The sequence below is a fragment of the Paramormyrops kingsleyae genome, chromosome 9 (genome assembly GCF_048594095.1).
Source record: "Paramormyrops kingsleyae isolate MSU_618 chromosome 9, PKINGS_0.4, whole genome shotgun sequence".
In the NCBI taxonomy this organism is placed as follows: Eukaryota; Metazoa; Chordata; class Actinopteri; order Osteoglossiformes; family Mormyridae; genus Paramormyrops; species Paramormyrops kingsleyae.
Window position 1 is genome coordinate 16989693 of NC_132805.1, and position 112962 is coordinate 17102654.

The following is a 112962-nucleotide window of genomic DNA, read 5'->3' on the forward strand; positions in this document are numbered from 1 at the left end:
TATTGTCTCTTGCCAGGCACCGCGGGAAAAACGCCCTGGAATGGCGAATCCATCCTTGGAAGGCCTCCACTGGGATGTCAACACAGGCCAGCTCCATTGCCCTTAGGAGGTTCTCTCTAGTGTATGGTTGTCTGTAATAAACCTTCCATGTCCACGATGAGAAGAACTCCTCTATAGGGTTCAGTAAAGGGGAGTAGGGTGGCAGACAGACGTTTAAAAAGTGGTTACTGTTGGTGGTGAACCACTCTCTGATTTGGTTTGTTCTGTGGAAGCGGACATTGTCCCAAATTATCACATAAATGTGATGTGCGGGCCCACGATGGTGGTGTTGGCGGTCCAGGAGGATGTCTTTTAGCTCCTCTAGGAAGGTGAGGAGACATTGGGTGTTGTAAGACAAGCCCCTCCAAACCCATGGCCGCACAAAGAGTAATATTACCCCCCGGTTGGCCAGGAACCTCAGTGATGGCTCTTTGGCCAATGATGTTACGGCCTCTTTGCCTTCGTTTCTGCAGGTTGAAGCCAGCCTCATCCAGGAAGAGGTACTCATGAGGTCTGGCCATCACGTCCAACTGTAATATCCTCTGTGAAAAAGTGAAAGTGCACAGGTGTTCAGAACAACAGTCAATCAGGTAGCACAGTATTGTCCAGAAGTAATTTAGGCCACTGAGCAACACAGTATGTCCACTAACTGTACTGTGAACATGGATGTATACTTACTTGCACGTACTCGTAATGTAGGTCTTTGTGTCGCGCAGAGTTGCGCTCAAAGGGAACCCTATAGACCTGTTTCATCCGCATCTTTTGGCGCCGGAGAACTCGGTCTATTGTGGCCAAGCTGACATCATCAATGCTCTCAAAGTTGACATTATCGGCAATGACTTTGTCTCTGATCTCCCGGAGTCTGATGAGGTTGTTCTCACGAACCATATCCACAATGAGGGTTTCTTGTGCCGCTGTAAATATGGCAACCCTCCCACCTCTATGTGGCATTCTTTCAACTCTAAAGAAAGAAACATGTATTGTCAATTGACATGTTTTGCAATAACAACTGATTTGAAACCAATAGACTACTTTCACAGGCTTGTAAAACTGTATTGTGACAAAGACAGCAATAGAGTACAATACCTGTTGTGTTGTCTGATTGCCCTGATAATGGTGGCCACGGTGAACCTACTCAGGTTTGGACGGACTCTTAGTCCTGCTTCAGCCATTGTCATGCCATGGACAATGACATGGTCAATGACTGTTGCTCGCATCTCATCCGTAATGATGGTGCGAGGTTGTCTTGCTCTCCCTCCTGGACCTTCTCCTCTCCCTTGTTGGCCTCTTCCTCGTTGGCCTGCTCCTCTTGTTCCATGGCCAGCTCTTCTGCCTCCTCTGACTCGAATTCCTCTTCCCCTGACTCTGCCTTCATCCATTGTGTTTGTTTGGAATCTTCAGCAAACTGTGCACTCTGAACTTGCTTTTATACTTGTGGTCACAGCATTAGCAACAAGTGTGTTCAAATATTGCTGACTGTGGCAAGCATTTTGCATCACATGAACTTTCATTTGAGAATATGAGCAGAGTTCTTTTGCAACTTGTGTTTTAGCAAGGAAAAATGTGTTTAGATTTATGAGAACGGAGGATTGTGTTTTGTGAATTGTGTCTTCATGTGAAATGTGTTTATGATATTGGAAAATGATGGCTAGATTTAGTAAATGTGTTTAGACAACTGGTCATTTGGTTTAGAGAATTGGCTTTTGTGTTTTAGCATTTGAGAAAAACTGTAATAAAATTTCTGTTTGGAACAACGTCTCTCCGCTCTTGCGGTAAACAAACCAGCGTGCCTTGGCCCGGGGGCTAGGGCGACTGAACTTTCTCCAGGTGTAATACCTGGGGTGGCGTAGTCGAGCTGACTTGTGGCTATTAGTACCATTGTTTGGTACCATCCGGCAGTATTCCATCACCACTCGCTACATCCAGCTTTAAAAAGCAGGTTATCCATGTGCAAACAGAATCCAGGGACTGGAGACGGCAATTGCAGGGTGTACAACATACATTACTTTATTAGCTGATTAACCACAGCCTGGCCATAAAAAGGACAAGGCAGAACCTATGTGTGTATGCGATTAAGGGGCACAGCTGTAGGAGCATCTCAGTCCACTGGCAGCCATGTCGGAAGGGGGTGGGGTTGTCCGCTTCACAAACCTAGAATGAAGAAGTGGTGCACGTCTGCTAGGCGATGCTCTCTGCAGCTGCCTCACAGGCTTTCTGATCAGGGGAACAATGATCGACAAAGTTAGCTCTGACTCACCTGCTTCCCCTCCTCCCCTGTCTGTTCCCCCCTGTTTCTGTAAATGTCTTCAGAGACAGATTGTGAGGGGAGGGAATCATGACCAGTCAGTGCTTGTTTCACCCCTGCGTGTGACTGGCTGCAACAATTTGTGGGGCAGTAATTCATGGAGGTGGTGGTGAACGTCCGTGATCGTCCACCCTATGACATGGTCGAGACCAGACACCCACACTGCGCCTGAGACCAGAGCAGAGGTGACAGGGCTGCTGTACTTTTGCAAAAAAAAAAAAAAGGCGACTGCAAATAAAATGTCTCCCTCACTGAAATCACTCACCGCAGTCAAAGCATACACAGAGGCAACAGACAAGGCACCCAAAGATTGCCTCAATCTGAGTCATAATATGCTCATCGAAAGGAGTGAGATTATACACCCTCTGGAGGAGCCAGTCTGCCCTGAATATTTTCCCTGAGCAACCAGACTAATAATAGGTGTACCCACCTACAGAGATCTGGCCACTCCCTAGTCTGTGTACCTCAGAGAGTGCCACCATTGTGGAGTTTACAAAGCTTCCCTGACAGCAGGGGAAGATGCCTCTAATGGGATTGCAGATTAGCTTTGATATGAGGTTACTAGTGGACAGCCACCCCCGTTTAATATTTTTTAAATTGGAGATATTGTGGCTGACTGCACGTGACCATTTCACCCCCACACCAATTGGTGGCGCCATCGTGTCTCAGTGGGTGGCTTGGGAGACAGTAGCTCAAGCGTTGGCAGAATTAAACTGCAATCGGCTTGAGCAGCACGTAAAGTTTCGCGTCTCCTTATTGTCACCCACAGATAGGTTGCACTTATTCCTAAGAGGGGTTTGTGTCGGCCAGGCATGATCGTTTGGCAGTGCCGGTGTTCTGGTCGTGTTTGAGCAAAGCGTGAATGCAATGTTTGATGGTTGGGTGTTTTGTTTGTGTGAACGGTCACGTTAGCGGGTTGACCCGGTTAGCTACCCCCTGTTGGTTGGCAATTTGGCCAGCCGTTCGGATTGTGGACTGTGAAATGTACTTTGTGTGTGTTTTGGTGTTTGGATTTGTGTCTGAGATACATTGTCTACTGGTTTGTGACATTTGTTTTTACATTTGCTTAACATTTGTAAGCATGAATTCGAGTCTTTGGTTGTATTGCTATCTGTTGTGGTGCTGTTTGTTTAAACAGTTTGATATTGGGAATATGTCATGACGTTATTATAATCTGCAGATATTGCAAAAGGGTTTAATATTACATTTTGCCCATGTCATTTACTTTATTGTTGTTGGTGTAATATTGTATATTCTTACCAATTTATGTTTATGTCTAAGTTTATGTCTGGTCCCTATCTACTGCTTGTTAATGGCTGGAATTGTAAAGCATTGGAGTGCTGCATCATTGAATGTTTTATTTAATTGTATTGGTTTGATGTGGCAGAAATAAACTGTGATCGATTTGACCAACACGTAAAGTTTTGCATATCCTTATTGTCACCTACAGTGCTCCTCCACCTGTGGGACCTTGTGCCGGCTCGGATTTCCCCTAGGTAGCAGCCAGTAACACCTCTCTGGATGGATTGCCTCAAATTAGGACCTGAATGCTGCCATGCAGCTGGCGACACCTCGGCATGACACTGGTTCTGATCTCCAACAGGCCTGACTCCATTGGCTCTCCAGTGATTTTGGCTCCTCAGGATGATGCTCTTGAGGGCTTTCCATCATCCCCTTCATGGTGTATGCAGCCTTCCTGTGGGTGGTTGCAGCAGAGCTACTCCTGAGAAGAGCAGAAAAGAGGCCTCTTTTTGGGGTGGCTTGAGTGCCAATTCCACCATCAACCCCCAAATATATTTATGCAAGTTTTGCTTGCAAGGCCAGATGCTGTTTTATGTTTAAATATTTACATCTGCTCAGAAATGTATTTAACCTTAAAAGTCATTATATTCTCTGTTCAGATACTTGCATGTAATCAGTATTTTCTTCAGAATACTATACAGTGGTACCTTGGTTCTCGAACTTAATCCGTTCCGGACTCCAGATCGAATCCTAAAAAGTTCGAGTTCTGATCGAATTTTTCCCATAAGAAATAATGGAAAACCAATTAATTGGTTCCCAGCCCCCCAAAATTACATCTTGTCACAATCCGCTCTGTCCGATCCTGATGTGTGCCACGCCCCCTTCATTACCTCGTGTGAATCCCCGATTGTGATCACCTGTTGCCTGTTGTGTTCAACTTGTCTTGTGCATTTAGTCCGTGTCTCAGTTAGTTTCCCCAGATCCGTCATTGTAGTGTCCGTCTTTCGCCTAATAAACCCCGTTTACCTGACTTCCTGGCTACTCTCGCCTGCTTCCACGGCTCGCCTGCCGTCCGAACGTCCATCCATCCATCCATCCATCATCTTCCGCTTGTCCGGGGTTCGGGTCGCGGGGGTAGCAGCTTCAGTAGAGGCACCCAGGCCTCCCTCTCCCCAGCTAACCCCACCAGCTCCTCGGGGGGGACACCGAGGCGTTCCCAGGCCAGCCGAGAGATATAATCCCTCCAGCGAGTCCTGGGCCTGCCTCGGGGCCTCCTCCTTGTAGGACAGGCATGGAAAACCTCCCTGGGTACCCGCCCAGGAGGCATCCGCACCAGATGTCCAAACCACCTCAACTGGCTCCTTTCGACGTGAAGAAGCAGCGGTTCTACTCCGAGGCCCTCCCGGATATCCGAACTTCTCACCCTATCCCTAAGGGAGAGCCCAGACACCCTGCGGAGAAACCTCATTTCGGCCGCTTGTATTCGCGATCTCGTTCTTTCGGTCATTACCCATAGCTCATGACCATAGGTGAGGGTAGGGACAAAGATGGACCAATAGATCGAGAGTTTGGCTTTTTGGCTCAGTTCTTTCTTAGCCACGACGGACCGGTTAAGCGCCTGCAGAACTGCAGACGCCGCTCCGATCCGTCTATCCAACTCCCGATCCCGCCTACCCTCACTCGTGAACAAGACCCCGAGATACTTAAACTCCTCCACTTGAGGCAGTACGTCTTCCCCAACCCGAAGAGGGCAAACCACCCGTTTCCGGCTGAGAACCATGGTCTCGGACTTGGAGGTGCTAATCCTCATCCCAGCCGCTTCGCACTCGGCTGCGAACCGCCCCAGTGCCTGCTGGAGATCCCCAGCAGATGAAGCCAACAGGACGACATCGTCTGCAAAAAGCAGCGAGGCAATCCTGAGGTCACCAAACTGGACACCCTCAACGCCTTGGCTGCGCCTAGAAATCCTGTCCATAAATATGATAAACAGGACCGATGACAAAGGGCAGCCCTGGCGGAGCCCAACACGCACCTGCAACACGCCCGTCCGAAAACAGGCCACGCCCGTCCGAACGTGACACATCTAAATATCTTTTTTTTTTTTTTTTTTTAGCATTTAAACACAAAATGAACAGGATAAAACAAGAAGAGCACTTTTTTCTTAATGGCTTCCAAAACGATAAAGATCTTATCCCAACATTACCCCTGTCCTGCCCCGATCGTCCGCTCCTTCCGTGTGCCACACCCCCTTGTTAACCTCGTGTGGGATCCCCATGTGATCAGATGTTTCTGGTTGTTGTCATTAGTCCTCTGTATAGGCTCTATGCACACCTGTAGGACATTCACCACCATTACAAATAATACGGTTACGCTACTTCCGGTTCAGAGCTTAGAAGAAATGGCGCTGTTTTATACAAGGTGTCTCAAGCGAGCTGCCAAATTTAAATATTAACGATGTCCGTCGATTGTGCCGGTCAGGATCCACAACTCCCAACAGCAAGGGTGAAGGGTTTTAAAATGTATGCATCATCGTTCATACATGACTACGAAGGTGAGTCTTGTAATATTTTTTGTACCGTCTCGGCTAGCTAGCTAGTTGTAGGCTAACATGCTTAATGTAAAAATAGCTGTGAGCTACTACTGTAACAACAGTGACAACGTGTCAGGATACATTTTGACATGTAACTTAACATGTTTAAATGTATGTTATATTATGTTTCTTCATGTATTGAAGTAGCCTTCTCTGCTATAATCTGTTGTTTGCAATTCAAGTGTCAAACAAAGACAAACAGTCAGGAGAGGTATCCGTGAGGGCTTTGTGCTTCAGGTCGATGATAAAGGCAGAAAAACCTCATACTCTGAAAGTAGGGTATAGTATGGTAGTATATTGGTTCAAGTTCAACTGAGATGTTTGAGCTCAGCTGATCAGTTCAGAGAGGTTTGTTTAAACTTGGGCCAAGCTTTGGTGAGGGAAAGACTACGCTTAGCCAATTTCACATGATTACTTGCTAGATTTATAGATACAATTGTTTACCTTCCTTATCTATTGAACTAACCAGATACGGTTTGAGATTTGTTCAGTGATCAGGTTGAGGGAAATAGGCACACCTACTGTAAAGTATTGCCCAAGTTTGCATAACATTTCCATGATATGGCCTGTTTTCTTTTTGTGTTGCCCAAGTTTTCACTACATTTGCATAATATGACTGAGTTCCATATGGCCTCTGTTTTTGTTGCATTCATTGCATGTGTTATGTGCTACCAATTCTATGTACTAACTGAAAATTTTCTGTCAACAGATCGTTCTTAGAGGTTCAAAGCCTGTTGTCTTGGTGAGGTGCAGTTGCTCGTGTGTGGCTGGGACTGCAATGTGCAACCATACAGTTGCCCTTCTATACCAGACTGCTCACTTCTCTCAGCTCAATGTGCCGGTGGTTCCACCAGTTCACAGCTGCACTGAAGAGGAGCAACAGTGGCACAAACCTCGGACTGCTGTAAATTTCATAATCCCACATGTTACAAAGATGATTAAGGTGACCAATTTTACAATGAAGACTGGCAACACTTTATTTCTCAGGGTGTAAAACCAGGACCAATTGGCAAGATGGTTGTCACAAAGCCTGTGCAAGGCCGGATGGGGGAAGGCGGCTTACGGTAAATTAATGCTTAATTGCATTACATTGTACATTTTTTCAGACACTTAATTACATCACATTATACATTTTTTGTACAGCAGTGTCGTTTCCAAACCTTCGTGGGGATTAAGTATCTATCCATCTATACATGCAACTCACCTTTGACTCACCTGTGAAAGAGAGCTGCATCTCCAGACTTATTGGCTCTGTTAGTGCTACACACACACACACACACACACACACTTACCTGTATACCTTGCCTGTCATGTACAGTACATCAGTGTAGTTCCACATATTCATACATTTTTTAATATGCTTTATTCAAAGGAGTACCCTGACAAGAGGAATGCTCGGGCCGCTTCCTGACCTGTCTGTGCTGCGGGTGGCAGAGGCGTACAGTGAACTGGATCCCCTAGATAGGCCATTGGTGACTACTATGGGTATGAGTGCAAACAAACCACTTGTAGAGTCAGAGTTCAGACTGGTGCAGAGAGGGAGTATCCTTTATCAGCAGCCCAAACTCCACTCCAGAAACATTGTGATACACCTCAACGCCCCACCCTATCCCAGCCTTCCCCTGGAGACCCACAACCTTGCGCCAACGGAGTGCATGTGGGTGTGCACAGAAGAGGAACAGTTGCATCTGCGAAGCTTGACTGTGTCCATTGATATGGCACATAAAATTGAGGCATCCACACGTGACCAAAGAACAGTTCCAGAATGGCATATGCTACGAAAAACCAGAATAACATCATCAAGGTTTCGTGAAGTGTGTCATGTGCGTGGCCAAAGTACCTCAGAGTCTCTGGCTGAGAGGATGATTCGTGGCACCAGGCAGACTGCAGATATGAGAAGGGGAGCAGAGATGGAGTTTGAGGCTGCTAAAGAGTATGTGAAATACTGTATACACGTGTCAATTTTTCACCTTGTGGCCTGGTGATCCATCCACAAGTACCATGGCTAGGCACGTCTCCGGATGGACTGGTCTATGACCCCACTGTTACCCCATCATTTGGTTTAGTTGAAATCAAGTGTCCCAATATAAAAAGTTATGTGGAATGTCCAAGGACAACTTCTCTTGACCGGGCTAACATGGTGTGACTTTTTTGTTTGGGCTGAAGATGATTTTTTTGTACATCGTTTATATGTGGACAAAGAAGTTCAAGACTTAATTCGATAAGTGTGATCAATTTTACTTTCATGTATTTATGCAGAAGTACCTGTCAATGACACGGAACGTGCATTCCTAATGATCCATTAAGAAAAAAAGCAATAAGCAACATGTAATAAATGTACGAATTTTATAAAGATATATGGTTGTTAGGTATTTATTTAATGGATATTGAAACATTTTAACTTGAGCAATTCACTTAACCCATGCCCCGACAAGAGGTTTGTTTTGGTAATTTACAAGCAGGCATGCGACAGAGAAAAGTTCATTTATGTTACCATTGATTGATAGTGGGATGATGGAACTGCAAAGCTTGTTGGTCCAGAGCAGTCCGAACATTGAAGGACTCGTCCCATCCCAGTAACGGACTATTTCAACTCCTGCAATCAGGCAGAAGGTTCCGCACTATCAGGGCAAAAACAGAGAGACTCAAGAGAAGCTTCTATCCCCCCACTCCCCTCATAGCATTCCTTAATTGAAACAGGACTTTATATGCACACTGTTTTTATATTGCGGTGCTATTATAGCACAATGCACTTTAAAACTATGCACTGCCCTTACATTTATACAGTTATACTTATTCTATTGCACTCATTTCTTTACTTATTTTTACTTATTTTTACTTTTGTTAATGTTTGCACAGTCAAGGAGCGGCTCAGGGTACATTTCACTGTGTTGTTGTACTTGTATGACTACACATGTGACAAATAAAGATCTTGAATCTTGAATCCTTCACTCTCCTAATCACCCTTTCAACGTGCACTCTTAGACGTGCTACCTTTTGTGTCTGGAGGACACTCTGGGCAGGCATCTGTCTCCTTTTTTGTAGAAAAGGGGGACGGTAAACTTTGCACTTCACCACATCTGAGATCAAAAATCCCTTGTCAACCATGATGACCATGTCATCCGTGAGTAGGTCTGGTAAGCCTGAACGTCTGAAGAGTTCTTTGTCACTAACAGACCCCTCATAAAAGGGAGACACAAAGGTTATTGCACCATGGGGGGCCATCCCAATCAGTCCCTTCATGGTGCAGTGAGACTTGTAATTTGAATACATCTCACTCTGTAGGAGCAGGGATGATGGCGTCTGACATCTCAGCTCAGTACAGTCCACAATGACCTGGGTGTCGGAGAAGTCCTGGAACACTTCAGGGAGATTGGCTTGCACGTCTTCCTTCTCCATCCAGATGCCCACCGAGCCCAGAAGGGTGTAGAGATAATTTGCCCATGTAGATATTATTCGGCTACCAGTGGACTGGTGCACTGAAAACCTGTTTGCCAGGTCCCTCTCCTTTAGGCCAGCTGCCAGATACATTAAGAAGAGGAAGAACTCATCTATGGATTGTAATGACTGTGGAGGGAGATAATGTGTTAGAGCAATGCAGAATGTTGCCTGAGCTTGTAGAAGAACTATATGCAACAATAACACAAGTACAAACCGTATGTGCAGGATGGACCACGGAGATGGTTTCATTTTTCCTCTCAGCAGCTTTGGCTCTTGATGTCCGAATCATTAGGGGCAATGATGGCTCGATGAGACTCCAAAAAATCATTAAATGACGATAACTGGCAAATCTATGAAAACACAGAGAAGACCAAATGATTTAAAACAAGACAATTACAAATAACATTTACATTTTGTCTTTCAGTGTCTCACTATCAGTAGGTGTAGCTGCAGCTCTTCACAGGTGAGTCAAAGGTAAGTTGTGTGTGTGAACAATACTGCAGTACATGACAGGTAAGGTATATTGGGGGGGGGTGGAGGATAAATTAGGAGATAGGTACAGCTCTTACTCCCAGGTGAATCACAGGTGTGTTGCACATACTGTATGTGTGCCTTTCCATCTCCCCACCTTACCCTCACACTTATAGGAATAAGAAGGAATAAGTATTTTAATTACAGATGGCCTAGTTCTACTGCAGCTAGCATACGTTAAAATCAAGTTTAGTAGCATTTGAACTTGCCTTGTGTAGAAACGAATGTCCTCGTCAGATCCCGCGAATCTTTGTAAACCAAAAGTGGCCTGGATTTTGAGTTCCCCCATCTCTATATTCATCAACCTAATTTGTTCTTTTAGCTACAGGATTTCAGTCGCTGCCATGTCTGTAGCAGCAGGTTCTGGGACAGAACAATAATCGTGGTCCACCACAACAGCAGCACACTCCATAGACTGTTCATCAGAGGGCTCGTCAAAGGGCTCCGGTCTGTCAATACGGTCCCACACACTGGGTCTCGGTGGGGGGATTTTGAAGTTGTTCCATTTAAACAACACTGGGACAGCTCCCCTCTTCAAACGTCTCCTCCCACCTTCTGACTTTGCCTCAGACATGTCCCCAGGGAGAAAGTGACGGCTGCACACCTTGCTGTGTGAAGTCACAACAAAGTGATCCCGCCAAATTAGCACTAGCCATCGTCTCCTCTGGGCTTCGTCTTGTGGAAAAGCATGAAAACTGAGGCCAGCGCTATAAGTTGAAGACACAGTGCACTCCAGGACACAACAGTGTTCGTGGTACTGCTTCTCTTGTTTTTGAAAAGTGAATCTCTTTGCAGGCTGTCGCAGTACGTCAGAGTCCGCCATTGTTTACAGTAGACATGAAACGTAGGGGAATATGGAAGGCCAACGGGGCCAAAACGTCTTAAAACTTTATGCCTAAAGAAGTCAAATATTAACGGCCAGAGACGTCAAATTTGCACACCTTCAGATGTAAAAAATCAACACGTCGATTTTTCACATGCAAAAAATCAACTTGTCGATTTTTCACACCTTCAGATGTTAAAAACAGGCGGCATTTTGCAACGTGTGCTGATGTCGACAAAGCGACCCTTTCAAAATAAAAGCACCACCAACTCCTGTCCACAAACGTCCCTTAATTGAGTATTTCCCTCTTTTTTAATTATCCATTCATACATGCACACTGAACATGAAAAACATGGATATACTGGCTTTTTTTGCATACAAACTATCTGCTGTCACACACCTGCCTCAAGTACTTTTGTCCATTAGACAAACAATTGCACATACTTGTACTGTAACTTCCATCCAGTGACTACATTCAACATATTTATTCAGCTATCCCAGCACTGCTGGTATTTAATGGTGTCTATATTGATGTCTTATTATCTATGTATAAATGGCTTTTTACATACAAGTTGTTGAGACCTGCGCGAATCTGGATTTAATTAGCGAATGGGCTGATACTTGGCAGATGAAATTTAACACAGATAAATGCAAGGTAATCCACGCAGGGAGCAGAAATATAAAGTACAGATATTTTATGGGTTCCACTGAAATAAAGGTAGCTGATTACGAGAAAGATCTCGGTATGTATGTTGATGCTTCCATGTCCCCCTCTCGCCAGTGTGGGGAAGCAATAAAAAAGGCGAACAGAATGTTGGGTTATATCTCTAGATGTGTGGAGTTTAAGTCAAGGGAGGTGATGTTACACTTATATAATTCCTTGGTAAGACCCCACCTAGAATACTGTGTGCAGGTTTGGTCACCATACCTCAAGAAGGACATTGCTGCCTTAGAAAAGGTGCAACGAAGAGCTACGAGAATGATTCCTGGTCTTAGAGGAATGTCTTATGAGGAGAGGTTAGCGGAACTGAATCTGTTTAGCCTTGAGCAAAGGAGACTAAGGGGGGATATGATTCAGGTCTATAAGATTCTAACGGGTCTGGATGATGTTCAGCCAAATGACTATTTCAATATTAGTCTAAATACTAGAACTCGTGGCCATAAGTGGAAATTAGCGGGAGAACATTTTAAAACAAATTTGAGGAAGCACTTCTTTACACAGCATGTAGTTAGAGTATGGAATAGTCTTCCTGCTAGTGTAGTGGAAGCTAAAACCCTGGGTTCCTTTAAATCAGAGCTAGATAAGATTTTAACAACTCTGAGCTATTAGTTAAGTTCTCCCCAAACGAGCTTGATGGGCTGAATGGCCTCCTCTCGTTTGTAAATTTCTTATGTTCTTATGTTCTTATGAGTGGAGAATCAGACTAAGGAAGCCGTGAATACGGGTAAACAGGGTTTTATTAAAGCAGCACAGGACGAATGTTAATGACAGACCTGGGGAAAACGGACTCAGTCGCAGACTAAATACACAGGACAAGGCGAAAATAACAGGCAACATGAAAATGTTGTAGGAAAAATTACTGCATTTAAAAAAAATTACATGTTAAAATGATGGCAGCATATTGTGCCTCTGACTACCATTTCGGGCATCAGTGAAAATGGTCGATTGTGCAGAAAAACTGCAATGCGCAAATACATCATCCATGCAATGTCTGATCAGCTCCCCTGATGAAGAAATCTGTCACATTAGTGTTTCATTAATCGAAATCGTTATCGGCATTTTGCATTATTCTAGGCTCGTTTTCACTTTAAGTTGTACATTTGAAGTTGTAAAACCAACATAATAAAGGCAGAATCACCTTGTGCTCTAATTTGAATAATCGAAAAGAGGAAATACGACAACTTGGTTTGGAGCGCAAAGGAAAATGGCTCTTAGAAGCTTTCTTTTGAACTGCAATCAGATATTTACAGAATACACCCGGCTGGCATTGTCTAATAATGGACAGGCTAATGTAGACACAATACTGACGAAGTAACTCATTTTTTGCTACTTTAATATAGCAGCTGTTATTATGATTTTTGCCCTTAGCGTGTCCTTGAATATCTCTATTTTGCTATAATAGAATGACTACAATGGAAAGCAGTGTACGTTGGGCAAGTAGGCGATTGATTGAAAATGAATTTGCTGATGAGATGATAATTTCGGAGTTTGTTGCCGAGATTCAAACACTCACTCAGCAACAAGGTTTGTCAAGTGTATTATATTAAACATACACTCACCTAAAGGATTATTAGGAACACCTGTTCAATTTCTCATTAATGCAATTATCTAATCAACCAATCACATGGCAGTTGCTTCAATGCATTTAGGGGTGTGGTCCGGTCAAGACAATCTCCTGAACTCCAAACTGAATGTCAGAATGGGAAAGAAAGGTGATTTAAGCAATTTTGAGCGTGGCATGGTTGTTGGTGCCAGACGGGCCGGTCTGAGTATTTCACAATCTGCTCAGTTACTGGGATTTTCACGCACAACCATTTCTTGAGTTTACAAATAATGGTGTGCAAAGGGAAAAACATCCAGTATGCGGCAGTCCTGTGGGCGAAAATGCCTTGATGCTAGAGGTCAGAGGAGAATGGGCCGACTGATTCAAGCTGATAGAAGAGCAACTTTGACTGAAATAACCACTCGCTACAACCGAGGTATGCAGCAAAGCATTTGTGAAGCCACAACATGCACAACCTTGAGGCGGATGGGCTACAACAGCAGAAGACCCCACCGGGTACCACTCATCTCCACTACAAATAGGAAAAAGAGGCTACAATTTGCACGAGCTCACCAAAATTGGACAGTTAAAGACTGGAAAAATGTTGCCTGGTCTGATGAGTCAGAATTTGGCGCAAACAGAATGAGAACATGGATCCATCATGCCTTGTTACCACTGTACAGGCTGGTGGTGGTGGTGTAATGGTGTGGGGGATGTTTTCTTGGCACACTTTAGGCCCCTTAGTGCCAATTGGGCATCGTTTAAATGCCACGGCCTACCTGAGCATTGTTTCTGACCATGTCCATCCCTTTATGACCACCATGTACTGTACCCATCCTCTGATGGCTACTTCCAGCAGGATAATGCACCATGTCACAAAGCTCGAATCATTTCAAATTGGTGTCTTGAACATGATAATGAGTTCACTGTACTACAATGGCCCCCACAGTCACCAGATCTTAACCCAATAGAGCATCTTTGGGATGTGGTGGAACGGGAGCTTCGTGCCTTGGATGTGCATCCCACAAATCTCTATCAACTGCAAGATGCTATCCTATCAATATGGGGCAACATTTCTAAAGAATGCTTTCAGCACCTTGTTGAATCAATGCCACGTAGAATTAAGGCAGTTCTGAAGGCGAAAGGGGGTCAAACACCGTATTAGTATGGTGTTCCTAATAATCCTTTAGGTGAGTGTATATGCCATATTTATACTAATGACTTTTGGATGTCATACAAAGCCTCAGTAATATTTTAGCCATGCTACTAAACTGCTTCAATTGTGGGTGTAAATAAATGTCCGTATAGCACTGAAAAGCTGGCGTCCGGCCAAATGTTGCACCTGTCATCTGAAGCCCTGGTGATTATTACACATGCGCGACATAATATCGATATGATATCGGCCAGCCCTATCTCTCCTCCATCACCTTGATATCCTGGTGGAACCTCTTGCCTTATTCCTCACTGAAGTCTCCAAGGTTATCTGGAAATCTGTTTAAATGGCTATGGAGATATGGAGACTCTTCGAGGCCGAAGCCTCAGTGTCATTCATGCATTTGGTAAAATTGGAATCGTTCCTGAGTTTACGAATCTGAGGACCATCAAACATTCCAGCTTTTAGTTTTTCCATGCTCAGTCCAGGGAATGATCTACAAATGTACTTGAAGCAATTACCCGTTTTGTCCAAAGCCCTAACAAATTGCTTCATCAATCCTAGCTTAATATGAAGCGGTGGGAGAATGATTTTGTTCTTGTCCACCAGCGGTTTGTTGATGATATTCACAGCGCCAACAATCATTTCTTCCCTTGTAGGCCATGACACTTTTGTCCAATGATCTTGCTTTGCCCTGCTATCCCAGATGGTATTCTGTGTATCCAGATTGTTGTCCAAGCAAGAGGTTCACCATCTTCAGATCAACACAAATTGACCACTGATGTTCATGATAACGGATTTTCTGTAATACGATTTTTACATTTTCATATTCTTCTTTAAGTTTTGTTGAGTGAGCAATGGGAAGAGACGCATAACGGTTACCATTGTGCAAGAGAACACATTTCAAGCTACAAATTGAAATACAAAATAATTATATGGGATATTTCATTACCTAAGACACTGTTAAAGAGTCAAAAGACAAACCAAAAGCTATTGCATTTGTTATCACACACAAGTCGCATTGGGGAATGCATTATTTTCATGGATGTCCATTATTTCAAAAACTAGAACCAATTTAGCAAAAGTAATGGGACCCTCAAAATACCCTGAATTTTTTTTGTAGACCTGTGTAATCATAAATTGCAGAACTGATCAGAGGGCAGTGTATAGGAAATGACATGTGATGTTGAGGAAGTTTCAAGAGTGAAAAAAAACATTGTTCAATACGTGTTTGTTATTGGTGTTAGTACACTGGATGATTTAAATCATTATGGTATAAGGCCAGAGGCCCCGCAGGCCCTACAAGCCTGAAGTTTGGCAAACCTGCACCAGTCCCCAGGGGCGCCGTAAGGGGGAGGAAAGCTAGGACGATTCCAAGTGACAGGGGCCCTAAAAAATTAGGAAAATAACTGGATTGGTTTGGACTGGGGGGCCTAATATGATATGCTTTCATGGGGCCCAAAATCTCTAGCAACGCCCCTGCCAGTCCCCTCCAAGCCAAGGTCCCACCAGCTCCAACAAAACTGGACCCAGATCACCACATCAAAAGGACAGCCTCAACCCTCACTGAGTGACAAGAACCCCGCAGCCAGAATCCTGTGAAATCTTGCCTCAAGATACAGACACATGCTACGCTCAAGCAAAGGAAGCATCACCCCAAACTAACATTAGGAAAACACACGTTTGGTCTTGTTTGAATGGTCATGGTATGACGAGCACAACATTCTCAACTTCAAAGAAATATGTCATCACATAAGTGAAATATGAAAAACAAGACTAATTCCACTAAAGCAAAAGACCTTATCATCTAATGGACCAATGGAATTTACACATCCACATAAAGCAATCCAGTTGTTTGATTGCCTGAGAACTGATAACTCAGCAATTCACCAGACCACACACAAAACATCGAACCAGTCCCTAAAAGTAAACAATCATAACATTTGGTCAGAGAATCCAATATTCAATAACATTCTTTCACTTGATTTTGGTATTTCAGAATGGCTCCAAAGATAATCGGGGGAACATTGTAATCAGAGCTCCCAAGAAGTGCTGTGTGAATTTATATCTGTAATCAGATCCTTCCCATCATCACTCTGTGCATATGTAGTTGATGTATGTAACCTTTTGGTTTTACACAGTTGGTGATGTATTAGACAATATTGTTGGAGTTTCTAGCTAGATTTAATTTAGATGAGTTTATGTATTTGGTAGTATTGTCACGCCCCGCTCTGTCCGCTCCCGATGTGTGCCACGCCCACCTCGTCACCTCGTGTTCAGCCCTAATTGTGATTGCCTGTGTCCTGTTAAGTCTAGCTTGTCTTGTGTATTTAGTCCTCGTCTGAGTCAGTCTTCCCCAGACTTGTCATTGTAGTGTCATGCGTTGGTCCTGTTTCCTCGTCTGTCAGCCTTTAATAAACCCCGTTTGCCCGTCAGTCCGGCTCCATTCGCCTGCTTCCCTACTCGCTCACCCGCGAAGCGTGACAGAATGACAAGTCTCCGAAACAAGCTCAGCGCTACCGGGGAAGTCCTCCCCATGGAGGACGAGGTGATCGCATGGACGAACCAGCTGGGTCGCCACCCGGATCCCGTAGCCCGCCGGCTGGTGGATAGGTGTTGGGAGCTCCTGGACAGGAGGTTCCACACCGGCGAGGAACAGCTGCTGGAGCAGGTGGACGAACATCTGCGGCAGCTGAGGGCGAGTGCGGCAGTTTGGTTACCACACCCGGGGTATGCCGCCCGGGAACCGCCCCCCGACTCGCTACCAGCCACCTTCTCGGTCTCAAAAAGGGCTGCTCATAAAACGCGCAACCCTGAGCTTCACGCGGCTACGGCCGCTCAGCTTCCCCGCTGTGGGGAGCTGCCCTGGGTCCCAGAGGGCTCCGCTCTCCCCCACGCCAAGAAGAGACGCCGGGGAAAAGGGAGGAAAGCCCACCCGACGACGCTCTTCTTGGGAGCGTGCTCCCTTCTCTCCACCTGGGAGGACGCCGCTGATGCCGGTACGCCTCACGTTGAGGAAAAGCCACCTCCGTTAGAGGCTTACGGCTACCGGCCGGCGTGCCTGGGCCACGGAGGAATACGCGCCGTAAGAGACGGCATTCCCCGGGTCCCAAGAGCCCTTAAAGGGGCAGCGCCAAAGCGCTCGGCACCCCTCCTGCCTGCTCCGGACCTGCATATTCCGGATCTGCCCGTGGCTGCGCTGCCTGCTGCCGCCGCCGATCTGCCCGCGGCTGCGCTGCCTGCTGCCGCCGCCGATCTGCCCGTGGCTGCGCTGTCTGCTGCTGCCGCCGCCGATCTGCCCGTGGCTGCGCTGTCTGCTGCTGCCGCCGCCGATCTGCCCGCGGCTGCACGGCCTGCTGCCGCCGCCGCTCTGCCCGCGGCACCGCCTGCTGCTGATGCCGCCGCTCTGCCCGCGGCACCGCCTGCTGCTGATGCCGCCGCCGTTCTGCCCGCGGCACCGCCTGCTGCTGATGCCGCCGCTCTGCCCGCGGCACCGCCTGCTGCTGCTGCTGCCCGAGGCGCCCCCTGCTGACCGGACGCCGGAGGCTCCCGCCGAGGCGCCCCCTGCTGACTGTATGCCCGAGGCGCCTACCCAGGCGACCCCTGCTGACCATGTGACGGTGACGCCCGCTGAGGCACCCCCTGCTGGTCGCACGCCTACAGCCGCCTCAGCTCTGCCCGCTGAGGCGCCCCCTGCTGGCTGCACGACTGACGTGCCTGCCGGGGCGCCCCCTGCTGGCCAAGTGACTGCAGCGCCCGCTGAGGCGCCCCCTGCTGGCCACCTGTCCTGCCCGCGGCCCTGCCCGAGGCTGCATCTCCCGTCATGCCCGCGGCCCTGTCCGAGGCCGCCTCTCCCGTCATGCCCGCGGCCCTGTCCGAGGCCGCCTCTCCCGTCAGGCCCACGGCCCTGCCTGAGGCCGCCTCTCCCGTCCTGCCCGCGGCCCTGCCTGAGGCCCTGACTCCCTCGCCCTTACCCCGGCAAGGCCAACGCCCCCCAGGACCCCGCCTGTCGGTGTCCCGTAAGGGACGGGGACATAGGCGTCGGGCCCGGGTCCCGCCCGCCCTGCCCCCTGGCTCGCCCGTTCGGCCCCTGGCTGTGGCTCGGTGGCTGCCTGCGGGTCCTCCGGCTCGGGGTCGCCACCGGGTCCCCCCCTGGATCCTCAGTGCCAGTCCTCGGTCCCTCCTCCGGCTCCATGTCGGTCGCCTCCGGGCCCCCCTGCTCCGGCTGGGCGTCGGATGGGTTTCCCTCCTGCTCCCTCCGTCACTCCCTCGTCCCGTTCCCTTGGCCCCTGGGTGGTCCCCTCCTGCTCCCTTCTCCCTCTCCCCTGCGGCCCCTCCGGCCGCTGCCTGTCGCCCGCCTGGGCTCCCTCGTGCTCCCCTTGCTCCTCCTCCCTTTCCCTTTCTGCCTCCTGTCTCTGCTCCTCTGCCCTCTGTGTCTCCTCTGTTCACTCCTGGCCCCTCCGTGTCGCCTGTGGGTGTTCCCTCCGTGTCGCCCTTTTCTGTCTGTCCGCTTTCCCTGTTCTTTGTCGGGTTCTGTCCTTCGTCTCGTCCCTGTTCCTGTTTTGTGTCTCTGTCTTGTTCCCTGTTTTTGGTTGATGTTTTGCTTTGTCTTCCAGGTCCTGTTCCCCGGTTCCGTCTCGTCCGTCGCCTCCTCTCGGGCGCGCCCGGTGTGCGCGCCTTTGGGGGGGGGTTATGTCACGCCCCACTCCGTCCGCTCCCGATGTGTGCCACGCCCACCTCGTCACCTCGTGTTCAGCCCTAATTGTGATTGCCTGTGTCCTGTTAAGTCTAGCTTGTCTTGTGTATTTAGTCCTCGTCTGAGTCAGTCTTCCCCAGACTTGTCATTGTAGTGTCATGCTGTTTCCCTTTCTGCCTCCTGTCTCTGCTCCTCTGCCCTCTGTGTCTCCTCTGTGTCTCCATCCTGTTTCCTCGTCTGTCAGCCTTTAATAAACCCCGTTTGCCCGTCAGTCCGGCTCCATTCGCCTGCTTCCCTACTCGCTCACCCGCGAAGCGTGACAAGTATGTATGTCTTTTTGTATTATTTGTAAATAAATGTTGTTTTGATTACTTCTTGGATGTCTGACTTATTTCAGTATGTTCTTGTTAAATGGGGCACACTCCACTGGCCAGGGTTATTAGTAAGCTAGACCGCAGGGTAAGGGATAAACACTGCTCCGAATGAATCTAGGTGTTGGACTGCTGTTTGGCTCGGATAAGCTGAGATCAGTTTCGCTATGTATAAAACTATTGTGCAGCATCTGAGTTGTCCACTTCTTTCCATGACCTTCCGTTGTGAGAAAAATAGTGTACTAAAGTATTTACTTAATACACTTAGCACAAAAAATATACTTTCAGCAAAGTCTATTAAGTGTGGTATATCCCTAAAAAATTTTACTAAAGTGTGTTTGATTACAGACATACTTTTATTCAAGTGTGCTTCAGTGTACTTATGTGGTGTGGTTTCTCGTCAGAGAATCCCATCAACTCTGACCCTTCAGTTTAGCGGGTTTTTTTTTTATTTGTATAATTTTCCCGGTAAGGTTAGGGAGGAACCACTTTAGGAAATGGGGAATGCTTTCTTTATAATTTTATTTTATGCTGTTTTGAGTTAAGTGAACATTTTTAGTTTCAACATATTTAAAATAGGTTTTATTGGGGTGGGGGGGGGAGCATAAAAAGAGTGTAATTCTTTCTGTTTATCTGTAATTAATTTTGGACTCTCCCTTCCCAAATTCTTCGGTAGTGTGCTGCCTTTCTCCAGTCTGTCTGGACCGAGAGAGAGGTATATGGACGCTTGACAGTTTAGTTAAAAAAAGTTGTAAAACAAGATTTATGTTTGTTTTATTTAATGATAATTACTTCTGTTAAATGTTCATGTCTGTATGTAATCCTGGCCACTCGTAAATGTGTATTTCTTTCCGTTCCTGCGAGGAAAACCAAGTAATCACTATATGTTGCTGTCGCTTACAAGTCTGATCTTTTAGTGTGTTTAATGTACTGTAATATTGTATGATTTTCGTTTGTATCCATAAAACTAAATCCTGCAGTTTAAGTTATTATTTTTCTTAAGTGTTGATTTTGTTTTCCTCGCTCCCCCTTTTGCGGGAGAAGTAGAGTATTTGCCTCCTTGATGTGAGCCGTGGCCTGAGACGGACAGAAAATTGTTTTGTCATTAAAGGTACGTACGTATTTGAATTTATAACTAGGGTGTAACTTGTTCTGTTATTTGTTGTTATGTGACCCAGTCTGTCTGGACCGAGAGAGAGAGGATTTACCTCCTTGATGTGAGCCGTGGCCTGAGATGGACAGAAAATTGTTTTGTCATTAAAGGTACGTACGTATTTGAATTTGTTTGGTGATGCTTTGCTAGGTAGCACTGAAATATTTCCAATTGAAGTTGGGGGTTACATCCCAAACCCACATTATTATTATTATTATTACTTGCACTTTTTCCCACAACCCACTATCCATATATTACATACTGTGTATGGGTGTACATAGGCACTACTGCTGTATTTAGTGTTTTATCTTATTTTATTTTTTATTATTTATTTATTTATTTTTCTTGTATTCTTATTCTGTATTACTCTTGTACACTTTCAGGCTACCTGTCTAGAGCTGTGGTAACGCATAAATTTCCCCACTGTGGGATCAATAAAGTCCTATCCTATCCTATCCTAGATTTTTTTCTGGATCCTGAATACGCCCCCAAATTCTGTTACGATCCACAAGTCTAGGGGTTTGTGGTGCAACAGAATATGTGTGTGTGGGGCGTGTGCATGTACAGAACGGGACACAGGAGTCAGAATAGTACAACAAACCCAGAAGTGTATTTACAGAGATTTCTGGCACCGCATTGTATTTACAGGACTCAGGAGTGACCCACGCCAAAACAACAAACAAAATAGGCTAATGCCACAAATTCAACCTACCTTCCCTGAACAAAAATGAAAGTACAATCACTACCCCTATGTCCCTAGCCAACGCGTTCAATAAACAGAAATAAACAGATAAACAGTCACTCCCTACATACACTCTATGACAATCACTCTCGCAAAGCATCAAAGCTGAGGGCTGGGTTTAATCATAGTCGAAATACAAAGCTAGAATGTCAGTACACAGAAATCAGGCAGAGGATTAGTGACAGTACCAACAAAAAGCAAAAAAAGAGTTACCAGGCAACAAACCAAGGTCATACGGGAGTAGACAAATCAAAGTCTGCAAATCACAAACCAAAATGGGAGAGAGCATGCCAACAAGAAGCTGTTGGTTTTGATGTTGCCAGTCCTTTCTATGGTGTGGAGGGTCTGGAACTGATGGCATAGATCGAACAAGGCTTAGGTAGAGCTCCGGTGGAGCCGAAGAATCCCCAGATCAGGTCAGGCATCTTGACGTCAGCATCGGTCGAAGCAACCATACGGCACAGAACAACGCTTACAGCATGTAACACACCTTACGGCATGGAACAAAACTTACAACATGTAACATGGGGTTGCCCATCTGCCGAAATGTCGCCAAAGGAAGAAAAGTGGCAAATGAGCTGAAATTTTGATATCAACCGGCCTCTGCTCCCCTGACTAGCATACAGTCCCTAGAGAACAAGCTCTGTGAGTTCTGGGCATGAATCTCATTCCAACAAGAGACACGGGACTGCTCCATTATCTGCCTCACAAAGACCTGCCTGTTGGAGGTGGAACCAGGATGCAAGACATCATGAGGAAAAGGAAAGGAGGTGAGGTATGCTTAATGATCAGCAACTGCTGGTATGAAATGTTTGAGTATACTTATCGTCAAGTCCTTCTTCTTATTCCGCATTGCCAGTAATAAGTCGGACGTGCTCCTAGTACGTGTTGGACTCTGCCAGGGCTGCCCTTTGTCACTGGTCCTGTTTATAATATTTATGGACAGGATTTCTAGGTGCAGCCATAGTGTTGAGGGAGTCCAGTTTGGTGGCCTCAGGATTGCATCGCTGCTTTTTGCAGATGACATAGTCCTGTCGGCTTCATCTGCTGGGGACTCCAGCGAGCTCTGGGGTGGTTCGCAGCCAAGTGTGAAGCAGTGGGGATGAGGATTAGCACCTCCAAGTCCGAGACCATGGTTCTCAGCCGGAAACAGATGGATTGCCCTCTTCAGGTCAGGGAGGAGGTACTGCCTCAAGTGGAAGAGTTCAAGTATCTCGGGGTCTCGTTCATGAGTGATCGTAGAAGAGATGGAGAGCTGGATAGACGGATCGGAGCTGCATCTGCAGTTTTGTTGGTAGCACTTAACTGGTTCATCAAATGTTACAACCTAAAAGTTTGCTATTCACGAACAAATTAATGAATACAGAGTAATAATAAAAATAAACAATTCAAAGTTTTTATTGTCATGTACAGACTACAATGCAATTCTTACTTGAATGCCTTCTTCACAGACTAGCCCTTATGTCCATTTGAGGGTCTTCCGGACCCAGTCGAAGATTTCAAACATGGCGCATCTTTCGCCACTACTTTCAGTTTCAGCTTCAACTTCTCTTACTTTGCATTACATCACACATAAGGGATGACTTTTTGCAGTAAAGACGACATTTTTTATATTCGCGAATTGAAAAGAAAAAAAAATAAATAATAATTATTAAAACTATATCCGCCGAACCCATATGTTCTACGTGGTGCAGTGTGAAATTGAAATGGACACAAGGGCTAGACGATTAACCAAATAAAGCAGCACAACATTACAGTAACTAACAATAAATAAACCACTAACTTATGTGTACTATTAGAGCATTTATGTCATTTATTTATTTATTTTACCAGGTAAATTAACTGAAAACCAGTTCTCACTGCTTTACGTGATATTCCGGAGAATTATCGATTACGCATCAAGTGCTTGTGTCTCGAACAGGGAGACTGTCATTCGGCTGACAGTTGTAAGTATAGTTATTTCAAATGTACATCTTTAGGAACTTTTAATATGCACCGTTCACGTGAACACACACTACTTTATATCTTGTCACTGCAACTCTGCATCATAACTTTTTTTTCCTCAAGATCTCAACATAGCCAAAGTTGTTTTCTCAAAATCACAAAATAAAACAAAAGTTGTAATTAAACACTAAAATAGCATTTGTCAAGATTAAGAGGGAAATTGATTCCACTAAAATGCCATAATTAATGCTATTGAATCCATGCAGGCTTTTTTAAATTTGCACTGCCACATGAAATCAAGAATTACCCCCATGTGCTACACATAAAGGGCAGAATTTTCCCTTGTTGTGAGAAATGATTTTAACATTAACTTTTAAAAAGTAACATCAGCAGTAAAACTGTATTTCACACTATCATGGTTAAACTTTTTAGTTCATTCTGAGGGGATCCATTAAAATCACGGATCAATTACAGTCTGTTTACACCGCGGCAAACTCCTCCTGCAGCCGGTCCAAGAGCCTGGCAGCCTCCGGGGAGCCCCTTATGGCGGGTTCACCCACCACCCGCCAGTACAGTCCTTGGAGGGTAAAAAACCTCCTAGCTGTCTCCAGGCAAGGCTGTGGCTCAGGAACCACGGGGGGCGCTGCAGCCTCAGGAACCACGGGGGGCGCTGCCCGCTTCCGAAACCGCGGAACCCGCTGGATAGCGTCCTTAATGGACCTGGCCCCTTTAAGGGCCAGGCGCGTCCCGTTGAAGGGGCATTTGGCTGGCTCAGGCTTGGGCAGCGAAGCGGCGGTGACATCACCCGCGAACACCGCCGGGTGGAGAATCGGGCGGGGATTCTCCTTACGCGCAGCAGGGCAAGCGGCGGAAAGGTAGACGGACCTGACGAGGAGCTCGTCCGCTGCGTCCTCCTGTTTCCTGCCTCTCCGCTTCTTCCGCGTTGCTGCGGCTGTGCGGCCAGGCACTTCGGGAGCCGGCTTTCGTCGCTGGTCGGCATCCGGCCAGTACAGGCTGGGGTCGCAGAAAGCGAAATTCGCCGGGATTATCCTGGGAATTCCGGGTAGATCGTCCCTCAGCGGGTACGCCGGCGAAGTACCTGGTCTTTCTTTCGGGAGTCCGGTCATTCTGTCCCGGCGCGTATGCGCCCGGAGCACAGACAAACAGGCAGGAATTCAGGGATAGGGAAAACGGGGTTTAATCGTAGACGAGGCACGCTACAATGCAACATAACATCAATGACCGGACTGGGGAAACAAACGGAAACGCGGACTAAATACAATGGACTAATGACAACAATCAGGAACAGCTGGTAAACACGGGGAATCCACATGCGGTTAACAAGGGGGCGTGGCACACATTAGGATCGGACGGAGTGGGGCATGACACAAACCAAATAACAACTGCTTCATTCGTGGTTCCAGTTGGAGACTTGTTCCATATTGTGCCTTAAAATATGGGTAATTGAGAAATCTCTTAAATCACGATCACTTTATTTACATGCATCATAGAACTCAGTTAAAGTGAAATTTTTGTGCCACAGTTACAGGGGAGGGAACAGGTGCATGGGGGACAACAAGACAAAACAGTATAAACACTGCAATAAGAGATGGGACAATACAATGTGGGGAGTGGAACAATAAATATATTCAACACGCATAAGTTTGTGCAGGTTAGGCAAAGTACAAAGACCATTGATAAGAGTGAAAACCAATATACAAACAGTACACGCAAATCTGTGAACTTCCTCATCGTTCTTGGCAAGGAAACAAGTTCTCCCTAGAGTAACAGACATTCTCTGGGAGTGGTTGACCTAGTAAGTAACTGAAAAGACCCAAGATAAAAATAATCGACCTTGAAACAAATAAATTGATCTGCAATTTACTTATAATACACATTCACTTATTTGCAATCAAATCAGGTCTGTTGTAATGACAACAAAAACAGGCATAGCATCGTAATGTTAATATTAGAGCCCAGAATAATGTAATGGCTTAACGTTGCCATTACATGACAAAAATAAGATAATGATAATATATAATAATAAATGATGAGTAAGCAAGTGATTCATACTTGTACTTATCCGTAAATATACCGGAATACTCTGCCTCAGAGTCACCCCCGACGTATGAAAAACCATATAATTCACAATATCCTCATAACTTCCAGCTGGAGGCTCACAACCATCCTTTTGCTTTCAATGTATACAATCACATATAATAACGTCCATTTTCTCTTTGTATCTTTTTCTTGTATCTGGTACTGAAAGATATACCTGTGGAATAACTATACTGTTATGATTGGCCGATTGACAGGCTCCATGGCCGTTTTCAATGACTGTGACAGATTTTCAGAGTTCCAGCTGCCCAAACATCAACAGTGAGGACCTCACTTCTAAAATTTTGTACCATCCAGTAGATCCAGACATCAATAATGTGCCCAAAGGTGGACAAGAATTTATACATAGTAGACACCTGGAGGACTGTTGAGAAGTTCATTGGATGAAAGAAATCGCAGGATGGATATCTGCCATGAACCATGTACATGAACATGACTTTAATAAAAAACTAAAAAAGTCTTTCCTGAAATGTCTAAATTCTATTGAATTAATTAATCAGTTAATGTTTAGATTGTACTATTCTTTGGTTTAGATTGTTATTGATTGAGTGGAACCCTGTTCAGTGGTACCTCAGTTCTCAAACTCATTATAACTGGAATTTCTTAAAAGTCGAACCAACCAGTTCGAAATTTTTTTTACCTAGAACTCGATCTGAATCTCAGAAGTCAAACCATGAACGCCGACTTAAGATAACTTGTACGCCGGGGAAATGAGTGTCATGATCCATGTGGGCGAGCGAGCGGGGAATCAGGATCGGTCACACGGATATCCAAGAAAACAGGGTTTAATTCCACAAAAGGGCAGGCAACAACACATTGACACTACATCAATGACCGGACTCGGGAAACAAACGGAAACGCGGACTAAATACAATGGACTAATGGACAACTATCAGGAACAGCTGGTAAACACGGGGAATCCACATGGGGTTAACGAGGGGGCGTGGCACACGAGAGGAGCGGACGATCGGGGCATGACAGAACCCCCCCCAAAGACGCGCACTCTGGGCGCGCCCCAGGGGAGGCGACAGACGCAACGAGACCGGGGACATGGGACCTGGAGAGACAAAAACAAGAGCAAAACACATCAATGGGGCACAGGAAACAAGATAGACACGCAGAACAGGCACAGAGACAAGAAAAAGGACAGGAACCGACAAAGAACGGGAAACGCCGACAAACAGACCAGGAAAGGAGAAGGCGAGAAAGGCGGAACAAAAGGACCAGGAGTGAACGGAGGAGGAACAGAGGGACGAGCAGCAAACACAGGCGGGACAAAGGGTGGAGGAGCAGACAGGGGAGACCAGACAGGGACGGACGGGGGACAAAAGGGAGCCCAGGCGGGCGACGGGCGGTGGCCGGAGGGTCTGCAGGCGAGAGGGAGAAGGGAGCAGGAGGGAACCACACAGGGGCCGAGGGAACGGGACGAGGGAGAGACGGAGGGGACACGGAGGGAGCAGGAGGGAACACCGGCGAAGGCAGGCAGGAGGGGGAAGCTGCGGCAGGCGACGGCGCAGCCTGAGCCAGGGAAGGCGGCGACCGATGCCAAGCCGAAGCAGGGGGGCCCGGAGGTGGCCGACACGGAGGCGGGACCGAGGACCGGCACTGAGGCACCGGGGGGGGGGGACCCGGAGGCCACCGCCGACCCAGAGCTGGAGGACCCCGGAGCCCCAGCCAAGGCACGCGAGGGCGAGCCAGGGGGCAGGGCGGGCGGGACTCCGGCCCTGCGCTTGTGTCCCCTCCCCTTTCGGGACACTGAAAGGCGGGGACCCCGTTGAGTTTCACCTCGTTGGGGCGTAGGTGGAGAAGTCACGGGGGAAGTCACGGGGGTAGCCACAGGGGTTACCACGGGGGTAGTCACTGGGGAAGCCATGGGGGTAATCAGGGCAATCCCCGAGGGGTCCCACTCAAGCTCCCCCTCCAAGTCCACTACGGAGGGAGGAGCATCAGAGCCGCCGTTTGGGGCCTCCTTGAAGACAGGGGCCTCGGGCAGCGTGTGTCAGGCACAGCAGAGGCCACAGGGGATGCCGCAGGCGTGGTGACAGGCGGGACGGCCAGGGCCGCGGGCAGAGCAGCGGCGTCAGGCAGGGCCACCTCAGCAGGCACCTCGGGCATGTGGCCAGCAGGGGGCGCCTCAGCAGGCACCTCGGGCGTGTGGCCAGCAGGGGGCGCCTGCTCCGGGCCAGCAGGGGGCGCTGCAGGAGCAGGAGACGACACAGGCGCCTCTGGGGGCGCCGCAGGAGCTTCTGGAGGAGCCAGCTCCGACCGCACGCGGAGCAGCCCCCTCAGGGTCTCCTCCGCCTTGGTAAGCAGCTGGAGCGGGGATTTGGGGGTGACCGCGGCAAACTCCTTCCGGAGTCGCTCCATATCACCTTCTCTGTGAACGCTGTGTGCCAAATAAATCTAAATGATCTTCAAACATGCGTTCCCTTCAAATAATTTTTACTTTTATTAATTCAAATACTTTCATTTTATGAACTGTAAAATGAACAAAACTGCTATAACCGATTATTTTGAACAAACTATCATTACTCAAATCTGCGTACAAATGTTCTTGAGTGTGCGTAGATTCTGTTCTTAGCTAAGAACAAATTCAGATAAGAAAACATTGGTGAATGTCAGAATCTTCGTAAAGAAGTGCGTACGTGGGGTTTAAGAACAAATTTGTTTGTAAGAACGGTTGGTAAATGAGGCCCATTGTTTGGATAGATTTATTTTCTTACTTTAAAAAATACTGTTTTGATAAATGTGCTTTGATGTGTTTAGTACAATATATGCTCTTCTTGTTTTATCTGGTTCATTTTGTGTTTAAATGCTAAAAAAAAACATATTTCGGTGTAATTTTTTGGGGCCGGAAAACAATTAATTGGTTTTCCATTATTTCTTATAGGAAAAATTTGATAAGAACTCAAACTTTTTAGGATTCGATCCGGAGTTCTGAACGGATTAAGTTCAAGTTCTGAGGTACTGTACCACTGTACTTGGTTTTGACATTTAAAACCACTACTTGAGTCATTTTTGTTTTTCTCATTGTCCTTTGTTGCTATGTTCACATTATTTAGTGATCAATCAATGGCAATAAAAGGTCTGTAAGCAGTGTAATAGCTTTCATATTCAAAGACTAAAATATATTTTGCTTGTTATGCAACCTTATTGTTATCTTGTTTGCTGTTTCCATATAGCATTCAAATAAAACAAAAGTCTTGGCTAGCTATGTTTACAATGTGAATTTTTACAATTTCTCAGTAACTCTGAAAATAGGTTTTTGAAAAATTAAAATTTTATTTTAACAAAAAATAGAATAATGACATTATAGATGGTCTCATATTATTGGTGTTGAGTTTTACTGAATAAAGGCATTTGTAGCACTTTGGGATAAATATTTTTAGATAGGTGAAATATTTTAAAATGTCAAGGTATGTCAGACTACTTGAAAATGCCCGAGAGTCCTCAGACTCCAGAAGGTTAAGCTATCTTGACATGCATTTTTAAATTACCTTTGGTGAAAAAAAAATAAGTTCAAGGTGACTACTACTATAAGAAAAAGCTTTTGTAATTCCTGTATGTTGATAGTGTAGGATCACACATGCACATATCACAGGGCCTAAATTCCAGGTGGCCTGAGACAAGGCCGAGCCTGGTACGAGAGGCACCAAAGGGGGGTTACACACACAAACACACACACACAGATAACCAGGGAGGCTAGCACTCCAACTTTTATTGCCCAAAGATTTAGGGACCTACAGACAAGCAGAGTGGACTTCACGGACAGGGGTCCCTCGACTTGGCACCCAACCCCCTCCACATACACTCTGCCTTACATCTCACTCACCCAACAGACGAACACCCTAAAGGAAATTTCATTTAAGTTTGGCTTTTGTATACCCTGTATATTGATTTACTCACGACTACTAGTCTCAATATACAGATACGTTATGTTTGTATGTGTGCTAACTTTTAGAGAGTCTTCTGTGTTAGAAACCCCCCCTTCTCTTCCAACATTCCTTTGTGGTCCTTATCTGATCTTGGTGGACAGTCACCAAGTTTCTTTGTTTCTACCATGCTATGTTAAAAGAACTGAATTAAGGTGTATCTTATCCATTCTGGAGAAGATGAATTGGCACAAGCCACACCAAACAAAATATGTTGTTTCCAGATGTGCAACTTATATTGATATTACCACAAACTAACGGCCACGCCTATCTATGGATAAGATGTGCTGTTTGTAATAGGAATATTCGATGTAATATCCGCACAAAGTGTAACATCTGTTGAGGTGCAACCCAAAACCCCTGTATCCTATACTGATATGAATCAGTCACATAGATACAATAATTAATTGTTTAATCAATTAATGCAGATGGTATGAGGTATGTACCTGTGAAGCTGGTATGGCATGTTTGGTATGAAACTGATTGTTAATCACCCCTGATTCCAAATCTGGTCAGTGATTACCATAAAAGTGGATGTATCAAAAGTTATAACAGCTTAATGAAAATCATCAGTAAAGGTAGAATCTGGCGGGCCATAAATCCCAAAAGGACTGATACAGACCCCCTTCCGAAAGCCCGCCAAATGGATGGCCAGCCATTGGGCCAGGAGTCGAATTCCTGGTCATCCCTATTCATGGACTTTACAGCATAAAAATCCTGGCACCTCAGAACAAAGGCGAGCAGAACAACCGCCAGCTGGAGCAGAACAACCGCCAGCCAGCGCAGAGAAAACCATCCGCCCGAAGGAGAACATCAGCCCGGGAGAAGAGAAACCCACAAGAAGCCCTCCGGTGAAGGCCCAGCTGAACAGAGAACAGCACCCAAGACAAAGCTTCACCAGGAGAGAGAATCTAAAGGGACTCCACTCCACTGCTCCAAACGCCGCGCCTTCCTGAGTGCCATCAGCTCAGCAGCTCTGCCATCAACTGCCAAGACCCCCCCCCCCCCTACTCTTCAACCAAGTAAACCAACTTCCTTTCATTCTAACAACTTAAGCTGTTCTGTTAACCTGCTATAAGACTTTAGGGTCGTGTTTCCACAAACTGCTTGCTTTGCAGAACAGTATTTCCCATTTCAGGTTACTCATTTAAATCCGGTCATTGCATTTTCATAATTACATTGTTTGTTTTATTCCGTTATTTCGTGTTTGTTGTTTGTGTTAGGTGTAATGTCTGTCTTATGTCAGTTGTAGTGTTAGCTAGGAATAAATGCATGTCTTTTACACAACTTTAGCCTCCGTCATTGTGTGTCTCATAATAAGTTCCTGCCATTGTGCGATCTTGCTACACGCTCTGAACCTCGAACTCGCCTGAAACATCGCGAGACTCTCTCTCATTGGCCGTGAGGGGAGCTTCGCTACCAATCGTGTACATTACCTGGTGATGCAGCTCGCTGGACGAGCCTTCTAACCCAGGTTACTAAGCGATACTGGTAATTAGTGAATCCCATTTAAGTCTCACATTAACAGACTCACAGGGATACCGCAATTGAGTTTGGAGGAGCCGACCATTCGGCATAACAATTGATTAATAATCAGCATTAAATAATAATTAATTAAACTTTAATTAATTTGGTGGAGAATATTAAAATTTATTTGAGCTATTAATTCCTACATTAATGGTGGAGAATGTGGGCACAAGGTTCAAACTTTTTGTGAGCACACAATTTAAACTTTTTATGACCGAACGTGCAGTTGAATAAGCGCTACTGTGAACAGGTTGCAAAGTTGAGGATTAATTGCACTCACGGCAGTCCGAAGGCATTTAAACGGGATTATACGGGCTTATTATTTTTATTTCTATTATTAGTAGTTATTTTCTTTTGTTTTATTTTCGGTTATTTTATTTTAGGTTTCATTCGTTTTAAACTGCAGTAAATTTAAACCCTATATCTGACGAGATTCTCAGGTATAGCGCGTTGTTTCCAGGACGATTCGGACGAGTTTCTCCGTTTCTATAAATCCTGGCAGAGATCTCTCTCTCTATTAGCGAACAGGAATTCTTGTTAAGAGGTTCTAACCTGAATTCTGTTGCTAGGACTCCCTGAGATAAGACCGATAGCTTAGCTACCTATCAGGATCTTTCTCGTATGTGTGTGCCTGCTTTAGACAAAGCAAGTTTAACAACACTTTGCGCTGTGAGCCAAGTGTGTGTGTTATTTAGAATTTGGGAGTCTCCAGTGCTTGAGACCCGCTGTGGTTAAGCACCATTTGCGACGAGATATAGTGCACTCGCTATTTAGATCCGTCGCCGTAACGCGAGCGCTGTCTCGCTTCAGCAATTGTTTTAAGGGGTTTTAAACTGCGCAAGACACAGAAGTTAGCCGCAAGCGGCGTGTGCATACGTTAAAAGTGTATGTCACTCATCTAGCGTCGGCAATCGCCTAGCAACCGTCTTGGTTACGAGTGCAGTCAGCGAACGCCACTCTAACCACTTAAAGGTCAGAGCCCTGAAGGCCTGCCTGACGCCATTTGTTTTTTCTCCTGGGTCACCAGTGACCCCACCCCTTAGGCTCACGTACCTGGGACCCCCCCCCCCCCCCACAAAGGGAGCAACGTCCCACTGCGCCTCTAGTGGTCAGGCATTGAACTACCACTCCATTTCGAAATTGCGCCTCTAGTGGTCAGGCATTGAACTACCACTCCATTTCGAAACTGCGCCTCTAGTGGTCAGGCATTGGACTACCACTCCATTTCGAAATTGCGCCTCTAGTGGTCAGGCATTGAACTACCACTCCATTTCGAAACTGCGCCTCTAGTGGTCAGGCATTGGACTACCACTCCATTTCGAAATTGCGCCTCTAGTGGTCAGGCATTGAACTACCACTCCATTTCAAAATTGCGCCTCTAGTGGTCAGGCATTGGACTACCACTCCATTTCGAAATTGCGCCTCTAGTGGTCAGGCATAGAACTACCACTCCATTTCAAAAGTGCGCCTCTAGTGGTCAGCCATAGTAGTGTAACAACATCTGAGTTGGGTCTCTAGTGGTCAACACCGGTAATACCAACACACATAATTGTACACACAGGTTCTTGCCTGAAAGCAGGAATCAACTTCACAGACCAAATCGATTAGATCACAACACATTAACATCTAATTAGGTTATTGCTGCATAACTAATTGATGTTTACAATTAAACAATAAGAAACAATTAATTTGGTTTGATTTCTGTTTTACCTTTTTGATTTATTTTAGGTTTTATTTCAATTTATGCTTTCATTCACTCTCTTTCCCCCAACAAGGAGACTTGCATAGAAGTTCAACCATTATTAATAACAGTAAACCAGTTACACATCAGGGAGGCATTGAGGTTTTGGACATGATCGGTTGAGCTTTTCCTGTGCTGAGTGCTTACCATTCGCTCTCTGTTGGTTGAGCTTACCTGTAGCTCTGCTGTCACTGCTTACGATCGTACAGTTTGTCAGAACCGAAGGGAAGTTCTCAGCAATTGGACGCCCAAAAGCGCGCCAGCTGGGCTGCACCCGCTGACTCATTAAGGGCAAGGTTGGCAGGTATCTCGGGAGGTCATTACAAGTTTGAGCAGGACCTCGTCTAGGGCGAAGTTCAGGAGAACAGCCCTAGCTTGGACTCTCAATCGGTTGGGTGACACCCGAATGCCGTTGCGCCGTCTCTTGTCAGAGTCAGGGCCAAAAGTGCGCCCGATAAGCTGAGCCCCACCTGGGTTGTTTCAGTTGTGCGTACAGAACACCCCCTTCCAAGTTGACATTGCTGGGGATCGGGGGAGTGGGAGCAGGACTTGGGCCTGCTTGGCTGGGATTGAGCTTGTGGGACGTGCCCTACTCAGGAGGGACACCTGACAGCGTTCAAACCTCTCTCACTGCATGAGTAGCTTAACACCGCAACACCTCATATAGGGACAAATAAAGCAGAACCTGCTAGTGGTCCCCCTTCTGGTCAAAGCGGAGTTGTACAACCGAGCCCAACCCAGGGGTAATCTGATCTGCAACAGCAAGCTACGTTTGAATGCAGTCCCATTGGTTTAAAGCTGTTATTTCTCATTTCCTGTTCCCAACTTCTCCTGTGGTCTTCTGACACTGTCAGTAGCCACATATCTGCAATTTCCAGGATAAGGCTTTATCCTTTCCCCCTCACTAGGGCATCTCTCAGGCCCTAGAGTAACTCACACTGTTCTAACCTGCAACAACTTCTCCCAGGGAACAATTTTGGTTTGTTTATTTTGTCGTGGGTAACTATTCCCGTGGTTCACTACACCCTTCCAGTTACCCATTGACAGGCCCCAGTTCTACTTTATTTTATTTTGTTGGTTTAATTTGTTCGCCCAGATTTAGGTGTCAAGCCACCCACCTAGGCAACTCCCAGCTTGAGTAACAGATTTCTGCGGCCACCCTCCTGTTGACCGAGTCACAATGACCCACATGGAAAGCCCACTGGACCAGTGGAAAGATTTTGGTGTCTGGTCTGAAGATGTGACTCCCAACTTGCCGCCCGGTCATGTCAATCTCACATGGTCCAAAGAAGCTGACCAAATTGAGGACGACATTGCCGAACTTATGGACATGCCACCCACTCAGAAATGCGGGAGTAAAGAGCTAACCAAAATACTCGGCTCCCTCGCACACAAACTACTAGCCAGGCTGAAGATGAATGAAGAGGGAACGTCCCGTCTCCAGCAAAGGGTGCAAGCACTCCAACAGCAGGAGAAAAACACCCAACGACTACTGGCAGAGGCACAGAGAGTTGCCGCCCAGGCCCAGCATCACATTGGGAATCTGGAGCAAGAACTCCAAAAGAGAAGCTCTCCACCCCATGAGGAGGAGGAGACAGAAGAAGGTAAAATGCCTCGCACCAGCAAAAAGCTACAGCATGCCCTGGAAGAGCTCAGAGCTGAAGCTGACCAGCAGAAACAGCAAGCCAGAGCCACCAGAGAAAACCTCGAAGCCAGACTGGACCAGGCCGACACCCTGCTAGACAGAGCCCACGCGGAGCTCAAGAAAAAGGATGGTCGGATCCAGGCCCTGGAAAACCATCTGGACGAGGCACAGAGACGTCTGAACAAGCTGAATCACCAACTGATCAGCTCCCAGGAACAGCTCACCGATGCCAGAATGAAACATCGGGCAGACGCAGAAGAGATTGACCGGGTGAGACAGGAATTGAAGCAAGCATATGAGGTGAAGTCGGAATTCGAGGCACCCTACGAATCAGCGAGGGGACCGACGTCATCTCCAACAGTGCGGTCGCTCCCAAGGCACACGGGGATCTCTCATCGGGACGAGGTAACTCCCTGCCCCTCACCAGACCTTGAGGAACCAAGAACCCAGAAGGTCTCTCTCGGAGAAGACACCCCAGATGGAACAGACCTACCAAAGCGAACGCTACACCAGCACCGGGTTACCACAAAGGAGCTTGATAAAGCAGCTCGGAATATCAACACGTTCACCCCGAATCCCAGAGGAGGCCACGACATTCACGCCTACCTCCAGGACATCGACTTCCACCTCCAAAGACTGGACAATGTGACCAATGAGGACAGAGTCTACCTCATCAGGATCACATCTAGCCTGGAGGTCCGCAGCTTCTTGGATCGACAACCTAGTCGAATCAAAGCCAACGCCATGCTGCTACACGAAGCACTGACTCGGGAGTTTGCTGATCCTGAGTCAGAACAAGGTATCGCCGTCGCCTTTGATGTTAAACAAAGCAGACAAGAAGCTCCCCAAGCCTACTACAATCGCCTTCGTCGGGCATATTTTGGGTCCAGAAATGAGCCAGACATGGAAGAAGATGCGAACTTCAAGGCTCTCTTCCTTCGGAACCTCCACCCGACCATTAACCACTACCTGGGGCTCATGGCTTGTCCCCACACCATGACAAGTCAACAACTGCGAGACCTGGCGATCAAGGCGTACCACAAACAAAGAGCAGCAGCTGAGAAGGCAACCAAGGCTCCGGCAGTGCTGAACCTTAGCACTACAGATCCCAACCTAGCGTTGGAAGGTGGCTACCCTCCTCATCAAACACCAATCCATGACCGAGGTTGGAGAGCAGCAAGCCACAGTGAGCGTTACCCTGGTGTGCCCCCACAGCAGTCAAAGACTCAGCCAGACTGTTGGGAGACACGGCGCTATCCTAACAAGGGTAAGCTAAGACAAATGGAGCCATGGAACAAGTGGAGAGACCGACAGGGAAACCAGTTTCCTAAGCCAAGCTCTCCCCCAAGTTCCCGACGGAATCCACCACAGAACTGGCAAGACAGAAGGAGAGTTTACGATCCAGACTCGAGGCCTGGACGAACCAAGGAAGAAGAGGAGTCTAATCTACTACAGTTGCTGCATGATTTCTTTACTCAGCATCCCCTCAAGAGTCAAGAGGACTTTCAGAAGAAAGATCCAAAATGACTAGGACGGAAGCACAAATCACGCAGGACCCCACAACCCTCACCTGAACCCACACCAGACAATGCCTACAAACTCCCTCAGAGGTCAGCCCCAAATGACACTCAACAGTCATCGGCCTTCCCTACCAGAGATATTGGAACAACTGAAGAAGTCCCACCTCAACCAGAAAGAGCGGCTGACTCAGGCCTGGTAGGAGCACCTGATGTCGCCGTCACCAACACAGAGCTTGATCAAGGGGATGAGCCCCCACCAGTGCCTGACAGCGCTGTCCTGGTTGTAGGCTGTGACTCAGAAGAGCACCAACCCTACTGGGGTGATGCCTCACCAATTCCTGACCAGGCCCTTGTGCCACAGCTTCTGGGTAACCTGATGGAACGGGGGGTAGCCAAAAAATTCTACCTCTCCATCACCCTGGAAGATGTTCTCACCCTCGAGACCCTCATCGACACTGCAGCAGACATCACCCTCATGTCAGCCAGTCTCTTCTACCAGGTGCAGCACCTAGCCGCCCAGAAGAACAAAACCCTCCAGCCGAGGAAATGCTCTTTGGACGTGCAGGCATATTCACCAGTGGGCACCAGGATGGATCACATGATCCCCCTCAATTTGTCCATCGGCCCCATGAATGTACTGCACCCTGTATACATTTCCCAACTTGAGTCCATTCCATTCCTCATTGGGAAAGATTTGCTGAACCGGTTCGAGCCATTGTTAGACTTCCAACGTCAGAAAATTTGGGCTCAAGTTAGAGAACCGCTGCCACTGTGGACACCTGACACAGCCACATGGGAATGTCAAACCCTGGCTGTCTCCTCGGACCTCACTCCACACCATGGAGAGAACGCAGCAGGAGATCAGTGTCTTGACACAAGAGACCCATACCAGCATCATGACTCCTTCCTGTGCAGGCAGAACCCTACCCTGGGATCCTTCTGCCCCAAGATAGGGAAATGCATGTGGCTCCAAGGCATGGAAGTCACAGATGTGGTCATGACCATGGAGGTAGAAGAGTCACCAGTGACAAAAGAGACTATGTCACGTGGAGCTTGCTGACGACCAACACCTGACAATCCATGCCATAACTGCCCAGCCTGATGCAGTACAGTCACCCAGCTGCCACAGCTATTCTCAGGAGGGACCAGCAGCACCCAACATTGTGGACACGCCCACACCAATGGAACCGTCGCAACACCACTACTTTGATGAAAATGTCTGTCAAGGCATGATCACCATTTATGTAGATGGGTGCTCATTCAAACATCAGGGGACCCTGAAAGCTGGAGCTGGCATTCTGTGGCTCAATGACGACCCTGTCCCACCACAACAGCTCAAGCTTGGTCCTCACACGTCACAGTACGCAGAGCTGGCAGCAATCCTAATCACCCTGGACATGGGATCCGAACGTGAAGTAAAGGACCTGCTGATCTGCAAAGACTTCAGCTATGCACGTCTCAACTTCATGTGCCATCTCCCTCACTGGACACGAAATGGCTTCAAGACATCAGGGAACAAGCCAGTCAAACACCAAGACCTCCTGCACACGTGCGATGCTCTGATTACCGCACGAAACACGCAGATCTATTGGAAGAAGGTCAGCTGTCATTCCAGACTCCCAGGACTGGACAATACATACGATGACCACACGGATGCACTCACCAAAGCAGGACCACTGCACGGTGACTCGTGGGAGTTTTGGTCCCTCCCACCCACCCATGTCGTCCAGGTCATCACCTGCAGCCACAGCCGAGCACCTACCTCGATGCCAGAGGCCTCACTTCTGGAACTTTCCCTTCAGGTCTCCAACTCTGACATCGTCTCCCTCCAGCCCACTGATGCTGTGCTCGGCAAGGTCTGTGATCACCTCCGCGACCTCTCTGCTAACTCGATCTCCACAACTGATCAGGTATCCCTTCCTGACATCCGTCACCTGATCATGGCTTTACCTTTTCTTCATTTTGCCGAGGGCGTACCTCTTGGTGTCCCTGATGCCCACACTTCACCACAGCTCGTGGTCCCTCAGGCACAAAGGGGGGTCATGCTACTGTACGCCCACGACGCACCCTGTGCAGGACACCGCAATGCCAAAACAACCTACAAGGCACCTCTGCAGCGACGGGGTATCAATTTCCCATGGTCAGATCTACAGATTGACTGGGTAGGACCCCTGACGAGATCAGCTCGCGGAAACAAATACTTCCTCACAGTCACCTGTCAGTTCACTAAGTGGGTAGAATGCCTCCCGGCACCCAACGACACAGCCCGGACAACGGCATATCTGCTCACGAACCATGTGTTCTCCAGGTTTGGCCTCCCACTGAAAGTCAACTCAGACCGAGGCACCCACTTCACAGCCGAAGTGATGCAGGACATTTGGAAACTGTTGGGGATCAAAGCCCAGTTCCACATCAGCCACCATCCTATGGCATCCGGCCAAGTAGAACGGACCAACCGAACCGTCGTCGGTATGCTCAAGAAATATGTGGCATCCAATCAGAAAGATTGGAATGTGAAATTGCCTCTGGTGCTCATGGCAATCAGAGCCACACCCCACAAGTCCACAGGAGTGTCCCCCTTCGAACTGATGATAGGACAACAAATGACACTCCCTCTCCACCTGCTCTACCAACCTGGTGACAACAATCTCATCACAGCCTACACCACACAACAATATCTGGACAGCCTGCACCAGCATTTGAGAGCTTCCTTTGCATTCGCCCAACAAAACCTGCAAAGAACCGCAGAGGGCAGGAAAGCCTACTATGACCAGAAAACCTCACAAGATGAACTCCAAGTGGGAGGCAAGATCTGGTACTATAGGTTTGTGCAACCAAACTCAGCACAAAGACTTTCCAGGAAGCTTCTACCACGCTGGTCAGGACCACATGAGATCGTGGACAAACTGTCACCTGTGGCCTACCGAATCCGAACCAACAAAGGCACCCAAGAAACATGCCTCAAGTGGGTTCATCGGAATCAAATCAAGAAATACCAAGCCCAAAGAAAGCCTGAAACACCCACCAACCAGCCTTCTCAAGACGAAGCCAGCGGCTTGGAATAAACCACATTCCAACCAAAAGAAAGACAACTTTTCCAGCCGAAATCTCCTCCAAAACCTCAACAAGAAAGACCAAAGAGAAAGGGGAGGAAGGATGGTCACAGATAGGGTAGATTAAGGTGGTGGGCCTGACTACTGATATCTGGGTGACCATTTCAGTTTTTGCTGTACTTATCTGTTTCTTTCTTTTGATAGCTTTTCATTTTATTTTGGTTGTTGTTTTTGGTAAGGACCTGGGGTGGCTCACGCGTGCCCGGGAAATTACTGAAGAGGATCCGGTTTTGCAATTTTCTTTGTCCCGTTTGTTTCTTTGCAATTGTTCTCTGGCCGAGAATTGTTGCCCACTATTTCTTTCTCCTGTTCCCTTTTGCACCGGTGTGCACAACATTCAGAGTCTCGACTCACCCCCTCAATCCTAATCTGGTCTTTATTTTCTACCCCCTATTACTAGGATGATGCTGCCCCCGCTATTAGCATTACTCTGCCTAGGAGGCTGAGGCTCCAGTCGGACACGGCGTTCCCTGGACCTCCGCCTGGCACCGTCTTCCGGGGACAGCCCGGTCTCGTGATTACCAACTGTTGTACCCACACAGAGAGTATTCATCGGACGATGTCAACTGAACCATTACCTGCACAAGAGACCCCCAAACTAGTGGGACAGGTGTCCGATGGACCCAGGATGCCCTGCATCATGCTGCCGCGGACACTACCCACAGGTTGGAGCAGACCCAAGCTGAGTCCAATCGACGGCCCAAGAGGCTCCTGAGCACCCAGCTGGGAGCTGCAGCAGCCGTTGGCAACCTGTTCGACATAAGATTCACCACTCCTCGCGGTCCCAGAAGCCAGGCGCCAGCCCCTGCGCCTCCTCCCTGTCCATCCTGTCACTGTGCCACCCAGAGTGCCAAACAATGGGATGTCAACAATGCCTCGTTGCATGGTGGTGATCCTGTTTCAACTTCCGTCGCCTGAATGATGGCAATGCCATCATCAGCCGAAAGGGGGGATATGTAGGATCACACATGCACATATCACAGGGCCTAAATTCCAGGTGGCCTGAGACAAGGCCGAGCCTGGTACGAGAGGCACCAAAGGGGGGTTACACACACAAACACACACACACACAGATAACCAAGGAGGCTAGCACTCCAACTTTTATTGCCCAAAGATTTAGGGACCTACAGACAAGCAGAGTGGACTTCACGGACAGGGGTCCCTCGACTTGGCACCCAACCCCCTCCACATACACTCTGCCTTACATCTCACTCACCCAACAGACGAACACCCTAAAGGAAATTTCATTTAAGTTTGGCTTTTGTATACCCTGTATATTGATTTACTCACGACTACTAGTCTCAATATACAGATACGTTATGTTTGTATGTGTGCTAACTTTTAGAGAGTCTTCTGTGTTAGAAACCCCCCCTTCTCTTCCAACATTCCTTTGTGGTCCTTATCTGATCTTGGTGGACAGTCACCAAGTTTCTTTGTTTCTACCATGCTATGTTAAAAGAACTGAATTAAGGTGTATCTTATCCATTCTGGAGAAGATGAATTGGCACAAGCCACACCAAACAAAATATGTTGTTTCCAGATGTGCAACTTATATTGATATTACCACAAACTAACGGCCACGCCTATCTATGGATAAGATGTGCTGTTTGTAATAGGAATATTCGATGTAATATCCGCACAAAGTGTAACATCTGTTGAGGTGCAACCCAAAACCCCTGTATCCTATACTGATATGAATCAGTCACATAGATACAATAATTAATTGTTTAATCAATTAATGCAGATGGTATGAGGTATGTACCTGTGAAGCTGGTATGGCATGTTTGGTATGAAACTGATTGTTAATCACCCCTGATTCCAAATCTGGTCAGTGATTACCATAAAAGTGGATGTATCAAAAGTTATAACAGCTTAATGAAAATCATCAGTAAAGGTAGAATCTGGCGGGCCATAAATCCCAAAAGGACTGATACAGACCCCCTTCCGAAAGCCCGCCAAATGGATGGCCAGCCATTGGGCCAGGAGTCGAATTCCTGGTCATCCCTATTCATGGACTTTACAGCATAAAAATCCTGGCACCTCAGAACAAAGGCAAGCAGAACAACCGCCAGCTGGAGCAGAACAACCACCAGCCAGCGCAGAGAAAACCATCCGACCGAAGGAGAACATCAGCCCGGGAGAAGAGAAACCCACAAGAAGCCCTCCGGTGAAGGCCCAGCTGAACAGAGAACAGCACCCAAGACAAAGCTTCACCAGGAGAGAGAATCTAAAGGGACTCCACTCCACTGCTCCAAACGCCGCGCCTTCCTGAGTGCCATCAGCTCAGCAGCTCTGCCATCAACTGCCAAGACCCCCCCCCCTCCCCACTCTTCAACCAAGTAAACCAACTTCCTTTCATTCTAACAACTTAAGCTGTTCTGTTAACCTGCTATAAGACTTTAGGGTCGTGTTTCCACAAACTGTGCTTGCTTTGCAGAGCAGTATTTCCCATTTCAGGTTACTCATTTAAATCCGGTCATTGCATTTTCATAATTACATTGTTTGTTTTATTCCGTTATTTCGTGTTTGTTGTTTGTGTTAGGTGTAATGTCTGTCTTATGTCAGTTGTAGTGTTAGCTAGGAATAAATGCATGTCTTTTACACAACTTTAGCCTCCGTCATTGTGTGTCTCATAATAAGTTCCTGCCATTGTGCGATCTTGCTACATGCTCTGAACCTCGAACTCGCCTGAAACATCGCGAGACTCTCTCTCATTGGCCGTGAGGGGAGCTTCGCTACCAATCGTGTACATTACCTGGTGATGCAGCTCGCTGGACGAGCCTTCTAACCCAGGTTACTAAGCGATACTGGTAATTAGTGAATCCCATTTAAGTCTCACATTAACAGACTCACAGGGATACCGCAATTGAGTTTGGAGGAGCCGACCATTCGGCATAACAATTGATTAATAATCAGCATTAAATAATAATTAATTAAACTTTAATTAATTTGGTGGAGAATATTAAAATTTATTTGAGCTATTAATTCCTACAATAGATAAAACAAAAAAAAAGACAAAACAAAAAATAATAAAGATCTTCGCTAACGTTCGCTAAAGTTCAAACTTGGCAGTGACGTGTCAAAGCTGGGTTCCGGTTGCTCTCTAAGTGAACCAGGGACTGCTGACTGTGAGGTATGCATAAGAGAAGGGTGGGTTGTACTGAAGTGCTGATATATGGAATCAACAAAGAAAAGGTCACAAAGCAGGGTGAGGTGAGTAGCAAATAGAACATATGATGCTAAGCTACACAATAAACCATAACAGAGATGCAATCCGTCACCTAGCTAAATAGGGCCTGAAAACTAAGAATCCAGAATCATAAATTAGAAACCCAGACCAAGATATCAGTAGTATTGTCATATATTGTAGTCATAGTGATACACCAAGATTTTTCCAACCTTTCTTAAACCATGAGAACCTATGATCACAGAAGCAACAAAGAATTAGGGCCAGGTGGGCTTGAATATTTATTGCCTTGGGTGCAAGTCCGATCCCCCAAAAGCTGTCAGGTGGGGGGGTAAATGTACTGCAACTACTCTATGTGTCACGCCGCCGCTCCGTCCGCTCCTAATGTGTGCCACGCCCACCTCGTTACCTCGTGTTCATCCCTGATTGTTCTCACCTGTTGCCTGTTCCATTTGCCTAGTCTTTTGTATTTAGTCCGAGACTCAGTCAGTCTTCCCCAGATCCGTCATTGTATTGTTTCGATGTTTGTTAATAAACCCCGTCTGTCCGTATTTACGGCTCCATTCGCCTGCTTGCCAGTTCACCGGTGCCCGATCGTGACACTATGGATCCTCTACAATCAAAAAAAGACACTGAAGGCCATTTTGTATTTTATCTTCATGAACAGAAAAATGCAGTACTCTAGGCTTCAAAAGACATTATAATGTATCATAATGTATCAATTTTGCAATCTTCATCTTGCTAAATTATTTTGAGGGTTTGGTGGAGTGTGATTAACCCAGGGCTAGTCAATCCATTAGGCTACATATAGCCCTTTTCCATCAAAGTGGTGCTGGTGCCAAGCCGGTGCCTATTTTGGATTAATTCTGAGTGTTTCCACTGCTGATTACCTGCAGTCATGCCCAAAAAACATGCACAAATTGCAATAGAACTTCACAAAGCATGTTATATTCTTAGTATGATGCAAAGTATTACAGTTTTTCTCAGTTGCTTTGATGCATTTCTCACAACAGAATTGAAGTTCTCAAAACTGCTCATTCAATTCCCACAACCTCTAGTCAGTTGTGCAGATCATAACAGCAATTTCTGGTTGTTTTCGTCATTCTGCAATTGCTTTAGTACAGTCAGGCAGATGCTTATGTGCAATTCTCAGCTATATCATACATCAGTGGTTGCTTATGTCATTATGATCAAAATGCATTGTGCTAGCCCTCTTTTGCATAGTCCTACTCTCCAGACAAAATTGTCATTTTGTCATTGTGTAAGTCATTGCAGTCAAAAGTGTTCAACAAGATATCATTAGCTGTCAAGTGTATTTTAAAGGTTTCTACAAAACTTTTTTGGTATGTATTCACAATACTAATGATTCCTGCACCATTTTCATATCCATGGATGTGACTGGCTTCAACTTGGCCAAAGGAAGGAGACATGGGTGTAATCTGATTGGACAGAGAGCTACTGTTGATATGCCAGGTTTTGGGGTGGGAACATCACCATGTGTGCGGCTATTTCGGACAATGGGGTCCAGTGGTCCACACTCGCATCCCTCTTGTGGGGCCATACAACACCCAACATCTGCTGACTTTCTTGAACACCCTCTATAGGGATCTCATTCCTAAAAAGGAGATTGGTCAGGAAAATGTACCAAAGTATGTGATAATTTGTGGTAATGTGAGTTTCCATCACTCCAACCCAATCAGCGAATGGGTTGCCAACCGCCCCAGGATGCTGATGGAACTCCTACCACCATATTATCCATTCCTCAACCCAACTGAAGAGTTCTTCTCAGCTTGGAGGTGGAAGGTATATGACCGTAACCCACATACACAAATGACACTGCTTGCTGCCATGGAAGCTGTGTGTGGGGATATAGCAGCAGGCATCCGCAGAGGCTGGATAAGACATTCTAGGAGGTTCTTTCCACGCTGCATTGCAAAGGAAGATATCCATTGTGATGTGGATGAGAACATGTGGCCCAATATACAGGATGACCTGCAACTGTAGAAAGCATTTAGAGTTTCAGTCTGTATATATTGTTCCCCTTTTTGATTTTGTAATTGTTTTTTGTTTCATTTCATATGTTATGCATAAAGCATTGAAATGCATTTTTTTGCTAGACTGCAATTGCAGTGCATGGTATGTCACCATATACCAGTGCAATCAATAAAATATTCTTCTTGAATCAATCTCCCGCAATCAGTGTTTTTTATTTTTATGTTTCCTGCCCTTGTCATTCAGATGTTTTGTGTCAGAAAATGTTTACATTGTGTCAATTTTATATTGATAACATTACTTTATATTTTGGCTCACATGTCCATGGACGATGATTCATGGACTTGGGATTTTGATGGCACTGACATATTCAATTATATAAATACTTGCTTTTGAGGCATGGACTAAGTATTTTGAAGAGGATACCTGCTTTTGCTGGTCATCCATGATATTTTGCCATTTGCACTAAGTGTTTTGAGAAATGCATTCGCTGTTATGCAAATGTTAAGTCTGTTGTGAGAAATACACCAAAGCAACTGAGAAAAACTGTAATAAATATAACTACAATAAAGATCTCTCAATAAGAATGACTTAATTTAGTTTTTGTTTTTGTACATCTTCAGCTGCTTACTGGTAAAACCCACATTATTTAATATTTGCCAATTATTAAAACTGGACTTTTCTACCATCCTGTTTAGGCAGGTTGCACAAGACATTTTTTAAATGAGATTTTTTTTTTCTTTTCGTTACCTCAAGGTGTGTCTTGGACAATGGTTAAGTGTACCAAAGCTTTGTGTAGTAACGGTCATATATCTTAAATCTTTATTAAACTGGGTGTATGGCCATTGTTCTTAATATTGAAGTATGTGATGTGACATGCTAAATCAACAGTTTTGATAAGACTGAGGGTAAAATATTCTCACTGTTATTGAAAGCTTCATAATTTGTACTATTTTTTTGATTCTTTACATTTACAGCTTATATATATATATATATATATATATATATATATATATATATATATATATATATATATATATATATATATATATATGTGTTGATATATGTGTATATATACCAGCTTTTTAATGTTGATATATGTGTATATATATATATATATATATATATATAAAAGTCTTTTTGCACGTAAATCTCAAGTTGATTGCAGAAGTAATGTTGTTTCATAACATGATAGTTTTGCTTAACATACATATCCATTGACTACTGTTTTAACTGCAATGAGTAGAAAACAAACACTCTTTGTATACAGCTAATTCAGTTCTCCAACAGGGCAATGCCATACTGTTCCAGCTGGAGAGAAGTTTGCAACAGCCTTCATGCAGAACTACCTACCGAACCTCCAGGGCCAACGCTTCCAGATCCAAATATCTGCAATGCACCAAGGTCACAGTGACAGTTCCCCAGCTTAGCTTTTCTCAAGAACATTCAATTGGCACAGAAGGGGTGACGATCACACTCCCAAATAGTGTAGAAATGATTGGTAGCCAAAAGTCAAGCAAGACAGTCTTAATAGAAGCTACCAAGGAAGTGACAGTCACCTCCCTTAACTACAAATTATACACAGCGGATACTTCAGTAGTCTACCCAGTGACAGACAAATTTGCTAAAGTATTTCTAAAGCATTATCATGGAAAGTCAGATTAAGGATTATTTTCAATAGTGGAAATATCTGTTGGTTACATTTACCAGAAATTATTTATGTGTTCATCTTTTAATCACTATATTTCATTCATACTTTCATGCACCATGATTCCATATTATCCAGCATACTTGTTTTATATGAATTCATTTTATTTACTGCTCATTCAGTCAGGATCTTACGAGTGATAAGTCTCTTCTGTAAAATTCATTGGATAAATGATCACCTGGGAATTGAGTAATGAGTATCACTGATTGAAAGTGTGGTATAGACCTCTAGTCAGTCCTTTATGAATGTTGATAAGATAAGTAGCACTCCTACAATGTTTGCAACTGAACAATTTAAGCCAAGAGGGTGCATGTGTGAGTGTAGGAGTGAAAGTTCAAGAACATTAGAAATGGGGAGGGAATATTTTGGAAGGAGGGCAAATGTACATAGGCACAGATGGAGTTACATATATGCTTGTAGGTGTATTTATTTTGTATAACACAAAGAAATGTTGCATTATTTAAGCATGATATGCTGGGGATTTCATTTCATTTGCCAGTAGTTTCTTTAGGTGAGACCAATTCAATCCTATGCTGAATTTTTAAAATTCTCTCATGTCAGACATGGCAGATCACTTTTTACTATATTGTTTTATGTCTTCTTTGTGGTAAGTGAAATAATAGTTTGTTGATTTATAGCATTAAATAATAATATTGATGATTTAGTACTAAACTATTTTCATGTCTTGTTTTGATATTTAGGAAATTAGATTTTCAGCATTTTCTGTATTGAAATTCTTACCAATAACATGCAAACCTATAAAAACTTTTGTTAGTATAATTTTCTTTTTTTCCCTCAAAATGTTGTATAATCATTCAGTGACTGCTTTTTTTAATAATGGCAGGTTTTAAAAAGCTGGTATTTTTATCAATATTCTATGTATTGTTTTAAGTATATTTCATGCAGACTTCAAAACCTCTTTCCTCATATTATGTAAAGGCTAAAAGTATAAATTGAACATTCAGTGGAACGATCTTGTTTTCAAAGGTTTCCTTTGCTTTCAGGGTTTTGATAATTTAATGCCAACAATCTTCAGTAAAAAACTCAATAATTATGCAAAATCTTCATCTTGCAAAATTATTTTGAGGGTTTGGTGGAGTGTGATTAACCCAGGGCTAGTCAATCCATTAGGCTACATATAGCCCTTTTCCATCAAAGTGGTGCTGGTGCCAAGCCGGTGCCTATTTTGGATTAATTCTGAGTGTTTCCACTGCTGATTACCTGGGGTCATGCCCAAAAAACATGCACAAATTGCAATAGAACTTGATAAAGCATGTTATTGTCACGCCCAGCTCCGTCCGATCCTTGTGTGTGCCACGCCCCCTCATTACCTCGTGTCAATTCCTGATTGTGTGCACCTGTTTCCTGTGAATCCTGGCTTTTCTTGTGTATTTAGTCCGCGTCTGTGTCAGTATCCCTAGATCCGTCATTAGCGTTAGTCTCCGTGTTGTCCTGTCTACCCTTAATAAACCCGTTTCTTGGACTTACGGCTACCTGCCTTGTCATTCCCCGCATCCTGCCTGCTTGCTGGACAGCGCGGTGTAACAGAATAGCGGATCTCCACAGCACACCTCAGCAGATCACGGACCAACGCCTCGATCTGCTCAATGAGGTCATTTACTGGCTGTCCCAACCAGAGGTCCAGGAGGACCCTGTAGCACGGGACTTAGCCAGCCGGAGCGGGACCCTCCTGGAGGAGATCACCCCGCTCACGGAAGCACACGGCAGTTGCACGAGAGGTGGCTCCTCTCCGCGACCGCCCTAACTCAACCCAGCCAAAGCCGGAGAAAAAAGAAGAGGTGTAAGGAGAGGGCACCGGAAGCCGAACCTGCGATCTTCCTGAGGGCATGCTCTCTCTCTCCGGCTTCTCTCTTCATCACCCCGGAAGGCACCGACAGGGAGGTACCTTCGCAGGCAGCTTCCCCCTTCCGAGGAACGCAGCTAGCCCTTAAAGGGGCCAAGACCGTCTGGGATGCGATACCCCGGATCCCCAAGACCCTTAAAGGGGCAGCGCCTACCCGCCCGGCGCCGATCCTGGCGCCTATCCTTGATGTGCCTGTCACTTCTGACCTGCCTGCGGCTCCGGCTGCACCGCCTGCTGCAGCTGCCGCCGCACTGCCCTCGGCACCGCCTGTTGCAGCTGCCGCCGCACTGCCCTCGGCACCGCCTGTTGCAGCTGCCATCACCTCTCTTCCCGAGGCGCCTGCCGAGGCGCCTCCTGCTGCCGCGCACGAGGCCCCTGCTGCTGCGCCTCCTGCTTCCGCGCACGAGGCCACTGCTGCTGTGCCTCCTGCTGCTGCGCACGAGGCTCCTACTACAGCTGCTGCCACCGCACTGCCCGCGGCACCGCCTGCTACAGCTGCTGCGGGCGGCACCCCCTGCTGGCCACGTGATGGTGGCGCCCCCTGCTGGCCGCACACCCGAGGAGCCTGCCGAGGCGCCCCCTCCTGATCTGCCTGTCTTGCCTGTCCTGCCGGCGCCTGATCTGCCTGTCTCGCCTTTCCTGCCGGCGCCTGATCTGCCTGCGGCCCTGATGCCACCGCTCAGCCCGCAGCCCCGCCTGCTGCCGCGCACGAGGCTCCTGATGGAGCAGTTGCGGTTGCGGCGCCCCCTGCTGGCCAAGTGTCGGCGGCGCCTGCGGAGGCGCCCCCTGCTGGCCGCACACCTGTGGCGCTGCCTGAGGCCGCCTCTCTGCCCGCGGCCCTGCCTGAGGCCGCCTCTCTGCCCGTCCAGCCCGGCTCTTCTGTCCTGCCCGCCGCGCCCGCGGCCCTGGCTGCACCGCCTGCGGCCACGCCTGCTGCCTCACTGCAGGCCCTGACTGCAGTTCCCCAAGCCCTGGTCCCAGTCCCCGAGGAGGTCCCAGACAATCCAACCACCGCTCCTTCCTCCCTGGAAGGGGAGGAGCTTGAGTGGGACCCCTCGGGGTCCTCCGTAAGGACTCCCTTGCCATTGCCCCATCGGGGCCAACATCTGCCAAGACCCCGCCTTTCGGTGTCCCGTAAAGGGAGGGGACACAAGCGTCGGGCCCGGGTCCCACCCGCCCTGCCCCCTGGGTCGCCCGTTCGGCCCCTGGCTGTGGCTCGGTGGCTGCCTGCCGGTCCTGCGACTCCAGGTCGGCCGTCGCCTGTGGGTCCCCCTCCGACATCTAGTCGCCTGGCCTCCATCCCGCCTCCGACTCCTCGTCGGTCGCCTGCGGGTCCCCCTGCTCCGGCGCATCACTGGACGGCGCCTTTGCCTGCTGTGGCTGCGCCGTTGCCTGCTGTGGCTTCCCCCTCCTCCTTGCCTTCGCTGGTGCCCCCTCCGACTCCCTCCTTGTCCCCTTCGTCTGTCCCTCGGCCTGTCTCCTTGCCCCCTGTGTGGTCCCCTCCTGCCTCCCTGTCACCTGCAGCCCCTCCGGCCGCTGCCCGTTGCCCGTCTGGGCTCCCTTTTGTCCCCCTTCCGTTCCTGTCGTGTCTCCTCCGTTCCCTCCTCGTCCCTTTGTCCCTCCTGTCTCTGCTCCTCATCCTCCTCTGGTTCCTTCGTTCACTCCTGGCCCTTTTGTTCCGCCTGTCGGTGTTCCCCCAGTGTCTCCCTTCCTGGTGTGTCTGTCCGCGTTCCCCGTCCTTTGTCAGGTTTTGTCTTGGTTTTTGCCCCTTTGCTTGTTTTGTGTTTCTTTTCTTTTCCCGGTCCCTCGTTGATGTTTTTGCTCTTGTTTCCCCGGTCTTGTCTCGTCCGTCGCCTCCCCTGAGGCACGCCCGGAGTGCGCGCCTTTGGGGGGGGTTCTGTCACGCCCAGCTCCGTCCGATCCTTGTGTGTGCCACGCCCCCTCATTACCTTGTGTCAATTCCTGATTGTGTGCACCTGTTTCCTGTGAATCCTGGCTTTTCTTGTGTATTTAGTCTGCGTCTGTGTCAGTATCCCTAGATCCGTCATTAGCGTTAGTCTCCGTGTTGTCCTGTCTACCCTTAATAAACCCGTTTCTTGGACTTACGGCTACCTGACTTGTCATTCCCCGCGTCCTGCCTGCTTGCTAGACAGCGCGGCGTAACAGCTATCTTCTTAGTATGATGCAAAGTATTAATAAATATAACTACAATAAAGATCTCTCAACAAGAATGACTTAATTTAGTTTTTGTTTTTGTACATCTTCAGCTGCTTACTGGTAAAACCCACATTATTTAATATTTGCCAATTATTAAAACTGGACTTTTCTACCATCCTGTTTAGGCAGGTTGCACAAGACATTTTTTAAATGAGATTTTTTTTTTCTTTTCGTTACCTCAAGGTGTGTCTTGGACAATGGTTAAGTGTACCAAAGCTTTGTGTAGTAACGGTCATATATCTTAAATCTTTATTAAACTGGGTGTATGGCCATTGTTCTTAATATTGAAGTATGTGATGTGACATGCTAAATCAACAGTTTTGATAAGACTGAGGGTAAAATATTCTCACTGTTATTGAAATCTTCATAATTTGTACTATTTTTTTGATTCTTTACATTTACAGCTTTTATATATATATATATATATATATATATATATGTGTGTGTGTGTGTGTGTGTGTGTATATATATATATATATATAATTCTTTTTGCACATAAATCTCAAGTTGATTGCAGAAGTAATGTTGTTTCATAACATGATAGTTTTGCTTAACATACATATCCATTTACTACTGTTTTAACTGCAATGAGTAGAAAACAAACACTCTTTGTATACAGCTAATTCAGTTCTGCAACAGGGCAATGCCATACTGTTCCGGCTGGAGAGAAGTTTGCAACAGCCTTCATGCAGCTAAATTATTGTATTCTTCAGTGTAATAATGTATATATTTCTATAAACAGGGAAAACATGTGACAATTCTCAGCCAAATTACACCTTTTTTTAAATAGGTCTATTTTAATTTACACTCAATTGCATGGAAAACAAAAATCCCTACTGTCCATTGTCATGGCATTGATGTAAGGGTTGATGAACTACAAGCTGTGCATTATATGTTTTTAAATGTACAGCTGGGGAGACAAAGAACCACACAAAGCGGAGTAAATTTGAAAATATATAATGCATGGCTCACAGTACATTAACCTGCTTCATTTAACATGATTACCACACATCTGGATTATGAGTTTATACTTGAAGACATTATTTTCACGTTTACAAACCAGCTCCTAATGCTTAGAAAACTTTTTTGCCAATATTTCAAAATACCAGAGTAGTGTTGCTTTTTAAAATACCATTGAAATACCATATACTGTGGTGTACTGTTTGCAGGGTATGAAAATTTAGACAACCTCAATAAGGTTGAAGGGTAAAGGTACTTTATTGTCATCAGCAGCTGTGTACACATACATAGTGAGATGAGACAATGTTTCTCCATGGACCAGGGTGCAACATACATTGATGTATAACAAAAATACAACGTGCACACAGACAAGAACAGCACTAACAATGAGATAATATGCAATACAGGGCCATGGAGCATTGAGGTATTTCATTGAAGAGGTTATAGCAGCATTGAATGAGAGTTATAAGTTAAGTGCAAGTGCTACTGAGAGTATAATAATGGAGTGTACCAGAACAACATTTGGTTAGACAGAGATTTTAAAATGAATGTGTATTAAGAATTTTTGTGTTATGAAGCTGTTACCCAATCTGGTTGAACCAGTATGAATGCTTTGATACCTTTTACCAGAAGGCAAAAGAGAAAAAAGTCCATGTAGTGGGTGAAATTGGTCCTCCATGATGTTGCTAGCTCTGCTAAAGCAGCGGATATGGTGTTGCTGCAGTGTGTTTCAGTCTGAATCCTTGCAGCTCCTGTACCAGACAGTGATGCAGCTGGACAGCAGGCTTTCAATAGTTCCCCTGTAGAATGTAGTGAAGATTTGAGATGGGAACCTTGCTGTCTTTAGTTTCTTTAAAAAGTGCAGACACTGCCACAATCTCTTGGAAAGGGAGGTTGTGTTTACTGACCAAGTAAGGTTGTCTGCGATGTGGACATCCAGGTGCTTTTGACCCTCTACAGTGGTGCCATCAGTGGTGAGAGGTGGATGAACAGTGTTTGTCCATTATAATCTCTTTTATCTTTTCAAAATTAAGAGAGAGATTATTGCACTTACAACAGGCAACAAGTCTTGCCACTTCCTCCATGTATGATTAGACACCATTATTGTCAGTGAGGCTCACCACTGTCATGTCATCCACAAATTTGATGATGTGGTTGGTGCTGAACTTCTCCAATAGTCCTAAACTTGAAATTCTGTTTTTGCCAAATACAGTACTCCATGCCCTACCAACTTGCCAATCACAATATTAAGGTTCACCCAGAATTTCTGTTAATTTGCATAATTTCCAAAACTTACTTTCACAAGCTAGTCCTACCTCTTCTGACCCATGAGCTAATCGATAATTGGCAAAAAAAAAATTTACATTTGTGTACCAATACTGCCAACACTGAATATGCCAACACTGAACCTTAATGATGCCAGTTTTAATCAGACAGCTATTACTTAGTGATATCTTGTCCTACCTTATCCAGATTTGAAATCCTACCTCCCAGGACCATTCTTGGCAAGCAGTAAAAGACTGGCAGCGTTTCATCAATAATGGGACGCTACACCTACCAACTGCCTATATCTCTTGAAATTCTTGGCCAATCCAAGTGAAAATTGGCCTATATGTACTATGACCAGGCCTGAGGTCAGCCATCTACTAGTGCAGTCATATGTCATAAAACCCTGGCCACCATCAGCCAATCAAAATCAAGCAGCCATTTCACAGGCTTAACAATCACCAGTCTGAAACAAAACTGGATCATCAATTTCTCTAGAGACTCTCGGCCTACCCTGGCAAGGACATCACAGTCCACAATATAGGGGCTCTTTGGCAACATCATTTGCATTTCTGCCTGTTTCTCCTGAACTGTCAAGCTTACAGCTGAAATTTCTTTTCCTAAAAATTCTAAATTTCATGCTAAATCAAATAACCTATATAACTTAGACAATAGCAACACTGAACGCAGAACTAAATCAAATAACCTATATAACCTATATAACTTAGACAATAGCAACACTGAACGCAGAATACAGAGTGTCCGCTCGCGATACATTAATAACAGAACTCCTCAAAGTTACAGTAACAACTTAGTAGGTAACCGTACTGCATCATTCCAACACCAAATGCAATCGGTCCAAGACCTGTCACTTACGGTTCGTCAGTGACGCACAATACTGCACCCTTGAACATAATAACTGACTGGCCAGGATCCCTCGGCTCTGGATAAGATGGTCTGGTGCGGCACAAAGGGACAACGCACGCTGAAAATCCAAAGACGCTCCTGACGCTGTTCCAGACGCATGCGCATGCGCGTCAGCATCCCGTTTCAGAGGCGGCCTTTCCAACAACTGTACTTAAGTACATTTTTACATATCTGTACTTTACTTAAGTAAAAATAATAATGCATACTTTTTATTTTACTCCATTACATTTTGCGGCAATTATCTGTACTTTCTACTCCACTACATATCTACAATTTATGCTGTTAGTCGTTACATTTTATGAACACAATTTCCTCAAAATCTTGCACGAAAAAATAGTTTGCCTATTGCGTTCTGGCGTTGTTTGCCATTTCCTACCAATCAGGTGGCTTTATTAGCTCCAATGATGGCAGAGCGTGCGTCAATTAGCAGCACAAGCTGGTAGACTGGCTTGATTTCAAGAAGACGAGACATTCAACCCCACCACACCACCACTAGTGTTTGGTTACTGTTGTGTTTCCCTTTTACTGCTCTTAACAGATGTTTTGAATAGTTTTGCAAGTACATAAATGATTTAAAGATATATCATGTCCTGATTGATTTATCTTAATTGTATATAAGTGGGTAATACCTAGTAGATAACTTTTCATCCACATAATTCTAAGTTAGGGTACACACAGTATTGCAGAGTGCACGCACAATAAGCACACCAAACTTTCCAATACACATATACTGTATAGTTGCTTGTAATAATTACGAGCAATGACATCGGTAAAGGCGTAAGTCAGTATCTACTATTCTTTTACAAAATGGCACACCCCAGACGTTGAGACAAACCATTGTTTGAGTACTTTTACTTAAAAAAATACTTTAAAGCAAATTTAAAAGTAAGTACTTTGTACTTTCACTTAAGTAAGATTGTTGATGTAGCACTTCTACTTTTACTTGAGTACATATTTTGCAGGATACTTGTACTTATACTTAAGTACTAAGCTTCAGTACTTCCTCAACCACTGTCTAACTGTGCCACGCTCATTTCAATCAGACAGCTATATCTCATGCATGCTTCAGCCTATCCTCACCAAAGGTGAAGTCCAACTGTAGGAGGGCACTGTGGAAGGAATTTTGGTGAAAATTGGTCAATAGGGGGTCGCTAATGTAACTGAATTTATGTCTCTAAACCTGCAAAACCAGTACAACTAACATTTTTACCATTTGGACTGTGTGCCTTTCGCTGCAGCTATTTTTATCCGCCATTAAACTAGCAAAATTGGGTTGGCCATGCCCAAAAAGAACTTGCACTGTACTCTTCAGACTATGTGCTTTAGGTTGTTATAATAGGGCCCTTTATCTTTTATCACTTACATTTAGCGTACACTACCTCAAATTTGACAAGTTATCCTGCTAACCTAAAAATCCAGCTTTGTGTTGCTTGCCCCTGGATTTCCCTACCATCTCGTTCAGGCAGGTTAAACAGGGCTATAGAGTATAACTGGACTACAAATGCATTACATCAGTAAATCATTGTGATATTTAATCATTGGTCAAACGTCCTGGTCCTCCACCTGAAGCACTGTTGTTATCGCAGTGATTTATAGCAATTTCTTTCTTTTCATCATTTCCATCAAGTAATGTTAGTTAGAATTAGGGGTGATAACACTTCTGACTCACACCTGGAACCAGCGTTTGAGGCTCTGCTGTTGCTCCATATGGGTGGTTTGCATGTTCTCCTCGTGTCGTCTTGGGGTTTCCTCTGGGAACTCCTGTTTCCCCCCACAGTCCATAACATTCTGCGGTGAATTAGTGTTACCAAACTGGCCATAAGTTTGCTTGTCTGAGTGAATTGTGTGTGTGTGTGTGTGTGTGTATGTGTGTGCGTGCTCTGTAATGGGTTGGTGCCCCATCCTGGGTTGTTCCCTGGCTTGTGCCTGTAGCCTCTGGGATAGGTTCTGGACCCCCTGGGACACTGAATAAGAGAAATGGTTACAGAGAGTGGATGGACACCTTGGTGTAATGTGGCCCAACACAAAGCAGAAGGCTGTTAACCAAGTTGGAGTCACTGGAAGCGGCAAGTCCATTAAGTTACCAGAGAAACCTTCAACAGAAGGTATTTGCTTTTTGAAATCCAAGGAAAATTATGCAGGGGCAGCATGGTGGTGCAATGGTTAGCACTGTTGCCTCACACCTCTGGGACCTGGGTTCGAGTCTCTGCTTGGGTCACATGTGTGTGGAGTTTGCATGTTCTCCCCATGTCATCGTGGGGTTTCCTCCGAGTACTCCTGTTTCCCCCCCACAGTCCAAAGACATGCTGAGGCTAATTGGAGTTGCTGAATTGCCCTTAGGTGTGCATGTGTGAGTGAATGGTGTGTGAGTGTGCCCTGCAATGGGCTGGCCCCCCATCCAGGGTTGCTCCCTGCCTCATGCCCACTGCTTCCAGGATAGGCTCTGGACCCCCCACAACCCAGTGGGATGGATGGATGGATGGATGGATGGATGGAAGGAAAATTATGCTGATAAAACTAACACCTTTTTACCAGTAAAAACTCACACTGGTTTTTATATTAACATGCTTAATAAACTATTAAACTGCATTAGAATTGTTATTAGGCTGACAGAACAATTTTTTTCATTTACACAATAATAATAAATACCCATGTGAAATCTCTGGACAATGAAAAAACAGTATTTACCAAAGCAGTGGTATAAATGAATTTAACCAATACAGGCAAAAAATATTAATGTAGTTCTGCTTCATTCCATAGGTAAACAATGAGACATACAACTTGCCGGTGCACCTAAAACATGGACAACTGACTGTGACTTATACTGGTAACACAGCTGTACTAACTACAGACGTTGGCCTCTATGTTTCTTTTGATTATAACTGGCAAGTAATCGTCAAGCTTCCAAGTAGCTACTACGACAGTGTGTGTGGCCTATGTGGCAACTTTAATGGCAATCCTAATGACGATATGCGTGACCCAGCCGGCAACATTGTCTCTTCCCTTATCACCTGGTCCAAGAGCTGGAGGGTGCCTGACCCCCAAAATCCCAACTGCTGGGACACGTGTAAGGGCGACTGTCCTACCTGCAGTGGCAATATTGTTAAGCTTTATGAGACAGAGGGCTCTTGTGGTGCCTTAAACACAAGTGTGAACAATTACTTCCTGGAATGCCATGCTAAGGTGGACCCCCAGGCTTTCATGAACAACTGTGTCTATGACATGTGTGCCACCAATGGGGACCAGAAAATGCTGTGCTCGGCATTGGCTTCTTACAGTAATATGTGCCGTCTTCAGGGCATCATTCTTCAAGGCTGGAGGGAAAAATTTAATTGCCGTAAGTATATATATATACCCTTAACCTGCAATTGCTTTGTCCTGACTTTGATGTTAATCTACATCCAGCCTGCAAGCAGGTCTTCCAACATACAAGGGAAACTTTGGGGTTGGTGTCAGGGTTGGCACTCTAGCTCCTTGAAAAAACTGTGTGTGTGAAGGTATCACCCACTGCATGGCTGTATTCAGATTCTCAATCCTGAGGTGGTTTATCATGTGGTGAGTGCAGCAACATGCTGTAATCAGCATATGCTCCTTACCTCTCTGAGATGCTCTAACATTCCTAACTATGCACAGACTGTTTATTTATACTGACAGTGCCTCTTTAATTCTTTTCTGTAGAGTAAAACCCAAACAGAGATGAATAAAGTAGTTCTTTCTGAGATGCTGTATTATTCCTTACTATCAATAACTGGATAAATTAGATTAGTTAAATGACAGTGCTATAATAAGGAATAATTCAGATTAATTTCTACCTTTCAGCCATGAATTGCCAGCCGTACAGCCATTATGAGGCTTGCACAAGCCTTTGCCCGCTATCCTGCCCATTCCCAACTCACCAGCCAACTTGCGAGGGTATCTGCGTGGAGGCCTGTGTCTGTAATGACGGCTACGTCCTCAGTGCAGGCCAGTGTGTGCTCCCCGAGACCTGTGGCTGTTCCTATCAGGGCCACTATGTAAAGCCTCATGAGCGCTTCTGGACCGAGGGCTGTCAGCAGCAGTGTGAGTGTGACCCTGACTTCCACATGGTGGTGTGCTGGTATGCGACCTGTGCATCTAACGAGCTGTGTATTCTCGAGGATGGCTTGCGTTTCTGTTGGCCCATCACCTACTCCACCTGCACAGCTGCTGGAGATCCTCACTACCACACGTTCGATGGATATTATTTCAACTTCCAGGGCACTTGTACATATCAGTTGGTGGCACTGTGCTCCAATGACCCAAAGCTCATTCCATTCACTGTCATGGTGCAGAACAATCATCGCAGCAGTGAAGTCGTAGCCTTTACAAAATTGGTGAATGTATACATTTACGGGCTTACTATCACCATCAGCAAGAACTTCCCCTACAAAATCCTGGTTAGTGTGCTATAGATAAATACTGCAAAGAAAACGCATTATTTGCTTTAAATTAGGGGTGCACCGATTGCAGTTTTCTGGCCGATCAACGATCACCGATCCTTAGGCAACCTTACCTGCCGATCTCGATTTTTTTTTGCCGATCTTGTTTCTTTCATAACTAAAAGACAGTTACTTCAATGTTTCCATTTTTATTGAGTAAATTGATATGAATACTCACAAAACATGAGGTAGTGTCCTCAAATATAAATGAACATATAAATGAGCATTGCTGTTTGAACTACAAAATCATATTTTTTCTTCCAGACTTTAATTTCTCTAATTTTGTAAAAAAAAAAATATATATATAGCTGTTATGACACACTTGTCCAAAAAATAGGGAGGGAGGCAGCCTGCACTGCACCTCTCTCGGGAATGGGAGAAAAGGCTGATTTAACCCTCTGGGGCCTAGGGGTAGGAAACACACTTTCACTGACTGGGGCATGATCACACATTTCATCACACTTAATTCATGGCAAATAAATTATTTCTTATATATTTGTTTTGCCATTACACTCATCTTTATTTTAATATATATTGTAAATATGTCAGATTTTTGTTAAGTTTGAAATTTGACATCAAAGTATAGACATTGCAAAATGCAGTTTGGAACACTTGCAGAAACATTATAAAAGTACATAGTAAGCAATGCTGGCAGTTTGTTTTGATCCCAGATATCTGATCACCAAAGTCTTGGCTACATGAAGATGACTAAATGGTGTAGATGCAACATTAATTTGGATAAATAAATAAGAAAAACCTAACTCATGTAACTATTTCTGGCTCCTTTCATTGAATATGTAGCAACTTTCATGTGTATGAATGAGCCATTGTCACCTGGCCACGTCCCCAACCCCCTTTTATGGCGCTGAAGGGGATGTATCTGGATCGCGTTTCACCGTTGCGCTGTTAATCAAATTACCATGCGAATGCGATCTTCGGGTGAGAGCGGTACTACACGCCCCCGATGCAGGTAAAACAAAGTAAGATGACATGGTTTACTTTTTTGCCGATTTAACCTAATTAAAAAAACTTTAATACTTCCGACAATGGACGTTTTGAAAAGAAGACAGATTACGGATTTAGCCAGCGTTTTTTTCATGATTATACATTAAGATTTCAGCGAGATATTTATAAACTGAAATAGACGCGAAAAGTACGCGAAAAGTACGCGATGTCGTCGACGACATACTCGACCCCAAAGAGTTAAAAGCATATGACTAAGATCGGTGGATCTCATGGGAATATGGTCGATTTCTGATCCCCTCAAATTAACGTGATCGAGGCCGATCGATCGGTGCGCCGATCGATCGGTGCACCCCTACTTTAAATGCTTTAGTAATTCCTTAAAATTGGAATTAACCAAGTTGGTATCATTTCCTTTTAATCTACATATAACAGGTGGATGGCCAGGTTGTGTGTTTACCATTCTATTATGACAACAACCAACTGATGGTCTACCGCAATGGCTCGATGGCAGTTGTAGAAGTGGGGTTTGACTTGCAGGTGACATTTCACTGGAACAGCCAGGTCCAGGTGACCTTGCCCAGCATTTATTGGGGTGCTGTTTGTGGCCTGTGTGGCAACTACGATGGAAACGTGACTGATGATCGCACCATGAGGGGTGGGGGTATAGCCTCTACTTATGAGCTGCTGGGTGCCAGTTGGCAAGTCGGACAAACAGTGGAATGTGCCTCCACTTGTGAGGGTCCCTTGTGCCAGGGGTGCTCTACCTCCCAGATGGAGGTCTATCAGGCCCAACGCTACTGTGGCATCATTACCCAGTATTACGGGCCTTTCTGGGCTTGCCGCACCTACACTGTCCCTAAACCTTACCTGGAAGACTGTCTTTTTGATGCCTGCCAGTACAAAGGTTACCATGGGGTTATCTGCACTGCTGTAGCAGCCTATGCAGTAGCCTGCCAGAAAGCAGGCGTGAACATCCAAGCCTGGAGGAGCAGCACTTTCTGCCGTAAGTTTGTGCTTCATTCTGTGAGAATCTCTTGATTTTCTTTGCATGTGTGACATTGTCTATTTTATTTAAAAATAAAATACTAACTTTGGTATATTTATGTTATGAAAGTATTAGCATAAAATGATAATATATGAATGCAGGTGCACATTTTTTGTTTCTATCTCATGATTTAACCGAGACAGACCGGCCTTCCATTTACATGTTGTCCCCCCTTTTGCAGCACCTAGCTGTCCCAAAAACAGCAATTACAAACTCTGCTCAGTGGGCTGCCCCGTCACATGTGCCAACCTGCCTTTAGCCACCCAGTGTCACATGAATTGCACAGAAGGCTGTCAGTGTGAGGAGGGCTACCTGCTGAGTGGTGATGCCTGTGTCCCTGGGATCCAGTGTGGCTGTTCCTTTTCCGGACGGTACTACAAGCTGCGTGAGGTGTTCTATGACGCAGGACAGTGCCAGACAAAGTGCCAGTGTGGGGAGAATGGTGCTGTATCGTGTGAGGTATCTCCCTGCCGCCCTGGGGAGGCCTGTCAATTGGTTAAAGGAGTGTGGGGCTGCTATCCCACTGGGAATGCTTAGTGCGTGGCTTCAGGGGACCCACACTACACCACCTTCGATGGGCGCAGGTTTGACTTCCAAGGACGCTGCATCTACACCCTCACTAAGGTGTGTGATAACAGCACACAGCTGGTGCCCTTTGCTGTGGAGGAGGAGAATGAGCCATACGGAGATGGCAGGGTGGCTGTGACCAGAGCTGTCGTGCTGCAGGTCTATGGCTATATTATCAGCATCAAGCAGGGAATGAAATGGGAAGTTATGGTGAGTGTTGCACTATTTCACACTTTGTTTGTGCTGCAAAATTATACAGTATTGCTATAAACACCACTATAAAAATTGTATAGAAATGTTGTGTCCCACAGTTACTTTATTATTGGTGTTATTTTTATAATATTATCATTTCTTTAAAACAGAAATATATTGTAATATGTTGGGCATATTTATCTCTTATATTTTTATCTTATATTTAAAGAATGCCACATTACAAAGCTGGTTTCTGCTGTACTTTACTGCAATATAGAGTAGATGATTAGACTTAGTATTTGTTAGGATGTGACATTACATTTGCTTATGGCTCCATGATCCTGACAAGGATAATGTTGTGGTAATGTTATGGTTTTATTTTAGTGACAACATGTCATGTTTTTTGTTCACATACAGGTGGACAAAGTACGTTTCCCCTTACCCCTCTTTTTGGATGATGGACGCATAACTATAAACCAGGAAGGTTGCAACATCATAGTGCAGACGGACTTTGGACTGAAATTACTCTATGACACTCAGTACTATGTAGAGGTGGACGTTCCTTCATCCTACAAAGACAGCCTGTGTGGCCTCTGTGGTAATTACAATGGTGACAGTCAGGATGATTTCCTGCTGCCCAATGGCCAGCGAACAGCCGATGTGGATGTGTTTGGGCGAGCCTGGGTGGTCAACCTGCCGGAGGTTATGTGTGGTGGCTGTGGGAGCCAATGCCCAACGTGCAGCATAGACAAGAAAGCCCTGTATGGACAGCTAGAGTTCTGTGGCATCATCAACACCACTAGTGGCCCCTTCACTACCTGTCATGCTGTAGTTCCACCCGAGAACTATGTCAGCAACTGTATTTTTGACCTGTGCACCGTGGATGGAAATAGGACCACCCTGTGCAACAGTGTCCAGGCATATGCCATTGCCTGCCAAAGTGCTGGAGTTCAGATTAACGGCTGGAGGAACATTTCATTGTGCCGTAAGTGCAAGAAACATGGGGGGGGGGTTCATTATTTGGTGCTGCTCACGTTGCCATGGAGTGAGTGTGTGTTTTGTGCTTTTTCCTGAAGTCAATAGTGATCTCCTTCGTCATGTTGACATTCAGGGACAGGTAATTAATGTCACACCAGATTCATCTCTTCTCTGTAGGTTAAGTCATCGTCATTACTGATGAGACCCATAATCGTTGTGTCATCTTCGAACTTGATGATGTGGTTCGTGTTGAACTTGGCACAGCAGTCATGAGTCATCAAGGTCAACAGCAAAGGGCTTAAAACACATCCCTGAGGAACCCCGGTGTTTACAGTAGTTGTCTCAGAGATGTTATTTCCAACCCATACGGTCTGAGGTCTGTTTGTGAAAAAGTCCAATATCCAATTGCACAATGAGGTGTTGATACCTAGTGGACCCAGTTTCTTTATCAACTGCTGTGGAACAACAGTGTTAAATACAGAGCTGAAATCAATGAAGAGCATGCGCACATAACTGTTTTTACTTTCAAGGTGAGCCAGGGTTAGGTGAAGTGCTGTCAATATGGCATCATCGACTGAGCGATTTGGACGGTATGCAAACTAGAATTGGTCGAATGTTGCAGGAAGTACAGATGTTATGTAGTCCTTAACCAGCCGTTCAAAGCACTTCATCACAATTGGAGTCAGTGCTATAGGGCGGAAGTCATTAAGAGTTAATGGATGAAGCTGATGACTTTTTTGGCAGTGGTTTGATGGTTGTTGTCTTGAAGCATTGGGGTACGATGGCTTGTTTTAGGGAGATGTTGTACTGTATGTATCTGTTAGGACGTGTGTCAGTTGGTCAGCACATTCTCCAAGTACATATCCTGGGATGTTGTCAGGACCTGTAGCTTTCCGTGTGTTAACCCTACGTAAAGATTTCCAGACGTCTGTTGAATCCAAACATAGAACTTCATCTTCCATGCTAAGGGGAGTGTTTGTTGCTGTCTGATTGTTTGTCTCCTCTAACCGGGTGAAGAATTGGTTGAGTGAGTTGAGAAATTCACTGTTGTCTTCACAGGGTAGTGGAAAGGGCTTGTAATCCGTGATGGACTGGATGCCATGCCACAAGCATTTGGAGTCTTTCGAGTCAGTGAAGTGACTCTGTATTTTCTGTCCATAGGCACGTTTTGCTGCTCTCAAGCCACGGTTCAGATTAACTCTTGCAGATCTAAGAGCTTCTTTATCCCCAGACTTAAAGGCTTCCTTACGTGCTTTTAGAAGTGTATGCACTTCTCTGGTGAGCCAGGGTTTTTGGTTTGCACTTGTGGTGACGTTCTTGGTGACAGTCACATCTTCTACACACTTGGATATAAATCCAGACACTGCCTCAGCATACTCATCCAGATTTATGTGTTGGTTGACAGTGGCAGCGTCCTTGAACACATTCCAGTCAGTACGTTCAAAACAGTCTTGGAGTGCTGAAACTGCTCCTTCAGGCCAGGTAAATACCTGCTTCACTGACGGCTTGCCTCTAGTTTACAGTGGCCTATATGAGGGAATTAGAATGACAGAGAGATGGTCTGAATTCCCAAGGTGGGGGTGGGGGGCTGCTCTGAATGCTTGTTTAATGTTTGTGTAAACATGATCAAGTGTGTTTTGTCCTCTAATTGCAAAGTTTACAAGCTGGGTAAAATGTGGTAAGACTGTTTTCAGGTTGGCTTGATTAAAGTCTCCAGTGATTATGTAAACACATTCTGGGTTTGCATTTTGCATTATGATAATTGATTGGTAAAGTATGGACAGTGCTTCCTTTGTGTTAGCACTGGGGGGAATATACACAGCTGTGATGCTAACGGCTGTAAATTCCCTCGGTAGATAGAACGGACGGCATTTTAACATCAAAAACTCTACATCCTCCGAGAAATGGCTGTCGACAATTTCAGCATTTGTGCACCAGTTGTTATTTGTGTAAACACACACACCTCCTCCCCGCGATTTGCCGGTCAGAGCGCGACTTCTGTCCGCACGGAATGTTGTTAGCCGGTTTTCAATTAACTAACTAATAACATGCTGATTATTAGGAACACCTGTTCAATTTCTCATTAATGCAGTTATCTAATCAACCAATCACATGGCAGTTGCTTCAATGCATTTAGGGGTGTGGTCCTGGTCAAGACAATCTCCTGAACTCCAAACTGAATGTCAGAATGGGAAAGAAAGGTGATTTAAGCAATTTTGAGCGTGGCATGGTTGTTGGTGCCAGACGGGCCGGTCTGAGTATTTCACAATCTGCTCAGTTACTGGGATTTTCACGCACAACCATTTCTAGGGTTTACAAAGAATGGTGTGCAAAGGGAAAAACATCCAGTATGCGGCAGTCCTGTGGGCGAAAATGCCTTGTTGATGCTAGAGGTCAGAGGAGAATGGGCCGACTGATTCAAGCTGATAGAAGAGCAACTTTGACTGAAATAACCACTCATTACAACCGAGGTATGCAGCAAAGCATTTGTGAAGGCACAACACGCACAACCTTGAGGCGGATGGGCTACAACAGCAGAAGACCCCACCGGGTACCACTCATCTCCACTACAAATAGGAAAAAGAGGCTACGATTTGCACGAGCTCACCAAAATTGGACAGTTGAAGACTGGAAAAATGTTGCCTGGTCTGATGAGTCTCGATTTCTGTTGAGACATTCAAATGGTAGAGTCAGAATTTGGCGTAAACAGAATGAGAACATGGATCCATCATGCCTTGTTACCACTGTGCAGGCTGGTGGTGGTGGTGTAATGGTGTGGGGGATGTTTTCTTGGCACACTTTAGGCCCCTTAGTGCCAATTGGGCATCGTTTAAATGCCACGGCCTACCTGAGCATTGTTTCTGACCATGTCCATCCCTTTATGACCACCATGTACCCATCCTCTGATGGCTACTTCCAGCAGGATAATGCACCATGTCACAAAGCTCAAATCATTTCAAATTGGTTTCTTGAACATGACAATGAGTTCACTGTACTAAAATGGCCCCCACAGTCACCAGATCTCAACCCAATAGAGCATCTTTGGGATGTGGTGGAACGGGAGCTTCGTGCCCTGGATGTGCATCCCACAAATCTCCATCAACTGCAAGATGCTATCCTATCAATATGGGCCAACATTTCTAAAGAATGCTTTCAGCACCTTGTTGAATCAATGCCACGTAGAATTAAGGCAGTTCTGAAGGCGAAAGGGGGTCAAACACCGTATTAGTATGGTGTTCCTAATAATCCTTTAGGTGAGTGTATATATATATATACACACACACACACAGTGGTACCTCAGAACTCAAATTTAATCCGTTCAGAATCCTAAAAAGTTCGAGTTCTGATAGAATTTTCCCCATAAGAAATAATGGAATTAATTGGTTCCCGGCCCCAAAAAATTACACCTAAATATGTTTTTTTTTTAAGCATATAAATACAAAATGAACTGGATAAAACAAGAAGAGAATATACTGTACTAAACACATCTAAGCACATTTATCAAAACAATAATTTGTAAAGTAAGAAAATAAATGTATCCAAACAATGTGTAAAGTTAAAAAAAAAACAATGTGTCATGCCCTGTCAGCGTGCGAGTCGGCGAGCAGGGAAGCAGAGGCGAGAGCAGCCAGGTGGACGAACAAAACGGGGTTTATTGGGGTACCAAGCAGACGGAGGCTCACACATGGGACTTTGACGATGACAGATCTGGGGAAAACTACTCAAGACGTGGACTAAATACAAGAGACTAGGTAAACGGAACAGGCGACAGGTGAGAACAATCAGGGTAACACAGGAGGTAATGAGGTGGGCGTGGCACACAGTAGGAGCGGACGGAGCGGGGTGTGACAGAACCCCCCCCCAAAGGCGCGCACACCGGGCGCGCCCGAGAGGAGGCGACGGACGGGACGAGGGAACAGGACCTGGAAGACAAGAACGAAACCATCAACGAGACCAGGGAAACAGGACAGAGACACAAAACAGGAACAAAGACGAGAAGAAAGACAGGACCTGACAAAGGACGGGGAACGCAGACAGACAAACCAAGAAGGGAGACACAGAAGGGGAGAAAGGCGGAACAAAAGGGCCAGGAGTGAACGGAGGAGGAACAAAGGGACGAGGAGCAGAAACAGGCGGGACCAAAGGAAAGGGAGGCGGAAAAAGGGGAGCCCGAGGGAGCCCAGGCGGGCGACGGGCAGCGGCCGGAGGGGCCGCAGGGGAGAGGGAGAAGGGAGCAGGAGGGGACCACCCAGGGGCCAAGGGAACGGGACGAGGGAGCGACGGAGGGGACACGGAGGGAGCAGGAGGGAACACCGGTGCAGGCAGGCAGAAGGGGGAAGCCGCGGCAGGCGGAGGCGCAGCCGGAGCCGGCGAAGGCGCCGTCCGACGCCCAGCCGGAGCAGGGGGGCCCGGAGGCGACCGACATGGAGCCGGAGGAGGGACCGAGGACCGGCACCGAGGATCCAGGGGGGGACCCGGCGGCGACCGCCGACCCCGAGCCGGAGGACCCGCAGGCAGCCACCGAGCTACAGCCAGGGGCCGAACGGGCGAGCCAGGGGGCAGGGAGGGCGGGACCCGGACCCGACGCCTGTGTCCTCTTCCCTTACGGGACACTGAAAGGCGGGGTCCCGGGTGGTGTTGGCCTTGTCGGGGCAAGGGCGAGGGAGTCAGGAAGGAGGTGCCCGAGGGTGTAGACTCGGGCAGAGCAGGGGGCGTGGCCGTAGGTGATGCAGCCGGAGCCGCGGGCGGGGCAGCCAGAGCCGCGGGCGTGGCCGCAGGCGGGGCAGCCAGAGCCGCGGGCGTGGCCGCAGGCGGGGCAGCCAGAGCCGCGGGCGTGGCCGCAGGCGGGGCAGCCAGGGCCGCGGGCAGGACTGGAGAGGCGGCCTCAGGCAGGGCCGCGGGCAGAACGGGAGAGGCGGCCTCAAGCAGGGCCGCGGGCAAGACAGGCGAGACAAGCAGTTCAGGTGCCGGCAGAACAGGCAAGACAGGCAGTTCAGGTGCCGGCAGGACAGGCAAAACAGGCAGTTCAAGTGCCGGCAGGACAGGCAAAACAGGCAGTTCAAGTGCCGGCAGGACAGGCAAAACAGGCAGTTCAAGTGCCGGCAGGACAGGCAAAACAGGCAGTTCAGGTGCCGGCAGGATGGGCGCCGCCGTCACGTGGCCAGCAGGGGGCGCCGTCGCGGGCGCCTCCACCGCGCGGCCAGCAGGGGGCGCATCCGCGGCGGGTGCCGCCATCACGCGGCCAGCAGGGGGCGCATCGGCGTGCACCTCCATCGTGCGGCCAGCAGGGGGCACCGCGGCGGGTGCTGCAGCCAGAGTGGTGGCAGCTGCAGGCAGAGCAGGCGGGACAGGCGGGTCAGGCAGGACAGGCAGGACAGGCAAAGCGGCGGAAGCTGCAGCAGGCGGTGCCGCGGGCAGAGCGGTGGCAGCTGCAGCAGGCAGGACAAGCGGGTCAGGCAGGACAGGCGGGTCAGGCGGTGCCGCGGCCAGAGCGGCGGCATCAGCAGCAGGCGGTGCCGCGGGCAGAGCGGCGGCATCAGCCGCAGGCGGTGCCGCGGACAGAGCGGCGGCGGCATCAGCAGTAGGCAGCGGTGCCGCAGGCAGAGCGGTGGCATCAGCAGCAAGCAGCGGAGCCGCGGGCAAAGCGGCGGCTTCAGCAGCAGGCGGTGCCGCGGGCAGAGCGGCGGCATCAGCAGCAGGCAGCGCAGCCGCGAGCAGATCGGTGGCGGCAGCAGACAGCGCAGTCGCGGGCAGATCGGCGGCGGCAGCAGCAGTCTGCGCAGCCGCAGGCAGAGCGGCAGCAGCAGCAGGCGGTGCCGCGGGCAGAGCGGCAACAGCAGCAGCAGGCGGTGCTGCTGGCAAATCCGGATCTGGCAGTTCCGGAGCAGGCAGGAGGGGTGCCGAGTGCGTTGGCGCTGCCCCTTTAAGGGCTCTCGGGACCCGGGGAATAGCGTCTCTTACGGCGCGAATGCCGCCTAGACCCAGGCGCTCCGGCCGATAGAAATAAGCCTCCAAAGGAGGCGGCTTCTCCGGGCGGAGGCTCACCAGGCGGGCAGCGGCGGTGTCGTCACAGGCAGGGAGAAGAGAGCAGGCGCCGAGGAAGAGCGTCGGGGTGGCTTCTTCCCCTTTTCCCCTTCGCCTCTTCTTCTTGCGCCGACCGGGTCCGGTAGGTGGGGGCGGAGTTACCTCCATGCTGTCGAGCGGCTGGAGCTGTTTCTCCCTCACCCGGCGGACGAGCTGTTTCAGGAGGGAGCGTACCTCCTCTATGTAGCGCCCCTCTGTCCGCGGGTTTACACCCTGGAGGAGCTCCTCGCTACGCTCGACGAGGGTGTAGCAGCTGGTATCCTCTTGGATCTCCGGCTGCTCTCGCCAATACGCTACCTCGTGCAGCAGGACGAGCCAGAGATCCTCGCCCTGCTGCGGTGCGTCTTTCCGGAGATCTGTCATTCTGTCAGCGTGCGAGTCGGCGAGCAGGGAAGCAGAGGCGAGAGCAGCCAGGTGGACGAACAAAACGGGGTTTATTGGGGTACCAAGCAGATGGAGGCTCACACATGGGACTTTGACGATGACAGATCTGGGGAAAACTACTCAAGACGTGGACTAAATACAAGAGACTAGGTAAACGGAACAGGCGACAGGTGAGAACAATCAGGGTAACACAGGAGGTAATGAGGTGGGCGTGGCACACAGTAGGAGCGGACGGAGCGGGGTGTGACATGCCCCGATTGTCCGCTCCTTCCATGTGCCACGTCCCCTCATTAACCCAGTGTGGAATCCCCGTGTGATCAGCTGTTTCTGGTTGTTGTCATTAGCCCTCTGTATTTCGTCCGCGTTTCAGTTTGTTTCCCCTGTCCGTTCATCGTATTGTTCGTCTGTGTTTTGCCTGCCTTACCTGTAATTAAACCCCGTATACCCCGATACCCTGAAGTCTGCGCCTTTGTCTCCGTTCCACTTGGCACGACAATATTATTATAATTAAATGTATTAATGGTTTATTATTAATATTAAAATAATGAATAAGAAATCTTTATTTTAAAATGTATTTTATTATATAATAATAATTACTGTTACTGTCTATCATTGTCTAAATGTATTTTTACTGTCTAAATATGTGTATTCAGCTAGTGTAAACATGCATGATGCTATCACAGCGAATGCAAGTCTGAGACTGCAGCTTTACCCTTTGTTTCTGCTGAGAGACATGCCGCGTTACTCATTTCCCCGCGCATAGAAGTTATCTTAGGTCGGCATTCACGGTTTGACTTCTGAGGTTCAGATCGAGCTCTAGGTAATTTTTTTTCGAACTGGTTGGTTCGACTTCTAAGATATTCCAGTTCTAATGAGTTTGAGAACTGAGGTACCACTGTGTGTGTGTGTGTGTGTGTGTGTGTGTGTATGTATATATATATATATATATATATATATATATATATATATATATATATATATATATGATGTTTATGAATGTTTTATGAATACTTAATGAATACATTATGAAGGTGTACTGAATGTTTTATGATTGCAATATAAAAGCATTTATGAAGGTGCAGTTAATGTAAAGCATTACCAAAAAATCATTGTGTTTTGGGTAAATTCAGCTACATGGTTATCCCCTTCTCACTCAACCTTCACATATCTCTTCTTTGATGTTAGAGAAAGCAGCGTAGTCAATTATTGAAACAAGAAATACATATAGCGTCATAAAATTAGCAAATCAGAATCTTCAAATTGGATGCGTAAAGGTTGCCAATCTCCCCAAGCGGAGTCTGGACTGGCATGTGGCCCAGACCAACCTGGCATTTTCTGGGGGCACCTGACCACTAAGGGTGAACTACCAGGGTCGCAATAGTATTGCACAGTATTTTTGGGCCACTGTCTTGATGCAGCTGTATTTAGTGCACAGCATACAGTGATACAAAATAACTTTATATAAAAGAAAATTTAAAAACGATACAAAGAGAGAATAACTATTACTGGATGTGACCTAAACACATTTTAAGGAAAACGGTTGTGAGCCTCTCGCTGACCATTATGAGAATATCGGTAATTAAATGGTTTTACAAACATCACAGGCAACACTGAAGCAAATGAAAGTAACTAAAGGTAACTTGCTGATGGATTTATTTTATCCCTGGATGCGTGGCTTTCATTTAGCTGAAGGGACTGTCTCAATTGTTTTCTTTTTCTATCCTCTCTTGTCTGTGATGCTGAGCTGACAGACAGCTGTGTCTGAAGTTCATTGCTGGTACCCAGTTAATGTTGCCTCTGTCATACGAAGTGGCCGGTTTGCCTAAATTGAAAGTGTTAATAATGGCCTTTAGGATATGTTTCCAGGTGGATTTTTTTAAAGAATCAGACGTTTTATGAGTCCTGTAGTGATCATTTTTATTATTTATTAATCTGTTGATTTTTAAAGTTAATGAAATGATCACTGATGATTTCTCAGAGAAAGCATGAGTATCCTGCAGTTTGTGTTAAATTTTATTGGTTTCATTACTGAAACTGACTGAATATGGCACAAACGGCCCCACCCAAAATATTTTCACCAGTCTCCACTGATTAAATGTAAAAATAACAGAAAGTACAAAATGAGGTAGCTTTTTCTTTATGCTGAGGTTCTTTGTTCAAAGATGAGCCTGTCAGCACTCTCTGAAACAACTGCTACTAAATCTTATCTTTATTAAAACATAATAGTAATTTTATTTGACAAGAACATGCACGAAGTTAAGCATATTACTCTTAAAAAGCAACCACAGGCAACTGCAGCAGTAAATGGAGGCTGATAGATAATCAATATTACAAATTTCATAACCCAAGACAGCACAGAATGTTTTTGATGCAGCAGACCCACATAAAAGGGGCAAAAAATATCATTCATATAATAATTAGTAATAAATAAATAAATAATTTCCCGTCCATCCATCTATGTCATAGCTTGCATATTTTCATTCTGAAACATGCTTTTCAATAACTGGACTTGACATATGCTGGATTGCAATATGTGATTTACCAATTATTATGGGGACCACGTCATTTATACAAGATGTCATGTTGGGCATACAAAATTCATCTGTATGTCCTACATGTAACGTTCCTTTGACAATTAAGCACATTTTGTGTTATAGTCCTTCTTTTCACTCCTTTCGATATATTTATCACTGTCCAGGCAATCAGATGATGATCCCCTTTATTCACTGGGAAGCTTAGAGCTTCTGATCCTATTTGTAGACCCATCTTTTTTCCCTTAGTGAAAGCTGAAACAGCTGGTCTTCATGTTATTTAATTTTGTGAGTGCATGAGATTCAATCTGTCTGCCAGTAGTCACCAGTTTTTTTTTAGTCTATTTGTAGCCTTCTAGTTTTTATAGGTCTCGGTTAACACTCCACTAAATCCAAACAGTAGTTGAATCAAATGTAGAAAATGGATTGACTACTAAAGCCTAAAGCTAGAGACTAAAATGAAATCAATGATTACTGGTGTTAACTTTACCTTGACCCCTGGTTTACAGTTATGTGGGCCAGAAAGCTCACAGAATGGATTTCCTGCACACCAGTCACTAACCAAAACCATAAGCAGGTTTCCTGTTTTAAATATCCATCTATATTTCATTTGCTTATCCTGGTCAGTGCTGTGGTGACAAACAAGAAAGACAGAAGACCCGACTGCTGGAGACGGGAATCTTTATTAGGAAAAACCAAGGTAACCAGAGGCAGAGTCGATGGACAAGAGATGTAATCCAGGTAACTGAGCTTAGCAGGTCTGTATCCAGTGAAGTCAATCCTACGAACACACAAGACGCAGGAGGCAGGAGTCTGGGGCAGAACAGGTGGGTGAACAGGAATGGGCAGGTCAAAGCCAGGGGCAGGCCTCAAGGGGTGATTCTGATGGAAATTAGCAATAAGGGTGTAGGATCACACATGCACATATCACAGAGCTTAACCCTCTGGAGTCTAGGGGTAGGGAACACACTTTCACTGACTGGGGCATGGTCACACATTTCATTCAATATCATAAACTTAATTCATGGCAAATAAATTATTTCTTATATATTTGTTTTGGCATTAAACTCATCTTTTAGTGTACTTTGTAAATATGTCAGATTTATGTTAAATTTGTAATTTGACATCAAAGTATAGACAATGCAAAATGCAGTTTGGAACAATTATAAAAGTACATAGTAAGCAATGTTGGCAGTTTGTTCTGATCCCAGATATCTGATCAGCAAAGTCTTGGCTACATGAAGATGACTAAATGGTGTAGTTGCAACATTAAGTTGGATAAATAAATAAGAAAAACCGAACTCATGTCACTATTTCTGGCTCCTTTCATTGAATATGTAGCTACTTTCATGTGTATGAATGAGCCATTGACACCTGGCCACGTTGTATACCCTGTATATTGATTTACTCATGACTACTAGTCTCAATATAGATAGGTACATCTTACAATCTTACTTTCGGTACATTCGCTTTTCCATTGACTTCCGGTCGAGTACCAGTACCAAAAGTTCCAGTATCGAAACTGCCAAACCAGCTGGGGTACTTCTTTGGTACTTCAGTACTTTGGGGTGGGACTTAAAAACATATTTGCTGTCAATTGGTTATGCAAATAGCCTGCCGCTGAAACATGAGATACACACAGCAAACAGTGAGAAACTAAATAAAAAGCAGTAGAAACAAAAATATTAAAAAAGTAAAGCGGAAGGATGGACAAACGAGGAAACACAGACTTTAATCGCCATATGGTCGGATGAACAGATCCAGCGGGATTTGGATGACAATAAAAAAGTATTTGCCGTAATAGCAAGCCGCTTGGAAGAAATGGGGCACACACGAAACACCGAACAATGCCGCTTGAAAATCAAAAAACTTAAGCAGGACTACAGAAAAGTGAAGGATCATAATAACATGTTTGAATCCAGTGAAAAAAATACTGCGTCGCGCTTTGTGTCAGTCAGGGGTGATCACTGATGATGTCATTTGGCGCTGGTACCAGTTTTTACGCCAGTGGAAAACCAACACAAGAGAAGTGCCATACTTTTGGTACTTTATGGAAGTACCGAAAGTACGGTACCTGGTGCGGTGGAAAAGCGCCCTTAGTGTGTTCTAACTTTCAGAGATTCTTCTTTCTTTGTTTAACAAATCCCCCCCCTTTTTCTTCCACATTCCTCGGTGGACCTTATCTGATCTTTGTGGCCTGTTAGCAAGCTCTTTGTGTTCTACCTTGCTATATTAAAAGAACTGAATTAAGCATTACTGTTTTTTTTCCTCTTAGTACCAAGCGGCTCACAGCATATGCATCTCTTCGCCATTCCTTGCACACGGTCCTACAGTATATGTGAATAGGGAGATAGTGAGAGTGATTGTATTGTGTTTCCTTTTTCTTTTGTAGATGAGTTATTTTGGGAAAGACATGGACTTTGTTCGGTCTGAACACTCAAGGGCTGTAGCTCCAAATATTTTAAGCCTAGCCCTGAATATTTTAGTTCCAATGCCAATCTTTCTTCAAAAAAAAGACAAGTCCCAGGTAAACTTCACCTACGCTGCATTCCATTTTAACTCATTACTCAGAAATTCTGAGTTCCTAGTTGGAACTTTCAACTGGAGTGTCCCCTGAAGTCAGAATTGCGAGTTGTGAAGTCAGAGGAATCTACACAACCCCGTCCTCAGAATTAATTCTCTGGGGTCTAGGGGTAGGAAACACACTTTCACTGACTGGGGCATAATCACACATTTCTTCAAATATCATAAACTTAATACATGGCAAATAAATTATTTCTTATACAGTATATTTGTTTTTCCATTACACTCAACTTTATTTTTATGTATATTGTAAATATGTCAGATTTTTTGTTAAGTTTGTAATTTGACATCGAAGTATAGACATTGCAAAATGCAGTTTGGAACACTTGCAGAAACATCATAAAAGTACATAGTCAGCAATGCTGGCAGTTTGTTTTGATCGCAGATATCTGATCACTAAAATCTTGGCTACATGAAGATGACTAAATGGTGTAGCAGATAAATAAATAAGAAAAAGCTAACTCATGTCACTATTTCTGGTCTCCTTCATTGAATATTTAGGACTTCTAATGTGTATGCATGAGCCATTCACACCAGGCCACCCCCCCCCCCCCCCCTTTATGGCACTGATGGGGATGTTTCTGGATTGCGTTTCACTGCTGCATTGTTCATCAAATTACCATGAAAATGTCATTTGTATATGCGGTAATGCGGCTATTTAGAATATGAATAGCGATCTTCACGTCTGGGCAGTACTACATGCCACCGATGCAGGTAAAACAAAGAACGGTGACATGGTTTACTTTTTTGCTGATTTAATCTAATTTTAAAAACTTCAATACTTCCGGCAATGGACACTTTGAAAAGAAGACAGATTACGGATTTAGCCATCGTTTTTTCCATTATTCTACATTAAGATTTCAGCGAGATATAAACTGAAATAGACGTCAAAAGTACACTGCGTCGCCGACGATGCACTCAACCCCAGAGGCTCATTAAATGGGTCATACACAAAGTACTGTTCAACTGCTATCAGTGCATGGTGTTGCTACAGCTTTTCATGCACAAAATGCTGCATAATGTGCTGTTATCAACTGAAATTGCTAACAATGGCTAACAATTAGCTGTGCTAGAACTGGGAACTGTTTCTGTAAGCAGGATTTCTTGCTTAGCTGTATTATTTGTTGGATTTAAGGTAATCTGGGCTAAACGTAAGTGAACAAAGATAAAGACCATTTAAACTGGGGTAAATTAAATACATCAAGTTACCCAGCTAAGCAAGAAATTTTGAAACAGGTCCCTAGTGTTGCTAAATGGCTTGCTTTACTGGAACGTGGTTAACTTGGCTGTGACATCATTCCCATTTCAAAGTTCTGACCTCTTATGTAAATGAAACACAGCATTAGCCCCTGGTCTTTTCAATAGCTAGAAATGCCCTTGGGGTAAGAGATTTGGCATGGAAGGGTCTCTTTCCTATATTTGCTCCACCAATCTATGCATCCAACTGCTGACTTCCCTTATAACCCTTATAGCTTCCTGGGACTTTGCAAACTACTTCCTAATAAAAAGTTAGTTCAGAAAACTGTCATTTGTTGACTAAATGATGGTAACAAATTTGAAAACGATTCAATGGCCTATAGATTGGAATTGATTGGATTCCAACACCTGACAGCGTATGCAGGCTGCTGATCCATTCATATCATATCCTTCTGTCTTGTCCATATTATTCAATGTTGATTTAAGCCCTGAATATAAAGAGGAAAGCCTGATGCACAAAGTGGATAATGAACAAGAAACACCATTGCTTACACATATCACAGACTTGGCAGAGCCTGATGAAGGACCATAACCTTTTCATTCTGTATGTACCTTTAGGAATCAAGGTCAGATTTGTTCTTAATATAGTGTCATCTGTATCATGACCTGCTCATCCGATCCTCCCGTGTGCCATGCCCCCTCATCTACCTCGTGTGGAATCCCCGTGTTACCGGCTGTTTCTCATTGTTGTTAATTAGTCTGGTGTATTTAAGTCTGTGTTAGGTGTTTTCCCCAGTCATTAACGTCATTTTGTGTTCTCTGCCTGTTCCTTGTCCTTGTGTTTGCCTGGAATTAAACCCCTTGTTTCCTTGAGTTCTGCCTCTACTTCCACGGTCTGTGTCTCACAACACACCCTGACAATCTGTGGCTGTTTATGGATGTGAAAGGTGGACAAGCACTGTAATAGAAGCACCTATATCTTTCAACTTTGGTGCCACTGAAGCTTTTTAAGAATGCCATGGACCACAAAGAAAACAAACAACTTTCACTTGAAGCACAAAAAAACATTAAAGCTGCCTCATTTTGGGTAAAGTATGAGAAGACCTGATGCACTGGAAAAGACCACAATCCTTGGAAAAGTTGGAGATAAAAGATCAGAGGTGTAAAGAGTACCTGAAAACCATACTTGAGTAAGAGTACAGATACCTTACTGTATAAATTACTCCATTACAAGTTACAAGTCACCAATTCCAATAAGACTTGAGTAAAAGTCGTAAAGTATCCAATTTTAAAAGAACTTAAGTATTTTACTCGTACTGAATGTAGGCTCAAAGAACACCAAGAAATGTGGAAAACAAGGAACTATTTATTTATGAGGCTTTATTTCCTAATATAGACATTAAATTGAACACCTCAATGTTTCAAAATGGCAGAAGAAGAAAATAGAACAAAAAGTCAGTCTCAGTCAAACTCAAATGTTCAAAAAAAAGGTAAAACAATAAAAAAAACTAATAAAAAAACAAATTCAGAGCTGACTTTAATGGTGTCTTAAGGGCAATTCTTAAGGGCAATTCTTAAGGGTATTTCAAGCAAAAATGGAGCACTCCTAGTAATAAAATAATGACTTGAATTACACCATGATAATTATCAATATCGTTTGATATGATCATGATAAAAATATTTTTGCTATATCGCACAGCCTTAATGGATGCTACCACAGTGGCTTTGCTAACTAGCTAATAACTAGTAACCCATAGGAAGCAAGCTGAACAGTCGTTTGAGCAGACAGTAATATCTGATGACGCACAAAGTCTTTAAGTGTCAAATCTTGTTAACTACATGGAAGCTATATTATCAGCAAGAAGGTCTTTACCTAGTTACCATAGTTTTGGTAGTGAGTCGGCTAGATAGTCAGCTAACTGATGGAAACGTTTAACCAGCAGCAAAACAACCACAAACAACCATGCGGGTCCCACAGTAAAATCTTTGTGCAGTAATTGACAGTCAATAGTGTGTCTAGCAGAAACATTAACAAACAAAATAATAAATAATAGATAGCACTGTTATTACACTGGGATACTAAAGATTTTTAACTTAATGACATAACAGGTACTACAACGATTCCGTTCTGCGAGTTCGCTTTGGCTTCCGCTTTAAGACGTGTTGGACAAGGGCGTGGCTTTCGCGGTACGAATGGGCCGGGTTGGATGTGGGCGGGGTTGGATGTCCAACCCCGCCCTCCTGCAGGCTGCAGCCAGACATACTTGAAGAAATTAGCCGTGGTAGATAAAGATCCTGACTTGTCGCACGCAATCACAATGTAGCGAGTAACGGTAAGCGTCCGTTCAAATGTAGTGGAGTAAAGAGTACATATATTCAGTCACAAATGTAGTGGAGTAGAGAGTAAAAGTTGCTTATATTTTTGATACTCAGTACAAGTACAAAGTAGCCAAAAAAATACTTAAGTACAGTAACGAAGTCCATTTACTCAAGTACTTTACACCACTGTAAAAGATGAGGAAGATGACCAGTAACAAGATGAATGGACTCAACTGTCACAACTATATATATGCCTTTAGGAAGCCTGGAGAGCTGGACAGTTCTGGAAGAATGTCTTTTTATGGTCTCAAGGAGTCAGCATTACCTTGAAAATACCTCATAATAAGTTCCCCAGGCCACTCATTGATGTTACTGCCTGCTTGTGTTCCAGTGTCTTGTGTTTTGGCACCTTATTTTCCACTTCTCCCCGTTTTGAGCCCTCATGGTCCATTTGATTTGCCCCATAAATATTGCAGTTTCCTTTAATAAATCCCTTTTTGATTCTTCCTGACACCTGCCTTCGCCTCTGTCCTTGCCCTTCACATGACAATACTTGGTAAACATGTTATAACCTGGCTACAGTCATTTGAAATATGAAGTTATTCTGAATATATATATATATTCTATATATAGTTAGATCTTTAAAAATAATATTTTGAATTAAAGGCAAGGCTGCATTTTGTGACAAATTTCATGTAACAGTTTATAAAAGTACAACAAGCAAGTTGGATATATTTGTAATGTCATGTGTTTATTTTGAATGTTATATATAAATTTAGAGGTAAGAGCTTAAGTTTCACTATCTATTTCACTATAAATGCCTTTCATTTAAGAACCATGGGAAGCTTTCTGTTCAATGCTGGGATGCCATTGCTGCGACGCCAATGAGATTTCAATTTTTGGAACTGGATGTATAGTTTTCTTTTTTCTAAAATTTGATTTGGATAAAAACTACATTGCAGTAATTGGAAGGGGGACTAAAAGGATGTGATTATGCAAATTACCCAATTGTAATCTTCATGCCACACAAAAGAAACTGGATTAACATCAAGACATTGATTTGACTATTCCACATAGTTCTTCCAACATAAATAGCAAATATTAACTAAATAAGAAGGCTATAAAATAGTTGGTATGTAGAAGAGAAGCTAGAACTTTGGAGGAAAGTCTAGTGGGTGACAGATGTAAGAAGTTGAAAGAAAACACAAGGGCAGGGGCAAGAAAACATGCAGGACAGTAGTAGGGAGGGAAACGTAAACCTGATATACAAGGTGATGAATCTGTTTTTGAAGGGAAAATCGAACTGTGAAGTTTGTGAGTAGAAGCCGACAGTAACATTGATCAGAAGGGAAAGTTGCCTAAAAGATTAGTGAATAATTAGCAGGACAAAAGTAACTTGGCACAGACTTAGAACCTTTGACTATTATTTTTTAATTATTATTATTATTTTTTTTCCTCCTGTCGTGTCCGGCAGTTTAGCAAGCAGGATGTTAGTCTGGGTGCTTTATTGTGCCAACACTTTTATTTTAACAAGTGGAGCTTCGGAACCTTTGACTATTATTAACCCAGAGAGGCGCACACAAAAACAACACCAAAACCATCCATAAGAGAAATGCACACTATTCTACACTAGGGCTGGGTGATATGGACCAAAATTCATATCCCGGTATATTTTGGCTCAATCACGATATACTTTTTATATTCCAGTATTTTCTTTTACACAATGTTCAGTTTAATTCAAAGTCAAAGGTATGTAATATTATAAGAATGTGTATTATAACAGACTGTTAATAACTGAGACATGTTTTTTTTATTTCAAACAATTACTGAAGTAAATAATATCACTATTATATAAATAAAAGATAAAATAAATTGCCTTTAAAAACAGACTCTTGCTTAACAGAAGGCCATAGCAATAAAAACAATACATTTATATAATTAGGAATAAAATATGAAAAAAGATTAAAAAAAGACCTAGTAAGAAAAATATTCAGCTGCCAAAATCAGTCAAATAAAAATTGCACAAAATAACTGACCTCCTTTAAAAAAAGGAAATGCTTATGTATTTTATAACAACCACATAAATAACAATAAAATATGCTCTTTTATGACAGGAGAACTGTTACATATAACTATGTTAAAAAAAACTTAAATTTCCTGTGGAAGTAGGTATAGTGTTCATAACCTCTCTCACAGGTTTTTTGCAAGAAAAACAAGCCTGTCAACAGCAACAGGCTTCAGGGATGCCCTGTGAAACATTACAATATGTAAGGCTCACGTGTCCGACTTGACCATATGTCTGTAGTTAGTCCGAAATGTATCACGTTAGCGAGCCGGTCAGTAAGTGTCTTCCGGACATCCATGTACATTATTGGTAGCACCTCCCTTGCAAAATACTTGTACGTGGGCAACTGGTACCTAGGGTCAAGGGTTTTTAGTTTCTTATAACAATCTTCTTCCGCTAATGCAATGGGGACCATATCTTTAGCAATTTGGTAAGCTACTACATTTGTTATTTCACAGCACTTTGCACTTCTTTTTTCATAAGCTACACCACGGGTAAATGCAGCCTGCAGTGAGTTTTGTGTCAAGGTAGAAGGCAGGGAGGACTTTGAGTCAGGCACTGGCTGCAAAGGTTTTGTGGCTGTGCCAGCGGCAGACCAAAGTTTAATACACTCTTCGTACTGGAGTTTGTGGCGCTGTTCTAAATGGTGATAGAGATTTGACGTGCTTCCAGATTTGGGTGTAACCTCTTTGTGGCATACTCTACAAATTATGTTTTTCTGCTGGTCATCTGCTCTATTAAATCCAAACCGCTTCCAAAATAAACCACTGTTTTTAATTTTACAAACCAGATCTTCATTCTCATTTGTGTCGCCCAGAGCCAGTAGTCCTTCCAACTTGCTGGCTTGAGATTAGAGCTGCGACTGCTCGCATGTACAGTGTGGGCGGGATGTAGGAGTGAGTGTGAGTGAGAGAAACAGATAGACCCTGATGATAGAAACTCTGCTCCTTGAGATCTAAATGCGAGGACGGTATAAACGGTATTATAAAATCCTATACTGCATGTAAAAATATATCGGTATAAATTAATACACCGATATACCTCCCAGCCCTATTCTACACTATACCACAAGACCACATTCCACTGCGAAAATGTTCCATTAAATTTTACGCTAAGGGCAAGAAAGGAAAAACACCAAAAATTTTATTGTTTACACCAAACTAGCCTAACCCCCTCCCACAATCTAAATTCAACAACAAAATTAACCCCAAGTGACTGATACAGCCCACTGACATTCACAGCACCGATGAAGAATGGAAAAAAATCAGGGTAGAAAAACAAAGACACTGAACCAGCAGTAGAAAGAGTTCTTCATAAAAATTCTTTCTTTTAATGTGTGTTTAGTGTGTTCTTACAAGAGCCAAGCAGTCCTCCCTCCCAACAGAAATCAACTACCACCTCACCATCTTCATTGCTGGCAATTATAACCTGTTCTAGGGGACACCCTCCCATGATAATAATCATTCAATCAGCAAGAAATGCACAGATTCATTAGCTACTTCAGACTTGTCGTATATTTCTGTACCCTCTAACATATTTTGATTGTCCAGTCAAACCAAACTGGCAGTTCCTGCACTTTCCCAAGCTACTCACAGGTGCTGCCACTAAATCCAAAATTAGTTATAACAGTGCAAAGCAATACTCTGAGCCTTGCTGCAATATGTAGGTTTAAGTTACTCTGTGAAATTCAAAAGAAGAGCCACATAGACCAAAAGGAAAGATAAAGTATTTTAATACCCCATAAATCATCAAAATTGTTGGCCTGTTTCAATTAATGAGTGTTTGACAGGGAGGACTGGTTAAGCATCTAATCTATGTTGTCATAAATCTAATAACAATAAATAACCTGAGCCCCCCCTTGTAACCTTAATGTGTTGGAGGGATTTACACATTTTAAAGAATCATAGAGCTATGTTGTTTGGAACCTGAGCTCTTGGTACTGCCTCCCTTAGCAAAAGGGGTGCGTGGGAATATGCCAGACAAACTACGATCCAATAAAGTGAAGAGTAACAAGTACCAGTGTACCCTGCCCAGAATACCCACCATTGGACCCAGGTTTGGGGGTGGAGTCTCAGCAAGATAGGATACTTTACCTGTGATTGGAAGGTTGCTGGGAAGTGATTTCACTGTTAGCCCCATATGTAAGGCCCTTAACCCCCAATTTTATCCTGGATGGAACAGTCTGACCCTGCTTTCTCAATTGTATGTTTCTTTGGATAAAAGCATCTGCTAAATGCAACTGCTGCAATGTAATGTAATATCACCTGCAAGGGGTCATATGCAGTGCCATTTGAGCACTAGGCATTAGTGGCAGCAACCCAGATGGTTAAAACATTGGCAACTGACAGTCTTTGAGTAGGTGGAAAATAACATCTGGGTGGGGAAGGAGCCTGAGCTAATATCAGCTAGATAAAGTCAGGTACTGCCTATGGACTTTTTGGACCTTTTATGTATTGATCTCTGTGGAAAAAAATCTCTTTTTGCCTACCCCATCTTGCTATCCATGGCACAAACAGATACATATTTAGGTGAGAGAAAGCTCTATAGCAAAGGGCAGCCATCTGCAGCAGCGCCCAAGGAGCTGAGGATTAAAGGCCCTTGAACATGTGACCCAGAGATGAAGGATCATCTTTGTAGTTGTAATCTGATCTATGAGCCATATATTTTTTACCTATGTTTCTGCATCCTTTGCCCAAAACCAAAGGCATTATTAAAGTGCCACATGGCTTCTGGAAAGGGCCAATCTCCACTCATTCTCATCTCCACTCTATTTTTTCATCTTTATAGACAGGATATCAAGGCTCAGTTTCAGTAATACTAGCAGGATAATCTACTTCAGAATATCTTCCGATGGCCTGGGAAAAGCAAGCAGGAAAACATTATTACCATATAAATTTCTGCCTTAGGGTTCATGTTAGTGTGAGGCGCCTAATGCTCCATTTGGACATAATAACTGAAAAACTGAGTTGGAGTTGGGGTGGAAATACTGGACCAAGGAGGACAAAAATTGTTGAGCAGTTAAATCAGTTATTGCAAACCTTTTTAGCACTTAATGAAATTAATGAAAAATATGCTGCTATGTGGTGAGTCTACTTTGCATAGTAACTATGACAACAGGCTGTAGTGTAATGTTTTGTTGTTTCATTGTCTAAAGGGACAGATTTGTGTCTGTGTATCACCTGGACAGGTGCAAGCTAATCACTAATCACCATATTTGTTTCTGTAAGGTCTAGATCAGGGGTGCCCAAAGTGGGGCCCGCGGGCCAAGGTTGGCCCGCCGTACTATTTAGATTGGCCCGCCAATGAATATCTAAAATTTTAAATTATACTGTGCTAAAATTTGTTTAAAAAATTCTTAAAGCAAGAATCCCAATGTAGCTATCCGTGCGTTTACTTTTTAGTGTACGTTGGCCTAACTAATATACAGTCGAACCCGGTTATGTCGCCGGACTAGGGGGTTGCCAAAAAGCGTCGAGATAACCGATGATCGAGATAACCGAAAACCAATATGGCGGCAATATACTGTATTAAGATATGCTTGAAATGTATTTATGTGCGTTAATAAATTTGAATGTACATGCACGGGTTTTTGGCGTTGCCGTGATTTGTTTGATGACGCGATCGGCATGCTATAAAAATGCACATACATGTCGGCTAACAACAAAAGGCATATGTGCACCAACTAAAAGCGGAGATTTACCAGTATACAATAAAAACCACCGTCGAATCTCGATACAAACCTTTAATTATATTATCCATCACTGCAAACACAAAGATCGCTCACAAAATCACAAAAAAACCTGCGGGGTGTAATTCGTTGTTACAAAAAGCAAATCTGCAGTGTCAAAATTACATTCACAAGTCATTTCGCTCTGACAGCTCTGAAATGTATCGTACACGCAGTTAATATGGTTTCTTTACAAAGTCTAAAATGCTTAGTTGCTTTTTGCCTTTAACTCTCTGGGGTCGAGTATGTCGTCGGCGACATCGCATACTTTTCGCGTCTATTTCAGTTTATATCTCGCTGAAATCTTAATGTAGAATCATGAAAAAAACGCTGGATAAATCCGTAATCTGTCTTCTTTTCAAAACGTCCATTGTCGGAAGTATTAAAGTTTTTTTAATTAGGTTAAATCGACAAAAAAGTAAACCTTGTCATCTTACTTTGTTTTACCTGCATCGGGGGCGTGTATACCGCTCTCACCTGAAGATCGCTATTCACATTCTAAATAGCCGCATTAGCGCGTATTCAAATCGCATTCGCATGGTAATTTGATTAACAGCGCAACGGTGAAACGCGATCCAGATACATCCCCTTCAGCGCCATAAAAGGGGGTTGGGGACGTGGCCAGGTGACAATGGCTCATTCATACACATGAAAGTTGCTACATATTCAATGAAAGGAGCCAGAAATAGTTACATGAGTTAGGTTTTTCTTATTTATTTATCCAAATAAATGTTGCAACTACACCATTTAGTCATGTTCATGTAGCCAAGACTTTGGTGATCAGATATCTGGGATCAAAACAAACTGCCAGCATTGCTTACTATGTACTTTTATAATGTTTCTGCAAATGTTCCAAACTGCATTTTGCAATGTCTATATTTTGATGTCAAATTTCAAACTTAACAAAAATCTGACATATTTACAATATATATTAAAATAAAGATGAGTGTAATGGAAAAACAAATATATAAGAAATAATTTATTTGTCATGAATTAAGTTTATGATATTTGAAGAAATGTGTGATCATGCCCCAGTCAGTGAAAGTGTGTTTCCTACCCCTAGGCTCCAGAGGGTTAACAGTCTGCTTGAAAACAAATGCTTCGATATTATTTATGCTGTCTAAAACAGTCCATCCCCTACAAAAGAACCATACTGTCAAATTTTTTGTAGCATTTCTATCACCTCACCGGCAGAGGGAATTGGTTCCAAATCTTCGTCCGCATCTTCTTCATCTTCGTTGTCATTGCCGCATGCAGATATGCTTGGCTTTGATGGGGATTTACCTAGATCGCGTTTCACCTGTGTTGTTCAGCGAATTACCATGCGAATGCGATTTGAATACGCGCTGTTTAGCACTTGTGATACATTTTAAAAAGCCGGCGATTAGTTACGGGGATCGAGATAACCGATGTTAAGTGGCGATTTTGGCCCTCTTTCGTGCTCGAGATATTAGGGTTCGGCGACATAAAAGAATCGACATAACCGATGAGAAATGCTATTGCAATAAGGGAATTTGGCGGTTCCACTTCAAAAACGTCGACTTAATAGGGTTGGCGAGTTAGCTGAGGTCGAGATAAGTGGGTTCGACTGTATATTATACAGTCCTCACTCATGGTGCTTTGATTACATTTGAAATATCTAAGACTAAAATTGAAATACAAGCAACTATAAGGGTAATGTAGAGTATATCTGTGCACATATGTACATTTCCACACTTCATAAATAGTCATATTTTAACAATTTACAAAAAGTCCCATGAGTCTTTGCTTATATTGTTGCTACTGTTGTTGTGTTGCTGTTGGACATGCACTCTTTGACATTTTGCACTACATGTGATTACAAAAGTTTAGACGTGCTCTAAATGCCTATATATGACTTATTTGTCATATTTTGTTTAATGTTATTTACACAGAAAGGAAGGTTAGATAACTGTTTGATAAATAAAAGTAGCCTACTTTACTTTACTATTAGTGTTTGTATTTTGTGTAAAATATTACATTTGGCCCACGGTCCTCCGATAGATTTTCATTTTGGCCCACTAAGGGAAAATGTTTGGGCACCCCTGGTCTAGATCAAGGTCTACTTCAAGCTACCTTTGCTCCATTTCATAGATGAACCCTTTGGTATTAACCCTTCCCATGAATACACTATAGCATCAAAAAACATTGTGTGTGTGTGTAGCACCCCCTTCCTGCCTCCAAGGGAGCATAAAAGAGGTGCCCTAGGTTCGGCTCTGTGGTCTGGCTGAATCTCAAAATGCAGTGCCTTCAGAGCTTTACTAACACAACGTTTATTAATTACAAAAACAGGAAAACAAAAAGGACTCACAACAGAAAAGCAAATGCTTGTGTCTATCGCACCACACCGTTGCGATAGAGATCAGAAGAAATCGACAGCGCTAAAACCTTACAAAACAAAATACCTTAATTTAAAATATATTACCAAGGGCTACACTCTCCCCCTTCTAACTGTTTGATGCTCTCATCAAACTTACAATGCTAGATACTTGACTATTAATCTAATCTAATGCACACAACTAGAACACAATGCCATAGGATGACACCACACAGTATTGCCAAGACAAGATCTGTTACCATCATAAGCACCATATCCAACCCTAACACCACGGCTTAGGATGCCCAGTGCTTGGTCTGAGGGTCTCCCTAGCTCATCATAGGTGAATCGCATCACTGGCCGTCTTTCCCTTCTAGGCCTGTCAGGTAACCCACTCTCTGGAACCACTTCGCCCACAGTGCGTAGGCCAGCTCCCCCTTCTAGACTAGCGGCCTCAACAGAAGCTGATGATGGGGGTAAATACCCATCCACAGTGCTTTCTGGATTGGCTGTAACATCACCTTCCAATTCGACTTCCCCTGTATCTCCTACAAGGGCAACATCATCACCCTCACCAACACAAAAACCTTGGCTCCCCTCAAGTAAGTCAATTGATGGCAAGGCATTTGCCCCATTTTGCCCCACTCCGACTACTGGAAACTGAGCATTAATCTCCGACTCTGAGTCAGACGATGATGGCATGTCGGCCCGTGTCACTGGACTACCCCCCCTTCCGACTGACTGCTTCGCCACTGACTGGCTTTGTGACCTAAGCCCTCTCCTTTAACAAATATGGTCCCATCCTCTCGGTCTGTTGGTATTCTGACTAAACATCCAATGGGAAGCAGGTGTTTCCGGTGCACTGTCTTAATTGCTCCAGTACCACTCTCAGGTTTGACCTGGTACACCGGTAAATTTTCCATCTTCCCAACCACAAAATATGGTAAAGATCTCCACTTGTTCCGTAACTTGTGCTTACCCGGGACATCATAATTCCTAAGCAGTACTCGATCTCCCTTCTGAAGGACTTGGTCCTTCACTAAACTATCATGTGCCCTCTTGTTCCGTGCGTGGTTCTTGTCAGCAGCTTCCCTAGCTAACTGATATGCTTGGTATAAATCTGCCCTCAGTTTGGTGATGTACTGCTGGTATTGTAACCCCTCTGCATTCTCAGGGGACACACCAAAACACAAATCAATGGGCAGGCGGGCTTCCCTGCCAAACATCAGCAAATACGGAGAGTAGCCAGTAGTCTCATTTCGCATGCAATTATAGGCATGCACAAGCTGACTGATCCTCTGACTCCATGTTTGCTTCTGCTTGGGGTCCAATGTCCCCAACATAGACAAGAGAGTTCTATTGAATCTCTCTGGCTGTGGATTCCCCTGAGGGTGATAAGGTGTTGTTCGGGACTTCCGGATCCCCAACATTTTCAGGAGGTCATGAATTAGTTTTGACTCGAAATCCCGTCCCTGATCCGAATGGACCCGTGCAGGGAGTCCATAGTGCAGAAAATATTTCTCAAATAGCACTCTAGCGACAGTAGAGGCCTTCTGGTCCTTTGTTGGAAAGGCCTGAGCATAGCGGGTAAAGTGATCAGTCACTACGAGCACATTTCCAAATCCATGTGAGTCAAGCTCAAGGGACAGGAAATCAATGCACACTAGGTCCAGTGGTCCATTACTGACTATCTTGTTCAATGGGGCCGCTCTCTGAGGGGGAGTCTTGCATGCAATACACCTGCCACAATGTCGAACATAATCTTCAATTTCAACATCCATCTTTGGCCAATAGAACCGGTCCTTAATAAGCTCTGATGACTTCTCGGACCCTAAATGGCCACAGTCATCATGTAAAGACTTAAGTACCATGGGAACATACACTCTGGGCAAAACAATCTGCTGCACTTTGGAGCCAGATGGCTTTTTCACCACCCTATAAAGCAGACCACCTATCACGTGCAGTTTTGGACACTCCCTCCTCAATAACATCGTCTCCCGATCCTCACCAGGAACATAAGCAGGTAAGTGCCCCTTCTTGACTGTCTCCTTAACTGAGGATACAACCGGGTCAGCATCCTGAGCCTTACAAAGCTCAGTGCTGCTAAGCCGCTCCAGGCACCCCACATCCAAGCGTGCTGGAAAAGCATAACAATCAGGGATAGCTCCTGATGAGGCCCCAAGGTACTCTGCACACTTAAACTGGGTTCCTCCTATCTCCCCACAAAGTACCTGCTTGCAGAGTACCTTAAGGCTCTCCGAGGAGATCTCTTCCCACTTGTCCCCCTTTCTCTGGAACACGTTCCACGATAATGCGTCTGCGTCGATGTTACTGCGACCTGGACGGTACAGAATGGTAAAATTGTAGGTAGAGAGTGCAGCAAGCCAGCGATGACCTGTTGCATTTAGTTTTGCCCACTTTAATGCCAAAAACTCAAGCTGGTGAACAGGGTAGTTCTTCTCGGAGGAGCTGAACTTCCGACTAGCGAACGCGACTGGCCTCAAACACTCTGAGTACTGCTGATTCAATACTGCCCCAAGTCCATGAGAGCTGGCATCAACATGCAATACATACGGCATGGTAGGGTCTGCAAAAGCCAAAACAGGTGCATTAATAAGACAATGAACTATTTGCTTAACTCTCTGGGGACGAGTATGTCGTCGGCGACATCGCGTACTTTTCGCGTCTATTTCAGTTTATATCTCGCTGAAATCTTAATGTAGAATCATGAAAAAAACGCTGCCTAAATCCGTAATCTGTCTTCTTTTCAAAACGTCCATTGTCGGAAGTATTAAAGTTTTTTTAACTAGGTTAAATCGGCAAAAAAGTAAACCATGTCATCTTACTTTGTTTTACCTGCATCGGGGGCGTGTAGTACCGCTCTCACCCGAAGATCGCTATTCACATTATAAATAGCCGCATTAGCGCGTATTCAAATCGCATTCGCATGGTAATTTGATTAACAGCGCAACGGTGAAACGCGATCCAGATACATCCCCTTCAGCGCCATAAAAGGGGGTTGGGGACGTGGCCAGGTGACAATGGCTCATTCATACACATGAAAGTTGCTACATATTCAATGAAAGGAGCCAGAAATAGTGACATGAGTTAGGTTTTTCTTATTTATTTATCCAAATGAATGTTGCATCTACACCATTTAGTCATCTTCATGTAGCCAAGACTTTGGTGATCAGATATCTGGGATCAAAACAAACTGCCAGAATTGCTTACTATGTACTTTTATAATGTTTCTGCAAGTGTTCCAAACTGCATTTTGCAATGTCTATACTTTGATGTCAAATTTCAAACTTAACAAAAATCTGACATATTTACAATATACATAAAAATAAAGTTGAGTGTAATGGCAAAACAAATATACTGTATAAGAAATAATTTATTTGCCATGTATTAAGTTTATGATATTTGAAGAAATGTGTGATCATGCCCCAGTCAGTGAAAGTGTGTTTCCTACCCCTAGACCCCAAAGGGTTAAAGGCCTGGGTGCATGACTCGTCCCATCGGTCCCCAAAGGGCTCACTGACTCTGAAATACGTTTTTACATTCTGAACCTTGGCAGTCTTCCTCCCTTTTTGGAATGGAGGATATCCTTTGGTCAATTCGGTAAGGGGTCGAACTATGATGGAGTAGTTCCTTATAAAGCGACGGTAGTAGCTGCAAAACCCCAGGAATGACTGTAAGGAGGTCAGATCAGTAGGCTGTTCCCAATGAGCTACTGCCTCAACCTTTGTAGGATCTGCAGCAATGCCTTGTTCTGACACAATTTGGCCAACATATGTCACCAGTGACCGGCAGAACTGGCATTTATCTATAGACAGTTTCAAACCGCTCTCCTCTAGTTGGTCCAGAACCTTAAAAAGATGTTCCTCATGCTGCTTTAATGTCTTTCCAAAAATCATCTAAATATGCAACAACCTCCAATAGGTTCATGTCCCCTTCTCCATAAGCCTTTGGAATGTTGCAGGAGCCGCTGTAACACCCTGCGGCATCCTCTTGAACTGGTAAAATACCAATGGGCAGATAAAAGCGGTCTTTTCTTTATCTTCTTCCGCCATTGGGATCTGATAGTACCCACTGCGTAAATCCAATACAGAAAACCACTTGCTCCCACTCAGACAATCAAGCGCATCATCAAAGCGCGGCACTATATACTGATCAGGTATGGTGTGACGATTTAATGTGCGATAATCTATGCACATACATAACTGACCAGATTTTTTCCGAGCGATGACCATAGGGGATGCATAAGGGCTCCTTGATTCCTTTATGATGCCTGCCGCTAAGAGCCCCTGTAAATGACGACGCAAATCATCCAAATCAGCAGGTGCCAAACGGCGGGACCTCTCTCTGAACGCCTTATCATGTGCAAGTCTAATCTGGTGTTCCACACCCTTTGCCAAACCAACATCCCACTCTTTTAGTGAAAACACATTGAATCGTTCGGCTAACTTTGAAGAGAGTCTTTTCTTCTCCTCAGTAATGGGTGAGTCCCCAAAGTCAAAAAGAGTTGGATCAATCTTTACCTGTTTTTTGCGGTCATCGCATTGGACAATAGTCGCAGTATCTAATACGCTCAGATGGGCTATAATGGTGCCGGCCGGAATGGACACTTCTTTACATGACTCATTCCGCACCCCGACCAGAAAGTTGCCTTTGTCGAGTGCAGACGAACATAAGAACATAAGAACATAAGCTTATGGCTCCACTTAGGTCACAATACGAAAACAATACTGTGGGCTGGACAAGCACACCAGAGGGAAATGCAAGAGTTTGGGCACGCTCTGTAATAAGGATGCTCTTACCTAAAGGCTGGGTTTCATCCACCCTGCAAACTGCAATACTTTACCTCAGCCACTTTGTCCTTACTGTTTAGTGGATCACCCACTGCCTGTGTCGAGGGCATAGAGTGAGACATAACCGAGCACACTGTCAATGGGTGTGGGGGGCCAACGTTTAACTCACTCCGAGGCCTAGAGGTGAAAGGACGCACCCTATGCACATTAGTGCCCAACAGTACAGGAATGTTATCTGAGCAACGCGGATGGGGCAAACCAGAGCAAGGACAGCGACAGGGCCCTTACTCACTGCACCCTCTCCAGGAAACTCCAACTCCACCTGCACATATCCACGGTAGGGGTAACTGTTGTCAGAGTCACTCAGACCCCAAATCGCCAACCCACTTACAGTACAGGACACAGTGGAACGTGAGCTAAATGCTTACTGTACCAGCTGTCGAAAATAATTGTCACCTGAGATCCGCTATCAAGCAGAGCTGTGCAGGCTTTCCCCTCCACCTTCACTTGAGCAGTGGAGGGTGGCCCCACCAATCCTGGAGGCAAATGGCTACAATGAGTATTGACAAGTCCTCTTCGCACATGAGCATTAGGGGTTCTATCCCCAGATGGATAACCTGGCTCACGTCTCTTAGCCTTAACTGAGCGTTGCGCCTGAATAAACTTTTGAATCACTCTCTGTGGATCCTCCGTCCCACTACACCTTGCAGCCACATGCCCATCCTCCCCGCAACGATAACAGAAAAAGCCACTCCGTCGCTACCCTGGGGGTGAGCCCTTCTGGGGTAACGCTGCGGACAATGGTACACGTTCTGACTTTTCTACAGCTACAATTGCTGGTTTCACTGACATGACTCTGACCTGCTTCCTCAGTTTCCTCAACTCCTTCTTAAGAGCCTTTACGTCTTTGTCATCCTTGGCAGACTCACTGGAGTCATTTGCTGAAGTGATAGGCCCCTGGACCACTACAGGATGAGGTTGTGATAAGGCCGAACACCCAGCTACCTGAAACTTCAAAGCCTTCATGTCAGCTTGGAGCACCTGCATTTCACTCTCCGCCTGTGCCACTATGGCTTTGACCCTAGCAGGCTTTACTGTGGACTTCAGCTTATGACAGGCAGCCTCATATCCCTCTTCCATGCAGATTTCATTTAAAAGTTGTAAGAAATTAGGTGGGTGACCCTTTTGCTCCCTCAACCTCAAATTCACTATCATCATATCTGCGCCCACTGCACCTTTAATGAGCTGATCTAATGCTACGTTCACATCGCGAGCGTCAAAGACGCCAGCCGTCGCTCCCACCGCCCGGAACGCGATGCTAGCCAACGCCGGAGATGCTCTCTGACGTCATAGAGTGGGCGGGGACAAGGCCACTCAGAATGCCAGGCTCTGAGAACTTTTTAAAGTGGTCGCAAAACAAACAAACGTGTAGCTTATATCTTTGCGCCGACTCCTGATAGGACATAATTTGTCAAATAAATATTGTTGTGAGCCAGTTATTTGCATTCCCGCTTAAAATCAAGCGTTATGGAGGGAAAATGTTACCTATAAATAGTGTAGCGCTTCTTTTCAAATTTACCTTCTCACAATGGATGATTGCCAAGTAGTTACTTGTGCTTTATGTTTCTTTAGTTAACATACTGTAAATAGTACTTAAAATGTATCACGACAGTTCTACTAAAACACATAATTATGTTTTGACAAACACTAATGCTATAAATAGGTTTAACATTACCGACAATTTGCACTGTTTTCTCTGCTATGGTGCCTAAATTACTACTGATCAAAAAAATATATTAAGCACTTCACCATCTCACCTGGAACACCGATTGTTTCGGACACTCTGGTCCATGCCTCATTTTTTTTTTTTTATGTCCCTGTATGCAAACAGAGACACATCATATATAACTGGGTACCCGGCCACAGCAATAATAAGGCCCAATCCCAATTCTATTTTCTACCCCTTTGCCTACCCCTCACCCCTTCCCCTTGCCCCTTGAAATGAAGTGGAAACTCTCTATAATCTTCAACCTTTTCTCTCTATCTGGTTGCTCACAGTTGTCTACCATCAGACGTGCTTGCTTCACCCAGTTATCGAGCGATTCCTCCCCGGGTAGTGTGGGGAGAACTCCTGAGAAGGTACGCAACCTCCTATACATTCCAGTATCTGCCGACAGTCTGCCCTGCCTCTCCATCAAATCCCCAACAGCACGAATGAGGGCCTCTGGTGAGCATACCAGGGGTGAACTTGCTAGGTTTATGTCAGGACTTCCCTCCTGCATTTCTGGGCCCAAATAATCCTAATTCTTAGTCTACTAAAATTTACTAAATATGTTATTTAAAATGTCTCAGTGTCACGTTCGGAGACGGAGGCAAGCAGGGAAGCAGGAGCGCAAGCCAGGACGTCAGGTAAACTTGGGTTTATTAACCAAAAGACAGACAGGCACGGACACTACACTGACATTACAATGCACGATCTGGGGAACAAGGGGAGACGTGGACTGATATACACAGAACAAGGCAAAAGAAACAGGAAACAGCTGACACAAAATCGGGGAAGCACACGTGGATAATGAGGGGGCGTGGCACACACTAGGAGCGGACGGAGCGGGGCGTGACATAACCCCCCCCCAAAGGCGCGCACACTGGGCGCGCCCGAGAGGAGGCGACGGACGGGACGAAACCGGGGAACAGCGCAGCCGCGGGCAGATCGGCGGCGGCAGCAGGCAGCGCAGCCGCGGGCAGATCGGCGGCGGCAGCAGACAGCGCAGCCGCGGGCAGATCCGGAATATGCAGGTCCGGAGCAGGCAGGAGGGGTGCTGAGCGCGTAGGCGCCTTCCCTTTAAGGGCTTTGGGCACCCGGGGAACAGCGTCCCACACGGCGCGTATCCCGCCTAGCCCCAGGCGCGCCGGCCGGTAAAAGTAAGCCTCCAAAGGAGGCGGCTTCTCCGGGTGGAGGCTCACCGGACGGGCAGCGGCGACGTCATCCCAGGCAAGCGGGGAGCCCTCGTGCTCCCTGGCTACCTCCCAGGCAGGGACCAGCGAACAAGCGCCCAGGAAGAGGAGCGGTGTCTCCTCCAGCCGCTTCTTCGGGGCGCTCGCGGCGGTAAGCGGAGCCGTTTCGGGCACGTCCCCCAGGCTCCAAGCAACGCGCTCCGCCCGTACCTCCGTGAGCCGGAGCTGTAGGCGGCGGAGGCATTTACGTGCCCTCTGGAGCGGGTATTGTTGCCCGGGTGGGCGTTCCTTTGCCAGGAGGTCCGCGCCCTTCTGGGCTAGCTGCCGGGCCACGGGGTCCTCCTGGACCTCGGGCTGGGATCGCCAGTACACAAAGTCTTGCAGCAGCCCGCGCCGGTGGTGCTCGGACTGCTGCTTTGTGCATTCACGGAGATCGTGCATTCTGTCACGTTCGGAGACGGAGGCAAGCAGGGAAGCAGGAGCGCAAGCCAGGACGTCAGGTAAACTTGGGTTTATTAACCAAAAGACAGACAGGCACGGACACTACACTGACATTACAATGCACAATCTGGGGAACAAGGGGAGACGTGGACTGATATACACAGAACAAGGCAAAAAAAACAGGAAACAGCTGGCACAAAATCGGGGAAGCACACGTGGATAATGAGGGGGCGTGGCACACACTAGGAGCGGACGGAGCGGGGCGTGACACTCAGTCCTCTAATTACCCGAATTGTATTAAAATCAAAGCGGTGCCTCCATTTTATGTAGCACCCCCTTCCTGCCTCCAAGGGAGCATAAAAGAGGTGCCCTAGATATATATATTTATTTAGTTATTGCCTAACTAAATAAACTGACACAATACTTTTTCTTCCGTACTCTGCCCAAACAGTGATCTCTCTACCCTCCAGCCGTCTTTTCCCTGCCTCTTTCGTGCCTTTTTTTTTACCTCCCCACTTTTTTCCCTGCCCCGTCTCTCCCTCTGATTGGGGTTCTAACACAGAGTCCCAATCATATTGCAGCCATTCTCTGACTGACAATACAGAGTAAACCTCAGCGAGTGTCTGCAAATGATTTACGGGCAAGCTTCAAATGAAGCTGAACAAATTTAAACTAAGAGGTAAAGCAACAACAGAAATCAATTAAAATATATTACCACGGGCTACATGTGTAACCGGTCTTTCTTGCAAAAAAACTAAAGTCACCAAAATTATTTTCAGGATAGAAATGGTACAAAAAAGATAAATAATACCCAGGACTGGGCTATTGGACTGGGCTGGATATTTTTTCTACAGCCCCAAATGTTTTCTGCTGGTAATTTGTTCCATTCTGAATGGAGGGCCATTGCATTGGTTAACTTTACTATTACATACTTTTCAAAAGATTGACCATTTGGATGCTCAGATCCGATCCTTTTGCTAACCCCTGGCCCCTCCTCCCACCATTCTCCGCTCCTCTTTTCAACTGTCTCATTTTGATTCTCAGCAAGTGCATATACACTGCACACGCATGTACACTCACCCCAACTACATTCCCTGATCTGTCCAGATTTTTCAAATATGAGGACATGAAAGGTAAAACTTCTGTTGACATTACTGTTGACCTGGTTAATCTAAGTACCGTGATATGTTCTAGTTAATCCATGTAAAGTTTGAGATCACCATTATTTGCCATCAGATGGTTTCACCTACTGACAGATGGCTAACTACTTCAGCTATGTTAGCTGCCTAATGTTATTTCCAACTGTTCTGCTCAGTAAAATACAATTATTTGTATAATTAAAAAGAAAAAGAAACGGTAACACTTTACTTGACAGAGGCACAAATGCTTAGTAATAACTCCTCACTACTACTAATAACTTACTACTGAAGTACAAGTCATGAACAAAACAGAGCATGTGAGTGGAGTGGAGCGGAGCGTGAGCGAGGAGCGGAATTTGGTCAGAGCGCGGAGCGGTTTTTTAATTATGGCTGGAGTGGTCGCTCTGTATCGCTCCAATTTTGCTCCGATACCACTCACACTACGATTCTGAGGCGTGCCCAAATCTACCCAGAATTCATCTGTACAATTATCAAGACTGTTACACAACTTGGCCGAGATAGAAAGAACAACAATGTGGTGAAACTGTTTCAGTGAGTAAAGATTCACTTTGGAATCACTTTTCTCAGAAACATGAGAGTGTGCTACGCGAACAGGCAGAAGCCAGAGCAAAACGTGAGCAAGTTTTATATGGTTGTAGCATATCAAGTCTATAAAGTATAAAAGCCTATAAATATTGGTAATCAAATAAATTCGTTTTGTCATTCAAAGTAGGTCTAATAGGATTTTTATTTCACGTAACGCTGTCAGTGAAATTTTATTTTATAGAGAGACGCAGCAGCATCAACAGAAAAAAATTGAGGAATTTAAAACGTGGATGCTTAGCCTGTATATTCTTTAGGCTATTAAGCCCACTGATTTCTTTTATTCTTAAGCCTATTTTTCTGTGGAATGCCATTGCCAAACCTGTCCATTGTTGCCTATATGTTGCTTAAAAATAAATACAGTGGTATCTCGGTTCTCAAACTCACTAGAACTCGAATTTCTTGAAAGTCGAACAAACCAGTTTGACCTAGAACTCGATCGGAATATCAGAAGTCGAACCGTGAAGGCTGACCTAATATAAATTGTATGCGCCAGGAAATGAGTCATACTACAATGCAATCTGCTATATGCCGCGGATTTCTGGTCTGACGTTTCAGCCAGCTACAGTATTTCCGGTACGCACTAGCTATGGCGTTTTTCACTCGATCGCTGCAGGACCTGCCAAGGATAATGACGTGAATCGCATCATTCATGCTGCATCCAAGATGCCTACGTGAAAAAAGGACAAAGGCTTTAAATTGTATGTGTCCAGCTACATACACAACTATGAAGGTAAGTCTCTGTTTTGAGTTCTAAACTATCTCTGATACTTGCTAGCCGTTTACTAGCCGAAGTTAGCACCTTGATAGAGTAACGTTTATTTACTAGCTAACATTAGCATATTGATAGGTAGGTTAACGTCATGAATATGTTGTTTTTGTGCATTGTACTATCCTAACCACAATGTTAATCTCAGTTTCAAACAAGGTGTCAGGAGAGGTGACAGTTAGGTCTGAGTGCTTCAGGTCTATGAGGAAAAGCGTAAAGCCTCACTGTCTGAGTGTAAGGGAAAGTCATCCTGCAGGTTCAGTTCAGTTCAGGTTCATAAGAAACAGGTTCCTGTTTGTCAGATAAAGTTTCTGAATCATTACTGTGAATTAAATAAGGTTTAAGACTCTCATTGAACTACATATTAGGGTGGGGTGAAAAAATTTAAATTTCCAATAGCAATTTCCAATAGCGCGGAAAAGTTGTCACTGGACCTCGTTATTAAATGTGCAAAATATCTTTGAAATAGGTTAATATTTTCAGGTTCCGCAACGCGATCGAAGTTTTCACCTGTCACATCAATGGGCAATATACACTATCCATTATCTATACTCATCGGTGTTGTGTTTGTGCACTTTCACAACATGATAATCACAACAAAATACCAATGTTCAGGTAACGCAGATTTTTACTGGGTATCAGCCATACACATACATTACATCACTCTGTGGCTCTACGTGCATTACCATTAATCACCTGTCACATCAATGCGCAGATCCACGCTACTGTTACGTGCCGTAAGTTTGGGTTATGTGCCGTAAGTTTTGGGTACGTGCCGTAAGTGTTATGTGCCGTAAGTTCAGGAGGATGCCTGCAGGTTCTTTGCACGTCCTGCCCACTCGCCAATTGGTCAACTGCTCCCTCGACTCCGCCCTCTAGACCTGACCCCGCCTCCCTTGCCTTCGGAGCAGTTTCTGGTTCATCGGCTGAAGAAATTGCCGCTTCGTCCCTTCGTCTGCTCGCTACTTGCTTCTCGCTAGCTCGCTAGCTCGCTCTTTGTTCGCTTTGCTTTTGGTTTGAATGCTTGTGTATGACTGTTTTGTTCTCGACTTCTGATTTTCACCTCATCCCTTATTGTACCTTCGCCCTGGTTTTGACTGTCTGCTTGGTTTTGAACTTTCGCTTGTACTCCGACTTTGCCTCTTGGATCTTCCCTCTGGATACCTTTGCTTCGACTGTGTGTTTCGTGTTCCATTAAGTGTGTGTAAGGAGTGTCTGCCTTTTTGCTTCTTCGTCAACGTGGGGATTACTGTTTGTTTGGGTAGGGAGATAGGCTTAGGCATTGTTGTTTCGTTTCACCCTTTTGTTGTGCTCACTTAGGATTAATTTAGCTTGTGGTTGTTTTCGGTAGATGTGTTTTTGTTGTTTCTTTGGCCTTTGTCACTCCTGATGTTCGTTACACCTACACTGTAAAAAAAAATCTCGTAAAAAAACGGTAAAATGACTGGCAGCAGCGGCTGCCAAACAAAAACTGTAATATTACAGTAAAATGTTTTATTTCAAATGAAGTGCAAAAACATTAAATTTACAAAAAATGTCCGTTATTCTTTTACATAAAAACACTGTTATTTTACAGTTTTTCTTAATATTATTATGATCAAATTCCTTAAAAGGGCAATTCCAAAAGTAAATATATATGAAGATTAAGGACACAGGAGTCTGCATTTGGTCCACCCTCTCAGTCCACTGCTTTATTCTGGCTGTATACAGTTGTGAACATGCAAAGGGGATATAGTAAGAGGCATCACGCCACCTTCAGAGTGCAAATATGCGTTAAACATTCAACATGACAAAAATAGTTAAGCAAATATATAGCAGTCAGGGCTTCAGTTCTCCATACTGAACGTACTTAAATTCTCCAGTGTGTTCAGTACGATCTTATACAATAAAAACAATAATAAATTGATTAAAAAAAATAATAATAACATCCTGTGATCGTATAAGTGAGATACGCACCTGAATACAATTGTGAACATGCAAAGGGGAAGAAATCAGAGTCCCCACGTCTTCTCTGCTGTGTGAGGTAACAGAATCATGTGAATACTTTCGTGCATTTACAAAATGTGAACATTTTAGTACAGTTCGTGCATTTAACTATAAACAACATATAGTGTTAGAGAAATTTGTACTGAATTCACGTTTTCAGTTTTCATTAAAAGGCACTGAAGTTCTTACCATGGAAATGCTGTTGCTCCAGGTTGTGCAGCGTACCTTACTCGCCGTCAAATGCTTAAGAGGAGTGGCTGTTCAAAATGAAGATCAGTGGCGCGATTTGAAAAGTGCGCCAAGGCTGCGGGCTGAGCACTGAGCTACAAGCAGTTGGGCTGCTGTGCGCATGCGTGCAGACGGTTGGCTTAGATTTCGAAGCACTGACCCAGAGCTATGATAGCCTGATAGTGTTTTAAGCAATAATCAGTGCAAGTTCACACTTCATGTTAACTAATTAAAAGTTCAGTTTATCCAGAAAAAAATAATAAACTCACGTTCATACTTTACCATTTTAAGTGAGCGCTAACTCATTTTTTTGCCGGTTTCAACTAAGGTTTTTTATGCCAATATTATGTAATACCTCTCTTTAGTGCATATAAAGAATAGCAACCTATACATTTTACATAGACACACCCACAATATGCAAAAGTTATTAAAAGAAAAAAAAGTGATGATGTGGTCTCATTTTTTTAGATTGGTGGGGGGTGGACTAACACATGCATGGATGCTGAGTATATCAGTTCTCTATATTTACTAATTCATGCTTTTGGAAGACATGGAGCTGATGATGTACATAAACGTGAGGGGCTGCTGCTGCCTCACCTGTGCAATTCCATTCTGGATAATCTTTTTAAAAGTAATTTAAAAAAACATTGGACTTAGAAGTTAAATGTCAGAGTAATGTAAAACTAATAGGATTTACCTCAAAATTACAAAGAGAAATGCTCAATTTCTAGTATGGTCATAAATCTTTAAATTATGAATTGCTTTTTAAATTACAATTAAATGTTGTGATTTTACATAAATTTGTACGTAATTTGAGAAAATGGGAAACATACAGTATAAATTAAACAGTATTTTTCCTTTTAAAAATGTGAAATACATGTAATTTTTCATTACTTGCGTTATGCATAAAATAAAGGTTGGTTTATTAATTCAGGGATAATTTCTGTAATTTTACAAAGTTTTGCAGACAGCTTTTAAAAAAGAGAAACTACTGTAAAAAAATGACAGTTATTTTCTGTAAAATTACTTTTTTTTTTTTTTACAGTGTAGTGTTTGTAAAGTGTCTTTGAAAAACTATAAAAAATCTATAAAAAGACTCCCTTTGTGTCCCGTGTTCCCTTCTCCTACTCCTGGTTGTCATGTCCTTCCCAATCCCTCCTTCCCTTTCACTTTGTTAGGCTCCAACCCTAGACTGGAGCGTAACACTACGTATCATCCATATCATAACGCAATGTTAAATTGTTCCTCAGTGCCACCAAAAAGAAAAGTATTAAGCATGACAGTCAAAATGGTTAGATACACTATATTACCAAAAATATTGGGACACCTGAATTCAATGATTTGGAGGGGTGTCCCAATATTTTTGGTAAGACCCAGATGGATAAAGCGGTATAGATAATGGATAGTGTATATTGCCAGTATGTCAGTGTAAGCATGCTCCTGAGCGCCACATTTCTGAATGAGTCGTTTCCCACTTACTCATTGTCACTGACCAATTATTAGGTTCTTGTATTTAATTGGAACAATTTTACATTGCGTTATGATATGAATGATACGTAGTGTGGATCTGCGCATTGATGTGACAGGTGAAAACTTTCGGTTTCTTTGTTGTTGCTTGGTACACAGTTAATCTTGCATAAAATTGTGTCATCTTCAATCAGGGTAGCCGCAGTCATGGAAAACCTGGATAAGTTTTGGAATTCTTGGATAGAGAGGAAAAGTTATGGAAAAGTGTTACTTTCGGTTTCTTTGTTGTGTGGAACCTGAAAATATTAACCTATTTCAAAGTTGTTTTGCACGTTTAATAACGAGGTCCAGTGACAAATTTTCCGCCCTATTGGACATTTTTATTTTTTTCACCCCACCCTACTACATATTTCTATGTATTTGTTTTTTCCATAACACTTTTTAAAGTTCATTAACAGAGTTCCCCTAACAAAAGTTCACTAATTTATTATGTGAAAGATTGTCTTTAACTGTACTTGCAGCAGGTACAATTTGTTCTCTAAGAGATTTTTTTATTTTAACAGATTGTCCTAAGGGATTCAACTCCTGTGGAGTTACAGGAGTGCCAGTGTACCTGTGTGGCTGGTACATCCTTGTGCAGTCACGTGGCAGCTCTTCTTTTTCAGACTGCCCACTATTCCCAACTGAGGCTCACATCAGTTCCCCCAGTGTTCAGCTGCACAGAGACTGAACAAAAGTGGCATAAACCAAGGACTATGGTAAGTAATCTGATGCTTTGATTTTATTTATGGATATCTGTTCAATGTTTATAGAAAAAATGTTTTTGTTTGTATACAGGGTATTAAACCTGGTCCAGTAAACAAGATGGTTATCCTGTCAGCCAGACCAAGAGAAAGAAGACTGGTAGAAGGAATCAGGTTTGTGTTGCTATCAATACTACCCACAGACACTAAAAAATTAAAAACTAATAGTGACTATTTTTGTAACACAGCACACCACAGCACACAGTGCACAGCGAAATTTGACTGTTGGAGTAGTGAGTGGGTACAGTACCTTACTCAAGAGCACCTCAGTGGCAACTAGGTGGGAAATCAAACTCACAACCCTCCAGTCATGAGTCCCATTCCTTGAAATGATAGGCCACCAATGCCCCACAGTGACATTTGGCATGCACAACTACACATGCATATGTATGTACTCCTGTCCCTACCTACCCACACACATACATCTATGGACATACACACACACTCAAACATGCAGACCCACAACTACACATGCTCACACGTAATACTCATTGTTATATACATGCGTGCATGCCTACACACATGGTTTTGCACACATATATTTCTTATTATAGCACACTTGTTTCCTTTTTTGTCATTTTCACAGAAGCAACTTGTATAATGGTGTTAGCTCATCTCTGCCGGAAATATCAACACTTAAAGTTCATGACGTGTACCATGACCTTCCTGCTGATAAAGCTCCCATGATCACAACAATGGCTGTTTCCAGTGATGTACCTCTGGTTGACTCCATGTTCGGAGAGGTGCAAGAGGGAAGTGTGCTGTCTTATCAGATGCCAACAAAGACTGTCCCAAGGACCCGTCCACACACAGACGCCCCTTCTCCCCCACAGCTGCCACTCTCCGATTACAGCTTGGGACCCTCTACATGTGCATTTGTCTGCTCTGAACATCAGCACCATCACATGGCATCCCTTGAGACATCTTTGGAGAAAATTGAACACAGCACACGAGAACAAAGTTCTTATGCTGAATGGCAGCAACTAAGGAGGTGCCGCATCACCTCTTCCAAATTCCAAGAGATCTGTCACACCGGGGGGGGAAGCTCTGCTGAAAACCTCGCCAAAAGGCTTCTGAGACCTTGCCATCAGACTGCTAACATGCGGCGGGGGCTTGACATGGAGCCACTATCCATGTGGATTTCTGATACACCCTGATGCACCATGGATGGGTTCATCACCTGATGGGATTGTGTACGATCCTGAGGGGCAGCCAGTGTTTGGCCTATTGGAGATCAAATGCCCAAATGTAACAAGCTATGTGGACTGCCCTTACATTCAGATCAGGGAGGGTACACAGACACTGAGGCGATCTCATCCTTATTACTGGCAGATCCAGGGCCAGATGTTAATTTCAGGGTGTGACTGGTGTGACTTTGTTATTTACACAAAAGATGACATGTTTATTCAGAGAATTCCCCGTGACATGGAAGTCATTGAAACCATTAAAGAAAAAATTGACCGTTTCTTTTTTTATTTTTACCTCAACGCCTTCTTGGATAATTAGTGAGTTCATGGCAATGTAAATGTATTTGTAAGAGTGTTGAATATAATAAAATGTGAGTAAAATGTTGCTGCATTGTGTTTGTTTATGCAAAATGACTGTAACAGATGACTTGGATTTAAGCATTTAGGTGTTTTGTATTGCTTAAGTAATCAAGGTAAATGACAAACTAAAAAATGGGTGATAAAAACTTAATAAAGTTGCTTTTGTTAATAGGCAGCACTTTAAGACCTCAACTGTGTGCAAACAGATTTCATGAAAATATAAACAAGAGTAAGGAAAATATGAGTTAATATGTAAAGATAAATGCTGGCCTATTTAAGCCAGAGTACTGCTCAAATTTAAAGTATTTTAAAAAGGGAGGGTAAAAAACATTGTATTTTCGTAATTTGTTTGCATATAAACATATACTTTATATACAGTGGGGCAAAAAAGTATTTAGTCAGCCACCAATTGTGCATGTTCTCCCACTTAAAAAGATGAGAGAGGCCTGTAATTTTCATCATAGGTATACCTCAACTATGAGAGACAAAATGAGAAAAAAAAATCCAGAAAATCACATTGTCTGATTTTTAAAGAATTTATTTGCAAGTTATGGTGGAAAATAAGTATTTGTTCAATAACAAAAGTTCATCTCAATACTTTGTTATATACCCTTTGTTGGCAATGACAGAGGTCAAACATTTTCTGTAAGTCTTCACAAGGTTTTCACACACTGTTGCTGGTATTTTGGCCCATTACTCCATGCAGATCTCCTCTACAGCAGTGACGTTTTGGGGCTGTCACTGGGCAACACAGACTTTCAACTCCCTCCAAAGATTTTCTATGGGGTTGAGATCTGGAGACCGGCTAGGCCACTCCAGGACCTTGAAATGCTTCTTATGAAGCCACTCCTTCATTTCCCGGGCGGTGTGTTTGGGATCATTGTCATGCTGAAAGACCCAGCCACGTTTCATCTTCAATGCCCTTGCTGATGGAAGGAGGTTTTCACTCAAAATCTGACAATACATGGCCCCATTCATTCTTTCCTTTACATGGATTAGTCGTCCTGGTCCCTTTGCAGAAAAACAGCCCCAAAGCATGATGTTTCCACCCCCATGCTTCACAGTAGGTACGGTGTTCTTTGGATGCAACTCAGCATTCTCTCTCCTCCTGTAAGGAAGAGGACTGCCTTACTATTATTTATATTGTAATCTGTATAGCACGTTAGCAGCATACTTTTCACTTTATTAAAGGCACTGTATATTAAGCACTTTATTTAGCATCGCACGTTAACCACAGATTTGCATAGAAGAACATGTGCATACAAAAGTTTAATTGTGTGTTGAATATACAGTATACACACTTCATTGTACTATATATTACTATATACATAAATGTTAATGCTACATATAAACAAATGTAGATAATCGCTACATATGAACAATTGTAGATAATTGCTATTTACAGAGATTGGAAGTCCTTTCTCAAAAATGGGGCTCTGTTGGACTAGTGTTAGTCATCAGGCTTCTTCGCCCAAGCCTTTACCAATGGCCCATTTTCATAATTTGTTAGGAGACAAGCCACTGTGTAGAGCTGGCTGATGCTTCCAACAAGGCGTAGGGGAATTTCAGAGTCAAAGAATTTGTGCTCCTTGACCCGGCGAATGAGGCGCTCCACATGCACCCTGAGACGTGCTATGGCCTGGGTCTCCTTAACTTCACATGCTGACATTTGAGACCTGTCAGAGAGGAATGCTGGCCTGTAAATCTTGCATGGTACAACGTCATCTATAAGAAAACCTTGGTCTGCCATGACAGCCATCCCAGGTTTTAGGAGGGTAAGGAGACCACATTCACGTGTGATCTGCTTGTCGCTGACAGACCCGGCATACAGTGAAGAGACGAATGTCACTGCCCCATGTGGCGCAATTCCAATGAGCCCTTTCAGAGTGCAGTGGGACTTGTAGTAGGAAAACACCTCACTCTGGAGGACAGGGGAAGACGGACATTGACACCTCAGCTCAGTGCAGTCAAGGATAACTGTAGTGTCAGGGAAGTCCTTGAAATCTGCTGGCAGATTTTTACGTATCTGCTCCTGAGGTATCCAGATCCTCACTGAGCCAAGTACCGTGTAGAGGAAGTTGCTCAATGACATAATGATTCGACTGACCATGGACTGATGGATTCTGTACCGTTCAGCAAGGTCCTGCTGCTTGGATCCAAGGGCGAGGTAATTCAAGAAGAGAAACAACTCATTGATAGGCTACAGGGAATGGGCTGTGGTGGATTCTGTGAGAGTTCCTATCTGCGCTTGCCGCACACTGACCATGGATGGTAGAGACGGCTCAATCAAGGCCCAGAAACACATAAGCAGGTTATATGATGCAAACCTAAAGAAATAGAATACAGATATTCAAATAATAACTGTAAGCAATTAACTAAAAAGCAGAGGAAACAGAAATAACTTTAATTTGATGTATCTGCGTATAGTGTTAGTTATTTAATATCAACTGTTAAGAACTATTAATACGCAGAAGTAGTGAAGAATACTGTGTTAATAATGCATTTAGGCCATTGCACTGTACAAACACACACTTATGTGTTCTTAACTATCCAGACTTGACTTACCTTGTGAAGAACCGGATATCTTTATCCGAGGCAGCAAAACGATGGATGCCGAATCTCTGCGTCAGCGTAAGGCTCTCGATCTGTTGGCGTAGCAATCTAACTTCCTCTCGGAGAGATGCATTTTCTTCCAGCACCAAATCAACCACTGCAGGATCGGTACCCAAGGCGTAGTCGTGGTTCATGGGGGCGTCTGCATTGTCAGGTGCATTATCCTCCATGTCAACCTCTGGCGGCGGTCTTGGTCTTCGCTCCCAAACCCCCGGTCTTGGAGGTGGAAGGGAGAAATTATTCCACGTGAATAACGCTGAAACAGCTCCCTTTTTAAGCAATCACCGTTCTCTCTCTCTGATGCTGGCTCACGAATATCTTCGGCTTTAAAATGCCGGCTACACACCCGGGTGTGAGCCGTTACGCAAACTTATCCCTCCGGATAGCGACGATCCATTTACGCCTTATCTCCTCATCCGAAGGAAAAGTAAAGAAACTAAGTACACTGTTGTACTTACTAGAAGCCTGGCATAATGGCACACAGCAATGCTCAGCTGTTGTACCACATGTTTTCTGGTATTTAATTCTTCCATTGTTCACTAGCGTAGATCTGTAGGCTAACGGAAGTATTCGCGGTGGCTGAAATTTAAACGGAAGTACGTCAGCGCAGGCGTTGGCATATATGGTGCATTCGTTTTTCTCTCGGAACACGGAAATTCCGATTTGAGTGACATCACGTCCGACAATCTCCCGTTCGAGCTACCCACATCTCGGAACAAACATGGCTGCCTCCATGAACACGTTGCTGTGTGTTGTTGCTTTATATTTTAGCAGATTTGGAGTTTTCCAAATGAAGAAAATGGAGAAATTTAGATTTTTCCGAGAGACAAACAAGAAACACGAACTAGTCAAACCACATTAAATGCTTTATAAAATATTTTAGTACATTCATAGCGATATTCTTTTTTCGAACGGTAAATAAACTACAAACAAACCAAGTCGGCATGTTGAAATTACGTCACAGGGGCAACTCGGACAACAAAATCTTGTCCGACTAAAACGTCATAAAAGGGGCGTGTTTCCGACGGGAAGTGACGTTTTTCGTGACGTTTCGTGACATTTTCATCCGAGTTCCGACTTGGAGAGAAATAATCGAACGCACCAATAGTCCATTCTTACTTGAATGCCTTCTTCACAGACTGGACGATTAACCAAATAAAGCAGCGCAACATTACAGTAACTAACAATAAATAAACCACTAACTTACGTGTACTATTAGAACATTTATGTCATTCATTTAAATTTTATTTTACCAGGTAAATTAACTGAAAACCAGTTCTCACTGCTTTACGTGATATTCGGGAGAAATAGCTGATTACGCATCGGAACTGCCTGGGATACAAACATCATGCGTGTAACTAAACTCTTCAGCCAATAAGGGCAAAGGTGTGTCGTCACGGAAGCGGTTCCCAGTTTGTGCAGCCAGGTGAGAGGTCGCAGTGCATCTAACCATAATGCATTGCGTAAGGATCAGAATGCGTTGCTTTAACCCAGCGCTGTAAGCAAGTCGAACGCACCCAATGACCGGACTGGGGAAACAAACTGAAACGCGGACTTAATACAGAGGACTAATGACAACAACCAGAAACAGAGAGAAGGGTCTGGCTGCAGACCTCCACCAGGAGGATCTCCACTAGAGGGACGGAAACACGTGATCTCCACAAGCGAATCCGAACATGACGTTATGCAAACATGCATGGAGGTGGAACAGATATCACATAATCGTCACACACAGCCCGGACTTTAACTCGACCGAACAAATTATTTAAATTATATTATTAACATTGGAAACGGATGTTAATAATGTATTTTAATTCTACAAGAAGGGATGTTAATAGCATGTGTTATTTTTATTATTTCGGTACGTGTGAAATTCTCACTTTAATACGGAGCCCCCGAAGTCCCATAGGGTGATTTTTTTTTTTAAATCGTGTGGCACAAGTTATTTTCTGCGCACAAGATAATTTACTCTGTGTTTGAGGCCGAGAGTAATATGACAACTATGTCTACCAAAACTATGTCTCGACGTCTAAACAAATCAAACTGGAGAAACATTTATTTACAGTCAACAAGTAACACCATGAACTCATTTTCCATTTTTTTTTATGCTGCAAACTGATTCTTTGGCATTAAGGGTGAATTATACAGTCCATGTTTATGGTTGCGACAGAGTTGAAGTGACATGAATTCATGCGACATGACAATATTTTTCCTTCGGTCATTATCGTTAATCATAATAATACACTATGATAAACAGGTACAGTAAATACAATAAATAGGTGTCAGTAATATCAAAAAATGTTACTTAAACTCGGTGAGGTGAACAAATCAGCAAACCAATTAAAGTAGAAAACATAATCTGTCTTAACGCAACCGAACAAAACATCAGTGTCAATATTAGTAGGCATAACCCTATATTCCGTCAATTTGCGAATCATATTCAAATAATCAAAAGTACTACATAATAACTTATATAACTTGGTCACAATTTATTGCACGCAGGCTATATTTTGTGCATCTTGAATATTGCTGACACCGATGTTTGGTTCGGTTGCGTCAAGACATAGCCTACTATGTTTACCACTTTACTCGGTTTGTTGATTTGTTTGCCTCACCAAGTTCCCCTAACATTTCTTGTCATTACTGACACCTATTTATTGTATTTATTTTACCTGTTTATACTTGTTTTATTATTGACTACCGATAATGAAAGAAAAAAATATTGTTCATATCGCTTCACCTCGATCTGTCACGACCATTCATACAGACTGTATACCTCAGCCTTAATGTCAAAGTAGTACGCAGCAGCGTTGGATTTACTCCTTCCAGTAATATTAATTACAAGGCTGTTGAATCTTACTGTACCCTAATGCCAGGTCTAGCAAACGTAGTACGGCGTCCTGAAATAAACCTCTTATAACATGACAGCTTTACGCAGCTAATCTATTCCTTCCAAATAATAACTTGTGTGCACAAGACAAATATTTATAAATTTATTTATAATTTTATAAATATTTTTTTGTGCTGTCAAATGATAAAATTTTTTAATCAGATTAATCACAGGGTTCCTGTGGATTAATTTTGATTAATCATGATTAAATATCATTCATTTTTAATCTATATTAATCACATTTAATTTTGCATGAGCAAACAGACTCAAGAAAAAAGGGAATATATATGCACTTAACATGTTTATTGAACATCTTGAACATGAGTTGGATGCATTCCATCTGCCACAGAAGTGCAATACCATGGACCCATATCAAAAAGCAAGATTTTTTGCTTAGCCGGACAACTTGTCGGATTTAAGGTACCTCAGTTTAAATGGTCTTTATCTTCGTTCGCTTACAATTAGCACGAACTACCATAAATCCGACAAATAATCCAACTAATCATGAAGTCCAATTCTAGCCCGGTTAATTGCCATTGTTAGCAATATCAGTTGATAACACATTACGTCCGGTGCTTTACATATAAAACTCCATAGCAACACATCCACAGATAAGTTGGACGGTATAGCGTGTGCGACCGATTTAATGAGCCACAAATGAGAAGTAGTGCTTAAACAGTATAAGACTACAACTTTCCCTTCTGTTGATAAAGGGCGCAGCCATCTTGGATTCTGAACTCAGGATCCCCTGTGCTGCTCCGAGATATTTCTTGGATGTCCGAGAAACAGGAGCGCATGTAGTCACTTCCGGCTTCAAAACTCCGGAATCCGACTCGGAATACAAGTTCCGAGGGGAAATGGAACAAACTAAAACTACCCGAAATGGGTTGACAGAGACATTTCAGTGATTTTGAATCATTCTGCGCTGCAGATGGGTTAATTGCGTTAAAAATTTTAATCAGATTAATCATGGTGATGGATTAATCCGCGTTAACCCGTTAATTTTGACAGCTCTAATATTTTTTCTTTTTCAGTAGACATTCAGTCTTAGCTTAAGTAACCAATTTAAAGCTAAATTTGGAGAGAAAAAAATCACCGGTCGAATGCTACCGTTGTTGCTTGTTCTACCCACTTTTTTCTTTCGACAAAGCTAAACACCCTCCCACTGACAAATCCAGGCTGTGCGTGGAGATCATGTGATATCTGGTACTGCCTCCATGGCGTAAGTTTGCTTAACGTCATGTCCGGACTCACTTGTGGAGATCACGTGTTTCCGTCCCTGTAGTGGAGATCATCCTGGTGGAGTTCTGCAGCCAGATGCTCTTGGAAACAGCTGATCACATGGGGATCCCACACGAGGTTAAGAAGGGGGCGTGGCACATGGAACGAGCGGACGATCGGGGCAGGACAGGGGTAATGTTGGGATAAGATCTTTATCGTTTTGGAAGCCATTAAGAAAAAAAGTGCTCTTCTTGTTTTATCCTGTTCATTTTGTGTTTAAATGCTAAAAAAAAAAAAAAAAAACATATTTAGGTGTAATTTTGGGGGAACCAATTAATTGGTTTTCCATTATTTCTTATGGGAAAAATTTGATCAGAACTCAAACTTTTTAGGATTCGATCCGGAGTCCGGAACGGATTAAGTTCGTGAACCAAGGTACCACTGTATTTTCTGAGTGGCAATGTTGCCGTTGCTCATATTTCTTTATGATATAAGGATTCGGTTTAAGCTGACATTTGTTAGGCATGCAGAATATTTGTCCCTCTTTTAAATTGGAGCGAGCGTGGAACGATTTGACTGGAGTGGGAGGAAATTTTGGTGGAGCGAGGAGCGGAGTTGAGCGGAGCGGCTTAGTGCGAATTAGAGCGGAAGAGCGGGCGGAGCCAACAGCCTCGTGAGCCAGGAGCGGAAATTCTCACCGCTCCACTCCGCTCACATGCTCTGGAACAAAACCTGAACAAAGATATTCACAACTTGATATAAAAGAGGCAACACAAGCCATTAATTATGAGCTAACATGAGAACAGCGTTTAACTTGTGATATTCATGACTTGATCCTACAATGGTTCCTTCAGCAGTTCAGAAACGTTTACAGAATTAGATGTAGTAACAAATATAGTAACTTCTTAGGGTAAAACATGCATCACGATTCATTAATGATGAATTAACTTTAGATCAGTATGTAACTAAGACTTGGTTTGTAATTAATTAATGAACTTCCTGGCCAAAAAAAAAAACAAATAAATCATCAAGTACTTAAGAGTTAATGAAAGCATCTTTATTAAAGATTAGCAATGTTATGCAGCAATAAAGTGAAGTCAGTGACTGCCCCTGACTGACAGCCCAAAATTAAAACTAACAGTTGAGACTGGAAAATGTGGTTTATTGTTATAAGAACATAAGAACTATACAAACGAGAGGAGGCCATTCGGCCCATTGAGCTCGCTTGGGGAAAACTTAACTAATAGCTCAGAGTTGTTAAAATCTTATCTAGCTCTGATTTAAAGGAACCCAAGGATTCAGCTTGCACTACATTATCAGGAAGACTATTCCATACTCTGACTACACGCTGTGTAAAGAAGTGCTTCCTTAAATCCAGTTTGAAATGTTCTCCCGCTAATTTCCACCTATGGCCACGAGTTCTTTGAACTAATGCTAAAGTAACTATTCGGTTGAACAGCATCCAAACCTGTTAGAATCTTATAGACCTGGATCATGTCCCCCCTCAGTCTCCTTTGCTTGAGGCTGAACAGATTTAGCTCAACTAACCTATCCTCGTATGACATTCCTCTAAGACCAGGAATCATTCTTGTGGCCCTACGCTGCACCTTTTCTAAGGCTGCAATGTCCTTTTTAAGATATGGTGACCAAACCTGCACACAATATTCTAGGTGAGGTTTCACCAAGGAATTGTATAATCTTAACATTACCTCCCTTGACTTAAACTCCACACACCTGGAGATATACCCCAACATCCTATTGGCCTTTTTTATTGCTTCCCCGCACTGGCGAGAATGAGACATGGAAGCATCAACATACACACCATGGTCTTTCTCATAATCAGCTACCTTTATTTCAGTAGGTCCCATAAAATACCTGTACTATACATTTCTGCTCCCTACATGGAGTACCTTACATTTGTCTATGTTAAATTTCATCTGCCAGGTATCGGCCCAGTCACTAATTAAATCAAGATCCCACTGTAGCAGCTGAGCCGCTAGTTCAGTATCTGCTACACCACCCACCTTGGTGTCATCTGCAAATTTCACCAGTTTACTGTATATATTGATGTCTATATCATTTATGTAAATTAGGAACAATAATGGTCCTAAAATTGAACCCTGCGGTACCCCACTATGAACGCAGGCCCACTGTGACATTGTGCCTCATAACTACTCGCTGCTTCCTATCTGTTAACCAGTTATTAATCCAGGTCACTACAGTTCCTAAAATACCAGTCGCTTTGAGTTTAAGTAAGAGCTTCTTGTGGGGGACAACATCAAAAGCCTTTTGGAAATCTAAGTAGATGACATCATAGGCCTTCTTATCATCAACTTCCTGAGTAGCTTCCTCAAAAAACTCCAACAGATTTGTTAAACAGGATCTACCTCTCCTAAATCCATGCTGGCTCTCCCTTATACAGCTTCTATCACAGTATAAGATTCAGCAAAATCCAAATCATGCTGCCATCAATTACGTTTACGTAGGTACACTTATTTTGGCTAAGCCGATGCAAGCGGTGGCCTGTACTACGAAGGGGGTTTAACCAAATCAGACTTAACCCCGAGGTAATTTGCGAACGCGAGGTTGACAAAATCAGGTTGACTCCATCTGGGCTAATCAGTACTACGACGCCAGTTAAGAAGTTGATTTGTTAAATCGGTGTTAACTGCATTGGAGTTTGTGCACGTTCACATAAATGGAGCACGTTCGGCAACGCAAGGCACCGTTTGACTCGTAGCGCGATCTCCATATGTTTCACGGAGGAAGACTGCATGCTAATTATGCAGGGTTATAAGGAGTTTAAATCAACACTGTAAAGAAAGTCCAATACCACTGCAGCCAACAAAAGCAGACAGGCTTGTTGGCAACGTATTGACGACAGATAAAATGCATACGTACATTTTCACGGTCATAAAACGTGGTCTAAAATATCTCACGACCGAGTATTAGACAATTACTGTCAGTGTTTTCTGAAAAGAATTGAAATACTGTTAATAATTTCAGAGGCTAACAGATGCGACACAATTCAGAAGTCACCTATTATATGCTGCTAGGTAATGTAATGCTCCCTGAAGTTCCATTACTGTAATGTTACTCATAATGTAAACTTAATGTTAATAATAACTGATCCGATTTCAAATAGTAGTGGAAAGCGTACGTGGCAGCAAGTCAAGATGAAATATAAAAACATCATGTCAAGTGGTAGGGCTTTGTATTTACACTCACCTAAAGGATTATTAGGAACACCATACTAATATGGTGTTTGACCCCGTTTCGCCTTCAGAACTGCCTTAATTCTACGTGGCATTAATTCAACAAGGTGCTGAAAGCATTCTTTAGAAATGTTGGCCCATATTGATAGGATAGCATCTTGCAGTTGATGGAGATTTGTGGGATGCACATCCAGGGTACGAAGCTCCCGTTCCACCACATCCCAAAGATGCTCTATTGGGTTGAGATCTGGTGACTGTGGGGGCCATTTTAGTACAGTGAACTCATTGTCATGTTCAAGAAACCAGTTTGAAATGATTCGAGCTTTGTGACATGGTGCATCAGAGGATGGGTACATGGTGGTCATAAAGGGATGGACATGGTCAGAAACAATGCTCAGGTAGGCCGTGGCATTTAAACGATGCCCAATTGGCACTAAGGGGCCTAAAGTGTGCCAAGAAAACATCCCCCACACCATTACACCACCACCACCAGCCTGCACAGTAGTAACAAGGCATGATGGATCCATGTTCTCATTCTGTTTACGCCAAATTCTGACTCTACCATTTGAATGTCTCAACAGAAATCGAGACTCATCAGACCAGGCAACATTTTTCCAGTCTTCAACTGTCCAATTTTGGTGAGCTCGTGCAAATTGTAGCCTCTTTTTCCTATTTGTAGTGGAGATGAGTGGTACCCGGTGGGGTCTTCTGCTGTTGTAGCCCATCCGCCTCAAGGTTGTGCGTGTTGTGGCTTCACAAATGCTTTGCTGCATACCTCGGTTGTAACGAGTGGTTATTTCAGTCAAAGTTGCTCTTCTATCAGCTTAAATCAGTCGGCCCATTCTCCTCTGACCTCTAGCATCAACAAGGCATTTTCGCCCACAGGACTGCCGCATACTGGATGTTTTTCCCTTTGCACACCATTCTTTGTAAACCCTAGAAATGGTTGTGCGTGAAAATCCCAGTAACTGAGCAGATTGTGAAATACTCACATTGCTTAAATCACCTTTCTTTCCCATTCTGACATTCAGTTTGGAGTTCAGGAGATTGTCTTAATCAAGACCACACCCCTAAATGCATTGAAGCAACTGCCATGTGATTGGTTGATTAGATAATTGCATTAATGAGAAATTGAACAGGTGTTCCTAATAATCCTTTAGGTGAGTGTATATATTTCTACTCATTATGAAAGATTTGTTGTGTCTAGCCTCCACTTAATAGCGTGTTTCTATGTTTTACAGCTAATAAAAAGGTGTCTGTTCATATGACACTTAATAGAAGGTGAGCCACTGTTTAACAAACAATTAAATAATTTACAACAGGACAAAACAGAAGCATATGTGTAGTGAGAAAACAACTAGGAACCTGTCACCGCGGTTAAGTTAGCCTCATATTCCATATTCAGTTTTCTGGCTTTATTATCTTTACAGAAGTAAGGTAAAGTTTTGTTTCCTATAACGGAGTAAACATGTTTTAGCAAAAAGTTTCCACCCCCAACCCATGCTCAGCAAATCTTATCACCAAGACTTCAAAATACTAGAACTATACTGCGAAGTAACATTGTTTTTGAAAATACCGTATACTGCGGTATAATGTCCAGACAGTATGAAGGTATGAAAAAGCCTGATCTCAACCCAGCTGACTACTGGGGTCCTTGCAATGTGCGAATTGCATGTGCATAACATATGATTAAGGAAGCACTTCTTTACACAGCGTGTAGTCAGAGTATGGAATAGTCTTCCTGATAACATAGTGCAAGCTGAATCCTTGGGTTCCTTTAAATCAGAGCTAGATAAGATTTTAACATCTCTGAGCTATTAGTTAAGTTCTCCC

At 44.4% G+C, this 112962-nt stretch overlaps 2 protein-coding genes and 2 long non-coding RNA genes across 9 annotated transcripts in view; all 4 read left to right on the forward strand.

The window, feature by feature from the left end:
- The window catches only part of LOC111840612 (uncharacterized), a 19467-nt gene extending 10422 nt beyond the window's left edge, over positions 1-9045 (forward strand). The window contains exons 1-4 of one of the 4 annotated variants that reach the window (XR_011993005.1): positions 1573-3117; positions 3795-7080; positions 7164-7240; positions 7549-9045. This is a non-coding gene — a long non-coding RNA (uncharacterized lncRNA). Of the gene's footprint in view, positions 1-1572; positions 7081-7163; positions 7241-7548 lie in introns of those variants that run through there. The other 3 variants (XR_011993003.1, XR_011993004.1, XR_011993002.1) reach the window with 3 other exon arrangements.
- Positions 9046-20105: 11060 nt separating this feature from the next.
- Positions 20106-26944, forward strand: LOC111840613 (uncharacterized). 3 transcript variants are annotated; one of them, XR_002837468.2, is made up of 4 exons: positions 20106-20170; positions 20634-20718; positions 21257-22120; positions 22297-26944. It is a non-coding gene; the product is annotated as an uncharacterized lncRNA (long non-coding RNA). The 3 variants fall into 3 exon arrangements; XR_002837469.2 differs by having other exon boundaries at positions 22371-26944; XR_011993007.1 differs by lacking the exon at positions 22297-26944 and having other exon boundaries at positions 21257-22270.
- Positions 26945-56778: 29834 nt separating this feature from the next.
- On the forward strand, positions 56779-60145 carry LOC140592635 (alpha-tectorin-like). The gene is made up of 2 exons (XM_072716469.1): positions 56779-59437; positions 59661-60145. Exon 1 carries the CDS (start codon positions 56833-56835, stop codon positions 57439-57441), a length of 609 nt encoding a protein of 202 aa, XP_072572570.1. The 5' UTR covers positions 56779-56832; the 3' UTR covers positions 57442-59437; positions 59661-60145.
- Positions 58918-101215, forward strand: LOC111842592 (IgGFc-binding protein-like). Its single transcript, XM_072715901.1, has 9 exons — positions 58918-59437; positions 59661-59926; positions 60017-60256; positions 60656-62698; positions 70843-71042; positions 91311-95123; positions 99404-99598; positions 99678-99757; positions 100230-101215. Exons 1-4 carry the CDS (start codon positions 58918-58920, stop codon positions 61310-61312), a joined length of 1683 nt encoding a protein of 560 aa, XP_072572002.1. The 3' UTR covers positions 61313-62698; positions 70843-71042; positions 91311-95123; positions 99404-99598; positions 99678-99757; positions 100230-101215.
- The last annotated feature ends 11747 nt before the right edge of the window (positions 101216-112962 follow it).

Coding starts and splice junctions, on each gene's coding strand:
- LOC140592635 (XM_072716469.1), top strand. CDS start 56,833: ATGAATTGCCAGCCGTACAGCCATTATGAGGCTTGCACAAGCCTTTGC.
- LOC111842592 (XM_072715901.1), top strand. CDS start 58,918: ATGGTCTACCGCAATGGCTCGATGGCAGTTGTAGAAGTGGGGTTTGAC. Junction 59,927..60,016: donor AGTGTGGGGAGAATGGTGCT/GTATCGTGTGAG, acceptor GGGAATGCTTAG/TGCGTGGCTTCAGGGGACCC. Junction 60,257..60,655: donor GAATGAAATGGGAAGTTATG/GTGAGTGTTGCA, acceptor GTTCACATACAG/GTGGACAAAGTACGTTTCCC.